The sequence below is a fragment of the Neltuma alba genome, unplaced genomic scaffold (genome assembly GCF_004799145.2).
Source record: "Neltuma alba isolate B1F8T4 unplaced genomic scaffold, ASM479914v2 tig00012727_pilon, whole genome shotgun sequence".
Taxonomy (NCBI): Eukaryota; Viridiplantae; Streptophyta; class Magnoliopsida; order Fabales; family Fabaceae; genus Neltuma; species Neltuma alba.
Window position 1 is genome coordinate 13,629 of NW_021637149.1, and position 103,252 is coordinate 116,880.

General features: G+C 35.5%; 13 protein-coding genes and 4 pseudogenes across 16 annotated transcripts; 7 read left to right on the forward strand and 10 right to left on the reverse strand.

The window, feature by feature from the left end:
• Positions 1-4,711: 4,711 nt before the first annotated feature.
• Positions 4,712-6,317, reverse strand: LOC114730364 (transcription factor bHLH36-like). Of its 2 annotated transcripts, XR_003738830.1 has the most exons (5): positions 5,920-6,317; positions 5,523-5,819; positions 5,324-5,406; positions 4,983-5,178; positions 4,713-4,890 (listed from the first exon to the last, which is right to left on the reverse strand). XR_003738830.1 is itself a non-coding variant. In XM_028917426.1 (4 exons), the coding sequence occupies exons 1-4, from the start codon at positions 6,250-6,252 to the stop codon at positions 5,148-5,150; spliced, it is 744 nt and encodes a 247-aa protein (XP_028773259.1). In that variant the 5' UTR covers positions 6,253-6,317; the 3' UTR covers positions 4,712-5,147. The 2 variants fall into 2 exon arrangements, 1 of the variants encoding a protein (XP_028773259.1); XM_028917426.1 differs by having other exon boundaries at positions 4,712-5,178.
• Positions 6,318-10,732: 4,415 nt separating this feature from the next.
• LOC114730353 (transcription factor bHLH118-like) lies at positions 10,733-11,613 on the reverse strand. The gene is made up of 3 exons (XM_028917409.1): positions 11,437-11,613; positions 10,944-11,294; positions 10,733-10,813 (listed from the first exon to the last, which is right to left on the reverse strand). The coding sequence occupies exons 1-3, from the start codon at positions 11,611-11,613 to the stop codon at positions 10,733-10,735; spliced, it is 609 nt and encodes a 202-aa protein (XP_028773242.1).
• A 2,583-nt stretch (positions 11,614-14,196) lies between these two features.
• LOC114730280 (transcription factor bHLH36-like) lies at positions 14,197-15,824 on the reverse strand. Its single transcript, XM_028917330.1, has 4 exons — positions 15,726-15,824; positions 15,427-15,630; positions 14,457-14,804; positions 14,197-14,316 (listed from the first exon to the last, which is right to left on the reverse strand). Exons 1-4 carry the CDS (start codon positions 15,822-15,824, stop codon positions 14,197-14,199), a joined length of 771 nt encoding a protein of 256 aa, XP_028773163.1.
• A 6,285-nt stretch (positions 15,825-22,109) lies between these two features.
• LOC114730357 (transcription factor bHLH36-like) lies at positions 22,110-23,735 on the forward strand. The gene is made up of 3 exons (XM_028917415.1): positions 22,110-22,555; positions 22,848-23,195; positions 23,313-23,735. The coding sequence occupies exons 1-3, from the start codon at positions 22,205-22,207 to the stop codon at positions 23,397-23,399; spliced, it is 786 nt and encodes a 261-aa protein (XP_028773248.1). The 5' UTR covers positions 22,110-22,204; the 3' UTR covers positions 23,400-23,735.
• A 2,459-nt stretch (positions 23,736-26,194) lies between these two features.
• LOC114730348 (receptor-like serine/threonine-protein kinase At4g25390) lies at positions 26,195-28,105 on the reverse strand. The gene has a single exon (XM_028917404.1). It carries the CDS (start codon positions 28,025-28,027, stop codon positions 26,462-26,464), a length of 1,566 nt encoding a protein of 521 aa, XP_028773237.1. The 5' UTR covers positions 28,028-28,105; the 3' UTR covers positions 26,195-26,461.
• Positions 28,106-34,492: 6,387 nt separating this feature from the next.
• On the reverse strand, positions 34,493-37,178 carry LOC114730345 (subtilisin-like protease SBT1.3). The gene has a single exon (XM_028917401.1). The coding sequence runs from the start codon at positions 37,075-37,077 to the stop codon at positions 34,759-34,761; it is 2,319 nt and encodes a 772-aa protein (XP_028773234.1). The 5' UTR covers positions 37,078-37,178; the 3' UTR covers positions 34,493-34,758.
• Positions 37,179-43,217: 6,039 nt separating this feature from the next.
• Positions 43,218-46,470, forward strand: LOC114730346 (alpha-L-fucosidase 1-like). Its single transcript, XM_028917402.1, has 3 exons — positions 43,218-43,951; positions 44,178-44,417; positions 45,592-46,470. The coding sequence occupies exons 1-3, from the start codon at positions 43,410-43,412 to the stop codon at positions 46,268-46,270; spliced, it is 1,461 nt and encodes a 486-aa protein (XP_028773235.1). The 5' UTR covers positions 43,218-43,409; the 3' UTR covers positions 46,271-46,470.
• A 1,030-nt stretch (positions 46,471-47,500) lies between these two features.
• LOC114730355 (low-temperature-induced 65 kDa protein) lies at positions 47,501-51,335 on the forward strand. The gene is made up of 5 exons (XM_028917414.1): positions 47,501-47,620; positions 47,708-47,950; positions 48,176-48,457; positions 48,577-50,739; positions 50,971-51,335. The coding sequence occupies exons 1-5, from the start codon at positions 47,545-47,547 to the stop codon at positions 51,021-51,023; spliced, it is 2,817 nt and encodes a 938-aa protein (XP_028773247.1). The 5' UTR covers positions 47,501-47,544; the 3' UTR covers positions 51,024-51,335.
• A 509-nt stretch (positions 51,336-51,844) lies between these two features.
• Positions 51,845-53,745, forward strand: LOC114730281 (pentatricopeptide repeat-containing protein At1g55630-like; annotated as a pseudogene).
• A 2,790-nt stretch (positions 53,746-56,535) lies between these two features.
• On the reverse strand, positions 56,536-57,518 carry LOC114730274 (heavy metal-associated isoprenylated plant protein 39-like). Of its 2 annotated transcripts, none has more exons than XM_028917321.1 (3): positions 57,416-57,518; positions 57,223-57,301; positions 56,536-57,099 (listed from the first exon to the last, which is right to left on the reverse strand). In XM_028917321.1, exons 1-3 carry the CDS (start codon positions 57,422-57,424, stop codon positions 56,882-56,884), a joined length of 306 nt encoding a protein of 101 aa, XP_028773154.1. In that variant the 5' UTR covers positions 57,425-57,518; the 3' UTR covers positions 56,536-56,881. The 2 variants fall into 2 exon arrangements, with proteins under 2 accessions (XP_028773154.1, XP_028773153.1); XM_028917320.1 differs by having other exon boundaries at positions 57,223-57,304; positions 57,416-57,424.
• A 1,457-nt stretch (positions 57,519-58,975) lies between these two features.
• Positions 58,976-61,528, reverse strand: LOC114730273 (heavy metal-associated isoprenylated plant protein 31-like). Its single transcript, XM_028917319.1, has 3 exons — positions 61,389-61,528; positions 61,110-61,188; positions 58,976-59,671 (listed from the first exon to the last, which is right to left on the reverse strand). The coding sequence occupies exons 1-3, from the start codon at positions 61,401-61,403 to the stop codon at positions 59,331-59,333; spliced, it is 435 nt and encodes a 144-aa protein (XP_028773152.1). The 5' UTR covers positions 61,404-61,528; the 3' UTR covers positions 58,976-59,330.
• Positions 61,529-67,887: 6,359 nt separating this feature from the next.
• On the forward strand, positions 67,888-72,552 carry LOC114730271 (O-glucosyltransferase rumi homolog). Of its 2 annotated transcripts, none has more exons than XM_028917317.1 (8): positions 67,888-67,972; positions 68,334-68,375; positions 68,493-68,841; positions 69,901-70,448; positions 71,123-71,315; positions 71,434-71,498; positions 71,583-71,793; positions 71,959-72,552. In XM_028917317.1, exons 3-8 carry the CDS (start codon positions 68,611-68,613, stop codon positions 72,316-72,318), a joined length of 1,608 nt encoding a protein of 535 aa, XP_028773150.1. In that variant the 5' UTR covers positions 67,888-67,972; positions 68,334-68,375; positions 68,493-68,610; the 3' UTR covers positions 72,319-72,552. The 2 variants fall into 2 exon arrangements, with proteins under 2 accessions (XP_028773150.1, XP_028773151.1); XM_028917318.1 differs by lacking the exon at positions 67,888-67,972 and adding an exon at positions 68,087-68,128.
• Positions 72,553-73,729: 1,177 nt separating this feature from the next.
• Positions 73,730-76,789, reverse strand: LOC114730282 (receptor-like protein EIX2). The gene has a single exon (XM_028917331.1). The coding sequence runs from the start codon at positions 76,787-76,789 to the stop codon at positions 73,739-73,741; it is 3,051 nt and encodes a 1,016-aa protein (XP_028773164.1). The 3' UTR covers positions 73,730-73,738.
• Positions 76,790-78,702: 1,913 nt separating this feature from the next.
• LOC114730283 (uncharacterized) lies at positions 78,703-84,510 on the forward strand (annotated as a pseudogene).
• Positions 84,511-86,950: 2,440 nt separating this feature from the next.
• On the reverse strand, positions 86,951-90,001 carry LOC114730284 (receptor-like protein EIX1). Its single transcript, XM_028917332.1, has one exon. The coding sequence runs from the start codon at positions 89,999-90,001 to the stop codon at positions 86,951-86,953; it is 3,051 nt and encodes a 1,016-aa protein (XP_028773165.1).
• Positions 90,002-92,142: 2,141 nt separating this feature from the next.
• LOC114730272 (cytochrome P450 704C1-like) lies at positions 92,143-95,230 on the forward strand (annotated as a pseudogene).
• Positions 95,231-95,667: 437 nt separating this feature from the next.
• Positions 95,668-100,573, reverse strand: LOC114730334 (zinc finger CCHC domain-containing protein 9-like; annotated as a pseudogene).
• Between the last annotated feature and the right edge of the window lie 2,679 nt (positions 100,574-103,252).

Genomic DNA, 103,252 nt, shown 5'->3' on the forward strand with positions numbered 1-103,252 from the left:
TAATTAAGTAAACCAACAAAAGAATAGAAGGAAAAACTATGGTTTTTTTATCTAACATTGTATTTCTATGCACTTGTAAGTATGATATAATGGAATTTAGTTTCTTATTGATTCGGAATAAATTTTTTTTGGCCTCAATTGATTCGTAATAATTAATATTACTTCCGATTCTAAAAATAAGTTAAGTTAGTTATTTGTAATGAATATGTGTTTTTTTTAAATATTCTTACTAATCAAATTTATTAATGAGAACGACCCTTATTAGAAGGACTATCTTGGAAAAAACCAGATAAATATGAGAGACAATGTGGATTGAGGTCTTGTATTTAAGACCAAAATAAAAATCAAATAAGATCTTATATTAAGGATCGGAGATAGTACAGTATTAACTGTTATTTTTACTAACTTCAAAGACTTGAGAGTCACGCCAACAATGGATTGTACGACATTGGTATCTGGTATTTTTAATGAATATGCGTTATTTTTTTAAAAAATATCTTTGTTAATTGAGTTTATTGGCGAGAACTACTATTATTAGAAGGATTATCTCAAAAAAAAGTGGATAAATACGAGAGACAATATAGATTGGGTTCTTATATTTATAACCAAAATAAAAATCAAACAAAGTCTTATATCAAGTACAGGAGGCAGTACATTATTAATTGTTATTCTTATTAACTTCAAAGACTTGAGAGTCACGCCAGCGAGGGATCGTACGACATTGATATTTGGTATTTTTAATGAATAGATGTTATTTTTTAAAAATCTCCTTACTAATCAAGTTTATTGGCAAAAACTATCATTATTAGAAGAACTATCTCAGAAAAAAGTAGATAAATATAAGAGACAACGTGAATTGAGATATTATATTTAATATCAAAATAAAAATTAAACAAAATCTTGTATAAGAACGGGAGATAGTACATTATTAACTGTTATTCTTATTAACTTCATAGACTTGAGAGTCACGCCAGCGATGGATCGTACGACGTTAATATCTGGTATTTTCGTTCTAATCAGATGTAAAAAACAAAAGAAAAGAGGGGCCGGATGGATTTGCATTGGGTGCTCATCAGGTGATGAGCACCCAATGCTCATCACCCATCTGGACCGTCCAGATCTAATCTAGACGGTCCAGATTTATTTTTATTTTTATTTTAAAAATAATTATTTTAATAGGTATAAGATAAAAAATAAAGATAATCTCATAACTATCATTTTTTAAAAATATAATTTTTTCTATTTTAAAATAATTATTTAATAATATTAAATCTGAACCGTCCAAATTAAATCTGGACGGTCCAGATTGCTCATCAGGTGATGAGCATTGGGTGCTCATCACCTGATGAGCACCAAATGGGAACCCGGGGCCGGATCAAATGCCAGTGTGGGACACGACAAACACAAAGCGCTCCTCCAAAATACTTTAAGCTTCGGAGGATGACAGGATGCTCATAATCATAAACCAATTAACTTTGTCTGATAAAGACGAATCCTCGAATTGTTCACTGAATGAACAGTGAACGAGGACTGCAACTTTTAATGTTCTCTGGCTTCGTTTTTTTTTTTTTTTGGTGAGTGAACGTAACCTTTTGCGCTCTTCATCATCATAGTGATTGGAAGAAACTAACAAATATATATAAATCCCATTCTGCTGGAAAAGAATATTGGACATGCGTGGTTGGTAGGTTGAGAGTTTTGAAAATAAATTATTAATAGGTGAAAAAGTTGATATGTGAGGATGGTGCTTGGTAAATTTATATTCTTAAACGCATACGTGTCTAAATCTGTGATCTGTGAGATATATATGCTATCTTTGTGGACACTCTTCCACAGCTATTTGTCACTAATTTAGATTGATACACTGAGATTATTGGACCACATCATTTGTCGGCAGTGAGAGACTGAGAGGTGTCTCTCTCTATGTATATAATATTAATTCATATATTAACCCTACATTCTACAAACATGGGGAATCGGAATTATTGAATTTATTATAACGGAAAGGCAGCTTAATTATTAAGAGATACCAAGCTTTAACAGTTCATGCCTGCTTTTCTTTTAGAAAGGATATTTTTTGCGATTTAAATTTTGGATACATCAAATCAGCATGCAAGAGCGGGTCATTAAATTCATCTGAACTTGATTCCCTTGTATTTTTAATAATAATAGTAGTAGTGAAACACAGACACATTCAGGCAATATAGCCAGGAACAGGTTAGACACATTCAAAGAATAGGGAAATAAACATTTCGCTAATAATTTGATGGAATTATAATGCTAATTCTAATGGTTATATCTTATTGATAGAAAAACATCGTTCACCAAAAAAAAAAAAACGAAATGTTTAGGCCAAGGAGGGGGGGTGGGGTGGAGTGGGGATAATGAAGTAATCACTTCTATCTCTTAGTTGATAAATACTACTTCCAATTTTTAATATAAGATCTAGTTTATAGTTTAATTTGAATTATAAGCCATATTAAGGACCAGAGAGAGTACAATAACATTTCTCTTTCTTATAATTTTCATAAAATTGAATGATCAGTTGTTGTTTTTTACAAAAACAAGATAGCACGTTCTTAAAATTTTAGGGGTACTGACTTCAAAAAATCGTCTTTAGTAAATATTCAACATTAAGCCATATATTATGTCATTCACTATGCAAAATACGTAGCTTTTATGCTTAGTTAGTTCTTTTATATATATATATATATATTTGGAAATTATAAATCCAAAAAGAAACACATAACAAAAATGAAAGTGTTTACAGGAATATAAGGTTTATTTCTTTTTTTTTTTTTGGGTGAGGTGTACTATGTTTTATTTGTCTTGAACTCTCCTATATGCATCTTCCATACTTATCTGTCTCAAATTATTAATTGGAACGCGACACATTATCCATACAAAGATTATGTCTTCACGATCTTGGTCCCATTCGTGCGTGCAACATTGTTATTTTAATTATTATCAACGCAAATAAGTTCGATGAGAATGGTGCTGCCCCGACAGAATCCTCCAGATAATATTATTATTTTTGAGATGATCCATAATCTAAACTCAGTTTGCATCGCATGTAACCACTATACTGTATACAATTATACAAACAAATGCATGATGATTATAATACAAGATATGACAACGAAGCTACAATCTTGATTTAATAGATGCTTTATTTGGTACGTTGATATCTTCAATATCGGTATATTCAATTATACAACTTTGCAATTATAGAATCTTTTCTTTTGATCTCAAGCCTGATATGAAATCATGGTTGACCTGCATCATATCTTTTCCCCTTTTTCATTATCGTACGGATATCCAAATTATCACCAACCAAAAAAACTACATGCAAAACTTTCTTATGTATTTGAGATGCCAGACTATCTATCAAATTCGACTGAACAACTTGTAATATACATATATATATTTATATATAATTAACACTTGCGAATAAATGTAATTAACTCTAGCACTTGAAATACTGAGTACGATCACAACTTTCCAAATGTGACGAATGTCATTATTTCGGTTTGCCATATGATGACTAGGGAATTTGTGTAATTACATTATATTCACAAGTTAAATCTTAACTCAAGAAGCAATATGTTTCAATTAGTATCGGTTCGATTGAACGATAAGAACCCTCAATAAAGTCATTGAACGAGACCTCCTGGTCGATAACATATCTAAGGACTTGGTTGTTGATAGAGCATAATAACATCATGTGATTCATATAGACAACCCCACCTAGTAGAATAAGGTTTGTTGTTCGTGTTTCATCTCAAATTGTGTGAAAATATGTAGATGGAGCCCAGTCTTGCTACTTGTAAACGTAAAAGAGAATCTCATTATCCACTCACCTTTCCCATCCATCACTGAAGCTGATCTGACCCCAGCCAAAGAGATTCATGTCAGATTTGTCATATAATGCGACGTCTTTTTCTTTTTCTTTTTCTGTTTCTGTTTCTTGAAAAAAACTAAGGAACAGAACTTTCTCACTAAGGCATAATAAGAAGAGATAAAAAAACAAACCACACAATTATTTACATAATGCTGATATAGGTGATCTGATGGCATCGAAAATGCATGTTACTATCGAGTGACATCAAACCATTCTTGTGAGATGTTTTCCATAAATCAACTTTCCCTTGTGTCAAATGCTAATAATTAACTAGGCCGGTTCCCTTATATCTTGGACAGTTTGAGAGATGAATCATGATGTGTATTATTCATGGAACATGATATTATTTTGGCAACATTTTTGTAGGAAAATCAGAACTTGAAGTAACATTTTTTATGGCTAGCCTACCGTATGCGTGAGCTAAGGTTGGTTCACGTGACTTATAATATACTACTTCCAGTCTCAAAGGGGCGTTTAGATAGAAACCAAATCATGGTTTTAGAAGTGATTTTACAGTATACGAAGTAAATATGTGGAGGAGTTTGTTTTGATTTACAGAAAAGTGCTTTTCAATAAGAATCCAAACACCACCTAATTATAAGACCTCATTTGTGATATACAAATGAGGTATTATAATGAGGATTGGAGGTAGTATATATGACACTAACTTACAAATGAGGTCTTATAATCAGGACACTAACTCACTCGAATAATTAATTCGTCTTCTAAAACATTTGGGCCGATTTAATATATTATCATCCAATAATCAAACTAAAGTGACAAGATTAATCGAAGAACAAAGCAGTTTACTCCCAAAAAAGTGAACAATGATGTGTCTTACTGCCTATTTCTTTTTCGTTGCATGGATTGGGCAGTCACGGAAGATTAAAATACTAGCTGAACTTTTGTTTGTTGGGTTACAAACCAGCTTTAAAACCACTGCAAGATTAAGCAGTAACAACCAAAAGTCGACAGCACGGATAACTTCCCTGCGAGAGTTCAATCAATGCACAAAACTTTCAAGACGTAGCCAGCTAGTACATGATATATTCACATAAGCATAACATGGTTTGTAACTTACATGGAAAAGATATTAGTCAACGAAACCATGCAGATGCATATTCTCGCTAAGAAACTTTCCCCTTTTATTCAAATGCACTCTATACATCAGAAATGATTTTTATTACAGCTGGCTCCAATTAGTAAAGTCCAAAATCAGTGACTTTCTTCGCAACGACATATATCATCAGCAGTTTACTGGTTCGGATGCAGTCTTTCTGCAAAAGAACCTAGCTACAATTAGACATATTCAGACTAATGACATATAGGCTATAATCTTCAAACAAAAGACAATCAAATGAATCACATATCAGCAGGCAGTCCTTCTGACAAGCACATACGATTTATTGAAAGAAGTATTACCTGTATTGTGTAGATAATATTACTGCAGTCAGCTTTCTTTGCAGTTCAGAATAATCCGTAGTACTCTCAGAGATATCAGACTCCTTCAGGAAGGTTATAACAAACTTTCAGAACTAATTGGCTGTATAATTAAGTATAGATACAATCTCTTTTCCCCTCTTAATATATATGACAAGTTGATACATATATATGACGTTACCTCTAATCGAATGGTGAGAATGAACATCTCATCCCTTTTGATGGAAGTGCAGCTCACCACATTAAGCCCTTCTTTAATCAAAATACTCAAGAGCGTTGACTGCGCAAATACGTACTCTCTGAAGCTATAACTGCACATAATCTCAACTCCACCCTTGTAAGGATGAACAATAACTGAGATTCCGTGTCCATTTTTCATTAACTCATCCCTCTTTTCCTTCAATTGCTTCACCTTGTTCTTTTGGTGTTTGATATATTTCACAGCGCCATCAATGTGATCTGATGCGGATCGCTTTCCCTGATGATATCGTAATATAATCATAATACTAAAATTCAGAGAAAATTGAGGCAAATTAGAGAAGCTCGTCAACAATAAATTGAAGAGATCGAAATACTACCCTGATATATTCGAGCGGCAAAGCCGATCTGAGGGAGGCACAAAGCGTGGCCATTTCTTGTCTCCTTTGTCTTTCTGTCTCTCTATGCATCCATTTCTTGTTAGCATCTTCAGCAATTTTAACAGAAAATTCCTTTTGCTTCTGCTTGCCTTTCCCCTTTGGTATTACTTCACTTCCAAAATTAGGTGGAAAGCTTTCGTGATGCTTCACTTCTGCAGGATCGTGAAAGATCTCATGTTCTGGGATTGTTTGGATTGAGGGAGGAGAACGATTCAGAAATGAAATTTGGAAGAACAAATCTTCATCGCCAAATGGATGCAAGGGGTTCATCATTTTTTGGGATTTCAAAGATATGAGAAGGAAATCTTCAGGTATTATTATGGCGCTTGTTGACTAGGGTTTCAGACCACTCTTTTGTCTGATGTATTTGCTAGGATACTCATATCTCCGATCTGACCTGCCGATATATAAACAAAATGATTTCATTTGTTTCTTTTTTGTCTTTACATTCTTAAACTAATGCTCTGGTGGGGCACGGATGCTATTCTCCTTCAACTTATTTTAGTAATATGTAATCTTCTCATTATATTCAACATAATCGAAATTGGAAAAATATAAATTAAGATATGTTCATTCCTTCTTATATTAAATGATGACCTATGCATTGCACAGAGTTTGAAATAAAATATTATTATTTGTGATTTATAAATAATACAATTTTCTATGTAATTTATATAAAAAATGTTCGATCGAGTTGGTTGAGTCTCGAGAGCTTTAAGGCCAAGGCAAGTCTAAATTCGAAAGAATACTCGACAAGCATTAATATCAGTATTTATAAATTATCGATCAACGAGTACCTGATCATCTTTTGTATATATATAATTTCTTACTGTTAAGGATCTTATGAATTATGATGCTAATTCAAGCTGAATTCACTATAAACAGAGAAATTGACTTTTACAATATTATTTTTTTTGTTAGTATTAACCATGTGGATATTAAATGAGACACGTTTTTTCCCACTGTAGCAATAGCGGCAGTATGTATATATAATTGGTCAACTACCATCGCTGTATTATATATTAATTTTTAAAGCTCCTTTATGGAAAAGAATGAGGACAAACAAAACAATGAGGAAAATATAAGTGAAGAGGTCATTTTCCCATCAAAGTTGGACTTTTGTAACATCTGTCTCCCAATTTGAATTCACAGTAATCTTTTGCATAGCGGTTCAAATCTATAGGATCTTCATATTTAAGGTTGCTAATTTCTATTGCACATCATAAATAGTGGCATAATCATTGAGCATATAATCATTATTTTATATATATAGTGGTTATCATATAACCACGCATTCACAAGTGAAATTAAGTGTGAATCAATAATAAAATATTACATACCCACATTAGGTGGTTTCTTTTTCTCTTTCAGCATCTCACAAGTTATGCAGTTTATTTATCTTCTTTTATATTATGTTAATGATTGATGATATTTTTAAGTACTGTGGAAGTCCTTAAGTTTCATCCAAACTATAATAATTTTTTACATATATTAATACACAAATTATTTTATTCAAATGACCATGTGTGTATGAGAGTGTGTACAAGGCATAATTTTAATGAATTATGACCCCAACCAATAATTTTATACGATTGTCGTTGTGAACTCAGGAGTTTGATTATATATGCAAAATGTGATTTATAGTTTATGAATTGTGGTAGTTGTTATCTTAATGGAGACGCAACGTGTGTTTTCTTTTGTCTTTATCCACACTTGAAAATCGACTGGTGTAGAGTGGTGATTTCTAATTATTTTTTACTATGTATTATGAGCTTAAGTTTTAGAAAGAAATTTACTGTGTATGAATCCTGATTTTAGTCTTAAATTTATTCTGTACATAAAAGTTTTCTTATTAACTTAAGTGACTACGAATTTAATCCCACTTATAATCTTGAATGTTAGTGCTTATCCATGTAATAAAAAAAAATCCTCACGCTAAAAAAAAAAATCTTTCTTCACAATTTTAATTATAATATAATACGCTAGAATTCCTTTAAATGATGCGTCCCATTGATTCACCAGGGTAGCTAAAAAATGTAGATGCATCCATCTGACATGAGAAACAGAGGAAATTAAAAAGGCATCATTTAAATAATTTGGTATGCAAAGCAAAAGCAAGAAACATATAAACAAATACTACTTTTGAGGGCAAACATCTATTAACAACTTCTACTTGATGTTATAATCTCCATTAATAATATATAGAGCCTGTTTGCCTTAGTGTTTGGAGGACAATAAGCTGCTTGTTTTCAAGTATAAGCCCGTCTAAAAAATTTCTAGTGTTTGGATTGGTGATTGAGCAATCTGATTTTTGTATGAAAAGTTACAATAAGCTATACGTAAAAATTAGCTACTTATGACTTATGGTTTATGACTTATAGCTTTTAAAATATATAGAGAGAGAGAGAGAGACAAAGTTAAGAAATTTATTATCTCCTTTAGTTCTTATTATAAGTATCAAATAACTAATTTGTATAGAACAAAAAATAAGTTACAAGTAGTTGAAAGTAATAAATAAGATAGAAATATACTTTTGTTTTTAAATATGCTCTTAGAAATATACTTTTATTTTCAAATATGCCCTTATAATAAATGATAAAAATAAAAGAAAATATATGAGATCAACAAGAGCTTATAAATAATTTAAAGTTATTATATTATGTAAATTGATAATTTTTTATTTTTTATTATTTAATAAAAGTTTTACTCATTTTGGTAATTTTACAAACTAAAATTACTTATTTAATCATAATCCAAACAACTTACTTATACAAACTAACTTTTACAAAATCCAATCCAAATACAATTCACATTATCTAATCTCACTTTTTTCAAAAGTCAAATTGACAATAAGCTACTTTTTCAATCACTAATCCAAACAGAGCCATAATTGATATTTGATATGCAAACTCTGCCGCCTTATTAATATACTACCTCTGGTCTTAATTATACCTAGTTTGACTTTTAGTTTGGTCCTAAATATAAGACCCCAATCCACTTTGTCTCTTATTTTTATCTATTTTTTTCCAAATTACCCCTACTTGTATTATATTAAGTATAGTCAAATACTTTGTCTCTTATCTTTATCTATTTTTTCCCAAATCCTCTCTCCACTTCTCATTTTGGAATTAAAATTTGATTAGGTTAGTTTAAATATTTTTATAAATATATTAATACACTTTTAAATTATTAAAATAAATATATAAGTGACTCAAATTGTTAAATTTTAACCGCCCCTTTTTAAATAGCAATGAACAGAGAGAGATCGATTAGGTGCTGAAAAACTGGGGTTTGTCGTGGTCGGAAAAATAGCTCACGATCGTGCAGGATATTTTTTTAAAATTTGACGAGGGTATTTTTGGAAAACAGGTGCTATTTTTTAACTATTAACTAACTTAACTAAGTTTCTTAATTTTTCTAAATTAGTCAACCGGTCTTATAATTAGGATCGGAGGTAGTATTACAATTGTCTAAGACCTTATAACTCATGATTCAATTCGCAAGATTCACTAGATAGCATGCATGTATCGAGACACAAATCTGTCTAAAGAAGTGCAATATTGATCCTTCCGAATCATAATTCCTCAACCAAAAAAGAAAAAAAAGAAAAAAGAAATCAACATTGATTGGCTCCCCGGGATAATATAAGTATCAAAGAAAATCCTAGGCATAACATCTCGATAATCATCATAATTAGTATTTCCGCACAAGCATAGTATGTTAATGTATTTTTCAAGTAATTGCTTATAAACAATATGATCAATGTTCTACCTGCTTCTACATAATGGCGACATGCGATGCATTCTATGTAATTGATTCTATATAATGGGATAAGACTCTGTCATCGTTATTATTATAAATGATGGATTTACTTTATTCACTGTGAGATAGCAATCAGCAGGCAGTAAAATAGTGATAGAGAACTTAATGATGTTAGTTAATAGATTACAATCCTAGAAACTGAAAATGCTTGAGTTCTTTATAAGTCCAAATATGTTATTATGGCGTTTTAATTAGTTCTAAAGCACACCAACCAACAACACACTTGTTGATGCATTATTAAAATTTCAGTCGCTTCTCATATCTCTTCTTTTATTTATGCCGAAATGCAAAAGTATAATGTGCTCTTAGTGATGCATGCATGATACTAGCCACTTCACCAAGTTGATGGGTTAATTAGGACTCTCTTAAGTTAATTTAGCTGCTAAATGAGATAACAGCAAAGAAAATTCAACCAAATTAATTGCTAATCATCATCTATATAAGCGGAATCAGACATAAAATTGCTCTGCCAATTCAACTATGTATCTAGAACGGGGCAAATGAATTTAATTATAAACATGTGAAACCTTAAGGCATATTCATCAATTTTTATAGGTATTCACAAGCTACGTACTCATAGTTGAAAGGAGTGCAAATTTGCAGTTTTCCACAAGATATATTAAACATGAGAAACCTTAAGGCATATTCATCAATTTTTATAGGTATTCACAAGCTACTCATAGTTGAAAGGAGTGCACATTTGCACTTTTCCAGAAGATATATTAATACATAGTGCTAATAATTAATCACTCTCGTGAATTTTGTCACACTATACAAGTACATTCAAAATAAGTTAACAAACATCAAGCAGCAACCAGCTAACTGCCCATATAGGCAAGTTGAGAATCCAGAATTATATTACATATTCAGATCAATCATGCTCATCACAAAGTACATGAGAGCCACTCTCTAAGCAAATAATCCGTCATTCCTAGTTATACCTCGACCAGAAGATTGCGCCATTCAGTTTCTTTTCCAGACCAGCTATATCAAGGCTTTCCAAGTTATCCACCTGTTCAACAATTGATCTAGCGAAGTTCATTGAACTTTTTCACTTATATGTTTAATTAAATATCTGGCCAAAAACTAGAATCTAGAAATTAAAGAAACCCTAGTCACAAAAATTGCTTATTTATCAGTACCTCAGATTTAATAGAGTGGTATAGCCTCCCATTCACTGGGGTGGTCACACAGCTCACAACATTACATCCTTCTTGCATCAATATTTCCAGCAAGAGTGATAGTGGAAAGCTGCTTTCCTCCAAGCCACTGTCTACAGAAATTTCCACGCCAGCTGGAGAAGGCGAAATGTTGACATACTTAACCATATTTGCATGGCTACTTGAACTTTCGTCTATTTCCGCACCAAGCAAACTTGGATTAGCCTTTTGTTTGAGCTTATCTCTCTTAATTTGGAGTTCTTGGGTTTTCTCCTGCAAACTTTTAATATAATTTGCAGCCTCCCCGATGTGATCAGACACTGAACGCTTTCCCTGTAACCAGATCAACGAAACCCTAAATCAACCCATACAGTTCGATTTCTTGTGAGGTATTTTGACAGTGAAAGTTGACAGAAAAAACATGAACTGAAATTTAAAATCCGAAGGAAGAAACGGAATTTAATTCTGTAAAGACCTGGATGAGCTCAAAAGGTAGCAGCGATCGTAGTGATTCACAAAGGGAGGTCATTTCCAGCCTTCTTTTCCTTTCAGTTTCCCTACGAATGATCTTCTTCTTATCATCACAAACACTTGCCTCTCCATAATTATTGTCTGAAGAAGGCAGTGTGATATGCTTCTTCCCTCTGCTCATTGCGGTAGGTAGAGTCAGGATCACTCCCTTCGAGTGATTGTTGGCCGAGAATCAGATCTTGATGATGATTTGCAATATCTCGTTCTGGGATTTTAGTGGGTACATAAAAAAGGAACGAAGGATCCTTGTTTTGGTGGAAAGGAAAGCTAAGCATTGAACAAAGACTCCAACAGTAGTCTTAGTCTTCAAGTTTTTGCTCAGCCCCTTCCTTTTCTATAATTAATCGTTTATCTTGTCTTCTTTTCCGTACTTCTTCTGCTGCAGTAGAAAAGAATAATAAAATATTTAGGATATGCTTAATTTCGCTAACATAGGATGTTGTTAGGTTCAAAAGTTTTGGAAGAGAGGAAAATGTTTAAGTTTTATATACTTATGCGCATTCACTTTATGGCGGATCAGCATTTGTCGGCAGGGGCAGGAGGAACCTGAATTCAGCAAAGTTACCCCGATCATAAATTCTGGGGCAAAAAAAATCACATTCGGAAACCCAAGGTCTTAAAATTGCAATTGCTTTAAAGAAATTAAAATAATCATCAATAAAATTTTAATTTTAAAAATTCTTTCTAAAATTTTATCAAATTGAAATTGCAAGTATTTGAAATTCCTTTGGAACTTAAGAATAATTTTTTTAAAAGGTTCAATAATAATTTATTATTTTGGTCCATAATTTAATTAAAAATCTTAAGGCTTTGGTTTTAGACTTAGTTCATTTATCCATATTGTTTTTGCAGTGAGCAAGAATAGAGAAGAATATGGTAAGACCGAGTGAAGCTTAAGAGTTGTTTTTAAAAATTAAATCAACGGGCTGAACAGTTTTAAATCGCATTAAATAATGATTTATCACATATAACTTGTCAAAATTATGCTCATTAAATTTCTTCAGCGTTAATGAAATAGATTTTTTTTGGCCGGGTAATGAAAGATTTTCTTGGCTAACCTTGATAAAATAGATTGAATTATCGTAATGAAATTTATGAAAATCTCGATCTATTTATACAACTTCTTCGATATCATAATGTAAAGTGTTGTACTTTTTCTTGCATAATGAAATTTTGCAATATATCATAATAGTTATGATCAAAAATGATAAAGCAACACGGACGTGACGTCAATAAAGAGGTTAGTGCTATGAAGACACTGTATATAGATTGGTCCCCTGTGCTTGCCTATAAAGTATATGTTTTTTTAATGAAAGATTTATATTACTCTAGATAAAATATACTAATAAAATATTAAAACGTACCGAATCATGTCGGTGTGAATAGTTTCATTTTTTAGATAAAACGGTGGGAGTTCAATTCTTGTCTTTTTTTTTCCTCTTCCTTTTTGTTACATATAAGTATTTTTTTATATTAAAGACAATTCTATTTGAGATACATCTCCTCACAAAAATGCTAATATTGATTTGTCACTTCAGTTATCATCATCTCTCATATGAAGATCAAATCTAAATCGATATCGAAAGAGACTATATTTTACCTTCAATAACTTGAGGGACATTATTGTTTGTCGCCCATCTAGAGCGTACCCGGGTCTAACACTGAAAAATAATATAATGGGACATACATTTCTAAATAAAATAATCTATAATAAAGTACATAAAAGTCATGTATATGTAATTTTTAAACAACCAGCAGTTGTTTTTATTATATTTTTTCATAATAGTATATTCTTTAGTTTTCAGTTTTGACTTGCTCAATGACCAAATTTAACCTACAGTAGACGAGCTTGAATTATAAGAAAGAACTTATCAAAATAAAAATATGGAAAAAGGAATATTCAAACACACACATTCTTTTTCATTAAATAATAAACTAAAATTTTCTTTAACAAAATCTTTAACTTTTATGAGACCATATGGAAGATACACACACACACGTCTTATATTATGTTGGCTCTTCGTAAAAATATACGGAAATTAATAATTTCAGGATTTCAGCACGAAGAGCCAGCATAAATATGAGATACTAGTGTGCGTGTGTGTGTATTGCCTCAACAAATTAAACTATGCATTTTAATTTATCTCTCCAACTCTTTTATGAACGAACTGTATATACAATAATACCATAACAAATATCGAATATCTGACCCCAGAAAACAAATTAAATGCAGAATAAATCAGAGAATAATTCCTATTTTGGTAATTACTAAACATATAAATGTGACAGAAGGTAGAATCCATAAATCGAATGCCTTGAATCCGACATCTTTTCAGGTGAGGGATATATACTTAAGGAAAATTGCTTATTCCGTTAGAGAGTTTGAGTAGTTAGTTTTCTGTTTTACAGTCTTATATCAATGCAATTATGCTATATTCCCCTTTTTCGTTGGGTCAAAATGATTATGCTGCTATATAACTCTTTGTTACTTCCATCTCAATTTTTTAAATTGCAGGAAAATCATTAATTCAGCTGGATTCATATTCATTTTATACCTGAATATCCAGACTAATAAATAGAAAATAATCCTTAAAACCCAGAATCTCATATTTTCGACATATCGAAGTCAAATTAGAGTCACAATTAATGCATGCATACCCAAATTTTAACCTCGTTGATCTTTCTTTTCCTTGGTCCCCTCAATTCAAATATACACAAAATGAAGGAGGTTTAACATTTGGAGAGAAGAGTGACTTGAAGACGGAATGGATTCTGCTAGTTTTCTTTGTAATGCAGAGGGTTTGATCCCAATTAAATCAGAAACCTGCAAACTAAAGCCAGAAATTAAATTAAGTAAAAAATAATATAATTGTTTTGGAAGCAAAAAAAGAAAAAATCTTCAGGGCACCAGAAACTACCCTCAATTTGCTTTGAAGAAACATAAATAGAAAAGTAAAACATTACCTCCGCGTGGATGGTATAGATCTGCCTTTCTTCTACTTTTGTATGAGCACAATGAACAACACTCAACCCCTCTTTGAGTAGTAAATCCAATAGTTTTGACAGAGGCAACATTTGTGCTGTGCTGAGAAAAACCTCAACGCCAGCCAAACTTCGAGTAACAGAAATAACATTTGTTGGTGGGTCTTGAGCTGTAGCTTTGCTTAAGGTTGTAATCTTAGGGTCATCAACATTCAAATTGCACATCATCCTTAGCTTGTCCCTCTCACCACTCAGTTCCTCGATCCTCTTTTGTAGGTGTTTGATGTACTTGGCAGCCTCATTTAAGTGATCTGATACCGATCGCTTCCCCTAATCAAATCAATCCTATCATATTCTTCGTCATCATCAAAGTTTCAGCCAAAAAGGCAATAAGATATGGTTGTGTTATTAAATCAGCAGCCAGTATATATTATCCTTATGAATCTTGGTTTAATTATTTTTTGGCAAGTGTGTTGAACTGAAATTCTAATGCAACAAGATTATAAAGAATTCAACCCCAACATACATGATCCAGGGTGGGCTACAAATTACTCATGCGCTTCTTAATTTTTAATTCTCTCTTCTTTTTTCCTTAATATATGTAATCCTAATTGATAAAACAGCTGTTTTTACAGTACTATTATACTAGGCTATGAAACATGAGTTTTTCTAAGTACTCTTCTGATCTTAATATAGGACCTAATTAACTAATTTGAATAGATTAAATATGTTAATTAAATTAGTTAATGTGATTTTTTTTAGACACTCTAAGCATCTTCATTGATTTCCTCCATTCCTCTCCTACTTGATTATTATTGGGAGAATATCATAGAATTAATTTGGAAAAAAATTAATAAACATGTAAAATAGGTATTGTGTATAGGACCAATATCAACTCCTTAATTAGTTCGTACATTAAGGGTGCAGGAGTACAAATTAAAGAAAGGAATACCTTGATGTACTCGAGAGGGAGTAAGGATCTCATGGAAGCCGAAAGATCGGCCATTTCTTGCCTCCTTTGTCTTTCCATGTACCTTCGGATGAGCTTCTTTTGAATATCATCGTAATCTTCTTGCAGGCCAGGTGGGTTCTGCCGCCTATTCTTTGGCTGTTTGTTCTTGTGAAACATCAGATCGATCTTCTGGGAATTTGGTTTCTAATAAATGGGAATCGTGAGATTAAGAGGAGGATCAACTGAGTCTGAAACTGGGTCCCTAATTCGTCATGATTGGGTTGTTAAGAAAACAAAACCATGTTGATCTTCTTGATTCTCAGTGCAGAGCAAAGGGAGATATGATCGTTAGGGTTCACCCATAATGGGACAAAAGGTGGCCAACCAAGATCTCCCATATCCCCGAGTCTGAGATGAGTGAGAAGATCATCTTCTGTATAATTTTTCTTTTAATTTGATGGCAATTATTTAGTATATGATAATTTGAGCATTGCCAAGCTTAAAAGATGAAGTCTTTTTAACATTTTTCTCTTTGGTTGTATACGGAGAATATTAAAGGGCTAATTATGCTCCTAATTTTCCTATTAAGTTGATTACATTAATTATGTTCCGGGTCCTAATCTTTAATTTATTAAGCAATTTATTCTCACTTTTGTTTTATTACCACCAAAAAAAAATCTTAAGATGTTTTTTTTACCCTTTACAATAAAGTAGTAACGTGTGTGTGTGTGTATATATTTATATATAAGACCATCGTTGACAACTAAATAACCACATATTAATTACGTCATAATTATGTGCGCATATATATTACTCCTCCGGTCCTTAATATAAGACCTATTTAACTAATTTAATTATATTAAGAAAGTTAAGGAAGTTAGTTAATTATAAGAAATATGACATGTTTTTTCTAAAACAGCATAATCATTTTTCTTAATATCCTCCATTCCTCTTCTACTTGATTATGGTTGAAGGAATATCCATAAGGATAATTTAGGAAAAATTGATAAATATGAGAAATAGGTCTTGTATTTAGAACTAAAATCAACTCAACAATTAGGTCTTATATTAAGAACCGGAGAAGTATATTCTTTTCTTTCATGCAAGGAAGCATGCAAAACAAGGTTTTATTCAAGGAACATGTCAACCTTCAAGAATCCAATGACGTGTAAAATTTTTGTTTCAAATGTTGTTAGAAAAACAAGTTGGTTTCACATAGCAAAGAAAGATGCAAAAGAAAAGGAGACAATGGTAGGTATATAAAATATTACCTTCGATCTTTAATATAAGACCTCGTTTAACTTTTATTTTGGTCCTAATTATAAGACCTCAGTTCACTTTGTCTCTCATATTTATGCATTTTTTTCTAAGATAGTTCCTCTAATAATAGTAGTGTTAGCTAATAAACTTGATTAATAAGAATATTTTAGAAAAGACAATACTTATTTGTTACAAATAACTAACTTAACTTATTTATTTAATCTCCTCAAATTAGTCAATTAGCTCTTATAATTAGGACCGGAGGTAGTATTCAATAAGAAGTAATTGCTTACCACAGGTTCCGTTACGGATTAGTAAATACTTTTTCAAAAACGTTGAACACGGGAGTGGATTCATTACTAAATATTAAAATAATAGAGGTAATTAATTAAAACAAAAGACTCCGAATCGTTAGAATTAATCACTAAGTGATTCCTTTTGTACCCAAGAGCAAATTGCATGTGTTCCAGAAAGCATGCCACAAAATTAGATTATATACTATCTAGATTAATCAACTTAGTCGGAGGAGCTTATAAAAGCAGAGAGGGAATGCACCAAACCCTAATACATGTAAAGAGAAGATCTCCACGAAAATAGTAATAATAATAGGTACACTTTGCCATTATAGTGGAGAAGAAAATTTTTAAAAAAAAGGGATGCAAAGAACCGATACAGAAAGTTCTGAGAAAAGCTTACACTAGAGAGAATAAAGAAAAGTGGAAATAAAAACTAAAAAGAAAGCACCTAAGTCCTCAACCTATGAAGGTGCCTCTGAATTTAAATACAGAGCTTACCCTTGGCAGCTTATTTAATGGAGGTTGGGATCATGTCCTTGTCCTACTGATGAATTATGGATATTGATAAACTTTTAATTTAAAAAAAGTTCGTTGGGTCCCATGCTTCTCAATCCTCTAACTTTAAAGGCATATTTTAATTGAGCTAATATGACCCATATATTGAAAGCAACGCCTCTTATAGAACTTTAGGTTTTCATTATTTTATTACTTGATATATGAGCATATAGTTGAGCATTATTAATTGATGCATTAAAAAATTTAAAAATTCAGGCACACCCTTGTGTTATTATATTGAATAATACTAGGCAGGAGATTACAGGAGGATTTGCTTCGGCTAAAGAATTAAAAATAATGTGTCACTAGTTAAATATCATTTAATTTAGAATTGGAAATTTTTCGTTCTTTCTTCCTGTTAGCAACGCATTATGTGCTGATGGGTTTAGGGTTTCCAGCTGGCACAAAATAAAGATCAAGGCGACTTTGTATCCAAATCGAGACCAGTTTTTTTGGAAAATTTAAGAATTAATCGAATCATGTGATAAAAAATAAATTAATATATATAGTTCGCTTCTTCACCACCGTATATTTGTTTATTTCATTAATACAAAGAGTGAAAAGCTCCCGATCGGCAGCAGCCTTATAATTCTCTAGTGTAATTTCCTCTAACATCCTTAATTATTTGTTTAGTAATGTTCTGATAATTAACAGTCCTCGCCAAAAATTTCTTCGAAACATCATCCAAATCCAGGACACAAAGTAATTAACAACTTTGACCACCGATGTCTGTCTGATCAGCAGGCAATGTTCTTATTAAACATGTAATTAAAATATGAAGTTCGCGATAGCTTTCAATAATGTCATACTCATAAAGAGGCCAGCATACCAAATTCCATTAGGATTTGTGTCGTTAGTTGGTGTGGAAGAAATCTCCGAAGACAACTCATTGCTTTGTTGTAAAGTTTTTTTTTTTGGTTGTTGAAAAAATATAATTGATTATCCATGATATTCCATTATCTGCCGTCTCATTGCTTGCGTGTGGTACCACACCAAGGAAAGATAAGGAAGGAATTGAGTGGATATGTTTGTTAGGGTTTGTGATCTTTCAGATGGAAGGCCTAATAATTAGAGACGGCACAGAACTGATTCCAATCTCATCAATAAACCGTAGTACTTAGTTGCAGTTCTTGAACATGTTAGTGGACATGGGATGCGAATCCAGATTCACCGTAAAATACTTCATCGCCATCCCAGCAGCCCAAATTTATTTGACACAAACATCTTTTTTTAAGGTTAAAAATGTGTTACATTCATCATAAAAGCTTGAGATAAAATAATTATCGAAATTGAATATGGTTTGGGTAAAAAAGAAATTGAATATGTACAGTTATTTGTCATATTTTGATTTAATTTGACTAGATATGTATGTTTACATATTTTAGTTTATATATATTGAAGAATGTAACACGTAACAATTTAAATTAAATATCCTTCAATTAAAAAAAGCATACCCTCTTCAGTTTGAAAATGCTTCATCAAGATCCTATAAATCTTTAAGCTAGTTGTTGTTCTCGCTCAGTCGCCCCTCCTAATATCGTAATAGAATAAGATTATAAACAAATTTCTTAACAAAGGTAGTTGTAACTGTTGTCACATTAATGAAGAAACTCACGTGCTTTAGAGATAAACACTGAAATTATTTATTTTAATTTTATATTCACATTAATCTGCTTAAACTTATATATCCGGATGGACACACTCTTATCTTCAATCATTCCAATTGAAACGTTGATTTTTGTTTAATTAATAAACATTACATATTTGAAATGTTTTGAAAGATTAACATGATCGCCGCCCTTTGACGAGCGCTTTTAAGTTTTCTTTTTTCCCAGCACGAAGGAGATTTTCTTACTATTAGGAAATCTCAATTAGGAACGTTTATCTTTCACCAACCCCAATTGTTAATTAGGAACGTTTATCTTTCACCAACCCCAATTGTTGACCAGATAAAACATTTCGATTGGAGTAAGACAGTACACATATATTGATAATTTGTTAAACCTAACAAACTTGAATTGATATACTAAATCAATAATATTATATAGAAAAATACATCTTAACTATAATTAATATAACGGTTAAGTGCGTGGCCTTCATACAGCAGCAACGCCACATTAATTTGGTCCTTTTAGCTATTATAAACAAAATGATATAATGAAATTTTCTTAATAATTAGATTCATAATCACACTCTTTTCACGAATATTCGCAAATCATGCCAAATTGCCATTATAATTGCTTCAATCCGTACCATTATAAATGTCTGACTTTCGATAAGTAGAAGTAATTAATAAGAAATCTATTATACGAAAAACTGATCATTTAATTTTCTTCCATCTTGATTCTAACAAATTTTCCATATAGGCCAGCCATGTGTAACACAATAAAGTAAGATAAAAGGCGCTTGAAATCCTATAACCAATTTAAAACCTTACCAACTATTTGCTTTTATCTTGGCTAATTAGTCTCCCATATAAAACAGTTTTCCGAGGATTCCTTCACATCACTCTGACTTTTCCCCCACCAAACCTCACTATTTTAATAACGTCCCAGTATACTTAAAATGCTTTAAGTCTACACTTTGCACAAGCATATATACCAAAATCATATAAATTAAGCAGAGATCATAAAAACCATGTCTGATGCTTCTAATAATTTATTATAATTCATAAATGGTTCAACTAGCTACTGGAGTTGTAATTTCCAAGTAATAATTAACATGAAATTATATGGTTGCCACTATAGTAGCATTCATATTCCGTAGTTGTTAAGTTTCTTTTTTCAGGTTAATTGATGTACCTTTGTCGGTCACTAGCGCCTAACATCTTGGATTCCACGAATTGTATTTTCCATTGTTTAGCTAGGTCAATAACTTAACTTGTGGTTATTATAGTATATAATACATCAATGATAGATTAAGAAGATCAAAATATTTAAAATATATATCGACCACGTGCCATTAATTGCCTGAGCACTTTTCTTTTTTTGAGTTGGTACACTGATCGTTTCAATGATGGTGAAAACCCATGATTATTTAGGCTAATTTTTTCCAGGATAGTGACTTTGAAGAGGGTGAATTGTACAGCGGGCCGTAAAAGGTGATGAGCCATAATTTTTGACCCATCCATGACCCAATTATTTTTCCATCTATGAAAATTAAAGTTCGTTTTAATCAACAACCATCAAGCATTTTAAGGTGATACTCCCATAATTAAATAATTCATTGTCTGGAAGGAGAATATAAATTAGAGGAAGCTGCTAAGCTGTTTCCCTAAGCATCATCATATTGTTGAATATATAATGGAGCAACAATTGTGGTTGAGCGTCCGAATATAATTTTTATATCACAGGAAAATCTTCGCGTTGATACTGTCGACGTATTCTATTATACTTATGTCAGCTTTTTGTTACCAGGAATCTGGTACATACATCGTATTTAGAAGAAGAAAAGAAAACCAGATTGATGATAATTATCATGTCTTAATTAGATGATCTTCATCCAAAAAGAAAAGAAAAGAAAAGGAAGAGGTGTATGTGGAAATCCAAAGAATTCAGAAGAAAGAGGTGTTAACTGGCATTATATATATATGCCCCACGTTTGATAAGACTTAAAATAAAAATTATACCTTTCAAAAATTATACCTTTCAGACGTTCTCTATATTCGAGTTAGCTTCTTTTTTCCCTACTCGAGTCATTATTGCCGCATTCGCTGTTTCTTAAATGATCTAACTTATCCACTTCAAGTGAATTTAGCCCAACTTTTTATCAATTCCAATCTGTTTGTAAGGTCCTAGGGAGTCAGGCATCAAAATTTTAAACTTCACTGATCACTCGACTCATCAAGTCTAATTCATTGATCAAGCTTGAAGATTTAATTAATGAGCCGAGTCACATTCAACATTTTGATCGAGCTAACAAGGAGTTGGATTTAATAGTTCGTAATTGTTCGATTCAGTTTTACCTTGAAGTAAAAGTTTCCTCACTCAAAGGATAACGAGATATGAGATAACATTAAAAGCCCAAAAAATCATACTCTTAAAGACATATAGGTATAGAGGTTTTTTTTTTTCCCCTCCCCTTACGTGAGAAAGAAATTAAAAAGAAAATAGTGGAGCCGTTAAATACATGCATGTACGTACATCCATGATATTCTTACATACATACATATATTATAAACGGCTCCATGATACATATTGAAAATTACATGGCTTTTAGATGTTATAATACTGACTTATAATTACAAATAACTTTTTCCACTTTTCCTGCCAATTTAACCAGGTGCAATGGCTAATTTTAATTATCAAAGTCAAATATCAAACAATGTAAATCACGTAGTATTCCTTATATTTCACCGATCTTCAGAAAAAACCAATAAAGAAATGGAGACAAATTAATTAAGAAATGCCTAAAGTAGAGTGCTGATCCACATGACATATACGCAAATTATTAATGGGCATGTATTAAAAAAATCTTCTTATACATAACGCATTTATAATACCCCCAATTAGGTCACTTCCTATATAAAATCACTATGCCTTTGAAAACGGAGGAATCTTGAAGGTCTCTAAGAAAGAGAGCAAACCCCCAAAAATCTGTGCTTCCTGTAGCCTCCATAGCCAAAATTTGAATACTTTTGATCAGTACTCATTGAAACAGAGCACAGTATGTTTCCTTCACAACGAGGCAATGAGATGGTTATCGAATTTTCTAGCCGTCCCCACCACCATCAGCAGCAGCAGAAAATCTCAGAGGATCTCATTGTGGACGGCCATGCTCATGCTTCTCTGGATATGATCAATTTTTCGGATAAAAAATTACAAGCTGGTACTGGCAAGCCGAAGAAGCTACTTTATGAGTCTTCTCAGGATAAGATTAGCCACTATCGAAATTCTGATGACGAATACAAGAAGAAGAACGAAAAGCTCATTCACAGGGAGATTGAGAGGCAAAGAAGGCAAGAAATGGCCACCCTCTATGCATCCCTTAGATCTCTTCTCCCACTCGAGTTCATCAAGGTAAAGTAGTACCTAAATTCCCATTTCCTTTCTTCTATGTGTATGTAAACTAACTCAGCAACTCTTGCGAAATTCCTCTAAACTGGTTTTTGAGATCTGAGCCAAAATCCCCCCCTTTCTCTCTCTTGTTTAACTCGGCTTCTACCTTGTACTAACCTGAATTCTTCAGGCTTGGAGATTATTACAATACTGAGTGGAAACTTTCTGGTTGTGTCTCTTTTATGGGGACGAAAAATGGTGTTTGATATTTTACTAGTTAATTTTAGGGCTTTTGTTGTGGTGGGCTTTCTAGGGAAAGCGTTCGATATCAGATCACATGAATGAGGCCAAGAACTACATAAAGCACCTGCAAAAGAATATCAAAGAACTGAGTGCCAAGAGAGACGAACTGAAGAAAATATCGGAGAATTCTTCGAATCCAGAAACACACGAGTGCGAAAATTACACATATAGCGGCTTTTTCAGCGTTCACGAGATTAATAACAATGTTTGTGTCGGAATAGAAGTTTCTAGTTCCTTCGGAGACGAAAGGTTTTCCCTTTCAAAATTGCTTAAACTGATGCTTGACGAAGGACTTGGAGTTGTTAACTGTGTTACCAGCCAAGTCAACGGAAGATTAATTTACAGTGTTCAGTGTGAGGTATGGTGGTTACAGCTTAAAGAGCGATTCTCTCTTTTATTTTATTTTACTTTTTTCATAATGTTTTAATCTTGCAATAATATTTTTCTTTCTTCAATTATTGTACTTGATTCGCAGGTTATTAGCAGTTCCGACCGTGTAGACCTGCCTGCGCTGAGAAGGAAAATTGTCAATCTAGTCCCATCGTTTAAATGTTCTGATTAATTAGCCATACGTTAACATTAATTTGGGCATTGACAAGAAACGCATGATAATTTGTCCTTTTCTAACCGGTTAGTTAGTAGTTTCGATGTTGGGGTGATTTTGCTTGAAATGTTTGACGTGGCCTTGGTTTTGATTCAGATCCTTCTTTTTTCTGAACAATGAGAGGGAAATAAGAGGAAAACATTTCATTCATTACAGGGCTTACCCGCAGTTTTTCTCAGACAGATTGTGACGATTGAATTTCCGACTTTGTTGATATTTAAATCGGTACATTTATGTGTTTTTATAACTTCACAGCGTTGGTACAGTCACGAATAAAACTGTCTTGTTAAATTACAGTAATATCTATCTAATGATGTCCAACTCATGGGTATAAATTTGGTTGATTTCATGGAGGTTCGTAGATGATTTGCTTCACACTTAATCACCTTTCACTCAGTTCATGAAATATATGTTACTAGAAAGCTTCTCCGTTATATATAAAAACCGCATCAAACTCATGCTTTGGATTGTGATGTGCATCCAAACATCGATATTTATTTTTTCTGACTTTTGTAAGTTCTGGGTTCTTTAGTACACTATCTTACGTGTGAGGTGAGTATTAAATTCTTCTGTTGATTAATTAAGTTTTTGGCTAATTAAGCTTTGTAGTACTTGTTGAATGTATAATCTGCTTTACTCAAGTTGCATATCTCGATATATACCTTGGTTTGTCCCATGCTTGTTTAAGATGATTTCCTTTAAACTTTGAATAACCAATGCGTGAAAGAAAAGTTTCAACATATGGCTTGCAGTTCCAATGAGCAGGATAGTTTTATATAAGGAATTAATTAAATTATCATTAAAAAAAATTCTCCTATATATGTGTGTGTGTGTGTGTGATTTAATGTTTTCATGCATCAAAACTTGAAAATAGATTTTATTTATTATTTGAGCATGGATTGTGAGGGGAATAGCCAGAATGCATGTTCTACCCAGAACAATTAGAACTGCATAAGTTCTGCATGCATGCTCATCTAAACCTATCATATGTATGACTGATCATCTTGCAGCTTTAGATATAGAATTGATTGTGTTGCTGAAGAATGAAGATTTAGAAAAGAATATTTAGAAAAGAATAACCTGATATGCTGAGAATTAGCAATGATTGGTTGTGCAGAGTATTCTGTGAGCTAGCTGCATAATCTGATATGGTGCATGTGCTGTTTGATGCCCTGTGTAGTATTATTCTGGTCGTGATCCCCCAGTGGGCTTCACATGCGCCTACACAAATATATAAATATATATGTATATATGTTGAATATATTGCTAAGTGTTAAAGTACAATATTAATTAATATCCCTAATTTCCTGTACGTACCATTCTCCATTCTATTATTCTCATACACCTAGCCTGCCTCACAACTTGCTCATAAGCTTGTCAAAGCCTAAACAAAGCCACTTCTCAAATATGGTGAGATGAACAAGAAAGGAAACACAAAAGTAAATTAAGCTTCTGATCTGACCTTCCATTATATTTCAGCACTCGGAAATTAAACAACTCTAAGCTGGAAACATTCACGCACATCATTTTTGTATATATTACTACGTGTACATAATAATCTAAAATTTTTTTAACAAATTCACGTTTTCAATTATTTATGGTGATTGGACCTGGGATTTTGATGCGTGCGCGCTCATGGATTTTCTCACAGTATAAAGAGAGCTTAAAGGAATGCAATAAATAAATATTAATTTAATATGAACCTTAACATATGTTGATACCAGTGAAGTCCAATCCAAGCTCATCCCGACATGAATTAATTTAGACAAACTTAGAGATAAAACGAAGGAATTCTGAGTCGTTTAACTGGTTAACGATATAATTAACCCTATGTATAATATGAGGGGATGGAGCCATGGAGGTGGAGGAGAAGAGAAATTTTAATGAATTAGATTTTGAAATTGAAAAATTAGAATCATAAAATTTTAATTAAAAAAATGTAGGATAAAAAATACAAAAAGTTTAATTGAAAGTTCTTAATCCACTTCTTCAATTTTTCATATCAAACTCGGCAAAAATTGACATGGATGTTAGCCCAACAGCTTCAAATTCTGACTCTCAAGCGAACTAAGCCCATCTTAAAAGTTGGACTGGGCTCTTGTGGGCCAAGCCCATTTGTACAGCTAGGAAGCAATACAGTGGTAGCACATCAGGCAACAGAAGGAAAGTCCAATATCCCCCCCCAAAAAAAGAGAAAAGAATATTAAATTTTGGGACAGATTTCTTGTTTGATTTATGAATAACAGTTTATAGTAATAACAGTAAGCGATAAACCAATAGTAAATCTACAAACGGTATGAAGTTTAAGCAGGGAGCACGGATTTGCATGGAGGTTAAGATAAGGTGTGCCTTATGTATTACAACGTGTCAGGAATGGAATTACTTACACTTTTATATTTTATATTGAACCGAGCATTTACAGACAACTAAAATATGAAACAAAAAGCTGTCAAAGTGAAATGAACAGAGAAGAGGTAAAAACCTTTCCATATGAAGTAATGTGGGTCACGTGGCTTATGTGAGTATTTATGGTGGAGGGGTTAAAGGCCTCAGATTGATGTGGAGGGCCACCACCTTTTCGGCATTCATTAGGCCATAAGTCTCAACTTCAGTTTTGAACCAGGTGCACCCAACTTCAGCACCCCTTGTGATAAATCACAACCCTAAATCAAATATATATATCTATATATATATATCAATTTAAAGTGTCATCATTTACGTAAAATAAAATTATATGTGTTCCTCTTTTGGCATTTTATAGAATTGATTTCTGAGTCTGAAGAATCCGTTTTTTGTTTGCATGTACAAGATAGATGCGTGCATGCAAGCAGTTGGCATCTGTATGAAAGGAATTTTTCAAGACAAAAAAATACAGTAAAAAAATCATCTCATCAAATCCTAATAAATTTACAAAATCTGAAGCGCAGGAGCTTCCTAGCTCAGCAGCAATCAACATGCTCTATACTAAAGTTGGTGAAAAAAATGATTTCTTTTTCAATAAATCGTTCCGTACAAGAATTTCAATGCGCGTTTTTCCCAGACTTGAGGGGAAATGGAGATGGTGATGAAGATGAATATTCGGTCGGCAACTGCGGTGGCTCCATGTCTCCGCCCAGCATTCTCACAACCTCTTCCATTGAAGGTCGACGAGACGGTGACTTCACCAGACAGAGCAGAGCCACTTTAATGCAGAGTATGGCCTCCTCTTTCTCCGGCAACTTCATGCACATGTTCTGATCCGCCAGTTCTACAAGCTTCCCGTTTCGCGCACAATGGCGTGCCCAGTACAATAGATTCCCCCTTTGAAGCTCTGACAATGGCGAGCCGCTCACCATCTCAATTGGCCGTCTTCCTGAAACTATCACGAGCAATAGGACCCCAAAACTGTAAACGTCGCATTTTTCTGTTATTTCTCCGCCATGACTGTACTCTGGAGCTGCGTAACAAACTGTTCCTTTCAAACTTGGAGTACTGCTGATTCCTCCACTCTTGGGATTGTGAATTTCTCCGCTAAAAGAATCATGGCTGTTCCGGCTAATTCCGTCGAACCACCAATCGATACTCCTGCCTCTTCTTTTGTTCTTCTTCATTTCTCTATCAAATGCTTCCTCATCACTGTAGAATCCCTTTTCCTTGTTCTTCTTTTCCAGCTTCTCGCGGTACTCCTCCCTCCACCATTCGAATTGCTTCTTGCTCTTTTTCTTGTCATCGTCCTCCTTCCTCCACCAATCCTTCATTGACCTGCTCTTCAACCTCTCGGCGTTCTTCTTACCCCTGTCGCAATTTTCCTTGGCCGGGAAGTCTGTCTCCGGCGATGTTTCTACCATGGATACTGTTTGCTCCTCAAAACCAGTATTCACGCTCCCTGTTTCCTCCACCACAGACCCCGAATAATCGATTCCACTGAAGATATCAAAATCGTACTGGGATTCCGATTTCAACCGAGCCAGACCGAAATCAGCGATTTTTGCTGAGAAAGAAGAGTCCAGTAGAATATTACTCGGCTTGATATCTCCATGAATCACAGGTGGGTCGCACGAATGAAGGTAACGGATTCCTTTAGCTATATCAATAATTATCGCGAAACGTTTCTTCCAATTCATCAGCTCAAGGCTCTTCCGTCGCAACAGAGCATCGTGAAGATTTCCGTTGGGCATTAGATCGTACACCAGCAAGAATCTTCTGTGACTCCTATCGGAGGCGGAGCCTATCGCGACGACGACATGTGGGGAACAAAGCTTGGAAGCGAAGAAAAGCTCGTTGTGAAACTCGCGCTCGCCTTGGATAGAGGCAGAGTCCATGAGCTTGACGGCGATGGGCTTTCGTGTCGGAGGCAGAACACCGGAGAAGACAGGTCCGAACCCGCCGTGGCCTATTCGGGTCGAGAAGGAGGCGGTGGCGAGGCGGATGGAGGAGTAGGAGAAGCGATGCGGAGGCTTTGACTCGGAATCAGAAGAAGGGGTAGTGCGTTTTCTGGTGCGTCTCCGAAAACAGAGGAAAGCGAGAAAAAAGAGGGAACAAGGTGGATATGGGTCGACGGCAACCACCTCAGACGGCGGCGATGTGGAGAACCGCCGGGATGGCATGGTGATTTGGGATTAACTTTGAAAACGTTGCGACAGCCTTGAATATATATGCGAGAAGGAGCAGAAGCACCGCTGCAAAAATCATCTTGAAATTTTGACTTGTATTGATTTTGTCGCGGCTGAGCAATTTTTCAGTCTCTTCTAATTTTAGAAAACTCTGGTCATATTCTTACAATATGATAATTTAATATGTATACATACGAATATATATATATATAATTTTGACATTTCAAAATGTGATTGTGGTGATATTTTCGTTAAAAAAAAATGTTAACCCTAAAAAATCTAGGCACCTTTATGGGACAACTAAATTGGAAATTCCTTTTTGGAACAATTTGCAATATTTATTATTTATTCATGCATCACGTGAACAAAAAAAAAAATTAAAATTTTCGAGAAGATTAAGTTCGTTGGACAAGTAATTTTTTCCTTTTTGGCACTCTACGCCCCTTCTTCTTTTCCACAAACTGGTAATGGTTTCTTTTTCCTGGCCATTCTATTATTCATATTCTAAAAACTAACAATATTTATCTTGCTGTCTTTGTTTCAGATTCAACCGTATCATGAATAAAATAAAATACGCGAAGGATGGCAAGAAAATCTAAATCTTTGCCAAAGTTCAAGATATCTGCCATGTATATCCATAAAGGCTCTTTGTTATTTTTCTTTTATTGCAAACTGGCAAAGAAAAGGTGATGGTTCTCACTTCGCACATTACAAAGACAAATTTCACGCGCTAAAACTTTGTGATCACGTGTGGGTACCACTTACCAGAATCAAAGATGCGAGTTTTATTTATTTATTTATTTTTGCCAACATGCGATTCTTAATATTTAAAACTTTAATATCAAAATGTTCTGCCTGAGATTAATAGCACTAAAGTACTCTTCTAGTCCTTGATATAAAATCTATTTAACTAATTTGATTAGATTAAAAAAGTTAGGTAAGTTAATTAATTATAAGAAATATGATATGTTTTTTCTAAAACACCATAATCATCTTTCTTAATATCTTCCTTCCATCACTTACTTGATTATGGTCGAGGGAATATTCATAAGGATAATTTAGAAAAAAAAATTAATAAATATGAGAATAAGTCTTATATTTAGGACTAAAATTAACTTAATGATTATGTCATAAGAATCAGAAGAATATTGATTAATAAATTTCGAATAAGTATTAAAATAGGGCTCTGAATGTATCCGGCAACTTTTCTTACATTTTCGTTGCATCTTCAGAGCACTTTTAGAGACCCATTGATGAGAAAATAAATACAAGATAGAAGGAGAAGATGATTGAGGGAAAAGGTGGGAAATATTGAAGAGCATTGGGAAATGAAAAGGCGTGGAAATTTGGGAATAATGATGAGGCAATGACGAGAAAAATCAAAGATGGAATTGGAGCATTAGGAAGAAAAGAAGAGGGGGTAGTGGAAAATTAGGTAAATGAGTTTTGGAGGCTTTTATTGACTTTTAAACAAAAAAGCTTCCTCCTTCTTTCGCCTTTTATGAGTGGCCACTGGTGGATCACCAGAATGCAACCTTTAGCTTGTCTCTTTTTGGTGCCTTTTTGACCTTCCAATGTATGGTTTTTTGAAATTTAAAATTTAGCAGACACATGTTTGCTAATTAATACTACTATAATATATGAAAAAACGAAGTCACATGTCACTTTTTAATCATGGCCATCTCAATGAGGGGGGTTTTTTTTTTTCCCCATTCACCCTATGAAAGAAATTCATGTACTCTTCATTTTCATGGAAGATTAAACTCACAATACCTTCAAATTTTTTATTTTCCATTTTAAGATACATTTTTTTTGGTATAAATAAGGGCTAAATATGTGTAATTTTACCCCTGGCAACAAAAAAAAAAAAAAAGAGAGTGCAGATTTACCGAAAAGAAAAGTATTTTTATGTTGCTGAGTGTTGACGGGTGACCCTTTTCGAATAGAAGTCAAATTACGCTCGTAATAAACAAGGCCACAATCGGCACACGTTCGACCGCGTCACTTTTTATTTAACTTTTTTTATTTTGGGGGTTAACCCAAATGGGACTTTTTTTTTGGGGGGGGGAGGGGGGCCAACCAACCCAAATGGGATTGCAACTTATTAACCACGGCCTCCCTGCTAAGGATTTGAAATATTTCTTCCGGTATCCATTTCCACTTTATTTTTTTTAACTTGAATCCTTTCAATTTCCAGTGATTAGCTATCTTAATAAATTATAGGACCTCGACTAGTCAACTAGTCAGGTAGATAACTTTGATTGTAATTATTTAACTGACAGCTCATAATTATATGTTTTTCATCGTTTGAAATTGATGTGAGTTTAACATTCTCGTCTGGTCCTTAATATAATACCTATATAAATAATTTATTTAAATTTAAAAATTAGATAAGTTAGTTAATTATAAGAAATATGACATGGTTTTTTTTTAAAACACCATAACCATCTTTCTCAATATCTTCCCTCCATCTTCTACTTGATTATGGTTAAGGGAGTATCCATAAAAGTAATTTAGAAAAAATTGATGAATATGAAAAATATGTCTTATATTTAGCACCAAAATCAACTCAACAATTAGGCCCTATATTAAGAACTGGAGGAGTATTTGAATTTAATACTTTTTTATATAAGAGTTAAATAATTAATTTACAAGTATTAATAAAATTAATTGAATTAGTTATTTATAATAAATATACGTTGATATTTGCAAAATATTTTTTCTAACAATGCAACTACATTGTCTTTTGAAGGAAATTATTTTACTGCATACTAGGAATAGTGTTAAAATTTGAGATACTATTGTTATACGTAAATTTATTGCCTGACTCATGTATTTATAGGATCAGATGAAGTACTTGTTATTATATGATTTAATATAAATTTAGGTAAGAAAAAATATGAGGACGCATGTGATTTGCAATTTGGTCGGAAACCATAGTCTTAATCATAAAAATTGTAAACATGAGTTGTAAACAAGAAGCCTATATTTGAGGGGATATAAACAATTGGGGTAGCATGTGATATTATTACAAAAGGAGGAGATAGTAGTATAATATTTGGGGAAGCAAGATTTCAAAAATTCAAACTGCGGGACGTTACATTACATCCTCTTTCGTTGCCGGCGATTCCGTTGTATTAGTTTGATCCTCCTTCTCCCAACACCCACCTCTCTATCCTATTTATCTATTATATATAAATATGTATATTATTTAGTAGCATTCATTATTTTATTAATATAACAAGTCAGTCCATGAATAGTATATGTGTGTGTCTTTGACCCTATCCAATCCATCCAGCTCATCATTTAATTTGGAAATCAATCTTCCCTAAATAACAAAACATGCGTTTTTTCAAACAAAAACATGGGTTCAGTCATCCCATGAAACTATTGATCAATCCCCGCACGCTCTTCATTCCTGAATCTACCTAACATTTTTTGACTTCGGCTGACATCCCAGTTGGCGCCACACGCCTAAAATTATACAATCACTTCATAAACTATGAATCATTTGACAACACATGTGCTCTCTCCCCCATATTTGATATTATTTCCTTCCGTTAGTTTACTAATTTAAGTAGATTAAAAAAACTAGTTAAATTAATTATTTGGAATAAATAGGAATCGTTTTTCTTAAAACACTTTTATTGATAAAATATTTAATATGTGTAAAAGAAGCTGATGTGATTAATTTACAAGCTACAAACAATAAAATTTACTTCTTAAAGTTTGTATAACGTAGAGAATAATTATCTCCAATTTTAAATAATTGTTACAGGTTTTATTAATCTCAGCGTGCATGCTCATCCAAAAGACCTCAGATGATCCTATCCAGCGGGCAGACACCCAGACCGGATCAAGATATTGATGTATTGACCCCATGACCCAGTCCTTACGAAGCCCCAGTGGGTTCCCATATCTCTTGAGCAAGCAAGTAATGACATAGCGCTACTTGACTTTTGTTTTTGTTTTTCCTTTTCATTAAGTTTTATGAGACCAAAAAACTTCTATTTGGAGACATTTATACGATGAACGAATGTCAAAACCAAAAGGAAAATGATAAATTCCGATAATCATAAGTCAAATATTAATTTATGGTGCTGACGACGTGAAATTCCAATAATCAATTTACGATACCTGGGAACACAGTTTCTATTTCGTCTCATTTAGTTTTTTAATAACACCTTTTGTGTGCAAATTAATTTTCTGCCTAAAAAGCCGCGTGCATATTTTTATTTTGTGAGAAAAATATATCTCATCATTAATTTCTCAACCCGTCTCATTGATCTTTTATTTTTTTGGGTAGAATGGGATTCATTGATCTTGATCCAAAAAGCAGTACGCATTTTAATATCGCACGGGGAGATATTGGGCTCAACTCCTCTATCTTTGGGAGTGGACCAATGTGTGACTTTGGGCCGTCCATTGCTCGAACACTTCAGATCCGCCGTTGACCGACATAAACCGAGTGGTGTCGTTTTAGCCTTCAGCTTCGGGGAAGCCCAGAGGCTTGGAGCAGCGTGCCAGTGTGGCGGGGGTAGCAGCATTAGAATTCAACTCGACTATTTCTGCATAATAAATTTTTTATATTTATGGTTATTCGAATACTTGTCAATCCTTAAACTAGCAAAACGACATCACTTAATGTCAAAACGTGGTCTTAATTATTTTTCATATAGCCATTAACAGTTCATTTGGTGTCTTTCTTTCTTCTTTTTGAAAAACAAAAGCAGATTCCCCTGCGCAGCCAAACAACCTCTTAGAAGTATGTGACCAAAAGAAAAAGGAAAAACCTCTTCGTAGTCTCACGCGCTGAGATTAATCTCATGAGTATCAAATATATGCCTTATTACCCAGATTGCTATTTTTAAGTGCGACTAAATTAAGCATATTTCTCATTAAAAAAAAGCCGGATAAAAAATATTCTCCCCGATATTGAAAGATGCGGAAATTTTTCATGTCACATTTAATTGAAAGTAGCAACAGAATACAAAAACCAAATTTTTTACTCAGCCTAATTCTAAAATTTGTGCTCCATTGGGTCCATGATAGAAATCGCTTCTAAAGAGTGACATGGTCTAAAATACTCCTCCGGTCCTTAATATAGGACTCAATTCTTGAGTTGGTTTTGATTATAAATATAAGACCCATTTCTCATATTTATTAATTTTCTCTAAATTACCCCCTCAACCATAATTAAGTAAAAGAGAGAGATGTGGTATTAACAAAGATGATTATGGTATTTTAAGAAGAATGTGTCACTTTTCTTATAATTAACTAACTTACCTAACTTCTTTAATCTAATCAAATTAGTTAAATGGGTCTTATATTAAGGACCGGAGGAGTATATTTTTTGGTCCTATTTATAAGTCATTTCAAATTTGTTTCACATAGATAAAAAAAAAACTTTAAACTTCATTGACTCTTATTTAAAATTTAACAATTTTTCTACTTCATCCCTATTTATAAATCGCTTCTAAAGAGTGACATGGTCTAAAATATACTCTTTGGTCCTATTTGTAAGTCACATCCAGTTTGTTTCATATAAATTAAGAAAAATTTTAAATTTTATTAATTCTCATTTAAAATTTAACAAATTTTCAACTTCATTCCTATTTCATATACATTACACCTCATGTAAACAAAGTTAACACAATAATAAATGAATGGTGAAATTATACATCCATATAAAAAAAATTTATCTTAATACCCTATAAATATAACCCAACAAATTTTCTTCTCTTTCCATCTCATGAATAGGACTAGAAGAGTAAGTCAGTTAGAGTAATTAATACTTATTTGTTAATTTTGTCCCTACAGTCAGTGCTTAAATGTAGCTTTATATTTCTCTTTCTCGTGAACATCCTCATTTTGATGAGTAAAGTAGGAAAAAAATTTCAATTTGAGAAAGATTTAATGAGTTAACTACTTTTTTTTTATAATTCAAATAAATTAGTTAAAATAATTTATATTGTGGATTGGCTTGGAGTAGTGGGTTTTATACAATACATCCAATAACAATGAGTTCACCCACTTTAAAAAGAAGAAAAAGGCGGCTTGACAATAGGCCTATTAATGTTTTGCACGAATTATGGTTCAGATAGCAAAATGCCGCAGGGTGAAGACAGCGCTGAATGATACATAAATGCATCAAATGGACACGTCATGCCCTTCAGTCAAGAAAACGAATGGCTTGCTGGCCGGCCGACCCTGCTCCCTCACCACGATGCATTGCTTTTAGAAACCACAGATTCGTGATCAGACAAGCCACCTATTCCGGAACCAGGGCTGACACGAACATGCTCGATCGCACTATTTGTGTTTTATACCAAGCAGAATTGCAATATGTAACATATTACATATCTTGTAGTTGTGTTGGAACGTAACTTGGTGATAGAACTTCATGCAAAATGCAACAGAAATGACAGTACAAAAGGAAAGCTTAATGAAACTACAATATTTGAGGATCAAGCAACAATTTCCATTCTGTCGAACTTTGATGGCCCTTTCGTTCCCCTATGTCATATACTGCTTGAATCTGCAGATGGATTAGTTCTAAGCTGATGGGAGATGTAGGCACGCCAGATCATTATTAGAAGCAAAAATAACAAGCATTTCCTTCTAACGGAAAAAAAACTGGAGGCGGATTAAAAATTGCAGAAACAGATAGCTTATTGCAAACAGAGCAATCCTACAGAAGTTGCAAGAATTATTCCCAGCGAAACTCATGTTATAACTATAGGACTTCTCACCCTGTGAACTCCATCCTTCCAAACCAGACCTCCAAATTCAGGACCAGGTTGCCTAGATTTTCTTGTGAAGGTAACCTTGTAGGACAGGTTCTGGTTCTTGCTGGTAAAATGCAAGACGTCAGGCTCAACTTTAACGGAAGCACCCTTGAATGGTGAAACCATGACATGGTATTTGGAGTTAGGAGGGCCAACATTGGTGACAGTCCTGTGAACAGTCAGAGCTGAAATGGCTGTTCTCTCTGGAAACACAACTGAGATAGCAGGGTAATTTAAGTCCCCTGGACTTGCAAGAGAGCGCCCACAAGTTCTGTTCGAGTATTTAGCAAAAACTCCCAACTGGGTCCGAGATAGCTTCTGTGTACATAGGAAGTCGAAGTAATCTTGTGGCTGAATGTCATAGATCAAACCCGGGTCAAGGGCTTTTCTGGGGTTGATGTGTCCAGCCCCATGATCATATGGGGATGAAGATTCAGCTGATGAGGCATCTTTTAGAGGATTAAGAGTATTGTCGTGAACATAAGCTGTCGTCATGAGGGCAGATTTTATGGCGGCTGGACTCCATTCCGGGTGCTTTGCCTTGAGCAAAGCTGCAACCCCACTTACGTGTGGGCATGACATGGAAGTTCCAGAGAGTATGTTGAACTTAACTCTCCGGCGATCGGTAGCCAAACTAGAGGGTCCGATGACCCCACTCCAAGCAGCAAGAATGTTCACACCAGGAGCCACCATATCAGGTTTCAGAATCTCAAGGGTAAGAAGATTGGGCCCCCTTGATGAAAATGCTGCCACAACAGGAGATGGCCTAATCCCCAATCTTGTGCCAAGAAAGTGAAGACTTGCAGTGGCTTTCTTGCTAGTCAAGACATAATGCTTCAGCTCCTTGCCTTCTTTCTCTCCAATAGCAAGTGCAGGAAGGAGGTGACAATCTGCAACAAGTTCTTCTCCATTAGTTGCAGTATTTGTAAGAATCATTCCTACCCCTCCTGCTTTTTTCACCACCTGACCCTTCTGAACTCTAGGACTAATTCCTCTGTCACAAATCACAATTTTCCCTCTAACCTGTTTGGGATCTAAGGTTCCTTCCAAACACAAAGATCTAGGGTCAAGGCTGCTTGAGTTACTGCTTCCCATGTAAACCAAAGGGTATTGTTTCTTAGAGGAAAGCATTTTTCTTTCTCTGTAGAGTGATACTCCAGTCATTCTTCTTCCATTTCCAAGCTTCACTTTAGCAGGGAAATCTCTATCCATTGTGCTTGCTCCAACCGTAGCGATCCAAGGAGACACATTTGCGAGACTAATAGGGTCAGGCCCTGCATTTCCTGCAGAGCAAGAAACAAAAACACCCATCTCCATAGCCCCAAATGCAGCAACAGATAAACTATCACGGTAATAAGAGGAAACTCCACCACCCAAAGAAATTGACAAAACATTAACCCCATCAGCTACAGCCTTATCAACAGCAGATAGAATATCTGAACTAAAACACCCACCAACCCAACACACTTTATAAGCAGCAATTCTAGCTCCCGGTGCCATCCCCCTCGCTGTGCCATAAGCATAGCCCAAGAGATTAGCCCCATGAACTGGAGACCCAGCAACTGTAGCCGCAGTGTGGGTCCCATGGCCATCTTGGTCTCTAGGAGATTTGAACTCGCTTTGCTCGTTGATTTTACCCATTGCAGCTTCATAGCCGTGGTAGAACGCTCTCGCACCCACAATTTTTCTGTTACAGTGACGCTTTGTGAATCCTCGTCCAGTTTCGCAGCTTCCTTTCCAGTGAGAAGGTACGGGTCTCATACCCGTGTCGTTGAAGCTCTCACTCTCTGGCCAAATCCCTGTGTCTAAGACCCCAATAACGACGTCATGGTCAGCCGTCGTCTGCGACCAAAGGTTCGTGCTTTGTGCTGGTTCGAGCCCTAAGAACGTGGGGCTTCGTGTGGTGTGAAGCTCATACTTAGTTTCTGGGAAAATGGCGAGAACCCCATCGTCTTCCTCTAGCCTCTCAGCTTCCTCTTCGCTTAGTTTAGCCGCGACGCCATGGAATGCAGCTTGGTAGCTGTAGATTATTCTCTCTTGCTCCTCATTTTCAGCTTCAAGGGACTTACTCAGTACTGATTTCACCTTTGAGGAATACCATTCGAGGTGGTTGGAAAAGGCTCGAGGCATTGCGGACTTATCCATTTGGATTATGTAAGTTTTCTTGGAAATCTGAGCATGTGAAGGGAAGGCCAGGGTGAAGAGAATGTAGGTGATTAGAAGGAAGCCCATCTTGGTAATGGGGGTGTCGGCCATTGTTGAGGCCAGAGAGAAATGCGAGCTTCAGAACAAGATGAGGTGTAGGAAATCGAAGAGGGAGGGTATTAAAGAGGAGGAGGGAGGGTGGCGTTTAGATTGATTATAGAGTGTAAAGAGAAGTGAATAATTAAAGGAAGGTGGTTGTGTCGTGAATGGCCGAAGTTAAAATGGAGGGTCAAACAAGCAATGCAGTGACTGGTGGTGGGAGGGAGTTAATATGCATATGGTTATCTGACAACTACCACCATCTATTCCATCTCTGTCTTCATTCGAAGTTGAGATGGGTGGTAATTGTTGTACTTTTTTCAGTCCCGCAACAGATTATTGTTTTTTAAGGTTGTTTAGTCCATATCAAAATTAATACGCTTAATGCAGTACTCAAATAGTAGTATGAAATAGTAATACTGTTAAATATTACAATTTTTAATTATTTATTTCATAAGATATCTTCTTTCCTCATTATTTAATAGTACATATTAACATACAACCAACTACTAGTCCCCCCCCGGGGTCATTCTTAACTTTTTTTGGCTGAATCATTCATAATTCAAGTAATATGATTCGTTTATGTATGCTCTCACTTTTACAAGTTATTTGAATAGCATATGTCTCATATTTTTTGTATAGTATATGATAACTTTATAAGTTTATTCTTATTTATTTACGTGACATGTATGTCACATCTCACGGGGAATTTTATTTATTTTAATTAATATCAATTCTTTATTTAAATAATATAATTTTCCTCCTTTTCTTAGCCATGAGGACACACATAGACAGTACACATATTAATAAGGAAAGAGGCTTACTTCAGGCTAACGAGCATAGTAGAAGTTAGCAAGTCATGATGGACAATAATAGTAAAATGGAATGAAGGAATAAAGAAATGAATATGACAATTACATTGGGTATCATAATGTTTCATTTAGGTCCCAATGAGTAGCCATATTGAGTTATTGGGGACTTACCCAAATGAAGGACGGTTATGGGGGGAAAAACATTATTGAGATTACGGTTGCCCTCAACAACAAAATCAACCACAGTAGATAAACTATTACGTCTGATTCTTAATATAAAAACTAGTTGACTAATTTGATTAGATTAAAGAAATTAATTAGTTAAATTAGTTATTTGTGATAAATAGGTGTTGTTTTTTTCTAAAATATCCTTGCTAATAAAGTATATTGGCTATAATTACTATCATTAAAAAGACCATATTGAAAAAAAATGGATCAATATGAAAGACAAAGTGGATTGTGTTCTTATATTTAGAACCAAAATAAAAATTAAACAAACTAGTATATTGTTATGTTTATATTTAAATAGTTTCATTATCAATGGTACAATTACAAAACTACCGTGTGGATTTTATGTATTGTGCAAAGTTTGAAAGATAAATTATATTGCTCTTCACTTATAAATGGCTGGATTTGCTACTTATTTTATATTGATATTGATATTATTCATGAGAGACACAAGTCGAACGAAGAACATAATATTAACGGTGCGGTGTTTCGTGCTTCTTGTTATAAATATAAAAACTAATTTATAATATAATTTACACTGCAAACTAGTTGTAATATTTAAAACAGGAGGTAATGTTATAAACCCTAAATATCCTGCACTATCACCTGCAAGGAGGTGCAAGATGTCATTAGATTCTTCATTTCCATGTTATAACTAACATGGGAACTTCCAATGATTCAACTCTGGATGAATCATTAACAGACATCATCATTTTCTTGATAGTCTCAACAAATATATTATTCACACTTACATTCATCAACAAAAGCAAAGGCCGTCACATTCTTTCACATATTAATAATATTATTATTAACGAAAGACTGACTACAAAAGAGATATCGTACGCACTGACTCATATTATGGCATTTTCAATTCTCAAAGAAAACTAAAAGAAAAAGAAGGTAAAAAAAGTTCAGGAGTCGGAGGAAAACTTCAAAGATTCTTTTACGAGGGGACTCTACCTGTATGTTATTCAAAAAACATTTACCAATCAGAGTTCAATTGCGAGTACTAAATTGAAGTGTAAGACAACACTTAGTAATATTATTTTTCGGTACTCCATAATGTTAATTTTTCACTTACATTTATCACTCTAATGTTTGAAGCCTCAGTTAAGTTTTCGAATAAACGAGTAGCCCAGTTTTATAATTCTAGTGAACGATTCGTTCTGCTCCTCTCTTCTGAATGTTTAATTTCTTTTTTTTTTTTAATAATTGAAGAAGAATATAAATGTACTGTTCATTGTCAGTGAGTTGCTCCCACATGGAGTAGAACTGTAGAAGCGAATACTTAAAAGAAAAAAAATGTGCAAACGGAAACAAAAAAGAAGATTCCGTTTTAGTTCACAAATGAAAAATTAAATCTCCTAACGATACCAAATCCAAATTGACATAAGCTAAACTGTCTGGTTCTTGTTTTGCCAAAATTACTTCGTACAAGAGATAAAGTATCCTTGTTCATATTTATCCAAATAAATGAGTATGATGTCCACTAAGACGAGGAGCTTTTTAGTGGTAGACCTGTAAAGGCAAGATAAAGATATATCTTGAGGAACACTTATAATCTTGTTTAAACTTTCGAATCATTAGATTAAATGAAACTGAATTATATCATCTTTACGAAGTGGCGCCCTTTCAGATCAAAAAAAAAAAAGTGGCGCCCATTTTAATTTGATCCACCAAAATAAATGGAAATTATTGATGATCGATGCTTTCTGTACTGAACTTAAGAGGTTAGATACTTTTGCCCGCATAGGCACATGTTATTAATGACCCTAGTCACAATCATATCAAAGGAAATGTTACATCTTGTTTGATTTTTCCCTTTTCACAACACTTAAATCTTTTCTTTTGCCCTGATAATAACATTTTCATTTTATGATAATTCTCTTCCCTTAAATATAGTGCATGATTATATTCATTTTCAAAATCCCGTGTCACTTCCTATCATCTTATTTTGAACTGTTAAGTACCTAAATTAAAATTTTATCTATTTCGAATTCTTTATGAGGATTTTCTCAAAGATGATTCTTTTTCATCATACGACAATTGGAGTATTCAATAACAAACACTTTTTTAAATTTGAAAAAAAATAAAATGAGATATTCAAAAAGGAAAAAAAGGGGAAAATTGGGGGATAAATCCCTTGTTACAAATTTAATTGGCAAATGACTCATAGAATGATTGATTACATACAAAAAGATTAGTTACACATAAAAAAAAGTAAGTTGCATAAAAAAAATTGAATTGCACAGCCCACAAAGAAATATTACTGCATACAAAGAAAGATAAATTATATATAAAAAAAGTTAAGTTGTACACAATAAAAACTAAGTTACATAAAATTTTTAAGTCTTATTTATCAATTAAATTTTTAATAAGAAATTTATTCTAATTTTCTCAATAAAAAAAAACCCTCAGATTTGCAATGCGATCGAGGAGCTTGTCATAAAGGCGTTGGTGGGTTTGGAAATTTGCCATGGAAGGGAGGGCAATTTCGTGAAGGAACATGCTTGACAATAATTTAAGCTTTCCGAAGAAAAAGGCATATTTTTCTGTGCATCTTTAGAAAATATTACTCTAATCTGTAATATAAAAATTAATTAACTAATTTGAATAGATCAAAAAAATTAAGTTAATTATTTGTAATAAATAGGTATTATTTTTTTAAAATATTTTTACTAATCAAATTTATTGGTTTAAACCATCATCATTACAAAAATTATCTTAAAAAATTAAATAAATATAAGACATAAGATAAATTAAAATTTTTATATTTAAGATCAAAATAAAAATTAAACCAGCTTTCCTACTAATGACAAGAAGTAGTAATTTGAGTGGCTTTCATTTTTAGGGAAAGAGAAATAAATGGAAATTTACGAAAAGAGGACTGAGGGAACAAAAGCTATTTGGATGTGAAAAGAGGAAACAGTTGGTGGCATTTAATCGGGTCATAAAGACGCCTCAGCAAATCAAATGGTGTGGATCCAAACATTTATGATCCGCATTCATGCCTCCTTCACTATTGAAAGCTACTTGCCCCTTCAACCTCTTTAATTTATGTCGCATCTCCCTCTTTCTCTTCTTAAATAATTTATGTCTCATACTTCCCTTTTCATGATAAGATATTTTTAAGAAAATAAAAGTTTATTGGTGGCATTATTTCAAAGATAAATAAATTTGAGTTAAAGGTTGGAAAAAATATTTGAGTTAAAGGGCCCAAAAAATGTCATCCATTTTAAAAGGAGAAAACTAATATGCAGCTCGTTGTAGTTTTATCCCATTTCCCTTTTTAAAAAAGAACATCAGTTTCTTGAGGGATTAAAATGGCACTAGTTCTGATTCCTGGCATAGGAATTAATGTCAATAGTTCCAATTCTTAATATAAAAATTAATTTGACATTTAATTTAATTATAAATATAATATTTCGATCCATTTTACTTTTCATATTTATCTTTTTTTTCTCTAAAATAGTCTTTGTAGTAGTTACAGATGTTAAATATTTTATCAAATGGTATTCTAGCTTATACACATTATTAACAATAGTATTTAAAAATAATAATATTTATTTATTATAAATAACTAATTTAAATAGTTTTTTAATCTATTTAAATTAGTTAACTAGTCTTTCACTCAGAAATTAGACCAGAGGCTTTGCACACCCATGAAATTGGGTTGGATCACTTGATCCATGGGTCTTTGTGGGCTTCTTTTCAAAACGCTGGTTTAGCTGGGAAGTTGAAGTTAGGACCCATTCCACACGGCCCAGAACAGATAAGTCCAAAACTCTCATTATTATTTAAATAATTCAACCAAGAAAATCCTTTAAATAATAAAATGTGCGTATAAAAAACAAAACAAAAAATTATATGGACATTTCTTTTTTACTCCCTTCATAATTTTTTTCAAGATACATATTTTCTGATATATGTTCAGACTCTTTTACATAATACATGTCGTGATTTATGTCATGCTTTTAAAACGCTTCAAATATGTAATTTTCGTAGTTGAAGTAAAATGCCCTCCCACAATTTGTTTTTGATCGGGGCCCTCCCACAATTTACCCCCCAAAAATACCCTCGCACGTATAATGGGAATCTGTGTGTGAGAGAGACGTAAGTTTGAGATACATAAATGCACATAATAAAATAATTAGGCATAAATAACTTTATGTTCGATCTTTAATATAAGAGCTAGTTTAACATTTGATTTGATCTTAAATATAAAACTATAATTTATTTGGTCTCTCATATTTATCTATATTTTCTAAAGTAGTCATTACAGTAATTGTACATGTTAAATATTCGATCAAATGATAGTTATAGTCAATATACATGATTAGCAACGATATTATGAGAAAAGTAACACATATTTATTATGAATAATTAACTAAATAAATTTTTCAATCTACTTAGATTAGTCAACTAACTTTTATATTAACAAGTCCAGATAGTGTATGTTACTATTTAGAAAATAGTTCTTTTCCTCAGTGGTAGACGACTGACCCCATGTTTTTTCAGATAAACTAATTACTGTGGCTTATGTATGGACTCTGAAAACAGTAGCTGTTCTCTTCTACAAAAGAGACTTTTCGGGAGGCATAAACAAAGTAGGCAAAACGTGAAATTTCAGGTTTAATTTACGCCGAAATTCCATTTTTCTTTCAATTTATAATGAGACCACAATCCCAACAGAAATTTACTTTAATGTTGTAAACTCCTCAAGAAAAAATACACCCTTCAATGTCAGTGGACATGTCCAATCAAATAAAAAAATTCAGTTTTTAATTTCTCATAGAACTGTGCTTACATGACCACATCCTACATTTCACGGAAAAATTGAAAAGTGAAAACCAAGCAATTCATAAAATAAAACCCTTTTTGGAGTCCTCGTGAGACTGAACTCATAGCAGAAAACCAAATGAACCCGTGAGTGAAAACAGTGTGTGGGCAGCATGATGACAAATTAGATCACAAGTGAAAAACCCCAGAAAATGAGAATCAAATTATGCGGCTGATCCCCACTTCTTTAGTTTGCTTTCTTCCATTGTGTCTTCAAGAATCTTTCTTTTCCCTCCTTGGTCCTCCACTCACCACCAAAAACCATTACCCCCAAAAGTAAAAAATTTACCTTTCACATACTCGTAACAGTCACATCGTATAAATTAACTCTTAAGCTTTGTTTCAATCACATGATTTAGTCCTTCATTGAGACAATCATTGATCAAGTGAACTTTCCGTCACCAAACACACACACAGAAAGGGGGGGGGGGGAAGGAGACCACCGAAGAAGAAAGCTGAAGCATCATGGGAAGGCTATGGTTCTGCTGTTTCCTTCTCACACTGCTTCATCTCTCCGATCTCAGCATTTGTAAGCGTGGGCAAGTTGTAACCCCGCCATTACCGATTCTTCCCCTTCCCACATATTCGCAGCTAAAATGGCAACAGAGAGAAATCATAATGTTCCTCCATTTCGGCGTCAACACCTTCACTGACAGAGAATGGGGGAACGGTCGTGAAAACCCACAGTTGTTCAACCCTTCCGATCTCAACGCCGGCCAGTGGGCCGCCGTGGCCGCAGACGCCGGAGTGTCGCTGATGATACTAACTGCGAAACACCATGATGGGTTTTGCCTGTGGCCTTCAAAGTACACAGAGCATTCGGTGGTGAGAAGTCCATGGAAAGAAGGAAAAGGCGATGTTGTGCAGGAGTTTGTGAATGCAGCTTCAGCGAAAGGCATAGATGTGGGGCTTTATCTTTCTCCTTGGGATCGACATGACAGAAGATATGGAAATGATTTGAATTACAACGAATACTACTTGGCTCAGCTCCAAGAGCTGCTCAATAAGTGAGCTCCTTCCCTTATTCTATGCTCTCATTCTTCTTCTTTCCCTATCTTCACCCTGCAACCACGGTTCTTAATTAGCTAAGCTTCATTAAAAGCCTGGTCCCAGTGCAGAGAGAGAGAGAGAGAGAGAGAGAGAGAGAGAGAGAAATCCGTGATACAAGAAAATTGGATTGATCATATCTAAGGTTTTTGCCCAAATCATTTATGTGCATTATGTTATTGTCAGATATGGAGGAGTGAGGGAGATATGGTTCGATGGAGCGAAGGATCCAAAGTCAAAGAATGTGACATATTACTTCACAGAGTGGTTCTCAATGGTGAGAGAGTTGCAGAGCTCCATTAACATATTCTCTGATGCAGGTCCTGATGTTAGGTGGGTGGGTAATGAGAAAGGCTATGCCGGACAAACCTGTTGGTCTCTCATTAACAGAAACTCTCTCTCCATTGGCAACCCTAACATCGCTCGGTAAGTCCCACTCTCATTTCCCACTGTAACTTCACATGCTTTAATTTACTTCTCAGATATCAGTCCACCTTTGTCCCCACAACTCTATAGTGCTCTCCCATGTGAATTTAATACTACTCTACTTTCAGTTTGGTGCCTTTTTTTTTCTTGCTTTACCTAAACAAAGTGCACTAGCATTTTGGTGTAAGTTGTTCCTAACTTGCTCCTAAGTGATTCATCAGTTTCTGCATTAATTCTTTGGAAAGATATTTCCGGATGAATAAATAGTGGTGGGGCACTAAGCATTGAATTAAGTCTAGAAGGAGAAAGAAAAATCATACCTTTCAACTGTCGAAAGGAAAAAGGTTTAGTGGAGTTTTCGGCTTTGGTTGTCATTTATCTGTATTTCATATTGTAGGGTAACCTAGCATGTGATCTGATAAAGGTTAGTGGCTTGATTTTGTTTGTTTCACCTACTCTAATAATTAAGTTTTTTTTTTAACCTGAGATTAATAATTAAGGACTTAAGGTACATGCTTTGACAGTTTAACTTGTATTTAAAATAAACACAAAACTTAATTATGTACTGTGAAAACTGAAAACTCATAGTCAGATGGGGGAACGATTACTTTTGTGCTTCAGAACAACATCATGGATGCCTCTCAAATAAGTTTGAACTGTTTTAAGTTATGACATGAATTTATTACTGTCCACATGCCACTGAGATACCTAGATCATCATATTTTTAATTTTTCTGAAACTACCTATATTTTTATTTATTTATATTTTTTTGAATGTTCCAGGATACACTCATATACTTGAGTGGTTTGTTTCGCCTGCTTTGAGAAATTTAGGAACATTGTTTTGCATTTTGAAATAAACATTAAAAAAAAACTTGATAAGAACCCATTACCGACAATAGGTCTGGGAGACGAGTGATTAGATGAGACCGAAATCAGATATTGGTATTGATATGTCGGTAAGATAACTCATCATCGGCCTGAATTTTGCTGAAACCACAAATTTTATATTTATTTTTAAAACTCATACAAATAATTTACACATTGGGTTGGGCCGGACCCATAGCATGACGTAGCTGGGCCTGGCCTGTTAATAAACCGGAAATCGGATTTATTACTTTTCTTGCTGTGCAAGTTTTCGATCGTCTTCTTACGTGTGTTGATCATGAACGCAGCTATCTGAGCATCGGAGACCCGAAGGGAAGAGATTGGATACCAGCAGAATGCGATGTATCAATCAGAAAAGGATGGTTTTGGCACAAATCAGAATCGCCAAAACGACTCAGTGAGCTCCTTGATATCTACTACAACTCAGTTGGAAGAAACTGTGTCTTACTTATCAATGTGCCTCCTAACACAAATGGCCTCATCTCCGACAACGATGCTCGCAGATTAAAAGAGCTTCGAGCTGCCATTAACACAATCTTTCACAACAATTTGGCTCAAAACTCCGACGTTAAAGTTAGCAGCCAAAGAGGGGGAAAAGACGGTGGTTTTGGCCCAGAAAACATGTTTGATTCTGACCACTTGTGGTCGTACTGGGCTCCAATTGATGAACAGGAGATAAAGGAACATTGGATTGAGATTCGTGGGAGATTGAGATTCAATGTGGTTAGGATACAGGAAGCAATAGGACTTGGTCAGAGGGTCCAACGGCATGAAATCTATGTGGATGGTAAGTTGATGATCCAAGGGACGACGGTGGGTTATAAGAGGCTTCATAGGGTTGATGGGGGTGAGGTTGAAGCTAATGTTGTGAGGATCAGAATCACAAAGTCAAGGGGATTGCCCCTCATTTCTTCTGTTGGCCTCCATTTTGATCCTTTTTGGCACTCTAGATTTGATATATCTTGAAAATTCAACTACTAATGTTGAGAAATAAGAGCTGGGTGATTAAAAAAGCTGGGTTCAAACAATTTTGAAGTATGACCATCAATCTGTTAACTGCTTGCTTTTTGCAGTTTGGTGCCATATGCTCATATTATGCCTGCTGATTCTGAAAGTATTCCGATATGATTATAGATGACTGTTTATTTTGATGCTTAATTACTGAATTTTGCTGTTGGGTTTAATTATTTGTTGTCACTGACATACTTAATAAAAATAGAAGTAATCCCGTGTTGGTCCCTGAAACTGAAATGATATGTGGTCAACCTCAGAACAGTTGGCGTCTGCATAATGAAATTAAACAACTTATGTCTGATAAAATTTGTTCAGCTCTTTCATTGAGTTCAAACTTCAAAGTTTTTTGAATCTAGATCATCTTATGAAATGACTTCTTCCCCGAGCCAGTATTTTCAGCCAAGTAAGCAAACTTGAAAACATTATTGTGATCATTATTGATCAGGTCCTGCCGACAGACATTTAATGTATAAAAAGGACAAAACAGAATGTCATCCTGGCAATCATCAATCTTATTTAAATATAGATACTTTCTCTTTATACCTATTTATAGGAAATAAATAATTAGTTTACATAAATTAAGAAGACCAGTTAGTTATAACTAAATTAGACATCTAATTTTCTTCTGTAAAACTTCTTCATCAAAATTATTCAGCATATAATGATGGTTTAGTTGACTAATTTTATTAAATCAAAAAAAAGTAAAGGTTGGTTTTTTTTCATAATAAGATAAGAAAAACTCTGGTTTATAACTCTATTTATAAAGGACTCCCAGTGGTTAGACAAATATATTAATGAGACTCGAATTGAAGCAGAACAGGTGTCCGCGCATATTAATACAATGGAAAGCATGATTTAGTTTCTTGTTTCATTCGGACTTGTGCACCGAGTCAATGACTCTGAGTCATTCTCTTGGGCCCTCCTTCTAATTGTCGTCATCTTATTTTCTTATCCAGCCGACGGGATTATATGTTCAGTTGCATTGATGACAAGAAAAAAAATTATTAATAAAATAAAAATTCCGACAGTTTAAATATACTAAGTAATTACTCAACACGTGTCAGATATATTACACGTGGCTCCAATATTTAGATGCCACACTCATGCAAAGGTGGCAAGCCACAAGGTAACTGCCCTTTCTATAAACCACAAGCTTCTCGTCTTTGTTTCTCCAATCTTTTCATACCTCTGTTCCGTTCCTTGGATTACTCTGTTTCTTTTCAGTTATGGATTCTGGAGTCGTTCAAAGTCGTGTGCACGAGTCCGATGAACATCATCCTCACAACGTTGGAATGAAACAAGGTAGTAAGTAAGAACCTTACTATATTTCACCTTCGTTTGTGTTCTTCTCTTATGGCTTCTTTCTTGTTCTTAATTTTTCTTGTGAAGGGAACCATTATGGGGCGGACGAACACCACCATGACCATGAGAAGAAGTCGGTTCTGAAGAAGGTGAAAGCGAAGGCTAAGAAAATTAAGGACACGATCAAGAAGCATGCACATCATGACCATGATCACGATCACGATCACGATCACGAGCATCGCGATATCCCGGATGATCATGATCTCGAGGAGGAAGATGATGAAGATGAAGACATGGCTGAAAATAATCCTGAAGTTCATGGAGCCCCAAGTGAGTCTTTCTTCTCTGAATTTAAGAAATAAAATCCAGATAATGATAACTTTTAGCCTGTTGCTCTGTTTTTCTTTCTCTGACTATTAATGAAATAAAATGCTAGTCTTTGTCCCTTTTGAAACGCACAATAGGCTTAAGTTCTAGAAATTTTTCTCAGAAAGTGAAATTTATTGACCATAATGAAAGTGACAATCTGGATCATGCGTGGAATTTGGCGCGCAGTTTACGATAGTACAGTCCCTAAAACTGTGATTACCGGCGAACAAGTTCATCATCAAGATCCAAAGGTTGTAGTTGTTTCGCCGGGTATGGGAACCGATCAAACAGTGGCAAATGATTCAGCAACAAGAACATTTGCTGGAGAAGAAGGGAACGCAGGACGGCGAAAGGTCAATTTGCAGAGACCTATTGACTTGGAGGAAGATCCTGCCGCTCCTGGAACAACACGTCAGCCTCATACATCTTCCAATTATCAAAGCAAAGTCACTGATCCAACTGGGGCAGGTATAAAAAGACAAGTTAATGCATCGTACACTTCGGCTATTAATGCTATTAGCACCTATTAAGGTCACCTATTTATGCCCTTTTCTTTTCTTCTTCTCTTTTGGTGGTATTGCTAACAGGTGGTGCAGAAATACAAGTTACCCCAGTTCTGAAATCTTTTGCCGAAATGAATGTCCATGACGGGACAAAACCCCATGCTCGTTCTACTGCAACTCAAAATGCTTCTGGCACTCCTATAATGCATGAAGAACAGAAACACTACGAATCAGTGGGCAAACCAGCAAACCAGAGCGGCTATACGGCAACTCAATATCCTTCTGGTGCTCCTATAATGCGAGCAGAACAGAAACAATACGAATCGTTGGACGAACCAACGAACCAGAGCAGCTATGCGGCAACTCAATATTCTTCTGGTGCTGCTCCTATAATGCATGAAGAACATAAACATTATGAATCGCTGGAGAAACCATCGAACCAGAGCAGCTACACTCCAACTCAATATCCTTCTGGAACTTCTGAAATGCATGTAGATCAGAAACGCTATGAAACACTGGACCAACCATTGAATCAGAGCAGCTATACCGCAACTCAATATGGTTCTGGTACTCCTTTAATGCATGAAGAGCACAAACACCATGAATCAGTGGGCAAACCATCAAGTCAGAGCAGCTATACTTCATCTCAATATCCTTCTGGAACTTCTGAAATGCATGTGGATCAGAAACGCTATGAATCACTGGACCAACCATCGAATCAGAACAGCAATACCGCAACCCAATATCCTTCTGGTACTCCTCTAATGCATGGAAAGCACGAACACTATGAATCAGTGGGCAAACCATCGAGCCAGAGCAGCTATACTGCATCTCAATATCCTTCTGGCACTTCTGAAATGCATGTAGATCAGAAACGCTATGAATCACTGGACCAACCATCGAATCAGAGCAGCAATACCGCAACTCAATATCCTTCTGGTACTCCTCTAATGCATGGAGAGCACAAATACCATGAATCAGTGAGCAAACCATCGAGCCAGAGCAGCAATACTGCATCTCAATATCCTTCTGGCACTTCTGAAATGCATGTAGATCAGGAACGCTCTGAATCAGGGGAGAAACCATCGAACCAGAGCAGCTATACCGACAAGATCTCATCTGCTACCTCTGCAATTGCTGATAAAGCTGTCGCTGCTAAAAACGCCGTCGCTTCCACGCTCGGCTACGATGACAACAAAGATAACAGAGACCATGAGAACGAATCGAGGAGTGGAGAGAATCAAAGCAGCTACACAGACAAAATCTCATATGCAACATCTGCTATGGCTGATAAAGCTGCTGCTGCTAAAAATGCTGTGACTTCGAAGCTCGGCTATGATGACAACAACAAAGTTGACAGAGATAACGAGAAGGAAACGAGGCATGGAGAGAATCAGAGTAGTTACACAGCGAAAATATCATCTGCGACATCTGCAATAGCTGATAAAGCTGTTTCTGCTAAAAATGCCTTGACTTCGAAGCTCGGCTATGATGATAAGAAGGTTGACAGAGATAATGAGAAGGAAACGAGGCATGGGGAGAATCAAAGTAGTTACACGGAGAAAATATCATCTGCAACATCTGCAATAGCCGATAAAGCTGTTTCTGCCAAAAATGCTGTGACCTCCAAGCTAGGTTACGGCAGTGGTGTTGGTGACAATGCGAAAACAACTCATGAAGATTATCATAAAACTGAGGATGCTAATGCTTCAGGCGTGTCGGGGGCATCAACAGCGGAATATGGGAAGAAAATTACAGAGTCCCTGACCGAGAAACTGTCTCCAGTTTATGGCAAAGTTGCTGGAGTAGGGAGTGCAGTGAAGTCCAAATTGTCACCTTCTACAAATGAGGGAGACAAAGGGGTCTCTGTGAAGGAATATTTTGCAGAGAAGCTAAGGCCAGGGGATGAAGACAGGGCTCTTTCTGAGGTGATTTCAGAGGCTTTAAACAAGCGTGGAGGAGAGGCAGCAACGAAGGAGCATGGCGATCAAGGGGGGAGGAGAATGACTGATGTGATTTCTGATGTTATACATGAGAGGGATGAAGGGGTAGCTGAAGCAGAGCATCGACCTCTGGGGAAAGTGACAGAGTCTGATGAAGTGAAGAGAAGGTTGGGGAGCGGGGATGATAGTGAAAGAAGGTATCAGGAGAGTTATGAGAACAGCTCTGGCAAAGGCGTGGTTGATAAGCTGAAAGATGCGGCTGGGTCCTGGTTTGGCAAATCACAAGAGAATCAATCATCACAAGGTAAGCAAATTTTCATGATGTTCTAATGTGATACGGCACACTTGTTAGTTTTTATAATGTGATGGTTCTTTTTCTGTACTTCTTTTAGTAGTCTTTGGTTGGACAAGTGCTTGTAGGTTTAGATCAAGTTTAGGAAAATTAAGTCATAATTTTGGGCTAATCAAATTTTGTAAACAGATAACTGTAGTGTGGATATGAAATGCTGAGTTTCCTATTTAAACTCTGGTGCAGATACAGGGAGAGTTGAGAAAAGTGAGAGAAGGCTTCAGGAATCATCCAACTGAAGAAATATTGATTCAATACGTTCTCTCAGAGAAGCTTCTCCATCCACCAAGGACCTTCATACACATATATATAGTCTGCGTAACATATATATAGTCTGCACATGCCTGTACACTTGGTTGATGTAATAGTTTGTTTCCTGCTTTCCTACTCTAGGAGCTTTATAAATATCTATAAGATCATGTATAATTAAGAACCTCTTTCTTTTCTCTTCTGTTTGTGGATATATATGTGTATCTCTGGGTGTTAAATAGCAGGATGTCATTTTCCTTTTCTTATGTATCTCAGATTAGTTAGTACTGTGGTTTGTGCAATCCTCATGGTAGTCACTGTTATAGAGTTTAAAAGCTATGGGCGAGGAGAGTAATGAATAACATGACAGGATATTCTAATGATGGATTGTGTTTAACTTCAATGAAAGTAGAAGCGAGTGCTCTGAATTAGCATGACATGTAGTTTTTGGAGACTACCTGCAGGCTTTTGTGGAAACAAAACAAGCAAATAGGAGGCTGTTCAACACAACAGAAAGGGGTAAATGGTTTCTCTCGTCACTTAATTCTTAGGCCTTTTGCCTCATGAATACTGGATCCGAGGGCGGTTTTTCAACTTATGTTCGTTCATACCCGACGATACGATATCACATTGCAAGTCATTCATTACTTTTGTTTTGGGACCTCGAGAAATTGAGAATTATCGACCGTATCTCGCAATACGATACGATATTATGTTCCTTGATCTTTATTCTGTTGAATTTTTGGGTTCAATCTACTATATGTGCAGCTGGGTTCCCAACTGCATGGACATTCCTCATTTTTCTAGCACTATGGATTTGAAGCTTCCAGTGCAAAGAAAGTCCATTCTGTATCTGGGTAAATTGTATTTGCTGCTTATCTGTGGGTTGCAGAGATGATGGGTTTTGACGATGATATTTATAACTGTAGTAGGTCTAAGGTTGGTCCAAAAGTTTTCCTATCACTTGAATTTTTTTCGAAAGTTATGTGACCATTAGCATCAGGGTGATTGGATGCGTTGAGGAACCTTTGAAGAAGATGTGGAAACCTTCTGATATTGATTCTATAAGGGATGAGAGTTTCAATCCATGTGAGGAGGAGAACCAAACGCATTTTTCGCTTAGACAGGGGTTCATTGAAAATGCAAGGATAGATGCTAGAAAGGTTCTTGAAATTCAAAGCTTGATGCCAGATTAGTTTTGCATAAGTTGCATATAACACCGTCGGGGCTTCTTTTGAGAGAAGTTCTCCTTGGAATTTTGGAAAGTATTAATTGTAAAAATAAGTCCAAGTGTGCAAAATCGGCATATAAATTTTTCGTATGGTGTAGTCAGCATGAGGCATACGGACACAGCACTAACTCGTATCACTTAATTTTCGAGATATTTGCAGAGTGTGATAAATTTAAAACAATGTCGAGGCTAGTTGATGAGATGATTGACAAAGGGATTCCTGCAACCGCTCGTACTTTCAACATTCTAACTTGCAGTTGTGGTGAGGTAGGCTTGCCTAGGAGACTGGTGGAGAGGTTTATAAAATCAAAGACATTTAGCTTTAGGCCTTTAAAGCAGTCCTACAATGCAATTCTCGATGGTCTTCTTGTTCTGAACCATTATAAGTTGATTGAGTAGGTTTATAAACAAATGTTGCTTGAAGGGCTTTCCTCAGACACTTTTACTTGTAATATAGTCATGTATGCCAAGTACAGGCTCCGGAAGTTGGATCAATTCAAGAGGCTGCTTGATGAGATGGGTAGAAATGGCCTTTCTCCGGATTTCCATACTTATAACATTCTTCTTCATATTCTTGGTAAAGGCGACAAGCCACTTGCAGCTCTTAATCTCTTAAATCGCATGAAAGAAATAGGTATAGAGCGAACTGTTCTTCATTTCACCACATGGATAGATGGAGTCAGCAGAGCTGGGAATCTCGCTGCCTGCAAATATTTTTTTGATGAAATGATAAATAATGGGTGCATGCCAGATGTAGTGGCGTGCACAGTAATGATCAGTGGATATGTCATGGCTGGTGATCTTGACAAAGCTCGGGAAATTTTTTAATGAGATGATTTCTAGAGGACAAGTTCCAAATGTGTACACTTACAATTCCATGATTCGGAGGTTATGTATGGCTAGAAAGTTTGACGAAGCACTGTCAGTGCTAAGGGAAATGGAGACAAAAGGTTGTTGTCCGAATTTTTTTGTGTACAGTGCCTTAGTGAGTAATTTGAGGAATGCTGAAAGCCTACTGATGCCCGTAGAGTAATACAAAAGATGCTGAGGAAGGGGAGATATGCCCCTCTAGTTTCCAGGCTTAGAAGGCACCGCCGGAGATAGTGAAATAGAATATTCTCTGGCTGAGGCATTAGCTAACTGCTAACCAGGCATCAACCTGTTGACCTCGCTGATACCATCCATTGCTGCTTGTTTTGTTGGCAACCAGGATCAAGAAATGAAATACTTGATTCTACTCCCTATCTAGTTTATTATTGCAATCCTTATTTATTAGTGACATATGAAAAAGGCCAGTATGCCCGTGTTTTTTCAAAACGTGATGATATTGCTTGTTATTTGCGACATGAGAGTTTCTCTTGTTTCAAGTGTACTATAGCATGATTATTTGTTGGGTTGTTACAAGGTCTATGATCCTATTGCATTAACTTAACTGACAGACATGATAACTAGGGTAAAAAAGAAAAGACGAAGTAGACTGTCATTACCAAAGAAAAAAAAAAAAAACTAGTCTCCAAGGTTAAACCTTGATCTTGACTTGGGCGAGTTTGAATATAAATGTTTGTATTCTTTTTTCTTGTGAAAAGTGTAATGCAACGGTTTCAAGAAGTGGATATTGAATTTATGAATTATGAAGGTTCTTCCATTAACTATGATTTGCTGGGTGTCTTTATGTACTTTGGACAATGGATGGGTATAATAAGTGTGAGGCAATGGATAATGTGATAAAGTGACTAAATCTTTCTTCTCACTCTCAAGTATAGTATCTCAGCTCATGCGCTTCGACATTCCTCTTTTTGCCTTCCTCCCTAATGTCTGTTATTCTGGAGAGGATTATTTTTATTTCTAATGAAGCTATCCTTTTTTGTTTCTGCTTATCTTATGTCCGTGAAGAACCAGTCATAGTCACTACAATTTTCTGGTGGATTTGTCTGTGGCATTGGACAGCAATAGTCTATGGACTTAACAAGGTTTCGAGATCTCTTGGATGGATAAATGGTTTACAGTTTGTCGGTCAAAGGTTCATTGTGAATATTTGAGGACAAAGGTAGTGGCAGACGTCATAGGGTGGGTTTCAGGAGGTGCTGTGATTAGTAATGCATAATTTTGGTTTTTAGATCTAATGGTTCCAGGGTAAATTTAAGAACCAATGAGGTTTTCGAAGGTAGATATTTATAGTTCAGTCTACCAAAGAATTCAGACCTTGACAAATATAAAGCAAAGACAACATATTTGACTATTTGAGATTGTGAAGTAGAAAATCAACCTAGGGCCCGCTTGCATCACGCAACCAAGATAATGTGAGCTTATACTTTAAGCAATGATTCACATTGAACCAGCGACCCGGGGATCCTGTTTCTTAAATGGGGTGGTATCCAGTTTAGTCTGATAATAATTTCTCATATCTGTTGCATTAGTGGTATCTTGGAGATGCATATGGTTAGATCTCCTTAACATGATAATGTTAATTGAAGTAGCTTGATGGGGGCGGTCGCTTCAGAAGTTTATTCCTTTTGAGATTAAAGCGATGAGAATAGCATCACAATAAGTCGCCCGGTTGATTGGGCAATTCTGACCTTCTCTTTTTTAATTACAGCTAGAGTATCCTCAGACTTTGTTCAAGCTACATTCCGTCTTCAGATGATTTTACAGGCATACTCTTTCGCGTTGGATGATGCATTTAAGATTTCATTTCCTACTTTCCAAAGAAATCAATCCCAATATTCTGATATATCTGAAGCTGAAAATCTAAAGTGATTGGTTAGCTCCAAGAGCAATGGACTTGGTAAAATGTTCACTGATGCTTTCTTGACACTTGCTCAAGGTTTTTGGTTTGTTTTTCTTGGCCTAAGAGATGACAGCCCCTAGTCCACTCGAGGTGAAGATTGAAAGCACATCCCCTCTCCACTGTCAGCGTGAAGTTCTTATGGCACATTTTTCAGCTGGATACTTGTGCAGAGTCCAAACCAGTCAAAGTGCCGCAAGCTCATTTTGAACTGTAGCTGTTGCCTGTGCTAGTTTCGACCATTGCCTTGCACAGCAGGTTTTGTAGGTGCTTTTGGTGTTGTGTACAGAATTTTGAAGTGCCAAGATCACATGTCCTTCCATATATAGCTCATGGAATCAAAGACTCAAAGATGCCAGCTTGCCAAGCAGATATTCTATTTTTTCCATTCATTATAGGATGCCATATTCTATTTTATGGAGTGCATGCATTAATTTGTATATTTAATTGATGTTGTTTTGTGATAGGCTAACCTTCATCACTTGTATGCTGAATTTTTAATAATGATGATGATGATGATAAGATGGAACCTAAGATGGACCCATGCTGCTCTAGTAAATTAGTCAAAGGGAAAATGACCAAAAAAAGTTAAAAATTATTAAATTTCAAATCAGATTTGATAACATTTTATTTGGTGCTTGATCTGAATTTGTAAATAACAATAAATTTTTGTTGATATTTTTTATTTAGCATTTAATAATTTTAAACTTTTTTTTGGCATTTTTTCTTAGTTAAATATTTAAATGCTGAAGAAGCTTTTATGCCATTCCCTGTCATGACAAATTTGTGTGTCAGCCACGTGTTGATGCTCTATCTGCATTGAATGCAACCTCTGGAAGCGCTTTGCTACCCTATTTCCTCCTAAAGGGTTTGCTCATACAATTCAAGTTCCATTTTTCTTTGTCTACTACGGGATTGCCATTTTTTTCCCGTAAATTTTTTGGGCCACCTGCCATTTTAGGTGTTTGAGTGTTACAAGCAGGGTCGGCCGTGCTGATAAAATTTCTGAAAATAACATAATTAATCAAGGCAAATTCAGGTATGACCAACGTTTTGTTGCATTACATTGAGAAATTAAACTTCTAGTGATCATATCAACCAAATTCTTTTCCTTCAACACGCGTGAAGTTGTGAGGCGTAAGATTAACAAATCCAAAACGGAAAATTCTATTCATAAACTGACCATTTATAACCTAACCTAACCAAGTGACATGAGCAAAAGGATTAATGAAAGTGCTTAGCTCATCAAACAATCTTGTGTGTCCATGAGTCATCTCTCCCTCTCAACAGAATCATTTGAAGACCACTTTTGTCCCCATTCATTTCTTTTATCACTCCAGGGTTGGATTCCTTGGCCCCTTCTGAACTTTGGTGCCATTCTAGAAAATGACCCACAAACTCAAAAAGGATTTCGTGATGCCCAAATTTTCTTGACCTTCCATACCAACCTCTTTTCTTTTCACAAACATGGCAAAATCCATCGATATTATCAGTGCCAAAAGAGCCAATTGCATAATAAATTATTCCTTATTTCATACGCCACTAATAACTACATTAAATGCAAAATGAAACCCACACAAAATTGTCGACTATCTGAGTTTTTGCACTGCTGATTCTGCCGAACAAGAAGAAAACTGTGACCCTAGATTTTGAAGATAAACCCACAGCAAAAAAGAAAAAAAAAAGAAAGAAAGAAAGAAAAAGCTACGGCAATGCTTTTACCATATAGATAGCCATGGCTTCTGTGCATACGGAAATTATCAGAAAACTTGAAAATTGAAAAGGGGGGAGAATTTGAAGAAGACGACAGACAATATGTAATTATTGTCCTTTTACTTCTTCTCTTCCTTCTTCTCCTCTTTCTTCTCTTCCTTCTTCTCTTCTTTCTTCTCCTCTTTCTTCTCTTCTTTCTTCTCTTCCTTGGCAGGTCCAACGGATAGGATATCAATCTTTCCCACCTTCTTCAGCTTCTTCACTACTGCCACTGTGTCCATTTGGCCTATCACAGTCAGCTTCTGATCCTTAATATCCGCAGCGATCGAATCAACCCCTAATTGATATTAAAAAAAAAAAAATCACCAACCAATAAATCAGATGATTCCTGGGTTAAATTCCATTATTGAACGCAGAAAAATGAGTTCTTGTGTGAAGGGGAAGATGGAATTTCAAGCACCATAGATATCTGCAGCTGCTTCTATTGCTTTCTGCTTCGTCTTATCATCAGTCATAGTCATGACCTTCAACACCACCTTCTGCTACAGATCCAAACACAGAGGCAGAAAGAAGATGAAAAAGAAGGCTAAAGTGAAAAAGTCGAACTTTTCTGAATCATTCAGATAAATCGGATGAGAAAGGAAGAGAAGTACCTGAGCCATTGAAGGAGGAAGAAGAGTTGATGACGAGAGAGAGCAGGAGGCAAAAGAAGAGTTGAAAATTTGTGTGGGATGAAGTGTCTCGAAAGCGTAAGGTTTAAGAAGGAGTGACGTTTATGAGTGCGTGGGAGTGCGAGATTACATCTAAGAGAGGGACCCATTGAATGCCATTTTCTGTCTCGGCCTTTGGGATAGTAGCCGCAGGAATGTTTGACCTTGAAATAGCTTTGCGCTTTTATGGGCCTGAATCTCTTATGGGCTTCCCGATTCTGGCCCATGGCCCATTATAAGGTGAAATTTATAAATAGATATTTTTTATTATCAATGCCAACGGCGCGCATGCATGATCCTAAAATATTTCCTTGTCGAGACAAAAGTAAGTGTGCTTTTGAGTATATTTTATGATTTATAAATTAAGCTTTGTCTTCTTCACAACCTGGCAGCGGCACTGGTTTACATACTCACACGTATATAATATTTTTCCATTACGTAACAATGTCTGTTCTGGAAATGTTTGCAACTATATGTTTTGTCATGCCGTCCCAGAAACCTTTGAAAAACGACATATATATAATATAAAAAATTTAATTAAGTCCACTTGATCTCAATCAAATTTATCATCCTATATAAAACAAAATTATCTCTCAATTGTTTCCCTCATCCGTTTGTATTCCATCTTTAAGAATAAATTAATATATATTATATTCGATTATATTTATAAGACCTCGTTTGTAGATTATAAACGGGGTCTTATAATTAGGACTAGAGGTATTATATGACTATAATACATTGTAATGTTCCTCAAAAGAAAGTATATGATGCTCTTTTTTGTTGCAATAATGCTTTGAGGTACACTAATATATTTTCAATTTAATTATGCTACATTATGTCGGCCATTAAAAAAAATCCATTGAACAAGATAATTTGCAAGAACGTTTATATGTACTCGATCGCTGGTTTTAAATGTCTTAAAAAAATTGTTATTTTAAAGTCCAATACTGTCATTGTATATTTAGCGATCGAGATCGGAAATTAATGGATGATTTGCAGTGTTTTTGTGGTGAAAATTTGATGAGGAGAGTCGACTTCCAAGAGCAATGAGAGAGTATCATTTTGACCACCCTACAGTAACTATTAACTTTGTTGGATTATAATATGACCAGCTACTAGTATTAATTAAATTAAATATAACGTTTAGCTGCTAATTCAAATGTGACTGCTCTTGAGTCTCAATACATATAAAAGCATCCCAATATACCTTCTAGTATTGAATTGTATCGATCGACATCGCTTTTAACGAATATCATCTATTATTTGAATAGAAGAGTGTATTCAAATATATATACATATATATATATCTTTGAAACGTATAATGAGAAATAAGGATTAAATCATACATTGGTACATCACGTATTGTTAATTTCTTCTAAATTATTTAAGATCATTTTATGGGCTCTTGATCTGTCCAATTTGTACTTGTCACTCAGGATCAGAAAAAAGAGATGTAAAGGGAATCTTTAAAGTCCCTACGTTTGCCTGTAAAAGGGAGGATGATTTTGAACATATGGCCACCATATATATATATCATCGTCAGACTCAGATCCAACATTATCATCAGCTGATAAAGTTACAGAAAAAAGCTGGGTTGCCAAACCCCACCTGCTTCCCAAGCTAATTAATAAGCCATTCAAATTCAATTCCATTCATGGCTGGCCCACTCTCGGACGATCTTTTTCAAATTGAAACACAATTCAAAGAAGTTACAGGAGATGGACCAACCGACCAACGTGGTTTAATTTCATACGACATGGTAAAAACTTAGATAATACAATGGCTAGGCTTTACACAAATTAGATAACTTGCTTCTGTAGATCATAGAGAAATAGCTAAGCATTATGAGAAGGATACATTACATGAGGGAGCAGGCGTGAGGGTTTTCGTCGCTGAAGAGGGAAGCAAAGGGTTCATCGGAGGAGGCGGCGACGGAGTAGAGAGAAGGAGTGTGGAAGAAGGTGTGGACGCCATTGGAGGCCTCCGATTTGGAGGAGTCGTTGTAGTAGTGGTTGAGGATGTAGGTGGGGTACTTGTGCAACGACGTCGTAAACTGAGAGAGGGTCCCAGAATAAGGCCATGGCTCTGCAACTTTGCCGGCTCTCTTGATGGCTCTCAACACCTTCCTCTCTAACTCCACTCCATGCCCTCTCGCTGTTACCTTCTGTTCTTCTATCTCGACCTCCACCTCCTCCACTCCTGTGTCCATCATGTTCACATGTCATCATCGCTTTAAATGCTGTCTCTTATTTGTTTATTTCATGTGTATACATAAATTTAAGACATATCTATGTGGCGAACAGTTTACAATAAATTAGGTAAAATAGTGACATTGGAGAATATGAGGCAGCTCAATCTATAAAGCAGGACAGAGACAACACTTTTTGTGCTCCTTTTCAGATCTAGTTCAATTTCACAACCTCGCACCCCCCCCCCCCCAAAAAAATCTTCTAATTATGGTTCTTTTGTCAATCTTTCCATGTTGGATCAGTTTCTACTTTCTTAGTTCATCCAAAAAAATTTTTGGTAGCATAAGTATTTTTCTATTAAAGACAATTCCTTTTGAGACATTGTTAAGTACTAAATGTGAGCATCTTCTTGGGCAGGGATTCAAATTTTCATTCATTATAGAGTAGGTTTTATTTGGGTGCTGGGCAAGGCGTCACTTCCAGTACTTCTCTTCGCCTAATTCTTTCATGGGCTGGGGTTTCTCATTCGATTTTATTGAAGATGAACCTATAATACTACCTTCAGCCTTAATTATAAGATCTAGTTGACTAATTTGAAGAGATTAAGAAAAGAAGTTAAGTTAGTTATTTATAATAAATAGATGTTATCTTTCCAAATATATCCTTGCTAATCAAGTATATTGGTTAGAACTACCATTGTTAGAAGGACTAACTTGAAAAAAAATACATGAATATGATAGATAAAGTGGATTGGGATTTTATATTTGGACCAAAATAAAAGTCAAATAAGGTCTTTTATTAAGGATCGGAGATAGTATAAATCTATAATATTATAAATATATAATATTACCTTTGGTTCTAATTATAAGACTTTATTTGTAGACTGCAAATAAGATCTTATAATTAGAACTGGAGGTAGTATCATCTAACTCATCTCTAGTGTGTTTTTTTAAATAAAATAAAATAAAAGCTAGATCTCGAGTTTCATGCCAAAACATGGAACTCAAGAAGCAAGCTACACTATATTGACAATTTGACGCGGTGATTAGTGCAATTTTGATATAATTTATGTTGCATGTCATCTATTAAATTATTCATTGGTTTTTTTTCCCTTTTGCAGACTTGCTATATTGTCTACGTACAGAAACAAGAAATATATCTGCTAGCATCTACCAGTATCATTATTAACGCTAGTATTGGCCTTTTCTATATACTCTGTTTCTGATGCACCAAGGTTTTTGATGACCTCCCCAAACAAAACAAAAAAACAACATAGATCATTTGGAAAACCAAAGTGAATCTCATCATCATGAACAAGACTGGTAATATATGATGACTCTATTGGAAAGGGGTATTCTTTGTGTGTTGCGCTTTCTAAGCGTGCGTGTTCATTTTAGCACAAGGAAGCCCCACGGCATTCATCAAAAGCAAAAAAAGTTGGAAAGTACCTTTAAGCTTGAAGAGAGCCCTCTTTAACTTGGAGGCACATCCCTCACAGTCCAGATTCGGAACTCTTACCTCTACAGTCTGCATCATCAGATCCCACACTTAACACAACAATACATATCTAAATTATCCATCGATTTCTCTCTTGATGATCATATTTTCCCAAACTAGCTAGCTAGACCACACCATATTTTTTTTTCACATTGTACATACGTGCTTGTGTGTGCATGGAACACAGAGAAAGAAAGAGAAAGAGAATAAGGAATGAAGAACTAAATTACCGTGACCGTCGACATAGTGGGATTAGCTGAGAGAGAGAAGATCCGAAGAAGAAGAAGAATGGAATAATGAGGATAGCAGCGGGAGGAGAAGAATGGAGGTGAAGGGTGGTAACAGTGGTGACCCTTTGGCTTCGATCAAAGTGATATATCTGCTTAAACAAAACCCTCCCAAGCGTCCCTTTATAAAGCCTTGGGTTTTGAACTCCCCCATTCACGCGTGGAAGGACAAAACTGTCACTTACCCTCTTCCCGCTCTCCCCCTCTCCATTATTAATTATCACATATATCCATTCACTCGGGGGAAAAAAAAAGTTACTACACATATCTTATCTATCTATCTCATCTATATCACCCTGATCCTTAATATAAATCACTTGTAACCCATTTTGATATATTAAGAAATATGTCAAATTGATAATATTTTTTATTTTACTCTCATTAAAGTTTTATCTTTACATTTACAAATCATGTTCATATCTCTCCCTTCTTTCTTTCTTTACGATAATAATTAAATAAGGATAAAATTAAAAAGCAAGTATTAAATATATTACAAATAACTTATATCTATGGCCAAAACTTTTTCTTGCAAATGACCTACATTTAGAATCAAATTGGACTATGGTGCGCATGTATGAATATAAATCTTTGTGTATATCTCTGAAACTATTTGAAATTCCGATGAGGGGGCTGTGCTCTGTGTGTGCGGGGAATGATGGAATGCTTCATTAAATGTGAACAATGGAGTCGCTGTCTTTCTCTTTTGTTGTGTTGTTTGGACAGAAATTGAAAGGCTTTATGTCGTTTCAGATTGTGGCTGTAAAATGTTGTGAAGGACCTTTCTTCCACGCTCTATGCGGCTGCGGGTCGGACGTTAATTAGGCAAGTTAATTAACTCGTTTCATCAAATTAAATGATCCTAATTATTCATGCACTTAATTCCCCCAGCACTTTTGTATAGTCTCATAATTAAAGTGTGTCATTCACTTTTCGATTTAGAAAACGAGCTGCTATGATATGATTGTGTCTCAAGTGGGAGTTAACGGAATAAAACTCAATCTCATAAACAAATGAAATATTTTGGTACCTACTACTTATTGATTATGACTAAATCTTTCTTCTAACCATCTTAAACACACATCCTACACACACACACACACACAAAGACACACACACATATAGAGCAGCTTCTGTTTTTAGGGAGAACAAAAATTCTTTGATCCTATGATTTGTTTCGCTCCTCCTCGCATTGAATTAACAGTTAGCTCTGTCTTTTAAGAAGTTCAAGTCGGTTATGAACTATATAAAAGAGTTAATAGTTCTATATATTTATGAATAGTGTGAGTTTTTTATTAGAAATAAATATACGTGGATTAAGTTATTTTCTGAATGGTATAACAAAACATATACTTTAATTTGATTCAGGTGAAAAAGCTAAAGAGGAAAAGGGGTGTGTGGGGATATATGTAGCTGATTTGTGCTACAAAAACTGTGTCCATCCATTGATGATCGGTCAAACCTTTTCAGGGCCATCATTTATTTGCACGCTCCCAACTCATTTTGCTTAATTTTCCCCCTTAATTAATTATACCCAACACATATTGTTTTTTACTTTCTTGATTAATTAAACAGTTTCTTCGATGTGAAACCCTTAACCCAAAAAAAAAAAGGATGCATTTTTCTATTTAAAAACCTGCACACGGCATGAAATATGAAAAATATAAGCTCTAATATTTATAACTTGTGAATAATTTACTTTGCATGAAAGTACTATTCGGCTTTTCAAGTATTTTTGGGAATTTAATTTAGGATATTTATTTTCAGATATAATTAAAAATCAGTTATTGTAAATTAAAATACTTCAGATTGGATAATTAATTAATATAAAAAGTCATATTTTCTAAAGAAAAAACTTCTTTTGGAGTGTAGACAGAGGGATGAGGAAAAAAATTGGGTTAAACAATAATCAAATTCAATCCAAGTAATAAGTATAAAGAAAGAAATTGGAAAAAAGAGAAAGAATCGAGAGAGATGGATGTAAAGGAAGAAGGAAGCACAGTGATGGGAAGGGTGAGGGTGACAGAGATTTTGAGGTAACGCCTCCTTTTATTATTTTCGAAGCTGCCGAAGGCTCACTGTGAGTCACAAATAACTCACGTCCCGTCCCTTTCCCTACCACTTAATTACAACCCCCCCAAATTACATACATACATGTACACGCACAATATAATGTATTTTTGAAATCTAAAAGTAATCAATAACAGAACAGAAAATAAAGGAAATACAATGAATTCTTTTCTTTTCTTTTGAAAAGGAGGGATTATATGATACTTATCTTTCAAAATCAACAGCTGTGTGAAGTGTCATGTCCTTTTTGTGCTCTAATCCTTATTCCTATCCAACTCCAGTTCAACCTTCCTGTTCTTTCAATTATGCCTTCTTGAATCTCGGATTGTGTTTATTTTGTCTACTTTCGTATATTTCATCTCATTTTAACACTGCCTCCAATTCTAAATATAAGAGTTAGTTAACTAATTTGAGTAGATTAAAAAAATAAGTTAACTATTTGTAATAAATAAGTGTTATTTTTCCTAAAACATCTTTGCTAATCAAGTTTATTAGCTATAATTATTATTATTATTAGAAGAGTTATCTTGAAAAAAAAAAGGATAAATATGAGAAACAAAGTGAATTTAGATATTATATGTAGGACCAAAATAAAAGTCAAATGAGATCTTATATTAAAGACTGAAAGTAATATATATATATATATATATATATGTCCGTCTTCATTCTATCTTAATCCTAACTGATAATATTTTTCCACCAATCGCCTTGAGACCCGCTTTTATTCCGCTTGGCCAACTTGTTAGTGCTGGGGTCCTCTTCTTCTGCTTTTCATTTTTCACTCACACTTTGGACTAACCCCCTTCTCGATTCATCCAATCGACCATATAATCCAAGTAATTTTTACATGTCACCAGTGTTTGTAATATAATTGCATCTAACTAAATTACAATTGATTTGGGATTTCCGGTTTGTTGTAATCTTCTATTCTAATCAGCTTAAAAATAATGTTTTTTAAAAAAGAATGACCCATTTTTACACCACACTCAAGACTAGATTGATCAAAAGCAAAACAAGCTATCAATAAAGTTTGATATGGTTAATAGATAATTGGGTCATTTAAGTACCGCCTCCGGTTTTTAATATAAGAGCTCATTTGATTATTATTTTCATCCTAAATATAAGACCCTAATCCATTTTATTTCTCATATTTATCCATTTTTTTCAAGTCAGTGCTTATAATAATAGTAGTTCTAATCAATACACTTGATTAGTGAAGATATTTTTGGAAAAACAGAGCTTATTTATTACAAATAACTAATTTAACTAACTTTTTTAATCTGTTCAAATTAATTAACTAGCTCTTATATTAAGAATACGAGATAATATATTGTTAGGAGTCCGATCGAGTCCTAATCATGTGTATGAAAAATATCTTGTTAAAACGGACGAAAGCCCGCTTCTATAATACATGTGCCTCAAAAGTCAAAAGGGATTAGCTATTGATAATTGGCTGGAAAGACCTTAAGGCCAGCCCACTAAAAAAAAAAAAAAAACAGACAAAATAAGTTTTAAGGCGTGCTGGAGCATTGCTGTCTATACAATTCTATCCTCTCATTCCACATATGTATAGTTAAGCGTTCTTTTTGTAAATGGAAACAAGTTATGCCAAAAAAAGTATCTCGTATAAAGAGAAAAAAGAATGGGAAGCACGTATTAGGAGCCAGGGCCACCCTTGGCATAGGCTAGGGTTAGGCTGAATACCATTGGTCCAAATTTATTCACTTGCCCAGTATATAGCCCAATGTGATGAGGCTGGGTCCAAGGCTCAAGCGGGGTGCTTTAATGGACAATGACCGCATCGAGTGGGGGAGGCGGTGAGTCCCCAACCCCACCCCTAGTTTTCAAATTTAGGCAAATGAAGGAGAAGTCACCAAAATTAACTTATAATACCTCTCCTTTTTAATATATGAGTTAATTTAATTTTTAATTTTATTGTCAATATAAGACTCTAAACTACTTTGTCTCTTATATTTATTTATTTATTTTTAAAGTAATCCTTCCAGTGATAGCACATATTAAATATTTTATCAAATAGTAGTTTTAGTTAATAGACAAGATTAACAAGGGTATTTTAAGAAAGACAACACATATTTATTACAAACAACTAACTTAACAAACTTTTTTAATCTACTTAAATTAATTAACTAACTCTTATATTAAGAATCAGAGATAGTGTATGTATAGGCTATGCCATAATGTCATTCATGTAATTCATTATTGATTTAATTCAATGCATAAATAATGGATAGCTGAGTGAGAGAAAATCCTGAGGTGCTTACTGTTTTGCTCGTGCCTTAAAATATACTTTACGTTTGTATAATTATAATATGATTCATGACTAATTGTTCAAATAAATATATTTACAGAAGGTTGTAGGTTCCATACGCTAATATTACGAAAATTGGAGGGGCAAGTGCGCGATGTAGGGGGAAAAAAAGACAAAGCTTTTTTTTTTTTTTTAGATGTCATGATTTTTATGCAGTTATGAATGTTAAAATACCTGGATGTAGGGGGAGCATTTACATTTAAAGGCATCTTGAAAGTAAAGACAAATCTATGGGAATATTAATCACCACTTCATCAGTATTCAGAATAAAATACTCCTCCGGTCCTAATTATAAGACCCAATTAACTTATTTGAGGAGATTAAGGAAGTAAGTTAAGTTGGTTATTTATAATAAATAAGTGTTGTTATTCCTAAAATATCCTTGCTAATTAAGTATATTAGCTAAAACTATCATTATTAGAAGGATTATCTTGGAAAAAAATGCATAAATATAAAAGAGAAAATGGATTGGGTCTTATAATTAGGATCAAATAAAAAGTCAAATTGGGTCTTATAATAAGGACCGGAGAAGTAATAAATAGTGAGTTATGATTGGTTAAATGATACAATTATGAAGTTACTTCGAAAAAGACCAACCAAACTGGAACGAATGGTGAAGAAAATGGAGGGTCTTCTCGAGAATCTGTTTAATTTTATTTGGTCCTAATTATAAGACTCCAATCTATTTTGTCTCTCATATTTATGCATTTTTTTCCAAAATAATCCTTCTAATAATGATAGTTTTAGTCAATACACTTAATTAGCAAGGATATTTTAGGAATGACAACATTTATTTATTACAAATAACTAACTTAACTTAATTCCTTAATCTCCTCAAATAAATCAACTGGGTCTTATAATTAGAACTGGATGTAGTATTAAGTAATAACAGTTAAAGTTGTTGACCAAAAAGTTTAATGAAGTCGCCGAAAAGTTAATGGAGATAACAACCGATGAGTCATTGCTTCCACTTGGAACAACATAAGGTGTCGTTTCCCTTTTATTTTATGATCACACAGTTGTCGTTTTCAAGCTTCCATTTCAGAGGATAACAACTGTACGACACAACATTATTGTCATCTTCATTTTCAGACATCTTGCATTTGAACTCCTCCTAATCCGTATCCTCTTGATCCCCAGCACTCAAACCCCCGGATTCCGAAATTTCTCTGTAACCGAAGAAGTAATATTCATTCTTTCCTTTATTTTCCAATTTCCATTTTACTCTCTAGACACAACTTATTAGGCTCCAGTTTAATCTCATTTCGCCCAAATATGATATTCTAAAACATAATTAACTAATTTCAGTAGATTAAAAATATTAATTAAATTAGTTAATATAATATATTTTTTTCTAAAACGCTTTCTCTTTCTCCTACTTGATTATTATAAAGGGAATGTTAATAGAATTAATTTAAAAAAAGATTAATAAGCTTGTAAAATAGATCTTGTATGTAGGACTAACATCAACTTCACAATTAGGTTTATATTAATACGGGAGAAGTACTACCAAATTTATAATAAATTCATTAACTTAAATTATTTGGATTTAATAATAATTTCTCAATCACGAGCTTAAAAGAGATTTGCACTGGAAATGAACGACTTTAAATGTGAATTTTAAATTGTCTAAATTATCAATTCACGGATCCTCTGAGTTGAGGGGAGCCCTGGTCGCAAAAACTACCATTTAGGTGAATTCTTGCAAGTTCAAGGGACTTTTTTTTTTTAAAAAAAATGTTTTCGAATTGGTATTTTCCTAAAAGCATTTGCCCATTTAATTAATATAAAATTTTAGTCAATACTCGAAGTTGGAGAATTAGTATAAAAATGGTTTTATTTAGTCAGACATGGGTGGCCGTTTTGGGAATCTAACAAATGATGTCTCATATTTCGCTGGCCCAATCAATTAATATCTTGTTGAAAATAGTTGCGGTTGAGAGGGGGTAGATTTACGGTGACAGGCGATGCCCCAAAAAAAAAAAAAGGATTTATGGTGACGAGAAAAATGAACGAAAAGGCAAACCGGAGACTAGAAACTAGAAAGCCAAACAGAGATATAAATTAGTGAGATGCTCCTAAACAGGGCATGAAGCTAAATTCCCAGAATCAGACACAGTCCGCTAAATCTGTAAGTCTCTAACTTTTGTATGCTTCTTAAGATCTTCGCCAGCAAGTTTCATAATTTCTAGGTCCAGTTCCACCACCACCACCACCACCATCCCACTTTTTCTTCTTCTTTCTTCTACGTCTATCTACATAATTACACAAGTAATCACATAAATAGGTGAGTGTCACCAAATCATCACACACTGATCCCACCTCAAAGATCCCACAATTATTTTCATCCCACCGTTCTTCTTCTCTCCCCTCCCCTCTTTTGATTTCTTTTTTAAGTTCCTTTCCCTGTTCTAACTTTCTATTAACCAACAATCCGATCTGCTTGCCGTTTTCTTTTTTCCCTCTAAAGGTTAATCTATCTTTTCATACAGGTTCTTTACCAAATCCAACCCCACGAAAAGAAAATCTCCAAGGTTACTCCTCGCTCTCTCCCTCTCTCTGTGTTCTTCTTGGTTCTCTCAAATCGTTATAAGCTGATGATTCAACACCAGGCCAATCATACTGACCATCGATTCTCATCCTTGTTACAGAGCAATCTCTCCCCGTCTCTCGAGGCTCTGGAGTTTCGTGTATGAGGGATCAAATCAGTAGCTGAGAAACTCAGCGAGGCCAGTGAAGAGACTGTGAGAAAGGTGGGATCTTGCAGGAATGTGGAATATACAGAGGACAGTGCGAGGTGGGTGTGGGGGAGCGAGGCAGAGGTTGCAGATGCAGTTTCAGGGGTACGAGAATATGGGATCGTGGGCTTTCCGTCATTTCCCAGACACGATCTGGCGACCATTTATGAAGTCACCAGGCGGACCAGCCTCTATAATTCTGGCGTTCACAATCTTCCTCGTCGTCGGCGCGTTGGTCTGCTCGCGTTTCCTTAATCCCACGGTATGTGTCCCTGCGTCCAACCTTGATTGGCTCTCTAAAGTCTCTTCTCATTAATTGTTTCCACGTTTCCTTCCTGTCACCCGGAATTCCCAACGCACACCATTTCTTTATTTACCCTCCCAAATTATTTAAACGACTTCCTGCCGTTGTAGTAGAATAGTAAAACGGCCCACTAGTTCAGGTCGCTCCGACGGCGTGTCGTTTCGGGTGATCACCGTTTTGATGCCCGAAATTTTTGAATGTTGACATGCGCCGCTATTGTCGGTTAACTCGTGCAGGGGGTATAAAGAGCGTTTGTGGAAATGAAGCCACGTGTCTGCACAAGTGGCTACTATAAGTCTTGTGGGACCGCAACTACTTTCGTGCCTTTCAAATTTCGTGACTTCCACAAAGCCCTAGGATATAGCGCCACGCGTTAGCGCGCACTTGAACTTGTGGGGACCACATCGCGCGCACTGGGTCTTTCCATTTCTGGTCTCAATCCCCCGACTGACTTTGCTTCCTTTGTTTATGCGCATTATTCTCATCGGAATATACTAGCGTTACAATTAGGCATGATAGATTCTAATAAATTTCAATGCTGTTCATTCCGAACTGTTTCTTTCGGCATCATATATGCTCTTCCCATGTAGCAGTATAATATAAGTCTAGTTTAATTACCTCGTGTGCACCAAAAATATTAATTAAAAAGTAAGTTAAACTAGAAGAAAATGACTTGTGCTATGAATGGGAAAAGCATATATACTTTTCTTTTTTGTCCTCGTCAAAATATGTAATCATGCAACACGGTAAGTGGTACTGTCAGTATTCGTTCTGGTCAAACAAATTATCATCACTTGTTCAAGTAGTCATTGCATAGTGGATACTTAATGCTCATGTTAACTGTGTGTGGGATCCTATCGTATCATATCATTAATTTTTGTCGATTACATTTTTCTTAACCTTCAATTTTTGTCGGTTGCAAATCTTACGGGGTAATAAACTTTGATATTTTTAAGGATGATGCCAAATAAACAACATATTTTACAGCCACAGGAGCTGACAAAGGTTTTCTTACAGATAATTTTCCCAGGTCACAAGCAGGGAACCACGTCGTACATGACCAACTCCTACTCCGGGAGGCAAGTGGAAATTCCACTGAATTGCACTGAATACAGCCGCACCGGAAAATGCCAAGGAAACTACCCTACCTCATCAGATGATCACGACCGTCAAGGAGGAGGCACGTGTCCGGAGTACTTCCGTTGGATACACGAAGATCTGAGGCCGTGGGCCCACACGGGAATCACAGAGGAGATGGTGAAGAGGGCGAAGAGGACGGCAAATTTCAAACTGGTGATAGTGGGAGGGAAGGCGTATGTGGAGACGTACACGAAGGCTTTTCAGACGAGAGACGTTTTTACCCTGTGGGGGATCCTACAGTTGTTGCGAAGGTACCCAGGGAAGGTTCCTGATTTGGAGCTGATGTTCGATTGCGTGGACTGGCCTGTGATTAGGACCGTTGACTATAGCGGACCCAATGCCACGGAACCACCTCCGCTTTTCCGTTACTGTGCCGATGATGCCACGTTGGATATTGTTTTCCCTGATTGGTCCTTTTGGGGATGGTAAGTCACCAACCCTTCTTATTTATTTGTTTGTTCTTCAAATTCTTGCCTACTAGAGTTAATTCGTTCAACTGCCCAAATTTTGCTGTCAACTATACCGATTAATCTCCTGGTTTTATAAATTTTCTTCATAATGTATATTAAAAAATTATTTTTCTGCTCAAAATGTCATTCGAAACAGAATAACAGAACATACATATTTAATTGACTTTTACTGAAGTCATATAGAATTTTTCTTATGTTCAAAAGATATGAAAATCTTTGTTCCAACAAAGAATAAGTTATTTGAATGATCCAGTTGTTTTATTATAAAATGATGGCTCATGCCATTGCTTTATTTTCAACGGGGATTCTTATTTTCGATTTTATAAAATTTAAAGGTGATTTTATTCATATGTTGTGAATAGTACAATTCATTTCACCTTGATACAGTAATAGGTTGAACAAGACACAAACTTTTGCCTGCTTTAATGAATTGGTCGAACCACTGATACAAAGATATTCTGAACAAGATCGTTTTAAATTATCTTTACGTTCTTTAACGGGATTTTTAACTTCTTTTTAAGTTTTTTATACATTTTAATAAACTCGCTAGAAAGCAGAAACTACTAGTATTATGAATCAATTTAACCAAACATAATTGATAATATAATGATAAAAATAATATGATGAAGGCCAGAGGTGAACATAAAGCCATGGGAGAGACTGTTGGGAGAGTTGAAAGAAGGAAACAAGAGAACAAAATGGACAAAAAGGGAGCCTTATGCTTACTGGAAAGGCAATCCCGCCGTTGCTGAAACCAGACAAGACCTCCTTAAATGCAATCTCTCTCAAACCCATGATTGGAATGCTCGTTTATACTCCCAGGTAACTAATTAACTATGTCTCTCTCTCTCTCTCTCTTTCTCTCACATCTCTGTCTGTGACCTTTATTATTCTCATTCATCACAAAGCCTCACGTCCATATTCCAATATATCATATCAGGATTGGATATCAGAATCTCGACAAGGGTTCAAGAAATCAGACCTGGCCAGCCAATGCACTCACAGGTAATAATATATTAAACAAGTTTGCATTATTGTTCACTTGATACGTGTTTGTAAAATAAGCAAACTCGTGATGCGTGCATGCAGGTATAAGATCTACATTGAAGGGTCTGCCTGGTCCGTGAGTGAAAAATATATATTATCCTGTGATTCTGTCACTTTCTTAGTAACGCCCCATTATTACGACTTCTTCACGAGAGGCTTGCTTCCACTCCACCACTATTGGCCCATCAAGGAAGATGACAAATGCAGATCCATTAAGTTCGCGGTTGATTGGGGAAACACCCACAAGAAGAAGGTAAACTCGACACTAATTATAAACCCTGCTTATGTGTTATAGCCAGTGCCAAAGATAAGACTTGTCTTCCATATAACTGATCCCACTTGGTGGGATAAGACTTGTATTGTGGTTGTATATATAAAACTAAGATCACCGAGTTAATATTGTTCGTGGAAACTGCAGGCACAAGAGATAGGAAAAGCAGCGAGTGATTTCGTACAAGAAGAGTTAAAAATGGAGTATGTGTATGATTACATGTTTCATCTTTTAAGTTCGTATGCTAAGTTGCTGAGATACAAGCCCAGTGTGAGCGAGAAAGCTGTTGAGCTGTGTGCAGAAGCCATGGTTTGTAAGGCAGAGGGGCTGGAAAAGAAGTTCATGATGGATTCGATGGTGAAGGCTCCTTCAAATTCCAATCCATGCACTCTGCCTCCTCCCTACGACCCTCCATCTTTACATCATCATTTAAGGAGAAAGCAGGGTTCACTTCTGCAGGTTGAATCGTGGCAGAGAAAGTACTGGGAGAAACAGGGTGTGCAATAAATTTTGAATATATACATATTAGTTCTTTGAATATACAGGTGAATCTATTGATTATTAAATTAGAGGTTTCTCAGCTGTGGATTCTTTTTTTAAAAAAATTATTATTATTACAGATACAGATTGAACACGCATTATCTCATAGTGATCTAAGTTTCTTTTTGGCCGAACCATAGGGATTCAAATCAACTTTGTAATTTTGATGAGAATTTTTTTCACATTTTGAAACGATAATCACAAGGATTGCTGGTCATTTTGGCTTCTTACACATTAGGTCTCAGAATATGAAGGTAAGGGGCGATTTATGATTAATTATAATACACTTACTAACAAAAAAGGGTCATCTACCAATTGAGATTGGTATGTATAAATAGTAAGAACCTTTTTTAAAATAAGAGGCTAAAGTTTGGTTCCCAACTCTCTCGAAAGAAAATATAGTGAGGATGAGTCTACTCTTGTACTTTATTTTCAGTATTATGGTTAAGAGAAAGCTGTTGCGGTCAGAGGACACCCTTGCTTTATTTTCAGTATCATGTGCTTCAGGACGTGATAATCTACAAATTATAGATTTTTTTTTTCTTTTTGGAATTTTTGGGTTAAAGTAGCCTGACTTTAGCCATTGAAGCTAAAGCCATCGTAAATTATTTTTTATTGCCCCAACGCTTCCATTTTTTTTGTAATGTTGTTTAATGACCAAAAAAATTATTATATTTTTAATTATGCGAACAGAAGGTTGCATTTGCATGCAATCACATGGCAACTCTTGTAGTTTCTTTCTCGTTTTTTCAACTTTGCATCTTTGTCGCTTAATTATGAGTACACGCACACAAAACGACATGAACGCCGAGAAAGAAGCTAGCAGAGGCTGTTCAATTGCAGCGCATGGTCTGAAACATTCATAGAGAGCAAACAGAAAAACACAAAAAACGAGAGATAACTATACACTATTGATTCTTAATATAAAAGTTAACTAATTTAAATAGAGTAAGAAAATTGATTAAATTAGTTATTTGTAATAAATAAATGTTGTCTTTCTTAAAATATCTTTACTAATCAAGTATATTGGCCAGTATTACTATTATTATAATTACTACTTTAAAAAAATTAAATAAATATAAGAGATAAAGTAAATTAGAGTCTTATATTTAGGACTAAAATAAAAGTACTTGAAATAAAAAGGACATTCTATTTATATATATACACCTTTGGTCTTAAATATAAGACCCATTTGTAGTATAATTTACACTACAAAAATTGTAGTATAATTTACACAACAAAATGAATTTTATATTTAGGACAGGAGTATAAAATAAAGATTACATAAATCAACAAAAAAGCACAGATATTCCAACAAGCTAGCAAACATGCATAATACATCACTTGGTTACAATAAAAAGAGAGGGGACACAAAACTAGGAGGGGGTCAAACATCAACATGATTTCTCATCATCCTCTTGAGCTTTGCTACTTTCAATACGACGGACACATATATGTCGTCTGCCACATCATCTACTCGGCGAAACACAGCATATCTCCATCTCTTCTTTAAGAGGAGAGTCCCAATGACTGACCAGAAGCCAACCGCAAACCCAGCAGCTATCACAAAATAAAACCACACTTTCTCAGAATCCTTGTCGTCGTCGTCATCTCCAGAGCCTTCACTTTTATGAGCATCATCATCCAAACCACCTCCATTACACTTATTTGGAAGTGGAAATCCACAAAGATAAGGGTTGCCAGCATAAATCCGTTGGTCGCCCAAAGTCAAAAACTGGTTTTCTGTTGGAATTGGTCCTGAAAGATTGTTGTATGACAAGTTTAAGTGGCTCAGTGAGGTTAAAGTAGGCATGGTCTCTGGAATTCTGCCAGAAAAATTATTACAAGAGATATCAAAAGATTCAAGTGATTTAATATCTCCTATTCTTTCGGGAATCTTTCCTCTGAAATGGTTGTGCGACAGATTTAAGCCGTGCAGTCTAGTGAGCTGAGTTATACTTTTAGGAATAACTCCTACCAGATTGTTATCAGAAAGATCCATGTTCACCACAAACTTCAATATTTTGATGTAATCAAGTTCTGTCCCCTTCACAACTTGTTTAACATCCTCGGCAGGCCACTCATCAGTGAAGTTTGTTGTGAAAAAATTGAAATCAAATTTTACCTTGGCTTCATTTGACCTGTTGGATTTAATCATCCCAGTGATATTACCAATGCAGTGAGGTATTGAACCCGTTAAGTTGTTACTTGCAAGGTCCAAGATCTGAAGTGATGGGAGTTGACAAAGCTGTGAAGGAATTCTACCGGTCAACTTGTTTTGTCGTAGTCTAAGAATTTGTAACATGGGAAAAGTGTCCCCATTCCACGGTGGTATTCTTCTGACAAATTGATTCTCACCGACATCCATAATCACCAGTTGCTTTAAATTCATTAAAGACATTGGAAGCTCCCCATGAAGGCCGTTATTGTTCAAATGCAACCACAACAGGGAGGAAAGATTACTAAATGTGCTTGGAATACCACCTGATAGTTTGTTGGATGACAGGTTTATTTCATCCCACCCTTGGTTATCTCGCCAGCAATCTGGAATTTCACCTGAAAATTTGTTCCTTGAGAGATCAAGTCGAAACAAGGTGGAAATTTTGCACAATGACTTTGGTATTGAACCATTCATGGAGTTATTCCCAACAAGCAAATACACCAACCCAGGCATTATCTCATCAATATTTTTAGGCAATGATCCACTAATGCTGTTTCCAAAGAGATTCAATATTGTGAGCTTCTCAAATGACCATCTCTCGAAAGCTGATATTGACCCTTTCAAACTATTTAGAGAAAGATCTAATTCAACTAGGTTCATAAGTTGGCCAAAATTATCGGGAATGTCACCACGTAAATCATTATTGGCAAGACCAAGGTATTGCAACTTCACAAGTTGGCCCAAGCTTCGAGGAATGGTGCCTCTGAGACGGTTGTTTGAAAGGTCAAGTAAAGTCAGGTTCACCAACTGTGAGAGACTGCTTGGAATAAACCCCTCCAATCGATTTCCGGCAAGACGCAAGAAAGTTAGATTCACAAGCTGTGTAAGACTTTCAGGAATTGTTCCATTCATATGATTGTTAACAAGTTCGAGTCTTGCCAACTGTGACAATTTCCCGAGAGAAGAGGGAATGGGACCATAGAATGTGCTTTCAGATATATGAAGCTCCTTTAGATTTTCCAGTTCCCCTAACCAGCTCGGTAATGAGTCGTTAAATGTGTTCGAGCTCAAGTCAAGCTGCTCAAGATCATACGTGACACATCCAGATTCAAAGCTCCCAAATGCCTTTCCGTGGAAGTTGTTCGTTGAGAAATCTAATGTTTTTAAATGGCACATGTTCTTTAGAATCAAAGATAGAGAGGATTCTAAAGAAGTGAAATTGTTTGAGGAAAGGAGTAGTTGGCGAAGGTTTGTTAGCTCACCTAACCAAGATGGAACAGAACCCGTAAGATGGTTGGAAGAAAGGTCAAGGACTCTTATGGAAGACAAATTTTTGAGAGCAAGAGGAAGCGGACCTCGAAGTCCATTGTAAGCACCATTTATTTCCTCAAGCTTATCAAATTTACTGAACCACAATGGCAATGAACTGAGATTGTTGAAACTAAGGTAAAGAAATCTAACAGAAGTCAGGTTTTGGAAAACATCAAGACTGCGACTTTCAAGTGAATTGTAAGTAAGATCGAGCACTTGAATCCTTGGAAGGTGAGTGAAATTAGGAGAATGATGAGGAGGAGGGATCAGGGAGTGAATTCCACACTCAGCTAAATTCAAATAAGATATAGAAGGAAGCTTGTAAAATACCTCGAATACATCATGTGTTTTCCCGAGGTCGATGTCATGCATGTTAAGGCTTTGCAATGACCGAAACCCAGAGACCCAGTTCATGTCACTGAGTTGGAAATCATTGAGGCTGAGATCAAGATGGAGTAGGTTGGTGAGGTTGCTAAGATTATACGGAATCTTGCCGCTAAAATTAGCATTAGAGAGAGATAAATTTCTCAGCTGATGCATCGAAGCAAAGAAGAGAGGAATTGGAGCAGCATGAAATTGGTTTCCACTCAAGTCCAAGTAACTCAAGCGTTCCAATTGCACAAGAGATTCATCAACGTGTAAACCTCCCACAGATTGCTGGCCAAAGTCACAAGTTTCAACTGGTAAGCTATAACATGGATTCCTGAGATCAAGTTTGAGAACATGGCCAGTGACTCTGTCACAGGTCACAGCATTCCAGTGGCAGCAATCACTGGAATTCCAAGAAGAAAGCCTATGTGATGGATCAGTAGTGAGGGTTGCTTTGAACTTGAGAAGAGCTTGCCTCTCTTGTTCTAAGCATCCCACGCTTGAATTTCCACAAAAGCATAATCCTACAATTTCAGACAACAACAAGAGAATAGAGAAGCGAACACCCAGAGAAGTATTCATGCCGTGCCTGTGCATTCTCGTGGCTTTTCCTTGAAGCACAAATAGCCCATGTATATTTATAACTTTATTTCCACCTATGCTATTTCAATGGGAAAACTATCTTATTGTCAAAAATAATATTTCGAAGCTTTGGTCTCAAGAGTGGACTGAGTCAGAGGAGACAGACCTAATCACATGCATTATTACGAAAAGCCTGTCACTTTCTGCATGGCAAGTGGATCTTGAATATTAGGGGAGTACATATAGATGGGAGTGGACTGAGTCTTCTCGAGCTGCAGCGATTGATGGATTCGAGACTTAGCTAAAAATCAAACACCTGATTAATTTTATATTTAATGTAGTCAATAAATGTTGTACGAGAAAGAAAGGAGACTGACTTCATTCAACAGTTGAATGAGTGTGATAGGTTCCATTTCCAACTGCATTTTATATTTCATGTTGAAAAAATGTAGCAAAATGTAACAAAGTTTATATCATTTATGTTTTGATAACCGAAATGATTTACTAGCATTATTTTTCAAAACTATAACTTAAGTTTCCAAACTATAGAACATATCGGTTTTTTCACAGTGATTATTTTCATCAAAATAAAAATAAGAATTTCTAAAACGTCTACAGTGGAGAATTGGCGGAGTCATTGAAAGACACTTCGCAAAACGCTAAGTGGAAAGTCTTGCAATTTGATTGAAAAAATGCGAAATAAAACGCTTCTAAATTAACTTGAAAAAGCTGTATTGAGACTTTTGGTTCTGTCAAATAAAACGTCAGAATAAGTACCACATGCTTGTCATTTTGACTAGGTGATGATAGTTTCAAAATTTTTGACATTCCTGCAAAAATATTTATAGCGTTTATACTCTCTCAACTCTCATCCCAACCTTTTCTGAACAAAGGGGGAAGGGAATTAAACAAGTTGCTGAACCGTAGAAGAATATATGGAAAAAACTTAAAAACCACATATATCAGTTAATTTATAATTAATTAAAAATTAAAATTTCGTAAGTCCAACTTTTTTGGACAGTTACGACAGAATAGCTTGTAATTGTAGGAATGAGCATAATTTTCAGAAGATGTTGTTTAGTTTATTTTCCCACAAACTTCACAATAGTAACATGTATGTTTAAGGTCTATTTGGAATCATGTTTAAAAGCAACAATAAGCACGATTTGTATAAATCGAGAATTTTTTTGTGTGTGCATATACTAGCTTTATATTTCATAGATCACGATTAAAAAATTGTTTATAAATTATTCCAAACAAGTTCTAAATCTTAGAAACAAATGTGGACATCATTAGTTATTCAACTATTGCAAAATGTAAAATTTCATGAAGAAAAAAAGTTTCAGGTTTATCTTTGAATTTGTCAAACGAACGGGTAAAAGAGGCAATATCAATGTAGGTAATTTAAGAAGGCAAGAGATACGAACGCTTCTTTTTTCTGACATTTCAACAAACCAATCAGAGAAGAAAACCAAATTTGTGGTATTATTTGCCGTGTCCAAGTGATTCAACAATCTCAAAGACTTTTCACACAAAGCCTTCCCTTAAATGATTTTCTCGTCGATGTAGGATATTTAATCAGTGCATTGGACACTTTTTTTTTTCCTTTCATAACTCACGTACTTAATATTCTTTACGGAGGATTCAAACTCACAACTCCATATTTAAAAAAAATCTTCAATACAACTATTTGATATCTTTTGAACTACAAGAATCGTATCAATAAAAACTTGGTTCTAAAATCTCAACAATGATTCATTTGGGAGGTTAGGGAGGCAGTATGAACATTGTTCATATGTTGCTGCATCTAAAAGCATTATCTGATATGATGCTTTGCTTCTCGTTACCTTCTAAAAACTTTCATTGCGTACCAATTATATTTAGAATAAATGCTTGACATGAAGAGTTTAGGACCTAGCAGTTTCTAAATGGGCTTCATGCTTTATTGGGCTTTATTGGGTTTCATTGTCACTCGAATTCTCGTCCCGCATACTCGGCATTCATCAGGTTACATGGCCATATCCTGCACACTCTTCATTCTCACTTCGTTTTCCTTTCTTTTCCTCCTCCTCGCTTCCTCTCTCCTCATGCTGTCCTGCTTCGTCGGAAAATCCCTTTAGGACCTAGCTTACTCTCCCGTCAAAGGCACCGTCGTTGTCCAGCTCCTCTACCAGACTCCTCTCTCAAGGCACCGTCGTTGTCCAGCTCCTCTATTTCACCAGACTCCATGACTATTTCTCTGAAAGGACCCAACTAGTCTTGTTGCTCCCGATCACAGCGGGCTGTACACTACAGATACGCGAAACATCGAGCAAGTGCCGGAAACCCTTTTCGGTAATTGCACTAAGGGCCGGTATAACCTACAAATTATCGGCGATCTTTCTGGACAGGGGATTTTCGCGGTGGATGGTGACAAGTGGAGGCAGCAGAGGAAGCTTGCCAGTTATGAATTTTCCACGAGAGTGCTTAGAGACTTTAGTTGGTCTGTCTTCAGACAGAACGCCGCCAAATTGGATGTAGTTATCTCGGAATTTTCCCGTGCCTATCAGTTCGATATGCAGGTCACTCTTGAGAGTTCCTTTAATTTTTATACAAAAGTTACTAATATGTAGACCGGTTACTATAAATGTGGACACCTAGCATGACAAAACATGTAATGGTTAAATGTAATTTGAAAGTGTGCTTTATTATGTTTAACAACCTAATCAAGGTAAGTAAGTGAATTACGAGGAAACTAAGAACTTGCTTTGAAGATGTACTTCTGGTTCGCTCTCTAGGATATGCTGATGAGATGCACCTTGGACTCTATTTTTAAAATTGGATTTGGAGTGGAATTGAATTGCCTGGAGGGATCAAGCAATGAGGGAAGAGCATTCATGAAAGCCTTTGACTATTCAAATGCAATAGTGTATTGGCGCCGTGTCGATCCATCCTGGCCGCTCAAGAAGCTTTTTAACATAAGTTCTGAAGCTGCCCTCAAGAAGAACATCAAGTTGATGGATGATATCGTGCACGGACTCATTAGGACTAGTAGGGAATTACTGGCAATTCAGCAGGATTCGGTGAGTTCAATAACATCTATTGCATCCGATCCAAAATTTCAGTTTTTCACTAAAAAAAAAAAAAAAAAGAAATACAAGTATTTAAACCCTCCGTCTAGTAATTTAAAGATCATTATCGATCAACGTCAACACCTGTGGTTTCCAGAGTGATCATTAGGAGGACATATTTCAAGGTACCTGGTAGAGAGTAAGAAGGAGACAAAGAATATGAATGACCAATATATATCTGAGAGACATAATTCTGAACTTTATAATTGCTGGCAAAGACACGAGTGCAAACACTGTATCATGTTTCTCTACATGCTCTGCAAGCATCCTTTAGTACAGGAGAGGATTGTATAAGAAATCAAGGATGTCACTTGTTGCCAACCAAATTGTCTTGACATTGATGACTTTGTGGACAAGATAACTGATTCGACCCTTGAGAAAATGCATTATCTCCACGTAGCATTGACCGAGACCTTGAGACTTCACCCTGCTGTCCCAGTGGTGAGTTTTAAAACTAACTCGAAATTAAACCACCTATAATGTTTATTCTTAGACTCTTATTACCTGTGCTATGGGCAGGATGTCTTACATCCGGGGGGATAATGCTGGAGAATTTCAAGCATAAAGGTGGCTTAAAGATGGAGGTTTTCAGCCTGAATCTCCAATCCACATTCATAGCATTCAATGTTAGTATCATTGTTCTCTCAGTTTAGAATATTTTCTGAAGTATGGTGTCTTGATTCTTGGATCTTATCTATGGTATTGCAGGCCGGGCCTCGTATCTGCTTAGGGAAGGACATTGCTTCAGGAGGCAAGTTGAAATCCCACTGAATTGCAGTGAATACAGCCGCACTGGAAAATGCCAAGGAAACTACCCCACCTCATCAGATGATCACGACCGTCAAGAAGGAGGCACATGTCCCGAGTACTTCCGTTGGATACACGAAGACCTGAGGCCGTGGGCCCACACAGGGATCACGGAGGAGATGCTGGAGAGGGCGAAGAGGACGGCGAATTTCAAACAAGTGATAGTTTTTTTCTTGGGGGGGGGGGGGGGGAGGAGTATGTGGAGACGTACACGAAGGCTTTTCAGACGAGAGACGTTTTTACCCTGTGGGGGATCCTGCGGTTGTTACGAAGGTACCCAGGGAAGGTTCCTGATTTGGAGCTGATGCTCGACTGTGCGGACTGGCCTGTGATTAGGACCGTTGACTATAGTGGACCCAATGCCACAGACCCACCTCTGCTTAGAGCCGGAAAAACGGGCCGAGCCCGTCGGGCCGGCCCTTTTAGGCCCTGAAATTATGAGGGCCGGGCTTGATATTTTTCTCTTAAAATGAAACATAAGCCCTGGAGGGCTGGCCCTGGAGGGCCGAGGGCTTAAAAGGGCCGGCCCTGGAGGGCCACGGGCCGGCCCTTTTAAGCCCTTTTATATTTTTTTTTATTTTTAAAATTTTTTATATAATATTAATGTTATTAATTTTTTATATTGTTAATAATATTTCAAATATTTAGTTATTATTATCATTTTAAAAGTAAATTTAGTTTTAGATAATAATTTATCCAATTAAATTTTTAAAAAATGGGTTAATTTGTACTTTAATAATGATTTGATTTATATTATATGCGTTGATATTTTTAAACTATATATATATTTGATAATAGAATATTTTTATACTTATATAACTTGTGATTCTATAATTTGAATTAGAAATTCATGAGTTTTAACAGCAATGTTTCTCACATTAAAGTAAAAAAATAGTTAGATTGCAAAATTTAAAAATAAAATTCTTATAAAGAAGAAAAATTTGATATTTTTGTTACGCAAGAAAAGTATACTTATGAAGAAAAGTAATTAATTATAGTGATAATGAAGTTTCAAAAGATTAATAATAGTGTTTATTTATTGCACAATTGCATTATAGATAAAACTTTTAGATGTTGTTATCTTGTTAATGAATGTTTTAGATGTTCTTAGATGTTGATGAATATTTATATATGATGATATTTTATATGTGACTTAATTTTATTCATATTTATGTCTTTTATTAATAATTTCATTGATTTATTTTATAAAAAATATGATAAATATAAAAATAGTATTTTTTCTTAAACGGGCCAAAAGCCCGCGGGCCGGCCCTGGCCCTGTAGCTTAAGGGCCGGGCCTAGCAAATTGAGGTATTTTTAAAATTCCAGCCCTGGAGGGCCGGCCCTTTTAAGCCCGCCAGCCCTGAAGGGCCGGCCCTGGAGGGCCGGGCCGGCCCTGATTCCCGGCTCTACCTCTGCTTTTCCGTTACTGCGCCGATGATGCCACGTTGGATATTGTTTTCCTTGATTGGTCCTTTTGGGGATGTTTAGTCACCAAACCTTTTCATTTATTTATTTGTTCTTCAAATTCTTACCTACTAGAGTTAATTCGTTCCGCTGCCCAAATTTGGCAGTCAACTGTACCGATCAATCTCCTGATTTTATAAATTTTCTTCATAATGTATATTAAAAAATTATTTTTCTGATCAAAATATCATTTGAAACAGAATAACAGAACATACATATTTAATTGACTTTTACTGAAGTTATATAGAGTTTTTCTTATGTTCAAAAGATATGAAAATCTTTGTTCCAACAAAGAATAAATTATTTGAATGATCCAATAGTTTTATTATAAAATGATGATGGCACATACCATTGCTTTATTTTCAAGAGGGATTCTTATTTTCGATTTTATAAAAATTAAAAGTGGTTTTACTCATATGCTAAGAATAATACGATTCATTTCATCTTGATACAGTAGTAGGTTGAACAAGATACAAAATTGGTAGAACCTCTGAAACAAAATTGTTCTGAACAAGATCGTTTCAAATTATCTTTGCGTTTTTTAACGGGATTTTTTAACTTCTTATTAATTTAATTCACCGATCTACAGGGCCATAATTTGTAAATTTTTTTATACATTTTAATTAGCTAGCTAGAAGGTAGAAACTGCTAGTAGTATGAATCAATTTAACCGAGCATAATTGATAATATAATGATAAAAATAATATGATGAAGGCCAAAGGTGAACATAAAGCCATGGAAGAGACTGTTGGGAGAATTGAAAGAAGGAAACAAGAGAACAAAATGGACTGAGAAAGAGCCTCATGTTAACAAAACTACATATATACATATATTATTCAAACAATCCAGATTATATACATATATGTATGTGATACTCAAAGGAGTTACAGCGAAAGACTTATAAATACCTCTCTCCATTAGCTCAGTTGATTTGATATAGAACTCGATCTGAATAATGATAAGCTGTGGATTAAAGAACACAATTAGAGAAGAAAGAATGCAGGGAATCTTCCAGCTGGCGATTGGGCACAGCGATGGCAACTGGGATGTAGCCGTCACCAGTGGGGAACCCTCAGAGAGTGAGCAGAGATTAGGGTTTCGCTCCTGACTCAATGTACCATATGTTATTTTCACCATCAGAAACTAACTTTAATTAATTGAGTCAATTACCCATCTTGGACTGGGCCCAAAATGACTACGGGCCACACTCAGAAATATTTATTAATTATCCTAATAATATCTAAATAGTTATATATTAATAATAAATATCTCACACCTCATGCTTACTGGAAAGGCAATCCCGCCGTTGCTGAAACCAGACAAGACCTCCTTAAATGCAATCTCTCTCAAACCCATGATTGGAATGCTCGTTTATACTCCCAGGTAACTAATTACCCATGTCTCTCTCTCTCTCTCTCATCTGTGTCTTTCGCCTTTATTATTCTCATTCGTCACAAAGCCTCACGTTCATATTCAAAATATATCATATCAGGATTGGATATCAGAATCTCGACAAGGGTTCAAGAAATCAAACCTGGCCAGCCAATGCACTCAGAGGTAGTAATATATTAAACAAGTTTGCATTATTATTCACTTCATACATGTTTGTAAAACAAGCAAACTCGTGATGCGTGCATGCAGATATAAGATCTACATTGAAGGATCTGCCTGGTCCGTGAGTTAAATATATATATATATATATTTTTTTGTCACTTTATTAGTAACGCCCCATTACTACGACTTCTTCACAAGAGGCTTGCTTCCACTCCACCACTATTGGCCCATCAAGGGAGTTGGCAAATGCAGATCGATTAAGCTCGCGGTTGATTGGGGAAACACCCACAACAAGAAGGTAAACTTTACACTAAACTCGGCCTATATTTATAGCTGGTCCCAAGCTCGGATAAGACTTGTATTGTTGTTGTATATATAAAACTAAGATCACTGAGTTAATATTGTTCGTCCAAACTGCAGGCACAAGAGATAGGAAAAGCAGCGAGTGATTTCGTACAAGAAGAGTTGAAGATGGAGTATGTGTATGATTACATGTTTCATCTTTTAAGTTCGTATGCTAAGTTGCTGAGTTACAAGCCCACTGTGAGCGAGAAAGTTGTTGAGCTTTGTGCAGAAGCCATGGTTTGTAAGGCAGAAGGGCTGGAAAAGAAGTTCATGATGGATTCGATGGTGAAGGCTTCTTTAAATTACAATCCATGCACTCTACCTCCACCCTACGACCCTCCATCTTTACATCATCATTTAAGGAGAAAGCAGAGTTTAATTCTCACTATAAGAAAATACACTTTTTACTTCCCCAATTCATATCTGTTTATAAAAACGGAGGAGAAAAAATGAGTATTCTTGTTTGTTACAAGAAAAACATGGATGTTCTCGTCTGTAAAACAGACAAGAACATTGAGCTTCTCGTCTGTTTCATTAAAAATAGACACAAAGTTTTTCGTCTGTCAGGTATACCAGACGAGAACAGGCCAGATGAGAGTTCTCGTCTGTTTCTTTTGAAACAGACAAGAAAGGGCTTGGATTTTTTTTTAAAAAAATTTGCCTAAGTCCAGCAGCACGTGAATAGGTCCCTCCCTTTCCATCTTTATTTCTGCATCGTCTTTCCTCCCATCTCCACTGGTCGCCTCGCCGCCACAACACTGGAGTCCGTCACTTCTTCCTCCCATATCCACAGCAAAGGTTGCAGGAGCTATGTCTCCAAGTCTTCCTTTCTCCTCCACAAGCTGACGAGAACATCCAAGTTGCAATCAAACACACTCTCCCCTTTTTCCCTCCACTTCCTTGTCGTCCCCTCCAAAACAACCTAACCAAAAATGGGGTTAGGCTCACTCTTGACTCTCGTACTCTCATTCTCAAACTCGCCTTCGGGATCGTGACTCTGCTCTGTGGCTCTTTGTCTCAGCATCATCAGCGGCTCGACCCTCCATCTCTAGCTCTCGACGCTTTTCCCAGTTCCCTCAAACCTTAAGTGAGGATGAGTCTACTCTTTTACTTTATTTTCAGTATTATCATTAAGAGAAAGCTGTTACAGACAGAGGACACCCTTTGGTCTATTTTCAATATCATGTGCCTCAACACGTGATAGCCACGAGTCGCCTGAGACAAGACATTATCTCTCGACAAATTATAGATTTTTTTTTGAATTTTTGGGTTATGAATTTCAAACATTGTTTTATGCTTTACAAGTTCAGGGAAGATAGCCTGACTTACAAAACAGTGTAGCCATTAAAGCTAAAGCCATCGTAATTTTTTTTTAATTGCCCCAACGCTTCCAATTTTTTTAATGTTGTTTAATGACCCAAAAAATTATTATATTTTAATTATGCGAACAGAAGGTTGCATTTGCATGGAATCACAAGGCAACTCTTGTCATAGTTTCTTTCTCGTTTTTTTTTCACCCCAACTTTTTAACTTTACATCTTTGTTGCTTAGGTTTTAGAGTTCTGAAACTTAATATGAGTAACTTGCACGCACACAAAACGACATGAACGCCGAGTAAGGAGCTAGCAGAAGTTGTTCAATTGCAGGCATATTCTGAGACATTCTTAGAGAGCAAACAGAAAAACAAAAAAACGAGACATAACTAACTACAAGAGTTAGTTAGCTAATTTGAATAGATTAAAAAAATTATTGTAAATAATGTGTGTGGGTGTGTCAAAAGAAGAGTTCCACACTGCTTGGGATTGTGGGGGTCCAAGTAATAAGAGGTCTTGGGCTGCTAAATGGGCCAAGAGGAGGAGTGGACTCGTATGCACAATAGGCCACCAAAGACAAATCCGGCAATTTTCCCTCACCCCCTATGCATGAGTCAAACGCGGTACTGGGCACTTTTTATGAAAAATCTCTATCTAATTAATACACCTCCTTAATCACCATTATACCTCTTCAATATTTGTAACTGACATCTTTAATAATTCTAAATCCTCATTAAGTGAGTTAATGATATTGAAATCGAAACTTAATTGTGTTTAAGTGCCCAATGCTCTCTTGTGATCCGCAACCTATAAATGAGACATGAAACCGAAGTTCACCACAACTGAGCTTTGAGCTTTCGGGCAACTTTCTTCCCTCCTCTAGTATTCTGCCTTGCTAAGTTCTTTTATTTTTCGCTGTTCTGCTCACCCTGTTCTTATAAAAAGAATCCGTTTAATCCTAGGGAGTGCCGCTTCTTACTTTGCCGGTAGTTGCCGAATAGTTCTTAAGGACAATGTCTATAAGACATGACTCAGATTTACCGTTTCTCTACAGGTGTTGCTGTCAATAGGCTTTGGCTAGCATTATAGAGGAGGTAGAAGATCTGCTGGATTTTGGAGAATTTTGGTGCTGCCACCAACAAAAATTAGTTAAGTTAGTTATTTATAATAAATATGTATTATTTTCCTAAAGTATCATTAATAATCAAGTGTATTGGCTAGTATTACTATTATTATAAGGAGTACTTTGGAAAAAAAAAAGAATAAATATAAGAGACAAAGTGAATTAGGGTCTTATATTTAGGGTCAAAATAAAAATATTTGAAATAAAAAGGACATTCTATTTATATATATACACCTCCTGTCCTAAATATAAGACATACTTTGTAATGTAATTTACACAACAAAAATTATAGTGTAATTTACACTACAAAGTGGATTTTATGTTTAGGACAGGAGGACTATAAAACAAAGATTACATAAATTAACAAAATAGCACAGTTATTCCAACAAGCTAGCAAACACACATAATACATCACTTGGTTACAATAAAAAGAGAAGGGACACAAAACTCAAGGGGGTCAAATATCAACATGATTTCTCATCATCCTCTTGAGCTTTGCTACTTTCAATACGACGGACACATATATTTTGTCTGCCACGTCCTCTACTCGGCGAAACACAGCATATCTCCATCTCTTCTTTAACAGGAGAGTCCCAATGACTGACCAAAAGCCAACCGCAAACCCAGCAGCTACCACAAAATAAAACCACACTTTTTGAGAATCCTTGTCATTATCGTCATCTCCAGAGCCTTCACTTTTATGAGCATGATCATCCAAATCACCTCCACTACACTTATTTGGAAGTAGAAATCCACAAAGATAAGGGTTGCCAGCATAAATTCGTCGGTCACCCAAGGTCAAAAAACTGGTTTCTGTTGGAATTGGTCCCAAAAGATTGTTGTATGACAAGTTTAAGTAGCTCAATGAGGTTAAAGCAGGCATGGTCTCTGGAATTCTACCAGAAAAATTATTACAAGAGATATCAAAAGATTCAAGCAATTTAATATCTCCTATTCTTTCAGGAATCTTTCCTTTCAAATGGTTGTGCGACAGATTTAAGCCGATCAGTCTACTGAGCTGAGTTATACTTTTAGGAATAACTCCTACAAGATTGTTATCAGAAAGATCCATGTTCACCACAAACTTCAATATTTTGATGTAATCAAGTTCTGTCCCCTTCACAACTTGTTTAACATCCTCGGCAGGCCACTCATCAGTGAAGTCTGCTGTGAAAAAATTGAAATCAAATTTTACCTTGGCTTCATTTGACCTGTTGGATTTAATCATCCCAGTGATATTACCAATGCAGTGAGGTATTGAACCCGTTAAGTTGTTACTTGCAAGGTCCAAGATCTGAAGTGATGGGAGTTGACAAAGCTGTGAAGGAATACTACGGGTCAACTTGTTTTGTCGTAGTCTAAGAATTTGTAACATGGGAAAAGTGTCCCCATTCCACGGTGGTATTCTTCCGACAAATTGATTCTCACCGACATCCATAATCACCAGTTGCTTTAAATTCATTAAAGACATTGGAAGCTCCCCATGAAGGCCGTTATTGTTCAAATGCAACCACAACAGGGAGGAAAGATTACTAAATGTGCTTGGAATACCACCTGATAGTTTGTTGGATGACAGGTTTATTTCATCCCATCCTTGATTATCCTGCCAGCAATTTGGAATTTCACCTGAAAATTTGTTCCTCGAGAGATCAAGTCGAAACAAGGTGGAAATTTTGCACAATGAGTTTGGTATTGAACCATTCATGGAGTTATTCCCAACAAGCAAATACACCAACCTAGGCATTATCTCATCAATATTTTTAGGCAGTGATCCACTAATGCTAGTTCCGAAGAGATTCAATATTGTGAGCTGCTCAAATGACCATCTCTCGAAAGCTGACATTGACCCTTTCAAACTATTTAGAGAAAGATCTAATTCAACTAGGTTCACAAGTTGGCCAAAATTATCAGGAATGTCAGCATGTAAATCATTATTGGCAAGACCAAGGTATTGCAACTTCACAAGTTGGCCCAAGCTTCGAGGAATGGTGCCTCTGAGACGATTGTTTGAAAGGTCAAGTAAAGTCAGGTTCACCAACTGTGAGAGACTGCTTGGAATAAACCCTTCCAATTGATTTCCGGCAAGACGCAGGTAAGTTAGATTCACAAGCTGTGTAAGACTTTCAGGAATTGTTCCAGTCATATGATTCTTAACAAGTTCAAGTCTTGCCAACTGTGACAATTTCCCGAGAGAAGAGGGAATGGGACCATAGAATGTGCTTTCAGATATATGAAGCTCCTTTAGATTTTCAAGTTCCCCTAACCAGCTCGGTAATGAGTCGTTAAATGTGTTCGAGCTCAAGTCAAGCTGCTCAAGATCATACGTGACACATCCAGATTCAAAGCTCCCAAATGCTTTTCCGTGGAAGTTGTTCGTTGAGAAATCTAATGTTTTTAAACGGCACATGTTCTTTAGAATCAAAGATAGAGAGGATTCTAAAGAAGTGAGATTGTTTGAGGAAAGGAGTAGTTGGCGAAGGTTGGTTAGCTCACCTAACCAAGATGGGACAGAACCCGTAAGATGGTTGGAAGAAAGGTCAAGGACTCTTATGGAAGACAAATTTTTGAGAGCAAGGGGAAGCGGACCTCGAAGTCCATTGTAAGCACCATTTATTTCCTCAAGCTTATCAAATTTACTGAACCACAATGGCAATGAACTGAGATTGTTGAAACTAAGGTAAAGGAATCTAACAGAAGTCAGGTTTTGGAAAACATCAAGACTGCGACTTTCAAGTGAATTGTAAGTAAGATCGAGCACTTGAATCCTTGGAAGGTAGGTGAAATTAGGAGAGTGATGAAGAGGAGGGATCAGGGAGTGAATTCCACACTCAGCTAAATTCAAATAAGATATAGAAGGAAGCTTGTAAAATACCTCGAATACATCATGTGTTTTCCCGAGGTCGATGTCATGCATGTTAAGGCTTTGCAATGACCGAAACCCAGAGACCCAGTTCATGTCACTGAGTTGGAAATCATTGAGGCTGAGATCAAGATGGAGCAGGTTGGTGAGGTTGCTAAGATTATACGGAATCTTGCTGCTAAAATTAGCATTAGAGAGAGATAAATTTCTCAGCTGATGCATCGAAGCAAAGAAGAGAGGAATTGGAGCAGCATGAAATTGGTTTCCACTCAAGTCCAAGTAACTCAAGCGTTCCAATTGCACAAGAGATTCATCAACGTGTAAACCTCCCACAGATTGCTGGCCAAAGTCACAAGTTTCAACTGGTAAGCTATAACATGGATTCCTGAGATCAAGTTTGAGAACATGGCCAGTGACTCTGTCACAGGTCACAGCATTCCAGTGGCAGCAATCACTGGAATTCCAAGAAGAAAGCCTATGTGATGGATCAGTAGTGAGGGTTGCTTTGAACTTGAGAAGAGCTTGCCTCTCTTGTTCTAAGCATCCCACGCTTGAATTTCCACAAAAGCATAATCCTACAATTTCAGACAACAACAAGAGAATAGAGAAGCGAACACCCAGAGAAGTATTCATGCCGTGCCTGTGCATTCTCGTGGCTTTCCTTGAAGCACAAATAGCCCATGTATATTTATAACTTTATTTCCACCTATGCTATTTCAATGGGAAAACTATCTTATTGTCAAAAATAATATTTCGAAGCTTTGGTCTCAAGAGTGGACTGAGTCAGAGGAGACAGACCTAATCACATGCATTATTACGAAAAGCCTGTCACTTTCTGCATGGCAAGTGGATCTTGAATATTAGGGGAGTACATATAGATGGGAGTGGACTGAGTCTTCTCGAGCTGCAGCGATTGATGGATTCGAGACTTAGCTAAAAATCAAACACCTGATTAATTTTATATTTAATGTAGTCAATAAAATGTTGTACGAGAAAGAAAGGAGACTGACTTCATTCAACAGTTGAATGAGTGTGATAGGTTCCATTTCCAACTGCATTTTATATTTCATGTTGAAAAAATGTAGCAAAATGTAACAAAGTTTATATCATTTATGTTTTGATAACCGAAATGATTTACTAGCATTATTTTTCAAAACTATAACTCAAGTTTCCAAACTATAGAACATATCGGTTTTTTATCATGATTATTTTCATTCAAATAAAAATAAGTATTTCTAAAACGTCCACAGTGGAGAATTAACAAAGTCATTGAAAGACATCTCGCAAAACGCTAATTGGAAAGTCTTGCAATTTGACTGAAAAAAAATGCGAAATAAAACGCTTCTAAATTAACTTGAAAAAGCCGCATCGAGGCTTTTGGTTCTGTCAAATAAACGTACAGAATAAGTACCACATGCTTGTCATTTTGACTAGGTGATGATAGTTTCAAAAATTTTGACTTTCCTGCAAAAATATTTCCAGTGTTTATACCCTCTCAAGTCTCATCCCAACCTTTTCTGAACAACGGGGGAGGGGAATTAAACAAGTTGCTGAATCTAGAAGAATATGTGGAAAAAAACTTTAAAACCAAATATATCAGTTAATTTATAATTAAATAAAAATTGAGATTTCATAAGTCCTACTTTTATGGACAATTTCAACAGAGTAGTTTGTAATTGTAGAAGTGAACGTAATTTTCAGAACAAGTTGTTTAGTTTATTTTCCCACTAAGTAACATGTATGTTTAAGGTCCTGTTTGGAATCATGTTTAAAAGCACTAATAAGCACAATTTATATAAGTTGAGATAAAAAAATTTTCATATACTTACTTGTATTCTATAAATCATAATTAAAATTATTTATAAATCATTCCAAACGGGTTTTAAATCTTGGAAACAAATGTGGGCATCATTAGTTATTGAACTGTTGCAAAATGTAAAATTTCATCAAGAAAAAAATTTCAGGTTTATCTTTGAATTTGTCAATTAAACGGGTAGAAGAGGCAATATCAATGCAGGTAGTTTGAGAAGGCAAGAGAGATGAACGCTTCTTTTTTCCGACAAACTTGCTTTCTAACCAAATATTTCTTTGGTCCCAAAAATGAAAAACAAGGCCAAGGCTCTTCTGTCACTCTCAATAAGGTCTCTATCCCCCTGACATTTCAACAAACTAATCAGAGAAGAAAACCAAATTTGGGGATTTATTTGCCGTGTCCAAGTGATCCGACATTCTCAAAGACTTTTCACACAAAGCCTTCCCTTAAGTGATTTTCTCGTCGATGTAGGGTCTTTAATTAGTGCATTGGACACTTTTTTTTTTTTTTTCCTTTCATAACTCACGCACTTAATATTCTTTACGGATGATTCAAACTCACAACTCCAAGTTTAAAAAATCTTCAAAAGATTATTTGATATCTTTTGAACTAGAAGAATCGTATCAATAAAAACTTGGTTCTAAAATCTCAACAATGATTCATTTGGGAAGTTAGGGAGGCAGTATGAACATTTTTCATTTCTTGCTGCATCTAAAAGCATTATCTGATAATGCTTTGACCGCTGCTTTGCTTCTCGTTACCTTCTAAAAACTTTCATTGCGTACCGATTATATTTAGCATAAATACTTGACATGAGGAGTTTAGGACCTAGCAGTTTCTAAATGGGCTTCATGCTTATTGGACTTGACCGACACAAAATGGGCTAGCCCACACAATAGATGGCCTAGCCCGTTACTTTTCTCGTTTCATTGTCATTCGAATTCTCGTCCCGCATATTCGTCGATCATCAGAAAACATGGCCGTGTTCTGCACACTCTTCATTCTCACTTCGTTTTCCTTTCTTTTCCTCCTCCTCGCTTCCTCTCTCCTCATTCTGTCCTGCTTCGTCGGAAAATCCCTTTAGGACCCAGCTTACCCTCCCGTCAAAGGCACCGTCGTTGGCCAGCTCCTCTATTTCACCAGACTCCATGACTATTTCTCTGAAAGGACCCAACTCGACTTGTTGCTCCCGATCACAGCGCGCTGTACACTACAGATACGCGAAACATCGAGCACGTGCTGAAAACCCTTTTCGGTAATTACACTAAGGGCCGGTATAACCAACAAATCATCGGCGATCTTTCTGGACTGGGGATTTTCGCGGTCGATGGTGACAAGTGGAGGCAGCAGAGGAAGCTTGCCAGTTATGAATTTTCCGCGAGAGTGCTTAGAGACTTTAGTTGCTCTGTCTTCAGACAGAACGCCGCCAATATGGATGGAGTTATCTCGGAATTTTGCCGTGCCGATCAGGTGTTCGATATGCAGGCCAGTCTTGAGAGTTCCGTTAATTTTTATACGGAAGTTACTAAAATGTAGACCGGTTACTATAAATGTGGACACCTAACATGACAAAACATGTAGTGGTTAAATGTAATTTGAAAGTGTGTTGTATTATGTTTAACAACCTAATCAAGGTAAGTGAATTATAAGGAAACTAAGAACTTGCTTTGAAGATGTACTTCTGGTTCGCTCTCTAAGATATGCTGATGAGATGCACCTTGGACTCTATTTTTAAAGTTGGCTTTGGAGTGGAATTGAATTGCTTGGAGGGATCGAGCAATGAGGGAAGAGCATTCATGAAAGCCTTTGACGATTCAAATGCAATAGTGCATTGGCGCCATGTTGATCCATCTTGGCTGCTCAAGAAGTTTCTTAACGTTGGTTCTAAAGCTTCCCTCAAGAAGAGCATCAAGTTAATGGATGATTTCGTGCACGGACTCATTAGGACAAGAAGGGAATTGCCGGCAATTCAGCAGGATTCGGTGAGTTCAATAACATCTATTGCATCCTCGAAGTTTCTTATACAATTTGAATGAACTCTTTCGTTTTCTCTGAAATACAAAATTTCAATTTTTCACTCCAATAAAAAAAAAAGGAAATACAAGTAAAACTCTCCATCTAGTAATTTAAAGATCATTATCGATCAACGTCAAAACCTGTGGTTTGCAGAGTGATAAGGAGGACATACTCTCAAGGTACTTGGTAGAGAGTAAGAGCCTCTTTGAGATCCCAAACGTGCATCTTAACCAACAAAAGCTCTTTTTTTTTTTTTAAAAGTCATGTTTGGCATACCATTTTTGCAATCTAGCTTTTGAGTCCAAATGGACTTTTGGGATGAAGCTGATGGATCTTGCTTTTCACAGTGGGCAAAATACCGATACAGTGAAATGGGAAGGAAGGTTACAGTATTTTGAGTTTTTTTAGTAATTTTATTTTTCTTACTTTTTTTAAAATGGTCACATTATATATATAATTTCTTAATTTCTTTCTAATAATAAATTCAATTTCTTTATTTTTAGTAATTTTATTTTCCTTGCTTCTTTTAAAATGGTCACATTATATAATTTCTTTCTAATAATAAATTAAATTTCTTTACTTTTAATAATTTTATTTTCCTTACTTCTTTTAAAATGGTCACATTATATATATATATTAGATATATACTACCTGATAAAATCAATGTTCTTTTAAGTCATTTTGTATTCAAACTTGCTTTTCTATTTATCAATTAAACAAGTTTCAGTTTCTTAAACTGATTTTTTTACAAAACCCAATCCAAACATAAATCACATTATATTATCTAATTTTTACCTAATCTGACTTCTGTAAAAATCAGATTGAAAAAAAGTTACTTCTATCACCACCAATCCAAATACACCTTAAGAAGGAGACAGAGGATATAAATGACCAATATCTTGAGACACATAATTCTGAACTTTATAATCGCTAGCAAAGACATGAGTGCAAACACTGTACCATGGTTCTCTACATGCTCTGCAAGTATCCTTTAGTACAGGAAAGCATTGTATAAGAAATCAAGGATGTCACTTGTTGCCAACCAAACGGTCTTGACATTGATCACTTTATGGAGAAGATAACTGACTCGACCGTTGAGAAAATGCATTATCTCCACGTAGCATTGACCGAGACCTTGAGACTGCACCCTGCTGTCCCAGTGGTGGGTTTTAAAACTAACTCGAAATTAAACCACCTATAATTGTATATTCTTAGACTCTTATTACCACATGTTACTTGCTCACTTTGAGATATTAATTCCACAATTGCTTCCTTAGACAAACTGACCTATGTAATCTGCTTATATTGCAAATTGCATTCCTAGGCCGCGTTTGCTCGGATTCTTATCATGTTAACATGGCGTACTCAAATGTCAGAAAATGCAATCTACATTTTGATGCATCTGCGTTTTGTGTGGTTCTAGGATGGGAGAAAGGCAGAAAGGGACGATATCCTTCCTGGTGGGTACAGGGTAAAGAAAGAGGATATAGTATTTTATATGCCCTGTGCTATGGGCAGAATGTCTTACATCCGGGGGGATAATGCTGGAGAATTTCGACCAGAAAGGTGGCTTAAAGATGGAGTTTTTCAAACTGAGTTTCCATCCACATTCATAGCATTTAATGTTAGTATCATTGTTCTCTCATTTTAAAATATTTTGTGAAGTATGGTGTCTTGATTCTAGGACCTTATCTATGGTATTGCAGGCCGGGCCTCGTATCTGCTTAGGGAAGGACATTGCTTCCAGGCAGATGAAAATAGTACCAATGGCTCTTCTTCGCTCATTTCAGTTCAAATTGGGGAACAAAAAAAAAATGTGACTTATAGAACCATGTTTACATTTTACATGGACAAGGGTCTGCCTCTTTGTGCAGTTCCAAGGTGGTCTCATTAAAAGTATAACTGTTTGCGCGAAAAAATATTACGTACCATTTATAATTGACGTGGCTCCCAAAGTCAGAATCAGATTGTGCATGTTAAATTTTGGATATTGTATGTACATGCAACATAGTTATTTGTCCGGATATAAGAGGAAAGTTGTGTTAGGTTCTCGATATATAACTAACATAAACTCTATCAAATCTTTATAATATGAAGCAATCTATGTAACCAACTCTACATATTGAATAAGATTTCTTAATGTTATTGATTGTACATACAACCAAACTACGTAAGATTTAAAAAAAAACCAAAAAGGAAAAAGAAAAAAAGGAAATGGTAAGAGCTAGTCATAGTGAAATATATTTGACATTTAAAAGGAAACAATGCAGTGTGTACCTTTAGCCAAGACAACTAACGAGCGTGAAATGCATTACAAAGAGTATTTTGGATTCTTAGTATTACATCAAACTACGGAGTTAGGATACATGGCAGTTCAACAAACATGGAGGAAAACAACTGACAAGGAAAACGAAGATTAAGAATGCTGCAGAAAAAAGTGTTAGGGTGAAGATTGAAACTACGAGGATAATCACATGATAACGTATTAATATGCCCTTGATTTTATGATGTCGAAGCTCATTTCGCTAGGATCGGTCGCTTGCAATTCAAACTGAATGCCATCAAGTTCCCTCTTGAATCTGTCCTTGGAGCTGGCATACACCATCTTTTGTCTCACTTTTGATGTATCCGGAGACCTTCATATCAGAATCATGAAAACTGAAGTTAAATGCATTACCAGAAACACACGCAAATACACAAATACTTGTCATCTCAATTTCAATACGTGATTACATGCAGTTGAATAGGCTATGGCACACAAAGTATGCGCAAATAAATCTAAAAGTACCAGGCGACGAAGAAGATCTTGCTTTTTTGGCAATTCTCATCAGTAATGAAATCAAAATCAAAGATCGCATAGCGACACTCGTTAGAAGGAAGAGACGCAGTGAAATCTTCGTAACTAGCATTTCGGTTTCCAACTTTGTCCACCACTATTTCTTGATCTTCAATCTTGAACACGATGAAACGATAGTTTCTCTTTGCTTTTAGCTCTTGAAACTTGAGTTTACACTCATCATTTACCGCCATTCCAGACGCCGCATTCGCCTAATCCAAATTTATTTTGCAAACAATAAAGGTGATATGAGTACGTTATAACAAGACTGAGAAACTTAATTCATAAAAAAGTGCACATAAAATTAAATTTCTTTTAAACACAACTAATGCAGGTTTATTATCTCTTTTATTTGTATTGACCAAAAGTTTTGATCTCATGTCAAACATCATTTCAACCTAAAATCTTACCCTGTATTTTTTTTGCATGGTAAACATATTTAAGCATCAGCACAACTTTCTCACCCAAGAAAACAATTATTTTGGTGAATTTTCGTTGCCTCCTTTAATTTATTTAATACGTAAGAAATGTGTTTTAGAATTTTTCATATAGAGAGTTGTTTCTAGAGCCCCTTCTTACAGAATCACAAACAACATAGAGAATGAAGAAGAGTCGTGGGAACGTACCATGTTGTCTATGAGAAAAGTGTGATGGTAAGTGAGAAAATGAGAAAGGAAACGAGAAAGAACAGAGAGAGACAGAGGAAGAGATCCTTATTGAGGGGAAGAAGACAAGGAAGTCCAGCCTGAGACAAAAACGGAGAGAAGGAGAATTTTGAGGAGGCAAACAAAGGTTGAAATTACTCTATTCACAATGGATGATCATGATGTTATGTGCATGTGTATCTAATATTTAAACTTTATTATTGGAAATTAGTTTTCGTATGAACCAAACGTTGCATAATGTCTTTTCCCCCATAATTTTCGCTTTCGAGTTGTATAAATAATGAGATTTTGGGTCCTTTTCTTTTAAAAATATGTTAGCGGTGGATATTGTTTAGATATAGAATAGCAGTAACATCCATCTTCCATCTTACTTGTTAAACAGTGGATCTTTGCCATTTTATGTCATTAAAGTTATTAAGAGCTTCATTTACAAATTCAAGTCCCTCAAACTGTTTATCTTAGTCATTTTTTAACTGCAATATTCCTTCTGGGAAAATTCGGATTAGCCTGTTGGCTAAAATATCTGGGGGGCAAAAACCAAAATTACACATGAAAAATAAAAATACAAAGCATAGAAAATAACCACAAATGTTTGACCAAATCCCCTGTCCCTAATATAAAAGTTAGTTTGATTATTATTTTGATCTTAAATATAAAAAACCAATCTACTTTGTTTTTCATATTTATTCATTTTTTCTCAAAATAATCAGTATAATAATAATAGTTCTAACTAATACATTTAATTAGTAAGAATAATTTTTTAAAAAATACATATTTATTATAAATAACTAACTCAATTTGTTTTCTTAATCTACTCAAATTAGCCAACTAGACCTTATATTAAGGACAAAAAGTAATATATTTGTTAATAGATCCTTAATTCCAATTTTCCCTATTCTTTTATCAAATTCCTTTTGCAAATTGAACAATTTCGGGCCAGAGCAAAAAGTAATAACAGTAACTTTCATCGTGTCCATGCTATAGTGCTTTCATGAAGATAATTTATCGATTTTAAATTTACACATGGAAACAAATAATGCCCAAAACATGCCGTGATATAAAATTTCATTAGAAGTTTACAACTTTGGGACCCTTCTTCTTTGGTTTTTCATTAGCATTTTTAGATTTGGAGGGCTTATCCACATTAGAAAAGTCATCTGCCACGAAGTCATCCTCAAGATCATCGCCGCTCACAAGTTTGGTCACCTGATTTCTGGGGCCTCCATCAATTCCAGTGGCTGCAAGAAAAGAGGAAAAATGGAAGTGACATCAGACTTAAAAGCTTAAAACATGACAGCTAAGGACTCCAATAATCAAAATTACTCTCCAGTCTCAACACAAAAGACATAAGTTATCATCAATACTTCTTGAAGTTACTACTCATGCTTCGTAAAATCACATCACGATCTTCCAAATATATAGTGTTCTAACCAGATGCTAACAATTTACTTCTCAAAATTTTGCATGTTTTAGCATGCAGGCTGAGACTAATTCACAACAAACGACTAAACCTGTTACCCACCATCCTGCACAGTTTGAACCGGCAAAACAGGGCAATGATCCGGTTGAAATTTCAGAGAAAGAACTAGATATTATATAAAGTAAATTTGTAGTATTTTTACATCAAAAACAGAAGCACAGAATCAAGCTTTCACCAAAAAATAAAAAACGAAACATAGAAAATAAAACAATCTAGCATGTTGTAGAAATCTTACCAGCATTCATAGACCTATTAGCGGCAGCAGACTCTCGTTTCCCTTTGTCAGGACAATCCTTTGCCAAATGCGTCACACCACCGCATATCTTACAGCAACCACCCTGAATAAAACAAATGATAATAAGCGGGTGGCCTCAGTTCACAAAGGTACATGATGTATAGATGCATCAAATGAATAAATTCGTTTTATGCTATTGTCGTACAAACATATCGGCTATTGGCATAATAAATGCCTTGAATTACAATACCTTGGGATAGATGCCACGGAGATTTTGAGGGCAGTTTTTGCTCAAGTGCCCACGTCCATTACACACAAAGCACTCAGCAAATTTTGTCCCCCCTGCATAACCAACAGAACAATTTTATACCATGAGAATTAATAAAACAAACGAAAGCAACAGATTAAAATACCAGCAAAACAAATTTGAAAAATTGAGTACTTATCAAGAGGCAGAAGTTAACAGCCCCACATTGAGAGAGGTATTTTACCATCGTAAAAAATATTTATAGAAGGCAAATCACCTAGGTTCTTGGGCAGTACAACTAAGAGACACGTCCCATGTTGACTGATTAGGCATCTTATAGAATGAAACTTATTTGATTCTCTACTTGTAGACTACATCATTCAAATATTTGTAGTACTAAAGCATCCAAGTTAGGGGCAGATGTTCAATATTCAAGTACCAAATCAACAACCAACCGCTGGGTACCAATATGTATGAAGAAATAGAATCCGGGGGTCTCTGTCTTATGTATTTCCCCAATCTCCAAGGGAAGTAATAATGTCATTCAAATATCCAAATCATTACGTTAATCACACAGGAGTACAATAGGACTTTTACTAGAGTGTGTCAATCGTTGTTTCCCTGAAGGGATTGAAAGTGTAAATCAGATGAGCTTGTATTGCTATGATATTTGTCATTATATTCTTCAAGCACCACATAAATTTGCCAAGTAAACCCTTTTCTCATGTAAACTTAGTACCCCGCATGGATGTATAAAGAAAACCAGGCGCGTCTTCCTGAAGATAATATGATTCTATGGAACAAGTCTAGAACTAAAGTGATAATATCGACTTCTCCAGAGACATGCCATAGCATAACTATATTTATCTCCTAGACCAGATGCATGCACAGATGGATTCATACTGCAACTTCCATATTTCATTATATATATATATATATATTTAGTACAAAGTCAGTGCCAATTAGGGAAAGCCAAATACTTAGTATGCAGATCAGATTAAGACTCCACCTATTCCCGGAGTGATTGAGAATTTTAATTACAAATAGCAAACATTTTGTGAAGAGTAGTATAAACTATCATATCGAGAAATGATGCAAATATGCAACCACGTTATAAAAGGTAGAAAAAATTTTAGATACCATCTTGAAGAGGCTGTGGACATTTTGAAAGTGAGTGTCCAGTTTCTCCACAATTATAGCATAGTTTTGTACCATTGGCGGCATCTTTCACCTCAGGGCAATTCTTCGCTCTATGACCGCGCCGCCGACAACGTAAACATATCTGCAAGGACCAAGCTAATCATTAAGACACGTCAATGTGACATATCAGCTTATATTGATTCAATCATCCCATTATTCGTTTGCAAAGACAATTGTCTTCAGAAGGCATCATTCATAATCGTATTAAGGAGGCTCGGAGAAAGCAATGTCAAAGTCTTTGAGTTTCCCTACACCTAAGTTCTTTTGTGGTATAGTATTTAACAAAAGTAGAACTAAGTTCGAACCTTGTTCTTTTCCCACTCAGCTTTTTCGGGACAGGACTTAGCAATATGGTCTTTAGCTTTGCAGATGAAACAACTATCTCCAGGCTTCATACCAGGAACTCTAAGTGGGTGTTTTCTGAAACTCTTTTTAAAGGATTTATTAGTAACACCCGATTCTCCCTTTTTGCGCACGCGCAGACTCTTCTGTTTCTTCTTCTTCTTCTTGTCAGGGTCTTTTGGGGGCGCCGGCTCTGGCTTTGGGAACAATTCAGGGTGCTCCCCTTTGAATCTTTTCCTAGCAAGTCGCTGCCTCTGGCTCACCATCTTAGTCCTCAAGACTCACAATCTGTGTAGCTACAAGACGCTTCGAAGCTTGTTGCGGCGGAGGCGATGGCGCCACTACGGTTGGCCAGCGGCGAGGCAGAAGGGGTCTCTTTGCTCCAAAACCGGGGGCTTCGCATTGGGCTATTGGCCGAAAAATCAAGGGCTGTGTCAACGAAACTAAACGTTTTTTTGGGCCATAAGCCAAAGCCCAACACGACAAAAAAAAGCCAATGAGCACGACTTTTTTTTCAAGCCGACAAGGCCACTAGCAGTGGAGTTTTGCATTTATCGGATGACTGGAAAATATGAGAATAGTAATTAAATCTTGTATAGACAAACTTCTAAAATTAAGAAATTTGGAGCTTTTAGAAATTCCAAAAAGAATACGCATCAGTCCTAACCAATTTTTTCCCTAAATAATATCGTCACGCACACATTTAAACACATCAATAGGCACCCACATATTTGTTACTTAAAAAATATAAAGCTGATTGTTACTTTTGATTTGGCATGCAGAAATACAAATGAATGTGTTGATTGACTTATTTGCTACACCTCCTGTCTTTATAACTTTAGTCTGAATCTCATCCAAACATAACAGGTGACGTTGTCATTAGGATAACTAATAGTTGATAAACATGCATCGTCAATTCTTTATCCTTGCAACATTTGGGAGGGGGAAAAAACTAACATTGCCTATTTAATTGTCGCCAATCATCTTATTTTTCCAAACATACTAGTGTTAAAGGAAAAATCAAACAAAGGATTTGGATGCTAGGAGAGGTTGGATTGCAGTGAGAATAGAATATGTGGTAGAACCCACTTCATAGAGCTGAAACTGAAAAGAACAAAAGTAGGTGACACATGATTGGATTGAAGAACACACTCCCTCGCATCCCATCTAAGGTTGCTTGCAACGTCAACTTCCTGCGAGTGCCTTTTTTCTTGGTGCACACAGCTCATATATGCCCCATGACGATTTGAAAGTGCAACCACACTCTCTCACACACCCATGTTGTCTAGTTCAGATAATTAATTAGTCTCTGACAACACCCTTGCTTATTCATGTGTTAAAGACAATCACCATCCTACAAATATACAAGGTTTTTTGTCATAGAAATAAGGATGCTACTGATTAATTATAAGCTAACAACTCAGGACTTATCACAACAACAACTCTTTTTATAGAATGATTGATTCTCGAACCAGTTTTGCATTGGATCCATTAAAAAGAGACAGTGTTGCAAGTCTCTAGCTTTGTCGTGAAGGTTTCTTTGATCACTTGATGTCTCTTTTGGATCACTCCTTTGCTTCTTCTCCTTCTTCTTCTGGGTCCCTACAAACTTGGTTCTGTCATTCTTCGCCATCGATGTCTGTTTAGAGTACAAGAAAAGTTTGGATGTGTGTGTGTGTTTATATAGATATAGTCAATGGACCCCTTAACTACTCTTGGCGCTTTGCAGGGGCTTAATGCAGACTTAACTAGAAAAGTAGATCTATTGCTGACTACGTTTAATGTATTTTTATCTTTAAAGCGTACCTAAAAAGCTCAGATTCGAGTTCTTGTAATGTAAAGTAGGATAAAAAGAAAAATATTCGGACTGGCTTATTTAAATGTGATGGACACGTTAATTGGCGTCCTTAATTAACAAGATTAGATGGCCAAGGCTGGCTAATTTGACTGTGATATAATCTCCCCGTTTAAAATTCCTTCAACTTGTCTCGATTTTATTTTCTAATCACTGGGTTAGCTGAACAGTTTAGTTACAAATCTGTAATTTAATTAAACAAAACATGATGCATCCCTTTTAACTATTGAAGAAAACAAAATAATAAATCTTCAGGTCATTCAAATGGCTAAAAAATTAGAACTGAGAAGATCCAAATCTGCGATGGCGTCAAATTGGACATACTCAGATACACAGAGGGATCAAAGTAATAAGATGAATTATACGCAATAAAATAGGCAGTATGAACTGATCTTAGAGTAATTGACATTAATTAACCACAAATTACCCACAGCTAAAAAAGACGTTAGCCTTCGGTGTATTAGTTAACCAGTCGTTTCTTTAAGAAAATCATGTGATGCGCCTTAGAAAATTTGAGGCGGCAATTATTGTGGCGTTTTGTCACTCAAATAATTATTTGATATTGTGTCTTATGACGTCAAATTGATTTTCCTTTTGAAAAAAAAAATCAGTTTGATTTGTCAAGAATCGGTTGATTCAATGACACCCCACACCTCTTTTTATGAAAAAAGTTGCGGGTTCTATATGCATAAATATTAAAATAGGTAGATGTGTGTGAAACATGGGTGAACGGATATTCTCCCCCTCCCATATGGAAGGAAGAAGGTTTTAAATTATCTAATTAAAAAAAATCACCTTGACCAATATATGCGATATTTGAGATAATAAGTTGAAGGTGTCAATTTTTTTGGTTTTTGATTTTTTTCATTTCAAATTTAAATACATTCTTGCTGAACAGGTTATTCCCACATATATGTTGATATTTTTCTAGCGAAAATATAGCACACGGAAGAGAAGTAACAGGTAATATGGTTGATATTTTGGACCCTTTTTAAGGTTGTCCTTTCGTCATGTATGAACAAATTGGAAAGCAATTAACATAATAGAGTCTCTTGTGATTTTTCTGATTTGATAAGAACATCCCATGCCCTGTTATGATTCCTTCTTATTCCTTCCTGTGGTGGGGCTTGGCCTTATCTCACCTTTAAAGTGTTGCTCAAGATTTGGTTGCAACACATTAGTGCCATTCACATGACCCAGCCCGCTATCA

Excerpts from the sequence above, each read along its gene's own strand:
- LOC114730364 (XM_028917426.1), bottom strand. The coding sequence starts at position 6,252 with ATGATGAACCCCTTGCATCCATTTGGCGATGAAGATTTGTTCTTCCAA. Across the intron at positions 5,407-5,522 it reads TTCTCACCATTCGATTAGAG|GAGTCTGATATCTCTGAGAG; the intron begins GTAACGTCATAT and ends ACCTTCCTGAAG. Across the intron at positions 5,179-5,323 it reads ATATTATCTACACAATACAG|AAAGACTGCATCCGAACCAG; the intron begins GTAATACTTCTT and ends GTTCTTTTGCAG.
- LOC114730353 (XM_028917409.1), bottom strand. The coding sequence starts at position 11,613 with ATGAGCAGAGGGAAGAAGCATATCACACTGCCTTCTTCAGACAATAAT. Across the intron at positions 11,295-11,436 it reads TACCTTTTGAGCTCATCCAG|GGAAAGCGTTCAGTGTCTGA; the intron begins GTCTTTACAGAA and ends ATCTGGTTACAG. Across the intron at positions 10,814-10,943 it reads ACCACTCTATTAAATCTGAG|GTGGATAACTTGGAAAGCCT; the intron begins GTACTGATAAAT and ends ATTGTTGAACAG.
- LOC114730280 (XM_028917330.1), bottom strand. The coding sequence starts at position 15,824 with ATGGGAGATCTTGGTTGGCCACCTTTTGTCCCATTATGGGTGAACCCT. Across the intron at positions 14,805-15,426 it reads TCCCTCTCGAGTACATCAAG|GGGAAGCGATCGGTATCAGA; the intron begins GTATTCCTTTCT and ends TGATTTGATTAG. Across the intron at positions 14,317-14,456 it reads TCTATACCATCCACGCGGAG|GTTTCTGATTTAATTGGGAT; the intron begins GTAATGTTTTAC and ends TTTAGTTTGCAG.
- LOC114730357 (XM_028917415.1), top strand. The coding sequence starts at position 22,205 with ATGTTTCCTTCACAACGAGGCAATGAGATGGTTATCGAATTTTCTAGC. Across the intron at positions 22,556-22,847 it reads TCCCACTCGAGTTCATCAAG|GGAAAGCGTTCGATATCAGA; the intron begins GTAAAGTAGTAC and ends TGGGCTTTCTAG. Across the intron at positions 23,196-23,312 it reads TTTACAGTGTTCAGTGTGAG|GTTATTAGCAGTTCCGACCG; the intron begins GTATGGTGGTTA and ends CTTGATTCGCAG.
- LOC114730348 (XM_028917404.1), bottom strand. The coding sequence starts at position 28,027 with ATGCCATCCCGGCGGTTCTCCACATCGCCGCCGTCTGAGGTGGTTGCC.
- LOC114730345 (XM_028917401.1), bottom strand. The coding sequence starts at position 37,077 with ATGGCCGACACCCCCATTACCAAGATGGGCTTCCTTCTAATCACCTAC.
- LOC114730346 (XM_028917402.1), top strand. The coding sequence starts at position 43,410 with ATGGGAAGGCTATGGTTCTGCTGTTTCCTTCTCACACTGCTTCATCTC. Across the intron at positions 43,952-44,177 it reads CTCCAAGAGCTGCTCAATAA|ATATGGAGGAGTGAGGGAGA; the intron begins GTGAGCTCCTTC and ends TGTTATTGTCAG. Across the intron at positions 44,418-45,591 it reads GGCAACCCTAACATCGCTCG|CTATCTGAGCATCGGAGACC; the intron begins GTAAGTCCCACT and ends TCATGAACGCAG.
- LOC114730355 (XM_028917414.1), top strand. The coding sequence starts at position 47,545 with ATGGATTCTGGAGTCGTTCAAAGTCGTGTGCACGAGTCCGATGAACAT. Across the intron at positions 47,621-47,707 it reads CAACGTTGGAATGAAACAAG|GGAACCATTATGGGGCGGAC; the intron begins GTAGTAAGTAAG and ends TTTCTTGTGAAG. Across the intron at positions 50,740-50,970 it reads AGAGAATCAATCATCACAAG|ATACAGGGAGAGTTGAGAAA; the intron begins GTAAGCAAATTT and ends ACTCTGGTGCAG.
- LOC114730274 (XM_028917320.1), bottom strand. Across the intron at positions 57,100-57,222 it reads AGCAGCTGCAGATATCTATG|GGGTTGATTCGATCGCTGCG; the intron begins GTGCTTGAAATT and ends AATATCAATTAG.
- LOC114730273 (XM_028917319.1), bottom strand. Across the intron at positions 59,672-61,109 it reads GGCTCTCTTCAAGCTTAAAG|GAGTGGAGGAGGTGGAGGTC; the intron begins GTACTTTCCAAC and ends TGATGGACACAG.
- LOC114730271 (XM_028917317.1), top strand. The coding sequence starts at position 68,611 with ATGTGGAATATACAGAGGACAGTGCGAGGTGGGTGTGGGGGAGCGAGG. Across the intron at positions 70,449-71,122 it reads GATTGGTCCTTTTGGGGATG|GCCAGAGGTGAACATAAAGC; the intron begins GTAAGTCACCAA and ends AATATGATGAAG. Across the intron at positions 71,794-71,958 it reads GAAACACCCACAAGAAGAAG|GCACAAGAGATAGGAAAAGC; the intron begins GTAAACTCGACA and ends TGGAAACTGCAG.
- LOC114730282 (XM_028917331.1), bottom strand. The coding sequence starts at position 76,789 with ATGCACAGGCACGGCATGAATACTTCTCTGGGTGTTCGCTTCTCTATT.
- LOC114730284 (XM_028917332.1), bottom strand. The coding sequence starts at position 90,001 with ATGCACAGGCACGGCATGAATACTTCTCTGGGTGTTCGCTTCTCTATT.